Here is a 144,179-nt window from a genome sequence, read left to right as displayed (position 1 = left end):
CCCTTGATTTAGCATGCACTAAATAAAATGTTCTTATTTTATTAATTTATCTAAATATTATAAAAAAGAAGTCCATAATATTACTTATAGACAAATATACGACTGATTGAAGTGAGTGGTTTTTCTTTATTTATTATAGCAAACCTTATTTCAGCTTATTTATTTACAGTTTTCATATTAATTACAACTTTTTTAAATATGCATTCTTTCTATTCATTGAAAATACAACAAACATCTATTTGTGAAGCACTTAAATATGAATATACTCCAATTTCTTTGGTTCATGAATTAGATATAATACACAACTCAGCTTCAATATCTTATAAAACTTGTAATTTTCTTCCATTTATTTCAACTATTTTTTTGACATTTACACAAGGTTCTACTTTACTTTCATTTATTTGTAACTTAATAAATGATTCAATTTTTCTCATTTCTTCAATATCTTCTTTCTACTCTATTGTTTTATATAATTCTTAATTTTTACATAAGTTATTAATTCTATTTATTTTTATTATAAGTTCTTCATCTCTTTCTTTTGGTTTATTATCGTAATATTTTCTTTAACTCTTTCTGTTTTTCAATTCATTCTTGTTGTCTATCAAAATTTTTTTTCGTAAATTCAATAATTTTCAAAACAATTTTATTTTCAATTAAATCTAATATCGTATCTTTTATCCATTATTATACCTCTAATTTCATTTTCTTTATCTCTGTTAATTTTTACACATTCATTCTAAGTGATATATCATATTATAATTATTACATTTTTTCTGGCAATATATACATTCCTTTTTAAGATGATCTTTTTCTCCACAATAGTAACATTTGGTAATATTATTTTGAAATTTGTAGAGTTAGTTTCTTCCTTAAATTAATCAGCAGTATATATACATGCATCTGATTTTTCATATGACCTTTATCCATTTTTTCCAAAATTAATAACGACAGAATAACGTTTCTTAAATTTTTGTTCTCTGGAACCTTTACAATTTTTTATATAAATATCAATCAGGGATTTATCTTCTAAATCATCTCCAAAAATTTTAGTCTACTAATATTTTTTGTTTCATTAAAACTTTAAAAACTAAAATAATATGTAGTACATTCTTCTATAAATAATTTTGTAGCTTCTTGCACACTTGATTTTCTTTCAGTAGCATATAATTTCATCATTTGAGCGAATTTCTCATTTGTATCTTCAAAGACTAATTTAGATAACTAAATTTTCAAGTATAATATTTTAATTATTTTATCATTTCCTATTAAATTATATGTCTCCTGTACATGGATCTTTAATACGAAAAATTCCAGTATCATATACGCTTGGTTTATTAGCTGGGTGTTCGGTGACTTTGCTAGAGTACTGAACAAACAAATTAATATATATTATGTAGAGTTGACAATATGGTTTTAATATATTTGTATATATTTTTAAATGTTTTGAACGAGTTATTCTTAATTATGTGATCTACTTCGTTCAGCATTCTTTGATTTCAATAGGCATTTATTTACTTTAATAAAAATCCTTATTTTTATTAAAAATTTAAATCCTTATTGAATATTGACTATTAATTAAATGTAAATTACTTATTTCTTTGTTATGAGTTATGTTCAGCAATTTAAATATATTGCTGTTGAATTAACAAACATAAACAATTAGTAAAAATGCAAATAAATTATATGAATATTAATTACGTGAAAATTTTATTGTTATATGTATAAAATTTTCTCTCACAAATTAAAAATATAAATATAATGCAAATTAAACTCTTTTATGAAAACATTATTATCTTTTTAAGATCTCATTTTTATTGGTGCTAAATCTTACTCTCAATTTTAATTTTACCAATTTTTTTTTTTCTCTCCCTCTAATTAAATCATTTAAAAAAAATAAATACATTTTTTTTTTAAGTATCTCCATATTTCAAAAGAAAAATATCTCAAAAAAAAAAATTCCAATAATTTTTTTTTTTTTTTTTTTTTTTTTTCGTTAGCACAACCAACTACGTATTCTTCATATAGCTAGTCCTCTTTATTATCAAAAAGGTTAATGAAGCCTTTTATTAACCAACGCTCTAGTTTAGTTAGCTTTAACATTTTTTCCTTATTCTCAAGTACCATAAACCATTTAAAATATTCTTTTAAAAATTTTTCATTAAATTTCAGAAGCTCTTCTTGTATTTTAACTTTGATTGTTTCATTATCATTTCTAATTTTAAATTTATATCATTGATTAAAATCTATTATCTCATTTAGTACATTTAATCCAAGGATTGATAACTCTTTTTCTATTGCTGACTACTAGTCTAATATGATTTTCTCTTTCTTCAGTTTTGATAATCATGCAGATATCAACAAATGATTCATTAGTAACTTGTTAAATAACTTTGCTAGTATCTAACAAACACATTAATAAAGAACATATAAACTCTAATTTTAATTTAATTAAAACTTTAATTTAAAAACTTTATTTTTATTAAAATCAAATAGTATTTATTAGTTAATTTTTTTTTAAGTTAATTTATACAACACCCCAAAATATAATTTCTTTAGTATTACATTTTAACTTAAAAAAAAATATGTATAAAATTTTAATTTTTTAGAGTACATATTTTTTGGATAACTATTTTAATATATATATTAATTACGACACATTGCCTTCTCAATTCAGCATGCATAATATAAAATATTTTTATTCTATTTATTCATCTAAATATTATATAAAAAATGTTTGTAATATTATCTATAGGCCAATGGCTAACTATTTATTTTCCATACAGCTCTACTTTTTATTTTCAAAAAGGTTATTAATACCTTTTATTAACCAATGCTTTAGTAATATCGTTGAATACGCAATTAATAAAGAATATATATTTAATTTATAAATAGAAACAAAAAAAATTAATCAAATTAAATTTTTTTTTATATAGCATTTGTATAATTAATTGTGTATTTTCTATAAAGTTATTAACTTTTAATCTCAAAAAGATTAATGCATTTCACTAATCAATATACTAGTAACTTTTCATTAGATAAAATTAGTAGATGTTATTCTACATACTCTTTATTAATATTATTATTCAGTAGATTGCAAAAATATTTAAGTAATTAATAAATTAATGTTTAAAAAAAAATATAAAAAAATCATAGATTTGCTTTCATTTTTTTTATCAATATATAAATAACTTTAATTAAAAAGGTGTTATTGTTTCTTATATTTTTCTTGTAAAAAAAGATAGAAAAAAATTCACATAATACAACATTAAATAAGAGAACAGATAATTATTTTAGTAGCACTTTTTTAAATATGTAATATATTAATAAATAATCTTCATTTTTATTCATCTTATTTAATATCAGTAAATATATTTTTTTAATTGTTAAGATATTATTTTATTACTTATCTTTTCAATAGCTTATATAATATCAAAAATTAAGTTAAAGCACGTAGATTAACCCCTATTAATTTTTTTTATTGAAAAACTAATTATTACAGATAGTAAACAATCTTTATTCATTTAAGTTATATAATATTAAATAAATAATTTATTTATCATGGATTTTTCTATTATTTGAATAAAATATTTTTTCTTAATATACTATTAATTTGTAACGAACTAATCAATCCATTTGAATTATATTTATACAGTTTAATAAAAAATTATCAATTATTTTTATCAAAATAATCTTATAAAAAATTCTACTTTACTAACAAATATGTATCATAAAATAATATTTTATTTGCCTAAATAAAATTATATTTTTAATGTGAGAATTCTTAGTGTATGTATTTTTTTTATTATATGAATTATAGTGCAAATTTTTTCTTAAATACTTTAAATGTTCATTTAAAATTTTTATCTATATTATATTTTTCTATATTGATACTCAAAAAAGTTGATAATATCCTTTTAATCATGTAAATATCATATTAATATGCATGATAAACATCATTGTGTGTATAAGAATATTACTGTAAATTTTCCTCTAAAAACCTAAGAAAATTTCTTATTGATTATATATTAAATAAAATTTTAAAAATTTCTATATTAATCATAAATAAAGGATAATGAAGTAATATTTTTGAGAATAAATTTAATGTAAAAAAAATATCAAGTCATCTATATAAAATATTGAAGTTTAAATATCTAAGATAAATCTCAAATATTTTAAAAAATCATTAATAAAAAAAAATTCCATTTATATAAACGAAAACTTTTTTTTAAAAAATTAAGTTGAAAGAATTTTTAAGTAAAGGAAGGAATATATATTGTGAATCCGAAGCAAAAAATAGTAATTTATTGTACATTTATCTCAAAAAAAAAAATATATTTTACAAAAAAAATTAAATAAAAAAATGAAAAAATGAAATCTTAGATCAAAGATAAGGTAAATATGTTAAAATGGAAATACATATATATAAAAAAACTATGAAAGAAGAGTTACAAGAAAGAGGAAATATAACAGTGGTTAAGAGAATTATAAAAAATAATTTAGTGGACTATCTAAATGATAAAAGTACTTATTGTCTGCAATGATAAACTTAAATCTAACTTTCTTACAATTTTTTAAAATTTAGTATAAAATGCTATTTATTATATAAAATTCACATGAATTTAGATAAAAAAATATGACGTAAAAATATCTATATATTTAATTTTTTTAATATACCTTTCCTATAAAATTTTTTTTTTTTTCTAATATAAAACAGAATATCTCTAAATAGCAATTTATTTATAAAATAATGTTTTATATGTAAGTTTTTTTTCTTCATATTGTTTTACTAGTTATATTCTAACTTTTTTTTTGTGTTTTTCATTCTATTCATTTTTATGATAAAATATTGTTACTAGTTTAATATGAATTCTTCTTTATTAACAAAAAGTTCATATTAAATGAAAAATACTAAATTTATGAATTTAAATAAAAATATTTATATTTAGTGTATTAATCTACATAAAATAATTTTCAGATGGATTTCCTTTTATTATAATTATTCACCCAATTCGTTTAAAAAAAGTTATAATTTTCTTTAAATTATGAAAAATATGAGAATAAAAATAATGAAATTTTTATGATTTATAATATAGAAATAATTAAAATCCTAATTATATGTAATTTTTCTGGAGAAAAAATTATATATATATAATAACAATGATGATACTACTTATAAGTTATAGAAAAACATCAATAGTAATGTATATTATCAAATTCAATATCTTAAAATTGGGGATTATTTTATTTTAAAAAATATGACTAAATAATGATAGATTGTTAAATTTTGATAATATTATGAAATTAAATTATAACTGTAAGCAATACAATTCTTTCATATAATTGAACACATATAAATACCATACAATGATATCAATAAAAGAATCCATAAAGATAACATATTATTCCTTTATGTAGTATTTATATTAGACTAATAGAAGGCAATATAAAAAAAAACATTATACTAGAATATTTTTTTATCAGCATATTATTAAAATGTCTTTATGTTAGCAAAAACAAAAGATAAAATTAACTTTTTCCAAGATAAATATATGCTAATGTTTTTTGTGACCTTAAAATATCAAATTAAAATTAAATTTTTTAACATAAAATGAGCATTTTAGGTGAAATTATCAAAATATTTAAATTAAATTTAAATATACATTGTATAATAAATAATTTCATATAGAAAATAAACAAAATATACTATTATGAAGTATTAAAATAACTCTTTAATGCAAATTTTACTCTCGTACGACATATATTAAAAATGATATAAAATGGCTTCTTAACTAAATGTAAATTGAAATATAAATTTAATAAATAAAAAGCTAATGATGATACATCCAATAAATAAGAATGGAAATTATTAGATAAATTTCACTTTTGCGAAGCGTGAAAAAAAAATTCATTGAGATAACACTATTCTCGATTAATAAATGTAGGTAATTCTTAGCTATATATTTTTTATTTAATCTAGATTTTTTTCATATGCATATACACCTATATATTTCATATAATTCTATCTTTTTTACCACTTTGTTTATTTTTTCTAATTGTGTTTTATTTTATTATTTATCGATAATTTTTTCTTACTTGTCCTTCGTTTTATTTTGCTCTTTCTTCTTGGTTCTCTTGTTTTGTCTTAGTTACTTCACTATTTTAAGTTTGATCCCTTTTTTCTTCATTATCTTTTTTATTATCATTTGCACAATTCTTATTCTATATTAAAAATGAACAATTATATATATTTTAATATGAACTTTAATAAATATGTTACAATCTATGTAAATAAAAAAAAAAGAAGAATATATATGTATGATAATGTTTAAATTTTATTTTACTTCCGTCCTTCTAGGTAGGAAAAAATATAACAACATATATATTATAATTAAAAGAAGAAAAGGAATATAATTTCCTATATTATATTGATATGGATACGTTAATGCTCTATGAGATAAAGGATTATCTGGTTCATGAATTATAAGATTAAACAAATATTCCAAAACTGAATAGCAATTGGAATACGTACCACAACTTAAATCCATCTCATTATCAGGATCCATATTCAGACTCTATGATTTTAAAACAAAAAAAAATATATTTTTACTAAAAAATTATTTCTTTATTTTTTTTGTCAAACTAACAAATAATTTTAAAAAGATAATACTAAAACATTTAATTTTAACTAATTTTTCATAATATTCGTAATGAAATATCAAAGTTAATAATTTTAAGTTTAAATATAAGAGTTTCAATATTATAATTTAAAAAAAAAATTAAGATAAATAATTAATGACTGTATGAATAACTTTTATATAATACTTTTTTTCTCTTTTTAATAAATGTTAATATTTTATTTTTTAACTATTAATATAATATAAAATATTTTTTTTTTATTAATTTATTATTATTTTATATTTAAATTATTTTAACTTTTCAGTATAATAATATATAGTAAGAAAATTTTGAATCACTTCATTTTAATTAATACATATATTTTTCACTTATTTTTTTTTATTATCAAAAAAAAAAAAAAAAAATAAAATAAAAAATACATCTAATATAAAAAAATAAAGAATAATATATTAATAAAATTACAAGAAAAAAAAAAAAAAAAAGAAATGGAGGTACTTTAAAAAGATATATATATCAAAAAAGTAATATAGTTAAAGCAAATTTTTTTTTTTGTTTTTAAAAGAGTGAATAGTGATTACTTTTTTTTTTTATTGTTACATGCATTTAAGCAATTAATAAAAATAAATTTCTTAAATAAATGAAAAATTTCCGGAACATTTAATAAAAATTGCTAAAATAGTTTTTTTCTATAAATGGAATATATTTAATTTTAAATATATTATTTTCAATTAATTTAATATAATATATATTTATGAAAAATATTTGGATGTAGCATATTATAAAAAAAAGAATAAGAGAATGAATGAATCAATCGATAATATAATATTTATTATAAAATATTTTGTTTAAAATTTTATAGTAAAAGTACTTTTTATTTATAGGTTTTTTGTTATTATTAAGAATTTGTACAACTAAATTGTTCAATTATACTTCACCTAAATATATTTATATATTATCTGTAAATTTTATCCATATATTTTTAATAATATGTAGAGTAAAAACATTAATTATGCAGTTGAAGTACAGGGAAAATGTGTACACTTAAGTTTATACTAAAATAAAAAAAAAAATTTACAAAATATATATACTCTAAAAAAAAAAATACTTCCTCTAAGACTGAGTATATTATAAAACAAAAATAACTTTTATGATAATGATTTTTTCTCTTTTTTTTTTTTTTTAAAAAAAAAAATAACATAAAAAAAAAAAAAAATTTGTTTCTTTTTTTATGGGAAAGATAATATGTATTATTTTTTTAATTTATAAATTATTAAAAATGTAATTCTAGATATAATGCTAATAGAGTATTATGTAACTTAACTGAAATATTAACTAATATAATTGCTATTAAATATTAACGAATATGTATAATTTGTTTAATATTTTATTTTAATTAAAACAAAATAAGTAGAATTTTTCTCAATATGCTCTTTACTTTGTTCTATATTAATAAAATCAAGGAACGATTAATTAATAAATAGTTTGGAGGCACCTGCAGGATTCAAATATCCGAGAAAAAGCCTACATTGGATTATTACTCCAATCAAAATAAAGGTAAGGTTGGAAGACTTGGAGTAAACTTCTTGATGAGATACACAGTTTAAACATTTTTTCTATATTTGAAGAAAATAAATGCAAATATTTTACTAAAGTAAAAATACTAGAAGATTACCATAATTCAATTAAAGATAAGTAAAAGGTTGATTAGCGTCATTTGTGAACTTTGAAAGTTGAGTAAAATTGCTAAGATTATCTAAAAAGAAGACTAGTATGATAATGGAATATATAATGGCAAGAAATCATTCATAGTATATAGTCTATTTATCTTTGAATATAAGAGTAACGAATATTATAAAGTCACAGATTGAATTAGCTACATTATTATTTGCTAGTAATAATGACAAGTTCATATAACTACGTAAAATATATAACAAAGAAAGAGAAACAAATGTTTTAAAGCCATAAATAAGCTTATCATAAATTATAAGGTATATGCTCTTAGTTTGTATTTTAATGAATGAAATAGCATATTTTGAAGTAAGCTTTGAAAACGCTTTTTAAGGAAGATTCTGAGTAAATATTAAAGGAAAATAAACCAAAATATAACGAAAACTGAAAATTTTAGAACTATGACTCAGGTATTAGAATATGACAGTGAAGATTGGAAAGTTAATGTATTAAAAAAAGATAACATAAAATTAATAGAAAATAAAAGTGAAAAAAATCAGATAGTAAATTTAATTAGAGTAGCCAGTTAATATTACTGTTATGGATAGTAAGGTCATATTGAAAAAAAGTGTGTATATCTCAGGAAGATTTGTGATAATTGCAATATAATAGATTATTTAGCATGAGTATGTATAAGTACTTAAATATAAAGAAGATGGAATTAGAGGCATAATAACATATAAGAGGTATTATATTAGTTTTAAGTTGATTAAAAACGAAACTTATTTTAAAAAGGTAGAACTAATGCAGAATTACTAGGACAAACAACAAGGGCATGTTAAGAAACAGAAAGAAAAAATGAAAGAAAAATATCATAATTATATATCAAAAGGGAGAAATGAAGAATTTGTAAGAAAAAGAAATAAAGTTAAGATTGTATATAAAGATAAAGAATTATATAAAAAAACAAAAGAGAAAGATATTGAAGAAATAAGAAGAATTGAATAATCTCTATTAAAAAATTACAAAGAGATAAAAGTAATAAAGGATTTTATATAAAATCCAAACAAATAGTTAAAATTAATGGAAAGAAAGCACATGTTTTGTTAGATACCATAGCTGAATTATATACTACATCTAATTCACTAGGCAAAGAAATTTCAGTAAATCAAGATTTAAGTGTTTCACCAATAAAAATTTGCGAAATATTCAATGGAAAGAAATTGCACATATCTAAAGAAGTTGTAGTTATCATAAAATATACAAATAAACATCCTAAAACAATATTTGCTATAGTAAATATAGAAAAATATCCAACTATAATAAGTGACATAATAATGAATCAATTCAGATATTCCGTCGTAAAGATTTATGACAATTATATATACGTAATAGAAATCAAAAAGAATAAAAAAAAGAGTCTATACAATACCAATTAAGCAACACTACAAAATTTTATTGATAAAACAAATTTATAGTCTCAAGAAGATAATAATAAATTGAGAAAGATAATGTAGTATATTCCATTACCTTGGAAAAACAAAATGGAAATAATATCAGGTAAATATAAAATTTATATTGAAGTTAAAGTAAAACCGAGGGAATATAACCTCAAGCCTTTGAGTAAAGATGTATTAAATGAAGTTCATGAGAAAATTAATGAAATGTTATAGATGAATGTTATATGTATGTTTTATAATGTGAATTAAACCTCATTTATGGAACTAATTCGTAAAAAAGATGTCAGATGGAGAACTATTATATGTTATTGATATTTAAATAAATATATATTAGATAAGTCATATGTTTTACTTCTTATAAAACATGTGTTCCATACATTTTATGCTACTAAATAATATTCAAAAATAAACCGTAAAAATGGATTTTGGAATACAGTATTATATGAAAATAGTAAACTGTTGGTTAATAAAAGGCTTCATTAACCTTTTTGGAAAATAAAAGGACTAGTTAAATGAAATATACGAAGTTGGTCATGCATACACACACAAAAATAAAAAAAATTGATGATTTTTTCTTATTTGTATTTTTTAAAAAGAAAGTACAAAGACTGTCAGGAAAAAATTATTTGATAAAAAAATGTAAAAATAGTCAGGAAAAAAATTGATTAAAAAAAAAATCAATTTTTTAAAATATAAAAAAAAAATAAAAAAAAAAAAAAAGAAGAAAAAGATTTTTTTTTTTTTTTTGTTGAAGTAAGGAATTAAATGAAATATTTTTTTTTATGATGAATTTTGTGAAAGAAAATTTTATACAGATAACAATAAAATTTTTATGTAATTAATATTTAGATAATTTATTTTATTTTTGTTAATAATTATTTATGTTTGTTAATTCAACAGCAATATAAAATAATTGCTGAATATAACTCATAATAAATAAACTAGTAATTATAATTAATTAATAATTAATGTTAAATAAGTATTTAAATTTTTAATAAAAATAAGGATTTTTATTAAAGTAAATAAATGCCTATTGAAATAAAAGAATGCTGAACGAAGTAGATTATAATTAAAGATCACTCGTTCAAAGCAAATAAAAATATACATAAATATACAAAAATCGTAGAGGCATCTCTACATGCTCTTTATTAATTGGTTTATTCAGTACTAAAGTCCCCGAACACCCAGTTAATAAATCAATTGGTGACAACGGCAGGAAACTCGAAAGCAGCACAAACAAAACACATATTCTGTTAGCACGTAAAGATGGAAGAAGAGATAAAAAGACTTGGATTAGAGATATTTGAAGATATAGTAAAATTTGAGGAAACATATACATTCCACATAAAGGAGAGACGAGAAGACGCTAAAGTAACGATGCCATATAAATTACCAGAGTTGGATGAAACGTCTATAGAAGATTACTTCCAGTGGTTCCGAATTTTTGAAAGTAAAGTAAGGTTGCATAGGTTAACTAAGATAGAAACATGTATGGTACTAGAGTCATTATTTTCACTAGATAGTTCAATGAAAATAACTCAGTTATTGGGAGATGATAGTATAAAAAACATGTTACAACTAAAGATTAGATTAGCCAAACAGCTGTTTAATAACAAATATGAGAGGATTGAGCAAATAAAAAAATTATGGGACGCTAAACGGGAGTTAAGTATAAAAGACGCTATGAGTTCGTTCATCATGGATTGCACGATATATGCTAATAGTTGTTTAACTTTTGAAGAAGCTAATTGTATTCACTTGAATGATTTATGGATATGTTTTTTATTACGCATACCAGAAAAACATATGAAGAGAGTTGATTATGAAAGACCAAAGAATATGACATTTATACAGGCTATGTTTTCTTTATTGAGATTTGAAAATGGCAACTTAATAAAGAAAGCTCCACAACTAATTCAAGTAGGTGAGGCAGATTATGAAAAAAATAATAGGATAAGAGAAATGAAAGACGGAACATTTATTAAATGTTACTGTTGTGGCAAAAAAGGCCATCTTAAAAAGGATTGTATACATAAAAAAAAAAGATGTAGTAATTGTAATATCATAGGACATTTAGCATCTGTATGCAAGAATAAAGTGATTAGAGATAAAGAAGATGAAATTAAAGGTATAATAACAGATAAAAGATATGATCTAAATTTTAAAATGATCAAAAATGAAACTAATCCACGGAAAATCCGACAAATGCGAAAATACCTTGATAAACAATTGGAACATCTGGAAAAACAAAAAGAAAAAGCAAAAGAAAGGTATAAAGAAAATAAACCTAAAGAAGGTGATGAAGAGAAGGATAGAAAGAGGAATAGAATTAATAAGGTATTTGAGGGGAAAGAAATGGATATTAACAGGGAATCCGATGAAGATGTAACAGAATCAGCAAAAGTTTGATTAGTTGTTAATAGGACTATCGAAATGGATGGAGAACAAAAACGATGTAGGAATGGCGAACAAATAGTAGAAATTAATGGACTTAACGTTAATGTACTACTAGATACGGGAGCAGATATATGTACTACATCAACGATTTCAGCTAAAGAACTAGGTATAGAACCAGATATCTCACTACAACCAATAAGAGTTGTTGGAATAGATAATGGAATTATGTCAATGAAATCTAAAAAGGTGAAAATATTTATGAAATTTACCAATGTAAAGGTATTAACCAGATTTGCAATAATAAAATCAAATATACCCACAATATTAATTAGTGGTGCAGTGATGGACGTATTAGGATATTCCATTACACCAAGAAAAGGTCAACATATGCATATCATGGAAGTAAAACCCGAAATAAGGGAGGATAAATTAGAGAATTCGAATAAAGAAATTATTCAGAATTTTATTGAAGGATCTGACATAAAAGATCAGGAAAATAAAGAAGAGTTGGAAAAAGTATTAAGAAATAATACAAAACTCTGGGAAAATAAAATCATGGAACCCAACTAAAAATACAAAGTTTCTATTCAGGTTCAAGGGAAGCCCCGGCGTTATAATCCTAGACCATTGAGTGAGGAAATGTTATCAGAATTACATCGAAAAATAGATTAAATGATAAAGTTAAAAGTAATAAGTAAGGTCATTAATGCGGAATGGACCTAACCAATAGTAATGGTTAAGAAGAAAACAGGCCAATGGAGAGTCACGTTAGACTATATGTATTTAAATAAATTTATAGTAGATGATTTATATGTCATTCCACATATGAAGCACATATTTCAAACGTTTCATGGAGCAAAATGGTTTTCGAAAGTAGATCTCATAAATGGATTTTGGAATATCTCATTGGATGAAAGTAGCAAACCATATATTGGATTTATAGTTCCGAAGAGAGGAACATTTGTGTTTAATGTATTGCCATTTGGACTAAAAACGAGTCCCACGCAATTTCAAAGAATAATGGAAGATATTTTTATGGAATTAATTCAAGAGAATTATGAAGTTGTGTACATTGATGATATCTTCATTCTTACAAAAACATTATTTGAACACTTAGAAGTATTAAAAAGAGTATTTGAATAACTCTGTAATAATAATTTAGGAATGAGCAACCTAAATCTAAAAAGCAATTAAGATCATTCTTAGGAGCTGCTAATTATTATAGGAATTATATTAAGAACTTTTCAGAATGGACTTCTAAACTAGTTCCATTGATAACTAAGAAGCAGAAATTTGAATGGAAAGAAGAACATTCAAAGGCTTTTGAACAAATCAAGAATAAAATGACAGAAATAACTTATGTATCATTTCCAGAATTAGGAGAATCCTACACTATTTATGCTGACCTATCAGATTATGCGATAGGAGCTGTATTGACTCAAATTGATAAGGATACAGGTTAAACTAAATATATTCATTATACATCGAAGAAATTAAATGAAGTAAAACAAAGATGGAGTACGGTTGAGAAAGAATTATTTTCTATAGTAGTAGCATGTGAAACATTCGATTATTATATTAAAGGATATAAAACTTTAATTAAAACAGATTGTAAAGGTATTATTGGAATGAATTCAATTAATAGTGGAAAACTGTATCGATGGAAGTTAAGACTATCAGAATTCAACTTAGAATTTGAACACATTGAAGGAGTTCAAAATAGTTTAGCGGATTGGATCACTAGGTCAATAGAAGATGACACAAATCTTCCTAATTACATGACATAATGTTGTAGTAAACCTCAAGGAGTATATGAAGATTCATATGTGATACCTTCTTGCGAGGAAATAGCAAATGAAGCTAGAAAAGATAAAGGTAGTATACCGAGAGAAGTAGTATGGAAGGATGATTTCCCAGTTCACTATAGAACAGGAAGATTATATATATCAGAAAAATATAGAAATCATTTAATGTATTGGTTTCATAGTAGTAAATTCGCAGGACATTGTGGAGTAAATAAAACACTAAAGAAAATACAAAAACATTTTTGGTGGCCCAATATTAGTAATTATATTGAAGAATACGTTACAAATTGTTTACTCTGTCAAGTAATGCGTAATCGGAAATCTAAATCTAATAATAAGCAAGTTTTTATCAAAAACGAATGTATTTGATATGGTTTCATTAGATATTATAGGTCCTGAAACATGGAAAGGTACAGAATACTTTATACAAGTAGCAATAGTTCATCATTCACGTTTTATGGTGACGAACATAACTAATAAAACACCTAATGCTATGGATGCAATTAACGTTATAAAGAAAACATGGATACCCATATTTGGATGTCCTGCAAGCATCTTAACAGATCGCGGTTCAATTTATACTAGTTTAGAATTTCTTGACTATGTTACAAAAGAAATAAAGGTTAAATTATATCATACTAGTGCATATTATCCACAAGGAAACGGTATAAATGAAAACTCTCATAAAAGCTTAGATTATATCATGAAGACTTTATATGAAGAAAAAGATGTACCTTTTGAAGAAATAGTACAAAATGCAACACTAATATATAATAATACACCTCATGGAGTTCTAAGAGAAACACCTTATTTTGCTATGTTTGGAATAGATTGTATCTGTCCAGGATTTGCAGAATTATTACCGAAAACAACTTCTGAAATGAGAATTATATACTTAAACGACCGATGGAAAAACATACATGAAGATGTTAATGAAATCAAAAGAAAACCTATAATTGAGAATAAAAATATTAAGGTTGGAGATATTATCTCATACGAATTATCGGAATACGAAAGGAAGCAAATGAATCATTATAGTGGAAATATACAATATAAACCGTATTGGTCATTTCCGCATAGAATAACTAAAGCTGAAAACGGAATTTTGAAAGCATTACCTATATATTATAGAGGTAAAGAAGTACAAATACCAATATCAAAAATAAAATTGTTGAGTAACAAAACAAGGGAGATACGTAAATAGCAATTACAGAATTTGACACAAGTTAGGAATAAAAATAAACGGAAATTAAATCTGACGAATGATTTAAAGTCTCAGGGTTATCTAGATATTCATAAACGGAATAGTATCATAGGGACGACATCAACGATAATCAGGACAAACAAATTGAAAAAGGAATATAAAAGGGACTTGATGTAATAAAACAATACAAAAATAACAAACTTAAGTAATAACCACTACTTTCCTTTGGTGGTGGAGTATGGTTAATAAAAGGCTTCATTAACCTTTTTGGAAAATAAAAGGACTAGTTAAATGAAATATACGAAGTTGGTCATGCATACACACACAAAAATAAAAAAAATTGATGATTTTTTTTTATTTGTATTTTTTAAAAAGAAAGTACAAAGACTGTCAGGAAAAAATTATTTGATAAAAAAATGTAAAAATAGTCAGGAAAAAAATTGATTAAAAAAAAAATCAATTTTTTAAAATATAAAAAAAAAATAAAAAAAAAAAAAAGAAGAAAAAATTTTTTTTTTTTTTTTTGTTGAAGTAAGGAATTAAATGAAATATTTTTTTTTATGATGAATTTTGTAAAAGAAAAATTTATACAGATAACAATAAAATTTTCAAGTAATTAATATTTAGATAATTTATTTTGTTTTTGTTAATAATTATTTATGTTTGTTAATTCAACAGCAATATAAAATAATTGCTGAATATAACTCATAATAAATAATCTAGTAATTATAATTAATTAATGTTAAATAAGTATATAAATTTTTAATAAAAATAAGGATTTTTATTAAAGTAAATAAATGCCTATTGAAATAAAAGAATGCTGAACGAAGTAGATTATAATTAAAGATCACTCGTTCAAAGCAAATAAAAATATACATAAATATACAAAAATCGTAGAGGCATCTCTACATGCTCTTTATTTATTGGTTTGTTCAATACTATAGTAAAGTCGCCGAACACCCAGTTAATAAATCAACTGTATATCGGATTCATAGTTCCTAAGAGTGGAATATTTGTATTCAATTTATTACCATTTTGATTAAAAATTAGTCCTGTGCAGTTTAAAAAAATAATTGAAAATATTTTTATTGACTTAATTCAAGAAAATTATGTAATTATATATAATAATTTCATCCATATTTTAACAAAAATTATATCTAAACATCTTAAAGTGTTAAGAAAAGAATGTAAATTACATATTGGCGATAATTTAAGACTAAATGTGGATAATTGTGAATTCTTTAAGGCATTCATATATTAATTGCCTATTCATTAATTTTTTTAGAGCATTGAACAAAAAGATTAAAAAAGAGTATGTAGAGTAACCTCTACGAATTAAGTGAATTTAAATTTGTTATTTATACTATAAAACAGTGAACTGTATATGGTCTCCTTCATTGAGCACTTATTTACTTTAATAAAAAACCCCATTTTTGTTAGAAATTAAAATCTCTTTCCTTATTGATTTTTAATTGTATTTTACTTACCATATTATGAATAATGCTTAGCAACTCAAATCAGTTTCCTTCAAGTTAACAATCATATATAACTAATAGAATACAAATTAAATTATATAAATGCTACAATAACGATATTTTTGTTATTTATAAAATCAAATTTTCTTTTAAAATATGAATAAAAATTATTTTTCAGGATTCACTCTTATTTTTTTTTTTAATTAGAATTTGCATGACTACGTATTCTCAATACAACATTTAGTTCTTTATTCTCAAAAGGGCTAATAATTCTTTAATTAACTATACACCACTCTGGGAGGTGTAATGAAAATTACTTAAAATTTCTTCTCTTTAGATTGCTTTATCATGTTAAGTCTTTTTTAAACTTCTTCAATTTTCATATTCTTCTCATGACTAATTTCATAAGGTATTTCCATCTTCCTTTTGTAAATATGGGCACAGTCCTTATGTTTTAATTCATGTGTAGAATTCAGTTTTCTTTTATTCTTGTTAATAATTTGTATTAGATTTTTCACTTGCATTTCATATATATTATTAGTCTTATTGATTAATAGTTTGATTTTTGTTAATGGAATTTATAATTATTTTCTTCGATAATATATAGTTATTTCTTTTAGAACTTCATTTTCAATTTTGCTTACTCTATGGTAATGAATAATATAGTTAATATTATTTATTTTAACTGTGATGCCTCGTAAAATTTTTTTCGTATTTCATAGTTTACAAGGAATATCTTCAACATAAATATTTTATTTTCATTTATGGATTTCTTTATAATTTTATTAAAATATTTATATGAATTATTTCATCCATCTCTTAAATGATTCTTATTTCAGAAGTCGTTTGTGGTATATATATGAAAAGTCTTGATATATAAAATTCATTCCAAAATAGCAAAATGCGATATCTTTCTTATAGCATTATGCGGTGCATTATTGTATATTAATCATATAATGCAGGTTATTTCTTAAAAAGGTGGTTAATAAAAGGAATTATCAACTTTTTTGAGTATATAAATGTTAATATCTATATGGAAAATAAATAGGTATATAATTTGTTAATTTCCTGTTAAATCACTTTTCTAGAGTATTGAACATAAGGATTAACAACGAGCATGTAGAGTTCCCTCTACCAATTAAATGAATTTAAATTTGTTTTTAATACTATAAACCATTGAAATGTATATGGTTTCCTTCATTGAGCATTTATTGATTTTAAGAGGCATTTAATTATTTTAATAAAAATCCCTATTTTTATTAAAAATTTAAACCTTTATTTATTATTGTTTTAAATTACGTGTATTTTATCTATAATGTTATGAATAACGTTTAGCAATTCAAATTCATTTCTCTCAAATTAATAAACATAAATAATTAAAAAAATAAATTATATAAATAATATAAACACTAAAATTTTATTATATAAATTTAAACAAAATATACTTCAAGAAGCTTCGTAACAACAATTATTTCTTCTATATTTGTATAATAAAAAGTATTATTAGACTTTTTGAGAATAAAAAATAGTTTCTGTATGGAAAATAAATAGTTATGCAAGCGATAGTAAAAAAAAAAAAAAATTAATTATTAATTTTTTTTTATTTTCTTTTTGGTAAATTTAAAATACATAAAAAAATATATTTTTATTTTTAAAAATGATTTAATGAATTAAAAATTGAAAAGAAGAGTTGTTAACTAACAAGTTTCTTGAAGTATACTATGTTTTAAATTTATGTAAGAAAATTTTATAACAATGATAATAAAAATTTCGTGTTAGTAATATTGCGTAGTATATTTTGTATTCTGTTACTTATTTATATTTGTTATTTTTGGAAAAATGGATTTGAATTCTTAAACATTACACTTAACAATATAAATAAAATATATATAGTTAATATCGATAATCAATGATGTTTCAAATTTTTATTAAAAATTTAGTACTTTTATTAAAATAAATAATTTCCTCTTAAATACAATAAATGTAAATTTAGGAAGACTAAAAATATAAAGCACTTTACGGGTTTATAACATAAAAGCATAACATAAATTCATAAAATTAGTAGAGAAAATTATATCTTCTCTTTATTAATATGTTTGTTCAATACTCTATCAAAGTTATTGAATAAGAAATAAATAAAATAATATTTCAACTGAAAAATTAATCATTTCAAAAAAGAAGTAAATATATATTTTTTTTTGTATTTAAAAATTAGAAAAAGAATATAAAGTAATTAACAATTATTTTTTAATTTTTTTTTTTGCACATAGAATTTGCATGTATAACTATATATTTTCCATACAACTATTATTGTTCATTTTCAAAAAGGTTAATAATGCATTTTATTAACCAACATGCAATTGTTAAGTAAAAAAAAAAGAAAAAAATACGTTAATGTTTTTTTTATTTTTGTAATTTTAATAATCAAAAAAATAAATTTTTACTTTTTTTAAAAGGAATTTAGTGGTCTAAAAATAGATGAAAAAGTTATTGACTAAAAAAGCTTATTGTAGTGCACATTTATTTAAATTTTAATAAGAAAATTTTATATTAAAAATAATATAATTTTTGTGTTTTGCAGTACTTGCGTGATTTAATTTGAATTTTATCAATTATTTATGCTAGTTAATTTGAGAGCAATAAATTTGAATTGTTAAATATAAATCATAATATAAGTAAAATAAATGTAATTAATTTTTATTAATTTCCTATTCATTACTTTGCTAGAGTATTGAAAAAAAGGGTTTACAACGAGCAGGTAGAGTTTCTTCTACCATTTAAATGAATTTAAATTTTTTTTAATTCTATAAACCATTGAAATGTATATGGTCTCCTTTATTGAGCATTTATTGTTTTTAAGAGTCCTTTAATTATTTTAAAGAAAATCCCTAATTTTTAATAAAAATTTAAATCTTTATTAATTACAGTTTTAAATCACATATATATTACTTATAATATTATGATTAATTTTTAACAATTCAAATTCACTTCTCGCGAATTAGCAAATATAAATAACAAAACACAAAATAAGTAATACAATACTACAAACGCGAAAATTTTATTATTGTTAATATAAATTTTTCTCTTAAAAGTCCAAAGATAAAAATTTTCCACGAAAAAACTTTATATCAAGTTTTCTTCTATTTTTAATAACTTGAATATTTTTTTCACACTATTCAATTCTTCTTTTTTCATTTATTTACTACTTTCATGTCTATTTATATTCCTTACAGCTATTAATTTTTTTCTCAGAAAGGTTAATAATTCTTTTTATTAACAAATTTTTAAATCTAATAATTCTCAATAAAGACTTTTCTTTTTTCCTTTTTGTGTCTTTTTTTTGTTTTTTTTTTTTTTTGATGACTTTTTTATGTTTTTGTTTTATATTTATGTAATAATTATACATACTAACAGCTNAAAAAAATTAATTATTAATTTTTTTTTATTTTCTTTTTGGTAAATTTAAAATACATAAAAAAATATATTTTTATTTTTAAAAATGATTTAATGAATTAAAAATTGAAAAGAAGAGTTGTTAACTAACAAGTTTCTTGAAGTATACTATGTTTTAAATTTATGTAAGAAAATTTTATAACAATGATAATAAAAATTTCGTGTTAGTAATATTGCGTAGTATATTTTGTATTCTGTTACTTATTTATATTTGTTATTTTTGGAAAAATGGATTTGAATTCTTAAACATTACACTTAACAATATAAATAAAATATATATAGTTAATATCGATAATCAATGATGTTTCAAATTTTTATTAAAAATTTAGTACTTTTATTAAAATAAATAATTTCCTCTTAAATACAATAAATGTAAATTTAGGAAGACTAAAAATATAAAGCACTTTACGGGTTTATAACATAAAAGCATAACATAAATTCATAAAATTAGTAGAGAAAATTATATCTTCTCTTTATTAATATGTTTGTTCAATACTCTATCAAAGTTATTGAATAAGAAATAAATAAAATAATATTTCAACTGAAAAATTAATCATTTCAAAAAAGAAGTAAATATATATTTTTTTTTGTATTTAAAAATTAGAAAAAGAATATAAAGTAATTAACAATTATTTTTTAATTTTTTTTTTTGCACATAGAATTTGCATGTATAACTATATATTTTCCATACAACTATTATTGTTCATTTTCAAAAAGGTTAATAATGCATTTTATTAACCAACATGCAATTGTTAAGTAAAAAAAAAAGAAAAAAATACGTTAATGTTTTTTTTATTTTTGTAATTTTAATAATCAAAAAAATAAATTTTTACTTTTTTTAAAAGGAATTTAGTGGTCTAAAAATAGATGAAAAAGTTATTGACTAAAAAAGCTTATTGTAGTGCACATTTATTTAAATTTTAATAAGAAAATTTTATATTAAAAATAATATAATTTTTGTGTTTTGCAGTACTTGCGTGATTTAATTTGAATTTTATCAATTATTTATGCTAGTTAATTTGAGAGCAATAAATTTGAATTGTTAAATATAAATCATAATATAAGTAAAATAAATGTAATTAATTTTTATTAATTTCCTATTCATTACTTTGCTAGAGTATTGAAAAAAAGGGTTTACAACGAGCAGGTAGAGTTTCTTCTACCATTTAAATGAATTTAAATTTTTTTTAATTCTATAAACCATTGAAATGTATATGGTCTCCTTTATTGAGCATTTATTGTTTTTAAGAGTCCTTTAATTATTTTAAAGAAAATCCCTAATTTTTAATAAAAATTTAAATCTTTATTAATTACAGTTTTAAATCACATATATATTACTTATAATATTATGATTAATTTTTAACAATTCAAATTCACTTCTCGCGAATTAGCAAATATAAATAACAAAACACAAAATAAGTAATACAATACTACAAACGCGAAAATTTTATTATTGTTAATATAAATTTTTCTCTTAAAAGTCCAAAGATAAAAATTTTCCACGAAAAAACTTTATATCAAGTTTTCTTCTATTTTTAATAACTTGAATATTTTTTTCACACTATTCAATTCTTCTTTTTTCATTTATTTACTACTTTCATGTCTATTTATATTCCTTACAGCTATTAATTTTTTTCTCAGAAAGGTTAATAATTCTTTTTATTAACAAATTTTTAAATCTAATAATTCTCAATAAAGACTTTTCTTTTTTCCTTTTTGTGTCTTTTTTTTGTCATCTAGGTAAGTTGGTAATAATTGTGCATCCAACTTTTTTTCTTCTATTTTATCCTGTACGTTTTCTACCTGATTTATTTATTTTATATAATTTACATTTTTAATTTATTAAATTATCATTCAACTAATTTGCTAGAGTAATGAAATACATATTATTAAAGTGGTTAATAAGAGGTTTCATTAACCATTTTGGCTATAAAAAGGACTAGTTATGTGGAGAATACGTAGTTGTTTGTGCTAACTAAAAAAAAAAAAAAAAAAAAATTATTGGAATTTTTTTTTTGAGAAATGTTTCTTTTGAAAAAGATAAAGATAAAAAAATAAAATAAAAAAAAAAAAGATTTAATTTTTTTTTTTTTGAAGGAGAGAGATTTTTTTTACGAAAGATAATAATATGTTTATAAAAGAGTTTAATTTGCATAATATTTATATTTTGAATTTATAACAGGAAATTTTATACATATGACAATAAAATTTCCACGTAATTAATATTCATATAATTTATTTGCACTTTTACTAATTGTTTATGTTTGTTAATTCAACAGCAATATGTTTAAATTGCTGAACGTAACTCATAACAAAGAAATAATTAATTTACATTTAATTAATAGTCAATATTCAATAAGGATTTAAATTTTTAATAAAAATAGGGATTTTTATTAAAGTAATTAAATGCCTATTGAAAGTAAAGAATGCTGAACGAAGTAGAGCACATAATTAAGAATTATTCGTTCAAAGCATATATAATATATATAAATACAACAAAATCGTAGACACACCTCTACATGCTCTTTATTAATTGGTTTGTTCAGTTCTCTAGTAAAGTCACCGAACACCCAGTTAATAAATCATAGAGAGAATATGGAGTTTTCTCTAGTAATTAAATGGATTTTAAATCTAATTTTAATGATATAAACAAATAAACTGCAATAATGCGGTTCATTGTGAATTTACTTTAATAAAAATTATGCATTTTAATTAAAAACATATATTCTCATTAATTATTAATTTTTAAGTACAAAATATTTATTGCTTTTTATAAATAATATACAGTAACATAAGTTCACTGCTTTTAAAAATAATAAAAATACTTAAATAATAAAAAAAAATTTAATTATATTAATATCACTTAACTAAAATTTTATTCTTAAAAATTAAAAAATATTCTCATGTAATTTTTTCTTTCTAAAAAATTTTTCTCTTTTAATTTTTTTTTTTTTTTAAAAAATAAAATATTTCTCTATAAAAATAATTTAGACAAAATATTAATTTTTCTTTTATTTAACTAGATCTTGTGCATGAATCATCCTATATTCTCTGTTGAACCATTAATATTTATTCTACTGAAGGTTAACAAACCAATTAATAAGCAATTTCCAAATTTTTAATTTCTTACTTTTTTATTTTATTGTTTTCCATTTCTTACTTACATTCGAATAAAAATTCCTTAAATTGTAATTCAAGTTCTTTCATAACCCTATCAATTATTTTGTTTTTTTCTTCATCTGGAATATCACGTCGACGAGACATTAAATGTAGATCATTAACTTTCGTAGTTGAAATTTTATGCCATTCAATATTCCATTTTCGGTTTTTCGAATTAGGGCTCATTCCACTAGTTTCTTTATCAAATCGCTTCCACAATTGTGGAATAATGATCTTATACCAAAAATTGTACGGATCCCTGTATTTAACCGGATTTTCCCATATGTTTTTTTCATTATCTAATGGACACTCTTCTAGACATCCTTTATCGTTTGTTTGCTTATTACCTACTATGTCTCCCTCTGTTAATACTCTTTCATATTTTAACTCATTTTTTGTTTCCAATATATTTTTACCAGTCAAAGTTATATAAGAATAACACTATGGATTAAATAAAAATTTTTTAAAAGAATATTTCTTTTGTTAGAATAGTAAATCAAATTGAATGTCAAGAATAATTAGAAATAAAATATATCTATATGTATATTTTTTGTAAAAATTTTAACTTACGTTATAAAAACACTGATACATCCAAATTAAAAGAAGGAATGTAGTAATTTTTAAATATAAAGTTAACGATTTCATATTAATATATTTATAAAATAATACTGAAGTGAAAGTTGTTAATTCAAGTGTAAAATTGTTTCAATTTTCAATAATACTAAATTATGGATTTGTAATATTAACTTAGATATTATTATAACTTATATTAATTTCTTAAATTTTTAAAATAGAAAATTATTTTCATATATGAAATGTAATTTTTAATTTTGTATTATTACACATGATGTAATGGTTACTTTAGATAGGAATAATAATCTTAATTCATTAAAAAATAAGATAAGAATGTTAATTTACAAATAAATGAAAAATATAATAAATCGGATAAATTTATTTTAAAAATATGTAATTAAAATTTTACTTATTTCTAAATTATGTAAGAAAATTAAATATTTTTAATTTAATGCACATAAAAATTATAAATGATATATATTTAATGTTAAAGAATTTTTTTAATTTTTTATTTCTAAATTACCGATCTTTTTGAATTATATCGAACTTTAAATTATTTTATATACGGTACATTATGATTTATAAATATAAATCTTCGTATTTTATAGAGATATATTTCCATAAAAAAAAAAAAAAAAAACTCTATAAATTAAAAATTTTTACACGCATGTATTTTTCATGCAGTATACTACATTTGTCACAATTTTTCACTTAATATAAAACTAATTTTTGTTTTTGTATATTTTTCTTTTAAATATAACTTTTTTGATTTTTCTAATAAATTTTTTTTTATCTTAATTCTTTTTTTTTTATTTTTATTATTGATAAATGTTTACACAATATATGCATATATTTATTTTTTGTTATAACTATTTTTTAAAAAAAATTACTTTTTAAAATATTTTAAAAAAATGAAAAAAATTTATTAAGTACTTAAATTCAAAAGAAAGAGTGAAAATAGGTATTTACATTAAAGAAATTATAATAACAAATCTTATAAAAAGAACATTTAAAGTGAAATAAATTAATTACAATTTAAAAAAAGAAAAAAAAAAAAATACTATTTTTTTAATCATATATTTACAGTAAAAAATATTTTTTAAAATAAGTTTTATTTTTTGATAAATTTACATAATTTTTTCTAAAAATACATTTTTATAAATTTAATTTTTTACGAGTAATACTTATCAGTTTCAATTATAATATAAAGTTTTTTACTGAATATAAAAATATATCTTTAGTTATATATAATAGATTTTTTCTTATAAAATTCAAAAGAATGTATTTTTATTGTTACATAAAAAATATCAATAAATAAAGATAAAATATAGTTATAAAATAGCTTTTTGTATATATATTATTATAATCTTCTAATTAAATATAAAAAAAATTATTTTTTTTTTGCCTTTATAAATTTATTTGATAATTTTGATTGTTATTACGATGTGTTTATTTTCCTTTTTATTTTTAGTTTTATATATTCAGAGCATGAATTTTTATTTTTCATTTTACTTACCAAAAAATTTGTGTAACTCATTTATATATTATAAATAAATTCAACAATAGACCCTTCCTAATATAACGTTTTTCTTAAAAGGTTAAATTTTATAAGACATCTTTGTAAATATTAATGGAGAATTTTATTAAGAATTTTTATTTTTTAAATTTTATTTGTTACAATCTTTGACATGTTATTAATAAAAAGTGGTGTATATAAATACTGTCATTTTTAATATTTTAATACTAAATTTTCTCTAAGAAATAATCATAAATTTAATAAAAGTATATTTTTTATGATTTATATTTTTTTAATATTATATGTAGAAGTTGTTGTTACTAGTAAAAATATGTAAAATATAAAAGTGTCTTACATTTAACATAGTGATTTATTAACTGGGTGTTCGGTGAGTTTCTTATAGTACTGAATAAACCAATTAATAAAGAGCATGTAGAGGTGTCTCTACGATTTTGTTGTATTTATATGTACTTTTAATATTCTTTGAACGAGTAACTCTTAACTATATGTTCTACTTCGTTCAACATTCTTTACGTTAATAGGCATTTATTTACTTTAATAAAAATCCCTATTTTTATTAAAAAGTTAAATCCTTATTTAATATTGACTATTATTTAAATGTAAATTATTTATTTCTTTGTTATGAGTTATGTTCAGCAATTTAAATATATTGCTGTTGAATTAACAAACATAAACAATTAGTAAAAGTGCAAATAAATTATATCAATATTAATTACGTGAAAATTTTATTGTCATATTTATAAAATTTTCTTTCATAAATTAAAAATGTAAATATTATGCAAATTAAACTCTTTACAAAAACATTATTATCTTTCGTAAAAAAAATCTCTCTCCTTCAAAAAAAAAAAAATTAAATCTTTTTTTTTTTTATTTTATTTTTTTATCTTTATCTTTTTCAAAAGAAACATTTCTCAAAAAAAAAATTCCAATAATTTTTTTTTTTTTTTTTTTTTTATTTAGCACAACTAACTACGTATTCTCCACATAGCTAGTCCTTTTATAGCCAAAAAGATTAATGAAGCCTTTTATTAACCACACAGATTTTACATGCTATTAAAATAATTTGAATAGTGTGTGTATTGCAGATATAGAAATTAAATTATCCAAATAATAGTTCATGAAGTATTAAAATTATTATAATTATTATAAATAGGATAATATTCATAAGGAAAAGAAATTCTTTATAACTCTGATTTATTAATAGTTGTTAAATTACTTTTCTCGTGTCAAACAAATAAATTAATAAGGAAAATGTAGTTTAAACTCTAATTAATTTTAATATAAAATTTTTATTTATATTAATAAACATTACACATGACTTATTAGTTAATTTTTTTTTTAATACAAGCAACACTCTAAAATGTAATTTCCTTAATATTACATTTCAGCTTAAAATAAAAGTATATATTTTATTGTAATCTGCACATTATCCTCTAAAAAAAAAAAGGAAAAACTAATTTTTTTTTTAATATTACATTTTTTTTTAGTAATAAATAAAATATAATTATAATATATATTTTTTTTCAATTGTAAATATCCACAAAAAATATATTTTTATTTATTTTTTCTTAAGTGCGCTCACTTTATGTGCAAGTATGTATATACATATATTTTTTGTTTAGGTAATTTTTGAATAACTATTTTGGAGCAAGCATTTATGATAGCAAATTGTCCTTGTGAATTAGCATGCACAAAATAAAATGTTTTTATTCTATTTATTCGTCTAAATATTATACAAAAAAGGTCAATATATTAACCGATATGAACAATATAGGTAAAATTAAATATGTTCACTATACGTCAAGAATACTTAGTGACATTCACCGGAAATAGAATAAAATATAAAAAAAATTATATTCAATAGTTACAACTTGTGAAACATATGATTATTATATTAAAGGATCTATGGTATTGATTTATTAACTGGGTGTTCGGTGACTTCGCTAGAGTATTGATTCATTAACTGGATGTTCGTGACTTTGCTAGAGTACTGAACAAACAAATTAATAAAGAGCATGTAGAGGTGCCTCTACGATTTTTGTATATTTATATGTATTTTTATATGCTTTGAACGAATAATTCTTAATTATGTGTTCTACTTCGTTCAGCATTCTTTAATTTCAATAGGCATTTATTTACTTTAATAAAAATCCATATTTTTATTAAAAATTTAAATCCATATTTAATATTATTTTTTATTTAATTGTAAATTATTTATTTCTTTGTTATGAGTTATGTTCATAAATTTAAATATATTGCTGTTGAATTAACAAAAATAAACAATTAGTAAAAGTTCAAATTAATTATATGAATATTAATTACGTGAAAATTTTATTGTCATATGTATAAAATTTTCTCTAACAAATTAAAAATATAAATATTATGGAAATTAAACTCTTTTATGAAAATATTATTATCTTTTTAAGATCTTATTTTTATTGGTGCTAAATCTTACTTTCGATTTTAATTTTACCAATTTTTCTTCTCTCTCTCTAATTAAATAATTTTAAAAAATAAATATATTATTTTACGTATCTCCATTTATTTAAAAAAGAAAAAATATCAAAAAAAATTCAATAATTTTTTTTTTTTTTTTTTTTCGGCGTGTGCACAACCAACTACGTATTCTTCATAATGCTAGTCTGTTTTATTACTAAAAAGGTTAATGAGGCCTTTTATTAACCAGTAATGGACGAATTAGGATGTGCCATCAGAAAAAAAAGGATAAATATATATATATCATGGAAGTTAAACCCGAAGTAAAGGAGGATGAATTAGAGAATTCGAATATAGAAATTATTCAGAATTTTATTAAAGTATATAACTTAAATGATCAAGAAAAAAAGAAGAGTTGGATAAGGTATTAAGAAATAATCCAAGACTCTGGAAAAATAAAATCATAGAAGCTAACAACATATACCAAGTTTCTATTTAGGTACAAGGTAAACCTCGGCGTTATAACCCTAGACCATTGCTTTATTTATTGGGTGTTCTGTGACTTTACTATAATACTGAACAAACCAATTAATAAAGAGCATGTAGAGGTGTCACTACGATTTTGTTGTATTTATATGTATTTTAATATGCTTTGTACGAGTACATCTTAACTATGTGCTCTACTTCGTTCAACATTCTTTACTTTCAATAGGCATTTATTTACTTTAATAAAAATCCTTATTTTTATTAAAAATTTAAATCCTTATTGAATATCGACTAATAATTAAATGTATATTACTTGTTTATTTGTTAAGAGTTACATTCATCAGTTAATGTATATTGCTATTGAATTAACAAACATAGACAATTATTGACAATACAAAAAAATATATAAATATTAATTACATGAAAATTTTATTGTTACTGGTATAAAATTTTATCTTACAAAATTCATTCAAATCATATTTCATTCCAAAAAAACAAAATCTTCTTTTTTTTTTTTTATTTTTTTTTAATTTATTGGTAACAAATCTTTTTCCAATTGATTTATTTTTTTTAAAAAAAAATTACATACAAAAAAAATTGATCATTTTTTTTTTTTTTTTTTTGTGTACATGAACAACTTCGTATTCTTCATTTAACTAGTCCTTTTATTTTCCAAAAAGGTTATTGAAGCCTTTTATTAACCACCTCTACATTTACTAACTGATTTATTTACTTTCCATAATTTACATTTTTAATTTATTAAATTATCCTTCAATGAATTTTCTATAGTAATGAAAAACAATTTATTAAAGAGAATATGGAGTTTTCTCTAATAATGAAATGGATTTTAAATCTAATTTTAATGATATAAACAAATAAACCGCATTAATGCGGTACATTGTGGATTTAGTTTGATAAAAATTATGTATTTTTAATAAAACATATATTCTAATTAATAATTAATTTTTATGTACAAAATATTTATTGTTTTTTATAAGTAATTTTCAGTAATTTAAGTTCACTGCTTTTAAAAATAATAAAAATACTTAAATAATAAAAAAAAATTTTAATTATATTAATATCACTTAACGAAAATTTTATTCTTAAAAATTAAAAAATATTCTCATGAAATTTTTTCTTTCTAAAAAATTTTTGTCTATTAATTTTTTTTTTTTTTAAAAAATAAAATATATTTCTATAAAAAAAATTTTAACAAAATATTAATTTTTCCTTTTCTTAACTAGATCTTGTGCATGACCCCTCCTATATTCTCTGTTAAACCATTATATTCTATTCTCCTTAAGAATATCAAAACAATAATCAATTTCGAAATTTTTTTTTTATAATTTTTTATTTCATTTGTTCCCTTCTCTTTCGTAGATTCGGATTCTTTTTTATTGTCTCTCATCTCTTTCGTAGATTCGGATTCTGTTCTATTTTCTCTCATCTCTTTTTTAGATTCAGATTCTGTTTTACTGTCTATCAACTCTTTCATAGATTCGGATTCTGTTTTATTATCTATTGTCTCTTTCATAGATTCGGATTCTGTTTTATTATCTATTGTCTCTTTCATAGATTCGGATTCTGTTTTATTATCTATTGTCTCTTTCATAGATTCGGATTCTGTTTTATTATCTATTGTCTCTTTCATAGATTCGGATTCTGTTTTATTATCTATTGTCTCTTTCATAGATTCGGATTCTGTTTTATTATCTATTGTCTCTTTCATAGATTCGGATTCTGTTTTATTATCTATTGTCTCTTTCATAGATTCGGATTCTGTTTTATTATCTATTGTCTCTTTCATAGATTCGGATTCTGTTTTATTGTCTATCATCTCTTTCTTAGATTCGGATTCTATTTTATTATCTATTGTCTCTTTCATAGATTCGGATTCTGTTTTATTATCTATTGTCTCTTTCATAGATTCGGATTCTGTTTTATTATCTATTGTCTCTTTCATAGATTCGGATTCTGTTTTATTATCTATTGTCTCTTTCATAGATTCGGATTCTGTTTTATTGTCTATCATCTCTTTCTTAGATTCGGATTCTGTTTTATTGTCTCTCATCTCTTTCTTACATTCATCTAAAAATGTCCAAAATTCCATGTCGAGTTCATCCTTAACATTACGAATTAATTTTTTTTTTTCTTCTTCTGATATATCACTTCTATAAAATATTGAAGATAGTTCATTAACCTTGTTAGCTGAAATTTTATTCCATTCATTATTCCATTTTTGGTCTCTCCATTCAGGGTCCATTTCACTTGTTTTTTTATTAAATATTTTCCTGAATAACGGATTAGTTTTTCTCTTCCATCGATCGCACGGATTCTCGTTTTGAACCGGATTTTCCCAATTGTTTTTTTCATTATCTAATGGACACTCTTCTAGACATCCTTTATCGTTTGTTTGCTTATTACCTACTATGTCTCCCTCTGTTAATACTCTTTCATATTTTAACTTATTTTTTGTTTGCAATATATTTTTATCAATCAAAGATTTATAGGAATCACACTATGGATTAAATAAAAATTTTTTAAAAGAATGTTTCTTTTATTAGAATAGTAAATCAAATGGAATGTCAAGAATATTTAGAAATAAAATATATCTATATGTATATTTTTTGTAAAAATTTTAACTTACGTTATAAAAACATTGATACATCCAAATTAAAAGAAGGAATGCAGTAATTTTTAAATATAAAGTTAACGTTATCATATTAATATATTTATAGAATAATATTGAAGGTGTAGTCGTTAATTCAGGTGTAAAATTGTTTCAATTTTGAATAATACTAAATTATGGATTTGTAACATTAATTTTGATGTTATTATAACTTATATTAATTTCTTAAATTTTTAAAATAGAGAATTATTTTCATATATGAATTGTAATTTCTAATTTTTTATTATTATATAAGATATTATGTTTACTTTAGGTAGGAATAATATTCTTAATACTTTAAAAAATAAAATAAAAATGTTAATTTACAAATAAATAAAAAATATAATAAATCGGATAAAGTTATTTTAAAAATATTTTATTAATATTTTATTTATCTTTAAATTATGTAAAAAAATTAAATATTTTTAATTTAATGCACATAAAATTTAAAAATGATATATATTTAATGTTAAAGGATTTTTTTATTTTTTTTTTTCTAAACTACCAATCTCTGTTAATTATGTCGAACTTTAAATTATTTTATACACAGTATATTATGATTTATATATATGAATCTTTGTACATTATAGAGATATATCTAACACAAAAAAAGAAAAAAAAACTCTATAAATTAAAAATTTTAAACGCATGTATTTTTCATGCAGTATACTACATTTGTCACAATTTTTCACTTAATATAAAACTAATTTTTGTTTGTGTATATTTTTCTTTTATATATAACTTTTTTGATTTTTCTAATATACTCTATTTTATCTTAATTCTTTTTTTTTATTTTTATTATTGATAAATATTTATACAATATATGTATATATTTATTTTTTGTTATAACTATTTTTTAAAAAAAATTACTTTTTCAACTATTTGAAAAAAAATATAAAAATTTTATTAAGTACTTAAATTCAAAAGAAAAAGTGAAAATAGTTATTTACTTTAAAGGAATTATAATAACAAATCTTATAAAAAGCACATTTTGAAGTCACATAAATTAATCACAATTTAAAAAAAAAAAAATGCTATTTTTTTAATCACATATTTAATGTAAAAAATATTTTTTAAAGAAAGTTTTATTTTTTGACAAATTTACCTTACACAAAAAATACATTTTTTTAAATTTACTTTTTTTCTAGTAACATTTATAAGTTTCAAAATTAATATTAATGTTATTTACTGAATATAAAAATATATCTTTAGTTAAATATTATAGGTTTTTTCTTATAAAATTCAAAAGAATGCATTTTTATTGTGATATAAAAAATATCATTAAATAAAGATTAAACAGAATTATAAAATAACGTTTTGCATATATATTATTATTATCTTCTAATTAAATATAAAAGAAAATTATTTATTTATTTTTTTTTTTTTTTGCCTTTATATATTTATTTGATAAGCCTTGATTATAATTACGATGTGTTTGTTTTCTTTTTTATTTTTAGTTTTATATATTTATAGCACAATTTTTTATTTTTCATTTTACTTATCGAAAATCTAGGTAACTGATTTATATAGTATAAATGAATTCAACAATTTTTCCTTCCTAATATAACTTTTTTCTTAATACGTTAAATTTTATAATACATATTTGTAAATATTAATGGAGAATTTTAATAAGAATTTTTGTTTTTCAAATTTAATTTGTTAGAATCTTTCACGTATTATTAATAAAAAGTGCTGTGTATAAATACTATCATTTTTAATATTTTAACACTAATTTTTCTCTTAAAAATAAACATAAATTTAATAAAAGTACATTTTGTATGATTTATAATTTTTTAATATTATATGTAGAAGTTCTTCTTACTGGTAGAAATATATAAAATATAAAATTGTCTTATATTTAAAACAGATATTACATAATATTAAAATAACTTGAATAGTTTGTGTATTGGAGATATAGAAAAATAAATTACCAATTAACAGTTCATGAAGTATTAAAATTATTATAATTATTATAAATAATATAATATTCCTAAGGAAAAGAAATTATTTATAGCTCTGATTTATTAATGGCTGTTCAATTACTATTCTAGTGTTAAACAAATAAATTAATAAGGAAAACGTAGTGTAAACTCTACTTAATTTTAATATAAAATTTTTATTTTTATTTTTATTAATAAACATTAAATATGACTTATTAGTCAATTATTTTTTTTTTAGTATAAGCTACACTCAAAAATGTAATTACCTTAAAATTACATTTTAGCTTAAAATAAAAATATACATTCTATAGTAGTCTGAACATTATCCTCCTAAAAAAAAAAAAAGAAAAACTAATTTTTTTTTTTTTTGTAATAAAAAGAATATAATCATAATATATATTTTTTTTAATTGTAAATAACCGCACAAAAAAAATATTATTATTTATTTATTTTTCTCAAGTGCGCTCACTTTAAGTGCAAGTATGTATATACATATATTTTTTGTTTACGTACTTTTTGAATAACTATTTTGGAGGAAACATTTATAATAGCAAATTGTCCTTGCGAATTAGCATGCACAAAATAAAGTGTTTTTATTCTATTTGTTCGTCTAAATATTATACAAAAAAGTTCAATTGTATTGTTTATTTTTTTTATTAACTGGTGGTTCGGTGACTTTGCTAGAGTACTGATTAATAAAAGGCTTCGTTAACCTTTTTAGTAATAAAAAGGACTACCTATATGTAGAATACGTAGTTGGTTGTGCATACGCGAAAAAAAAAATTGATGATCAATTTTTCATTGTTTGTACTTTTTTTATTTTTAAAAAAAAAGTACAAAGACCGTCAGCAAAAAAAAAAATATATAAAAAAAAAAAGAAAAAAGAATTTTCTTTTTAGAGAATGAAATATATTTTGTGATGAATTTTGCAAAAGAAAATTTTATACATATAACAATAAAATTTTCATATAATAAATATTTATATAATTTTCTTTGTATTGTCAAGAAATGTCTATGTTTGTTAATTTAAGAGCAATATATATTAACTGCTTAATGAAACTCATAACAATGAAACAAGTAATTTACAATTAATAATCAGTGTTAAATAAGGATTTAAATTTTTAATAAAAATAAGGCTTTTTATTGAACTAAATAAATACCTATTGAAATTAAAGAATGCTGAATGAAGTTGATTATTATAATTAAGAATCACTCGTTCAAAGCATTTAAAAATATATATAAATACATAAAAACCATAGAGGAAACTCGACATGCTCTTTATTAATTTGTTTGTTCAGTACTCTAGCAGAGTTACCGAACACCCAGTTAATAAAACAATATTCTAGCAAAGTTATTGAATAATAAATAAATAAATTAATATTTCAACTGAAAAACTAGTCCTTTCAAAAAAAAAGTAAATATATTTTTTTTTTTATATTTAAATATTAGAAAAAGAAAACAAAGTAATTAACAATTATTTTTTTATTTTTTTTTATTTTACATCTAGAATTTGCATGTATAAATATATATTTTCCATACAACTATTATCGTTTATTTTAAAAAGGTTAATAATACATTTTATTAACCAACATGCAATTGTTAAGTAAAAAAGAAAGAAAAAAATTAGTTAATGATTTTTTATTTTTGTAATTTAAATACACAAAAAAATGAATTTTTATTTTTTTTAATAGGAATTTAGTGGTCGAAAAATAGATGAAAAAGTTATTGACTAAAAAAGCTTATTGTAGTGTACTTTTATTTAAATTTGAATAAGAGAATTTTATATTAACTATAATAAAATCTTTGTGTTTTGTAGTACTCATGTAATTTAATTTGAATTTCATCAATTATTTATGCTAGTTAATTTGGGAGCAATAAATTTGAATTGTTAAATATAAATCATAATATAAATAAAATAAATGTAATTAATGGTTTATTAATTTCCTATTCATTACATTGCTGAAGTATTGAAAAGAAGAATTAACAACGAGTAGGTAGTGTTTCTCCTACCATTTAAATGAATTTAAATTTGTTTTTAATGCTACAAACCATTGAAATTCATATGGTCTCCTTCATTGAGCATTTATTGTTTTTAAGAGGCATTTAATTATTTTAATAAAATTCCATAATTTTTATTAAAAATTTAAATCTTTATTAATTATAGTTTTAAATCACATATATTTTACTTGTAATGTTATGATTAATGTTTAACAATTCAAATTCACTTCTAGCGAATTATCAAATATAAATAACAAAACACAAAATAAGTTATACAATACTACAAACACGAAAATTTTATTATTGTTAATATAAAATTTTCTCTTTAAAATTAAAAGATAAAAATTTGCGACGAAAAAAAATTTTATCAATTTTTCTTCTATTTTTAAATAACTTGAATATTTTTTTCACACTATTCATTTCTATTTTCTTTCATTTATCTAGTAATTTCATGTCTATTTATTTTCCATACAGATATTAATTTATTTCTCAAGAAGGCTAATAATTCCTTTTATTAACAAATCTTTAACTCTAATAATTCTCAATAAAGACTTTTTTTTTCTTTTTTGTGTCCTTTTTTTTGTCATGTAGATAAGCTCGTAATAATTTTGCGTCCAACTTTTTTTCTTCTATTTTATCGTCTACATTTACTATCTGATTTATTTACTTTTCATAAATTACATTTTTAATTTATTAAATTATCATTCAACGAATTTGCTAGAGTAATGAAAAACAAATTATTAAAGAAAATATGGAGTTTTCTCTAGCAATTAATTGGATTTTAAATATAATTTTAATGTTACAAACAAGTTAACTGCAATAATGTGGTTCATTGTGAATTTACTTTGATAAAAATTATGTATTTTTATTAAAAACATATATTCTCATTAATTATTAATTTTTAAGTACAAAATATTTATTGCTTTTTATAAGTAATTTTCAATAATTTAAGTTCACTGCTTTTGAAAATAATAAAAATACATAAAAATAAAAAAAAAAATTTAATTATATTAATAACACTTAACGAAAATTTTATTCTTAAAAATTAAAAAATATTCACATGAAACATTTTCTTTCTAAAAAATTTTTCTCATTTAATTTTTTTTTTATAAAAAATAAAATATATCTCTATAAAAAAAATTTAGATAAAATATTAACTTTTCTTTTTTTTAAGTAAATCTTGTGCATTAATAATCCTATATTCTCTGTTAAATCATTATTTTTTATCATCGTAAATTTTATCAAACTTATGAAAAATTAAATGTTTCATTAAATCAAATTTCATATTTTTTTTTTTTTTTTTTCTCTGCTCTTTCTTAGATTCTGATTCTGCTTTATTTTCTGTCATCTCTTTCTTAGATTCGGATTCTGTTTTATTGCCTCTCAGCTCTTTATTAGAATCGAATTCTGTTTTATTGTCTTTCATTTTTTTATTAGATTCGCATAAACGTTCATCCAATTTAAAGTCATGTTGGTTCTTAGCACTATCAGTTATTTTGCTTTTTTCTTCATCTGGAATATCAGGTCCATGAGAGATAAAATGTAGGTCACTAACTTGGTTAGCTGAAATTTTATTACATTCAATATTCAATTTCTGGTCTCTCAATTTAGGGTTCATTTCTTTTGCTTTTCTATCAAAACTCTCCGACAATGATGGAGTATTGGCTCCATGGCATGGATCGTACGGATTCTTGTATTGAATCGGATTTTTACATTTGTTTTTTTCATTATCTAATGGACGTTCTTTTAGGCACCCTTCAGCGTTAGTTTGCTTTTTTTCTTCTGTGTTACCCTCTGTTAATACTCTTTCATATTTTAACTCATTTTTTGTTTGCAATATATTTTCATCAATCCATGTTCTATAAGAATAACACTATGGATTAAATAAAAATTTTTTAAAAGAATATTTTAACTCATTTTTTATTTGCAATATATTTTTATCAATCAATGTTTTATAGGAATAACACTATGGATTAAATAAAAATTTTTTAAAAGAATGTTTCTTTTGTTAGAATAGTAAATCAAATGAAATGTTAAAAATAATTAGAAATAAAATATATCTATATGTATATTTTTTGTAAAAATTTTAACTTACGTTATAAAAACATTGATACATCCAAATTAAAAGAATGAATGTAGTAATTTTTAAATATGAAGTTAACGTTTTCATATTAATATATTTATAGAATAATATTGAAGTGGAAGTTGTTAATTCAGGTGTAAAACTGTTTCAATTTTCAATAAAACTAAAATATGGATTTGTAATATTAATTTAGATATTATTATAACTTGTGTTAATTTCTTAAATTTTTAAAATAGAAAATTATTTTCATATATGAATTGTAATTTATAATTTTTTATTATTACTTATGATATTATGGTTACTTTAGATAGAAATAATATTCTTAATTCTTTAAAAAATAAAATAAGAATGTTAATTTACAAATAAATAAAAAATATAATAAATCAGATGAAGTTATTTTAAAAATATTTTATTAAAATTTTATTTATCTTTAAATTATGTAAAAAAATGAATATTTTTAATTTAATGCACATAAAAATTATAAATGAATACATTTAATGTTAAAGGATTTTTTTAATTTTTTTTTTCTAAATTACTAATCTCTGTGAATTATATCGAAATTTAAATTATTTTATATAAGGTATATTATGATTTATAAATATAAATCTTGGTATATTATAGATATATATCTCCATCAAAAAAAGAAAAAAAAACTCTATAAATTAAAAATTTTTGTACGCATGTATCTTTCATACAGTATACTACATTTGTGACAATTTTTCACTTAATATAAAATTAATTTTTCTTTGTGTATATTTTTCTTTTAAATATAACTTTTTTGATTTTTCTTATATACTTTTTTTATCTTAATTCTTTTTTTTTTAATTTTATTATTGATAAATATTTATACAATATATGTATATACTTAATTTTTTGTTATAACTATTTTTTAAAAAAAATTACTTTTTCAATTATTTGAAAAAAAATAAAAAAAATTTATTAAGTACTTAAATTCAAAAGAAAAAGTGAAGATAGGTATTTATTTTTAAGAAATTATAATAACAAATCTTATAAAGAGCACATTTAAAAGTCAAATAAATTAATTAGAATTTGAAAAAAAAAATAAAAATACTATTTTTTTAATCACATATTTAAAATAAAAAATATTTTTTAAAAAAAGTTTTTTGACAAATTTAATTTATTCTATAAATATATTTTTGTAAATTTACTTTTTTACGAGTAATACTTATCAGTTTGAAATTTAATATAAATGTTATTTTCTGAATATAAAAATATATCTTTACTTAAATATAATAGATTTTTTCTTATAATATTCAAATGAATGCATTTTTATCGTGATATAAAAAATATCAATAAATAAAGATAAAACAGAATTATAGAATATCTTTTTATATATATATTATTATAATTTTCTATTTAGATATAAAAAAAAATTATTTTATTTTCTTTTTTATTTTTAGTTTTATATATATATAGCACAATTTTTTATTTTTCATTTTACTTAAGAAATTTAGGTAAATCATTTATATAGTACAAATGAATTCAACAATTGTCCCTTTCTAGTATAACTTTTTTCTTAAAAGTTTAAATTTTATAAGACATCTTTGTAATCATTAATGAAGAATTTTAATAAGAATTATTATTTTTTAAATTTAATTTGTTAGAATCTTTGACGTATTATTAGTAAAAAGTGGTGTGCATAAATACTATTATTTTTAATATTTTAACACTAATTTTTCTCTAAGAAATAATCATAAATTTAATAAAAGTGCATTTTTTATGATTTATATTTTTTTAATGTTATATATAGAAGTTATTACAAGTAAAAATATGTAAAATATAAAAGTGTCTTACATTTAACATAGATATTATGATATTAAAATAATTTGAATAGTGTGTGTGTTACAGATATAGAAACATAAATTATCCAAATGATAGTTCATGGAGTATTAAAATGATTATAATTTTTATAAATAAGATAATGTTCGTAAGGAAAAGAAATTTATTATAGCTCTGATTTATTAATGGCTTTTAAATTTCTTTTGTCGTGTCAAAGAAATAAATTAATAAGGAAAATGTAGTGCAAACTCTACTCAATTTTAATATAAATTTTTTATTTTTATTAATAAACATTAAATATGACTTATTAGTTGAATATTTTTTTTTTTAATATAAGCAACACTCCAAAATGTAATTTCCTTAATATTACGTATTAGCTTAAAATAAAAATATACATTCTATAGTAGTCTGAACATTATCTTTCAAAAAAAAAAAAAAAAAAAACTAATTTTTTTTCTTAAGATTACATTTTTTTTTTTATAATAGAAAAAATATCATCATAATATATATTTTTTTTTAATTGTAAATATCCACACAAAAAAATATTATTATTTATTTATTTTTTTTTAAGTGCACTCACATTAAGTGCAAGTAAATATATACATATATTTTTTGCTTACATACCTTTTGAATATCTATTTTAGAGAAGACATTTATGATAGCAGATTGTCCTTGCGAATTAGCATGCACAAAATAAAATGTTTTTATTCTATTTATTTGTGTAAATATTATACAAAGAAGGTCAATAGTATTGTTTATGGAGCTATGTATAACTGGTTAATAAAAGGCTTCATTAACCTTTTTAGTTATAAAAAGGATTATCTCTGTGAAGAATACGTAGTTGGTTTTGCTAACTAAAAGAAAAAAAGATATTTATTTTTTTTTTAAATGATATATTCAGAGAGGAAAAGAGAAAATTGGTAAAATAAAAATCGAGAGTATGAATTAGTACCAATAAAAATGAGATTTTAAAAAGATAATAATGTTTTCATAAAAGAGCTTAATTTACATAATATTTATATTTTGAATTTGTGAGAGAAAATTTTATACATATGACAATAAAATATTTGCGTAATTAATTTTCGCATAATTTATTTGAATTTTTACTAATTGTTTATGTTGGTTAATTCAACAGCAATATATTTAAATTTCTGAACATAACACATGAAAAAGAAATAAGTAATTCACATTTAATTAATAGTCGATATTCAATAAGGATTTAAATATTTAATAAAAATAGGGATTTTTATTAAAGTAAATAAATGCCTATGGAAATTAAAGAATGCTGAACGAAGTAGAGATCATAATTAAGGATCACTCGTTCAAAGCATTTAAAAATATATATAAATACAATAAAACCGTAGAGGTAACTCTACATGTTCGTTATTAATGTGTTTGTTAAGTATTCTAGTAAAGACACCGAACACCAAGTTAATAAAACAGTACTCTAGCAAAGTCAACAAACACCCAGTTAATAAATCAAGCACTCACATAACTAAGTATTTTCCGTATAAATATTTATTTTTATCCTCAACAAGGTTAATAAATTCTTTTATTAACAGAATATCTAATAAATCGTGTACTTTTCTTCAATTTATTTTAATTATTTGCTTGGAATTTACACAGCCCTGTATCATTTTCATTGTTTTGTAACTTATTAACAGTTGATTCACCTTTTCTAATTTTATAAATATTTTACTCTTGCTTTATTGTTTCGTATAATTCTTCATTTTTACCTATACTGTTAATTCTGTTTCTTTTTCTTACAAGTTCTTCATTTTTTTTTTTTCTAGACAATTTATTTACTTTAGTAAAAATCACTATATTTTTATTAAAAACATAAATGTTCATTAATTATTAGTTTTTAAGTACAAAAAATTTAATTACTATTTCTGACTATTAGTGTTTAAAAAATCAAGTCAATTCTTTAAAATAATAAAAATACATATTTAAATTATTACTGGAAAAAATGAGATTTTTATTTCAAAAATAGAACATTTAATTTTATTAAAATATTAAAAAAAAATTTTGAGAATTTTTTCTATAAAATTTACACCTACTCAAATTCAAAAAAATGATTAAATATTTATGTTAAGAAAAAAATATATATAAAAAACATCAACTATTTTTTATTTTTCACTTATGTTTTTTAATTAGCTTCTGCGTATGTATAAATGTATATTTTCCACATTGAAATTTTATCAGCAAAAAAGTTAATAAGTCCTTTTATTAACCACATATATATTATCTATTGCTATAAATGTTATTTTTACACTAGTATGATTATTTCATATACATTATTATAATAAAAATGAAATATATATTATTTATTTTTATAGAAATAACTATGATAATACGTGCATATAAATGATTATTTATGTATTTTTTAACCTTTGTGAATTGGTATATAATTGACTGCATTATCTAACTATTAATTTATTAATGTTAGAATTACCGAACAATAGTTATAAATAATTTTTTTTACTTTATGAACATTAACTTACTTTTAATAATTACAATAATTTTTACATTTAATGGACTGTTATTTGGATAATTTTCATTTTTAAATATACAATACATATATTATTTAAAAGATTTTAATACAATGAAGCAATATGTATAAATGTAAGATAATATTATATTTCACATATTGTTAGTTGAAAAAACTGCATTTATGTATTATATTAAAAAAATATAAATCATAAAAACTTACTTTTATTAAAAATACGACTATTTTTTAATGTAAAATATGTGTTAAAAAATTAAAAAGGTAGTATTTATGCATATACTTTTTTATTTATGTTATATCAAAGATTCATACAAATTAAATTAAAAAAATAAAAATTCTTAATAAAATTCTTTATCAATGCTTACAAAAATGTCTTATAGCATTTAGATATTTTAGAAGAAAGTGAAATTTGAAAGGGACAATTGCTGAACTTTTTTTTATTATATAAATTATTTGTTAATTGTTCATTCAGTGATCATGCTAATATGAAAAAAATAAATTAATAAAAAGCATGTAGAAAAAGCTCTATTCATTTAATCATTATCAGTTTATTCACTTTCATTATTTATATAAAATATTAAATGCATGAATTAATTAGTAATGTTGTTAGTTTACTCTATATCTCATGCATATCACATTTGATATTACATTCTTAATTTTTTATAAAAAAATAATATAATAAAATATATAAATATTTTTTTTAATAAATTATTCCTTTTTAGAGAAAGTATTTTTTTTTAGATGCATTTACTTTTAGAGCAATTGTTTTTATTAAACATATTTACTTTTAGTGATAGTATTTTTTTTTTAAGATACATACTTTCTTTACGCTTTCATGTAAGCATATTCTCCTTGAAAAATGACATATACAATTAAAAATGTTTTTTCTATATTTAACTAAATATTATTTATAATAGGTCGATAATATTATTTATAGTCCAATAATTGAGTTACTTAGATTTTTTGAGAAAGATAAGGAAAAATAAAAGAATAGCAATAAAAATGTTTACAACTAAAATAAAACAAAATAAAAAATAAAATAATACATTCTCATAAAAATTATAAGTAATCGATTATGTATAAAAAGGCAAAAAAAAAAAAAGAACATAACTTTTTTTTTTACATTTAATTAGAAAGTAATGATAATGCACATGCAAAAGGACATGTTATAATTCTGTTTTATATTTATTTATTGATACATTTCTAATCATAATGAAAATATATATCCTTGTATTTTCTAGGAAAAAATTCATTATATTTAATTAAAGATATATTTTTTTAGTTAATATTATAATTAACATTTTTATTAAATTTAATGTTTGTACTTATCATTATTAGTTACAAAAAAAAAAAAAAATTTATAAAAATATATTTATACAATATGTTTCATATAAAAAAGAATTTTATTCACAGTTTTTAGAATAATTAAGAAAGTAAATTTTCCAAAAAATAAATAAACCTTTTTTTTGAAACATGCTGTTTACTATATACATATGATTAAATAAATAGTTTTTTTTTTTTTTTTTTAAATTGTAATTAATTTATAGTGCTTTTTTATATGATATATTATTATAATTTCTTCAAAATAGATATGTGTTCACTTTTTCTTTTGAATTTGTGCATTTCATAATTTTTTTTTATTTTGTAAGAAGTAATTGAAAAAGGAAATTTTTTCAAAAAATAATTACGTATACATATATTATATAATTATGTGTTTATAACAAAAATAAAAAGAAAACATAAAGATAAAAAAAATATAATAGAAAAATCAAAATAGTTACATTTAAAGCAAAAACATGCACAATTAAAAATTAGTTTCATATATAATTAAAAATAACTACAAATATAGTATACAGTATGAAAAATACATGCATAGAAAAACTTTTAATTTATAGTGTTTTTTTTTTTCTTTTTTTATTTAATAGAGATATAATATCTCTAATATATCTAAAATTATATCTATAAATAACAAATACCATATATAAAATAATTTAAAGTTTAACCTGATTCACAGAAAAAAAACTAATAGTTAAACAAAAAAAAAAAAAATAAAAAAAAATTCAATGACATTAAATATATAACATTTATAGTTTTAATTTATTTCAAATTAACATTATATAGTTTTTTTATCTACCTTAAGGATGAATATAATTTTAATGAAATATTTTTAAAATAACTTTACATCTTTAAAATTTTTTTTCTTTAACTTATATACCTTATTATTTATTTTATTTTTTGAAAAATTAATAGTATTATTCTTACATAAAGTAAATGTAATATTATGTATAATTATGAAAAATTAAGAATTTCATTTCATATAAAAAAATAAATTTTTACCTTAAAAACTTAAAAAATTTACAAAAGTCATAATAATACTTAAAGCAATATTACATATCTCTAACTTATCATTAGTAAAGATAGAAGCAATTTTGTAACTGGATTAATATCTCTAACATTAATATTAAACTATAATAGTATTAAAATGAAAACCTTTACTTTATGTTTAAAAATTTTTACATTTCTTCTTTTAATTTGGATATTCCCTTTTTTTTACAAGGTAAGATAAAATTTATATAAAAAAAACACATATAAATATATTTTATTTCTAATCATTTTAAAAATTTTACTTAATTTATTACTATAACAATTGAAAAAAAATTAAAAAAAATTTTTTTTTAATCCCATAGTATGATTCCAGTAAGTCTTTGATTAATAAAGTTACATTAGAAACAAAAATTGGGGTAAAACACGAAAGAACGTTAGCAGAGGTTGAAATATCAGAAAAAAAATCATCTTATATTAAAAAACGTGTAAAACATCATCCATCTGATGAAAAGGAGATTAGACGTGAATATTTGGTTTATTTAATGGACATATATATTACATATTATAGTGCTAATATTATAACAAACATTGTAGAAGTTTTACTTAAAGAAGAAAATGAAATGATATATAAATATAGAGATAAAATATTGAATGCTTATCGAAATAATATTTCAACAGAAATGCAAATACCGCATCTATCACTGACTCATTAGTATCGTATTACAAATTGAAAAAGAAAAAAATTAATTGATTGAATTTCGAAAAATCTTCATTTGTATTATGAAAAATTTTCATGTCAATATAAAGAACAAGAAAAAATAAAATGAAAACAAGAAATAAAAAATTAAAAACTAGAAAAATGGATAAAAAAAAACTTTGTTAACCTTTATTAAATTAACAATTAATATATGAAAAGAAAATACTTAATAAGTCATGCACAAGTGCTAGTTAAAAAAAATCAATATTTTGCTTTACATTTTTTTATAAAATTATATTTTATTTTCTTTAAAGAAAAAAAATAAAATTATTAAAAGAGAAGAAATTTTTAGGAAGAAATATTTTTATGAGAATATTTTACATTTTTCAGAGTAAAATTTTCGCTGTTAATGATAATAATATAATTTAAATTTTTTTTGCTCATTTTAAGAAAAATGAACTTGAATATATGAAAATTATTAATTAAAAGTTATAAATGAATATTTTGTACTTAAAAATTAATTTTTAATGAAAATTTCTGTTATTAATAAAAACGTAAGATTTTTATTAAAGTAAATAAATTCTCAATAAGCTACATAATTTACATTTTACAGGTTTGTAGTATCGAAATTATATTTAAATTCATTAAATTAATAGAGAATGTTCGGCATTTTTTTTATTAATTTTTCTATTTATTACTTGATATATTAATTACTCGTTCAATGACGTTAGTAATATTAAAAAAACAAAATAATAAATAACACATAGAGAAAATTTTACTCATTTTCTTTTTTATTAATAAAACTATAATAAAAATTATTCACTTTCAATAAATAATATAAAATGATAATTCAGTTATTTAAGTATTATTGTTATTAATTTACACAATATGCCATGCATATCATGTTTTTACATTGTATTTTTAATCTTCCAAAATAATATATTCTAGATCATCTCCATTAAAAAAAAAAAAAAATTTTTTTTTGTGTAATAAATTATTTTTAAAAAAAAATAATAAAAAAAAAATTATTGTGAAAAGAAAATAAATTATTTTTTTTTTCCATGTTAGTGTTACAACAAAAAAAAAAATAATAAAATAAATCTATATTTTTTTTTCTTATATTTACTTTTAGAGAGAGTAATTTTTTAAGTGTATGCATTTATGTGTTCACCTTTTCGCAGCATACTAGCATGCTGATTTATTAACTGGGTGTTTAGTGACTTTTCCAGAGTACTAAAAAAACAAATTAATAAAGAGCATGCAGAGTTGTCTCTACGATTTTGACATATTTATATATATTTTTAAATACTTTGAACGAGTGATCCTTAAATATTTGATCTACCTCGTTCAGTGTTCTTTATTTTCAATAGCCATTTATTTACTTCAATAAAAATCTTTTTTTTTATTAATAATTTATATCCTTATTGAATATTATTATTGATTAAATGTATATAAATTATTTCTTTGTTATTATTTATGTCCAACAATTTAAATATATTGCTGTGAATTAACAAAGCATAAACAATTAGTAAAAATACAAAATTAATTATATGAATATTATTTACATGAAAATTTTCAATTTCTATGTATAAAATTTTCTCTTACAAAAAAAATTAATATCAAAAAACTATTAAAAAAATTATAAAATAATATATTTAAGTAAATATCTTTTTTGTTTTTAATATCTCATTCTTATTGGTAACAAATCTTTTTTTAATTGTTTTTTTAAACCATTTTTTTCTGGACATTCTTTTTTTTTAAGAAAAAAAAATATATATTTTTTTTTTTTATGTCCTCTTATTAATAAAAATAAAAACAAAAAAAAATTGATAATTTTTATTTTCTTTTTTTTTTTATTTGCGTATGAATAGCCAACTACGTATTATTCCTATAACTAGTCCTTTTTATTTCCAAAAATGTTAATAAAGACTTTTATTAACCAATACCTTATTACCTATTTATTATCTAAATAATTAAAAATTCTATAATGTGTATGCATTTATCTTTTTGCTTGTATCTCAAAAGAATCTTATCCATTTAGAAAATAAATTGGATTTTATTTTTTCATGTAGGAAGATTATCTAATTATGAGTTTTATGAAATAGTACATAGGACAGGTTAACAATGTCTTGCATAATACTTCTTAACATTTTATTAGGATTTTCTTTTATTAATTCGCTATTTATGTAATAATGTTAATTAAACTATCAAATTAATTAAGTTTCACAAAGTTCGTTATTATATTTTTGGTTCACTGTTTTCTATAGATTATAAATTATTTATATATAATTATGTTAAGTAACGTAAAATGAACAATTTATTTCATATAAAATTTAAATTCCTTAAATATTCGTTAATAAAAAACTTTATTAACCTTTATGTTAAAAAAAAGAACTAGTTATATGAAGAATACGTAGCTGTTCACGAACACGAAAAAAAAAAAAAAAAAAAAAAGATTTTTTTTTGGGGAGTGAGAGGAATTAAATGAAATATTTTTATGATGAATTCTATAAAAGAAAATTTTATACATACAACAATAAATTTTTCACATAATTAAAATTTATATAATTAATGTGTATTGTCACTAATTGTTTATGTTTATTAATTTAACAGCAATAAATATTAATTGCTGAACATAACTCATAATAAAGAAACAATTAATATTTATTAAATTTATGATCAATATTCAATAAGGATTTAAATTTTTAATAAAAATAAGGATTTTTACTAAAATAAATAAATGCTATTGAAATAAAAGAATGCTGAACGAAGTAGATTATAATTAAAGATCACTCGTTCAAAGCAAATAAAAATATATATAAAAACATCAAAACCGTAGAGTCAACTCTACATGCTCTTTATTAATTTGTTTGTTCAGTACTCTATCAAAGTAACGAACCCCCAGTTAATAAAACAATAATACATTTTATTGACCAACATGAAATTGCTAAGTAAAAAAAAAAAAGAAAAAAATTAGTTAATGGTTTTTTTTATTTTTGTAAATTAAATACATAAAGAAATAAATTTTTTCTTTTTTTAAAAGGAATTTAGTTGTCGAAAAATAGGAGAAAAAGTTATTGAATAACAAAGCTTATTGTGGTGTATTTTTATTTAAAATTACATAAGAAAATTTTATATTAACTATAATATAATTTTTGTGTATTGTAGTACTTACGTAATATAATTTGAATTTTATCAATTATTTATGCTAGTTAATTTGGGAGCAATAAATTTGAATTGTTAAATATAAATCATAATATAAGTAAAATAAATGTAATTAATGGTTTATTAATTTCCTATTCATTACTTTGCTAGAGTATTGAAAAAAAGGATTAACAACAAGCATGTAGAGTTTCTTCTACGATTCAAATGATTTTAAATATGTTTTTAATACTATAAACCATTGAAATGTATATGGTATCCTTCATTGAGCATTTATTGTTTTTAAGAGGCATTTAATTATTTTAATAAAAATCCCCATTTTTTATTAAAAATTTAAATCTTTATTAATTATGGTTTTAAATCACATATATTTTACTTATAATGTTATAATTAATGTTTAACAATTCAAATTCACTTCTGGCGAATTAACATATATAAATAACAAAACATAAAATAAGTTATACAATAATACAAACACGAAAATTTTTTATTGTTAATATAAAATTTTCTCTTTAAAATACAAAGATAAAAATTTTCCACAAAAAAACTTCTTATTAAGTTTTCTTCTATTTTTTAATAACTTGAATATTTTTTTCACATTATTCAATTCATTTTTTCTTCATTTATCTAGTACTTTCATGTCTATTTATTTGCCTACAGCTATTAATTGTTTTCTCAAAAAAGCTAAAAATTCCTTTTATTAACAAATCTTTAACTCTAATAATTCTCAATAAAGACTTTTTTTTTTTTTCCTTTTTGTGTCCTTTTTTTGTCATATAGATAAGCTGGTAATAATTCTGCATCCAACTTTTTTTCTTCTATTTTATCCTGTACATTTACTATCTGATTTATTTATTTCCATAAATTACATTTTTAATTTATTAAATTATCATTGAGTGAATTTGCTGGAGTAATGAAAAACAAATTATTAAAGAGAATATGGAGTTTTCTCAAGTAATTAAATGGATTTTAAATCTAATATCAATGATATAAAAAAATAAACTACAATAATGAGGTTCATTGTGAATTTACTTTGATAAAAATATGTATTTTTATTAAAAACATATATTCTCATTAATTATTAATTTTTAAGTACAAAATAATTATTGCCTTTTATGAGTAATTTTCAGTAATTTAAGTTCACTGCTTTTAAAAATAATAAAAATACATAAATAAAAAAAAAAAATTTTAATTATATTAATATCACATAACGAAAATTTTATTCTTAAAAATTAAAAAATATTCTTATAAAATTTTTTCTTTCTAAAAAATTTTTCTCTTTTAATTTTTTTTTTTTTTAAAAATTAAAATATATTTCTATAGAAAAAATTTAAACAAAATATTAATTTTTCCTTTTTTTATCTAGATCTTGTGCATGACTAATCCTATATTCTCTGCTAAATCATTAATTTTTATTCTCGTCAGGATTATAAAAAGAATTAATAAACAATTTCCAAATTTTTAAATTATTATTTTTTTTTTTAATTTTTTCCCTGCTCTTTCTTAAATTCGGATTATGTTATATTCTCTCTCATAACTTTATTAGATTCGGATTCTGTTTTATTGTCTGTCATCTCTTTCTTAAATTCGGATTATGTTTTATTGTCTGTCATCTCTTTCTTAGATTCGGATTCTGTTATATTGTCTGTCATCTCTTTCTTAGATTCGGATTCTGTTTTATTGATTGTCATCTCTTCCTTACATTCCCATAAAAATTTATCAAATTCTGAGTCAAATTCAATCATAAAACTATCAATTTTTTCGTTTTTTTGTTCATCTGGAATATCATGTCGACAAAATATTGAATATAGTTCATTAAATTTCTTATTTGAAATTATCTGAAATTCAACATTCCATTTTTTTACTTTCCATTTAGGGTCCATTCCACTTGTCCCATTTTTAAATCGATCCCAATATTTTGGAACCTTGAACTTAAGCCAATAATTGTACGGATTCTTGTAAAGATCCGGAAACGAACTTTCCTTTTTTTCATTATCTAAAGGACATTCTTTTAGACATTCCTCAGCGTTAGTTTGCTTTTTTTCTTCAGTGTTACCCTCTGTTAATATTCTTTCATATTTTAACTCATTTTTTGTTTGCAATATATTTTTATCAATCAATATTTTATGGGAATGACACTATGGATTAAATAAAAATTTTTTAAAAGAATGTTTCTTTTGTTAGTATAGAAAATCAAATGAAATGTTAAAAATAATTAGAAATAAAATTAATCTATATGTATATTTTTTGTAAAAATTTTAACTTACGTTATAAAAACATTGATACATCCAAATTAAAAGAAGGAATGTAGTAATTTTTAAATATGAAGTTAACGTTTTCATATTAATATATTTATAGAATAATATTGAAGTGGAAGTTGTTAATTCAGGTGTAAAATTGTTTCAATTTTCAATAATAGTAAAATATGGATTTGTAATATTAATTTATATATTATTATAACTTGTATAAATTTCCTAAATTTTTAAAATAGAAAATTATTTTCATATGAGAAATGTAATTTCTAATTTTTTATTATTATACATGATATTATAGTTGCTTTAGATAGGAATAATATTCTTAATTCTTTTAAAAATAAAATAAGAATGTTAATTAACAAATAATTAAAAAATATAATAAATAGGATTAAGTTATTTTAAAAATATTTTATTAAAATTTTATTGATCTTTAAATTATGTAAAAAAATTAAATATTTTCAATTTAATTCACATAAAAATTATAAATGATATACATTTAATGTTAAAGGATTTTTTTAATTTTTTTTCTAAATTACTAATCTCTGTGAATTATGTCGAACTTTAAATTATTTTATATAAGGTATATTATGATTTATAAATATAAATCTTCGTATATTATAGAGATATATCTCTATCAAAAAAAGAAAAAAAAACTCTATAAATTAAAAATTTTTATGCGCATGTATCTTTCATACAGTATACTACATTTGTGACAATTTTTCACTTAATATAAAACTAATTTATCTTTGTGTATATTTTTCTTTTAAATATAACTTTTTTAATTTTTCTTATATACTTTTTTTTATTTTAATTCTTTTTTTTTTAATTTTATTATTGATAAATGTTTATACAATATATGCATATATTTATTTTTTGTTATAACTATTTTTTAAAAAAAATTACTTTTTCAACTATTTGAAAAAAAATAAAAAAAATTTATTAAGTATTTAAATTCAAAAGAAAAAGTGAAGAAAGGCATTTATATAAATGAAATTATATTAACAAATCATGCAAAAAGCATATTTAAAAGTCATATAAATTAATCACAATTTAAAAAAAAAAAAAAATACTATTTTATTAATCACATATTTAAAGTAAAAAATATTTTTTAAAAAAAGTTTTTTGACAAATTTACTTTATTCTAAAAATATATTTCTGTAAATTTACTTTTTTACTAGTAATACTTATTAGTTTCAATTTTAATATAAATATTATTTATAGAATATAAAAATATATCTTTAGTTAAATATAATAGATTTTTTCTTATAAAATTCAAAAGAAAGTATTTTTATCATGTGATTTATTAACTGGGTGTTCGGGGACTTTACTATAGTACTGAACAAACCAATTAATAATGAGCATGTAGAGATGCCTCTACGATTTTTGTATATTTATGTATATTTTTATTTGCTTTGAACGAGTGATCTTTAATTATAATCTACTTCGTTCAGCATTCTTTTATTTCAAAAGGCATTTATTTATTTTAATAAATAAATCCTTATTTTTATTAAAAATTTAAATACTTATTTAACATTAATTATTAATTAATTATAATTACTAGTTTATTTATTATGAGTTATATTCAGTAATCATTTTATATTGCTGTTGAATTAACAAACACAAATACTTATTAAAAATGAAAATAAATTATATGAATATTAATTACGTGAAAATTTTATCTTCATATGTAAAATTTTCTCTCATATATTCAAAATATAAATATTATGCAAATTAAACACTTTACAAAAACATTATTATTTTTTTTTGTAAAAAAAAATCACTCTCTATCTAAAAAGAAAAAAAATTTTAAATCTTTTTATTTTTTTTTTTTATTTTTATCTTTCTTTTTCGAAAGGAACATTTCTCAAAAAAAAATTCCAATAATTTTTTTTTTTTTTTTTTTTTAGTTAGCACAACTATGTATTCTCCACATAGATAGTCCTTTTATAGCCAAAAATGTTAATGAAGCCTTTTATTAACCATCATGATATAAAAAATATCAATAAATAAAGATTAAATAGAATTATAAAATAACTTTTTGTATATATATTATTATAATCTTCTAATTAAATATAAAAAAAATAAATTTTTTTTTTTTTTTTTACATTTACATATTTATTTGATAAGTGTTGATTATTATTACGATGTGTTTATTTTCTTTTTTATTTTTCGTTATATATATTTATAGCACAATTTTTTATTTTTCATTTTACTTACGAAATTTAGGTAAATCATTTATATAGTATAAATGAATTCATCAATTGTCCCATTTTAATATAACTTTTTTCTTAAAAGTTTAAATTTTATGAGACATCTTTGTTAATATTAATGTAGAATTTTAATAAGAATTATTACTTTTTTAATTTAATTTGTTAGAACCTTTGACGTATTATTAATAAAAAGTGGTGTGCATAGATACTATTATTTTTAATATTTTAACACTAATTTTTCTCTAAGAAATAAACATAAATATAATAAAACTGCATTTTTTATGATTTATATTTTTTTAATATTATATGTAGAAGTTGTTATTACAAGTAAAAATATTTAAAATATAAAAGTGTCTTACATTTAACATAGATATTAAAATAATTTGAATAGATTGTGTATTGCAGATATAGAAACATGAATTATCCAAATGATAGTTCATGAAGTATTAAAATGATTATAATAATTATAAATAAGATAATATTCCTAAGGAAAAGAAATTATTTATAGCTCTGATTTATTAATGGCTGTTAAATTACTTTTCTCATGTCAAAAATATAAATTAATATGGAAAATGTTGTGTAAACACTACTTAATTTTAATATAATTTTTTTTTTTTATTAATAAACATTAAATATAACTTATTAGTTAATTATTTTTTTTTTAATATAAGCAACACTCCAAAATGTAATTTCCATAATATTACATTTTAGCTTAAAATAAAAATATACATTCTATAGTAGTCTGCACATTATCCTTCAAAAAAAATAAATAAAAAAAAAAAAAAAAAAAAAAAAAAGAATTTTTTTTTTTGGAGGAAAGGAAATGAAATATTTTTGTGATGAATTTTGTAAAAGAAAATTTTATACATATAACAATAAAATTTTCATGTAATTAATATTTATATGATTTTTTGTATTTGTCAATAATTGTTTATGTTTGTTAATTCGACAGCAATATATATTAATTGCTGAATGTAACTCATAATAAATAAACTGGTAATTTACAATTAATTAATAATTAATATTCAATAAGGATTTTTATTAAAGTAAATAAATGCCTATTAAAATAAAAGAATGCTGAACGAAGTAGAGCACATAGTTAAGAGTTACTCGTTCAATGTATATAAAAAAATATATAAATATACCAAAATCGTAAAGGAAACTCTACATGCTCTTTATTAATTGGTTTGTTCACTACTATAGTAAAGTCCCCGAACATCCAGTTAATAAATCACCATTTAAAAAAAATATATTAATAAATCATTTTTGTAGGTAACAATATATTTTTATTGTGAAACACATCTTGGTTTTAGCGTGTAATTTAACTCAAATTAATTAGTTTAAAAAATAATTAAATTGAATTTAAAAGTTTTAAAATAAAAAAAAAAAATAAAATGATTTTCTATTTATTTTGGTTATTAAATTCTTATATGTATATGTTTTAAAATATAGTAAACAATTTTGATTTAAACTTTGTTTAAAATGAATAAACACTTGTACTTAGATGCATATCTATTTAAAACACAAATAATAAGAAAAACTATACATTTTGATTATTAATTTATCAGTTCAATACTCTTATGAAGCTATTGAATGGGTAATTAATAAAACAGTTATATGTGAAATAAATTTTTAAAATAAATAAATATATTAAAAATCAAGTTATTATTTGTCTTTTAAAATAAAATGAATAGAAATTTAATAATAAAAAAACAAAAATCTTATTTCATTGTTTTAACTTAAATTTTAATTATTAATTGTTTCGATAATTAGTTCTATTAAAGCAATTTATTTACCATATATAAATATTTTATGGAAATAATAGAAAAAAAACATATTTTTTTTAAATTAAAATTAAATAAAATATAATTAAAAAAATCAATTGATAAAAAAAACATAAAAATTCTTTTTTTATTTAGGTAATATTTTATACGAAGATTATTCATGTTTTCTGTATAACGAAATATTATCTTATAAAATATTTATAATATCTTTTATAACGTAAGCATATAATCTAATTATTATACCAAATTTTTGTACATCAGAATAATAAGGAATACGTGAAATATAAAAATAAAATTTTCCTTATATCTTATATATGTAATTTAACCTAATGACTGTTTGATCCTTAATTTATTAATTCGATTTTCAATGACTTTGTATTTTATTAACTGGGTGTTCGGTGACTTTATTTGAGTACTAAACAAACAAATTAATAAAGAGCATGTAGAGTTTCCTCTAAGGTTTTGATGTATTAATTATATACATTTAATGTTAAAGGACTTTTTTTATTTTTTTTTTCTAAACTACCAATCTCTGTGAATTATGTCGAACTTTAAATTGTTTTATATACGGTATATTATGATATATAAGTATAAATCTTACTATATTATAGAGATATATATCCATCAAAAAAAGAAAAAAAAAATCTATAAATTAAAAATTTTTATACGCATGTATTTTTCATGCAGTATACTACATTTGCCACAATTTTTCACTTAATATAAAACTAATTTTTGTTTGTGTATATTTTTCTTTTAAATATAAATTTTTTATTTTTCTAATATACTTTTTTTTATTTTAATTATTTTTTTTTATTTTTATTATTGATAAATGTTTATACAGTATATGTATATATTTATTTTTTGTTATAACTATTTTTTAAAAAAAATTACTTTTTCAACCATTTGAAAAAAAATAAAAAAAATTTATTAAGTAATTAAATTCAAAAGAAAATGTGAAGATAGGTATTTATTTTTAAGAAATTATAATAACAAATCATGTAAAAAGCATGTTTAAAAGTCAAATAAATTAATCACAATTAAAAAAAAAAAAAAATACTATTTTTTTAATCACATATTTAAAGTAAAAAATATTTTTTAAAAAAAGTTTTATTTTTTTGGCAAATTTACTTTATTCTAAAAATATATTTTTGTAAATTTACTTTTTTACGAGTAATACTTATCAGTTTCAAATTTAATATAAATGTTATTTACTAAATATAAAAATATATCTTTAGTTAAATATAATAGATTTTTTCTTATAATGTTCAAAAGAATGCATTTTTATCGTGATATATAAAATATCAATAAATAAAGATAAAATAGAATTATAAAATAACTTTGTGCATATTTATTGTTATCTTCTAATTAAATATAAAAAAAAATTATTTTATTTTTTTTTTTTTGCTTTTATATATTTATTTGATACATGTGGTTTATTATTACGATTATTTTCTTTTTTATTTTAGGTTTTATATATTTATAGCACAATTTATTATTTTTCATTTTACTTACCAAAAAATTTAGGTAACTCATTTATATAGTATATATGAATTCAGCAATTGTCTCTTCCTAATATAACTTTTTTCTTAAAAGGTTAAATTTTATAAGACATCTTTGTAAATATTATTGGAGAATTTTAATAAGAATATTTATTTTTTAAATTTAATTTGTTAAAAACTTTGACGTATTATTAATAAAAAGTGGTGTATATAAATACTATCATTTTTAGTATTTTAACACTAATTTTTCTCTAAAAAATAATCATAAATTTAATAAAAGTGCTTTTTTTATGATTTATATTTTTTTATTATTATATGTAGTAGTTGTTCTTACAAGTAAAAATATGTAAAATATAAAAGTGCTTACATTTAACACAGATATTAAGTGATATTAAAATAATTTGAATACTTTGTGTACTGGAGATATAGAAACATAAATTATCCAAATAACACTTCATGAAGTATTAAAACTATTATAATTATTATAAGTTGGATAATATTCCTAAGGATAGGAAATTATTAATAACTCTTATTTATTAATAGTTGATAAATTACTTTTCTCGTGTCAAACAGATAAATTAATAAGGAAAATTTATTGTAAACTCTACTTAATTTTAATATAAAATTTTTATTTTTATTAATAAACATTAAATGTCACTTATTAATTATTTTTTTTTTAATAAAAGCAACTCTCTAAAATGTAATTTTCTTAATATTATATTTCAGCTTAAAATAAAAATATACATTCTATAGTAGTCTGCACATTATCCTCCTAAAAAAAAAAAAAAAAGAAAAAAAAACTAATTTTTTTTTTGTAATAAAAAAAATATCATCATAATATATATTTTTTTTAATTGTAAATACCTACACAAAAAAAATATTATTATATATTTATTTCTTTTTATGTGTATTCACTTTAAGTGCAAGTATGTATATATATATATTTTTTGTTTACATGCTTTTTGAATAACTATTTTAGAGAAGACATTTATGATATTGGATTGTCCTTGCGAATTAGCATGCACAAAATAAAATGTTTTTATTCTATTTATTCTTCTAAAATTATACATAAAAGGTCAATAGTATTGTTTATAGAGTGATTTATAAACTGGGTGTTCGGGGACTTAACTATAGTACTGAACAAACCAATTAATAAAGAGCATGTAGAGGTGTCTCTACGATTTTGTTGTACTTATATATATATTTTTATATGCTTTGAACGAGTAACTCTTAACTATGTGCTCTACTTCGTTCAGCATTCTTTTATTTCAATAGGCATTTATTTACTTTAATAAAAATCCTTATTTTTATTAAAAATTTAAATCGTTATTGTATAGGGATTATTATTTAATTGTAAATTATTTATTTCTTTGTTATGAGTTATGTTTAGCAATTTAAATATATTGATATTGAATTCACAAACATAAACATTTAGTGAAAATACAAGTTAATTATATGAATATTAATTACATGAAAATTTTATTATTACATTTGTAATATTTTCTCTTAGAGAATTCAAATCATACTTTGTTCCCAAAAAAAAAAAAATCTTTTTTTTTTTTTTTTTGTGTGTGCATGACCAGCTACGTGTTATTCATATAACTAGTCCTTTTATTTTCCAAAAAGGTTAATAAAGCCTTTTATTAACCAGTACTCTAGCAAAATCATCTAACACGCAGTTAATCAATCATATATTCAGAACAAATGGAGATTTGGGGAGCACTAAAGTAAACATACTAAATGGATTATCGAAATTGAGAGAGGCTTAGTTTGAAAAGTACTCTAAATGGTTTGACGAGCTCGAAAATAGAGTTAAAATGAGAGAATTAACCGAATTTGGCACATGCATGATAGTGGAATCTTTATTACCGCATCTTATTAAGGATGGATAACAGAATTGTACTTCGATGAAGAAATGACTGTAATGCTACAGCTAAAGACAAAATTCTTGAAGAAGATATTTAAAAATTGTGATGAGCGTATTAAACATATGAGGAAACTATTATTAGTAGATAGGTGGTTAATATAAGGCTTTTTTAACCTTTTTGGAAAATAAAAGGATTAGTTAAATGAAGAATATGAAGTTGGTCATGCACATACAAAAAAAAAAATATTGATGATTTTTTTTTGTTTGTACTTTTTTTAAAAAAAAAGTACAAAAAATGTCAGGAAAAAAATGTGATAAAAAAAAAAATGCAAAGACCATCAAAAAAAAAAAATTGACTAAAAAAAAATTTTATTGGAAAAAGATTAGTATAAAAAATAAATAAAAAAAAAATTTTTTTTTTAGGAAATGAAATAGTTTTTTGTGATGAATTTTATAAAAGAAAATTTTATACAAAATAACAATAAAATTAGCACGTAATTAGTATTTATATAATTATTTGTATTTGTCAATAATTGTTTATGTCTATTAATTCAACAGCAATATATATTAATTGCTGAATGTAACTCATAACTAATAAACTAGTAATTTACAATTAACTAATAATAAACATTCAATAAGGATTTAAATTTTTAATATAAATATGGATTTTTATTAAAGTAAATAAATGTCTATTGAAATTAAAGAATGCTAAACGACGTAGAGCATACGATTAAGAATTACTCATTCAAAGCATTTTAAAATATATATAAATACATCAAAAATCGTAGAGGCAACTCTACATACTCTTTACTAATTTGTTTGTTTAGTACATTAGCAAAGTCACCGAACATCCAGTTAATAAATCAGTACTCTAATGAAGTCACCAAAACCCAGTTAATAAAATAATTAGCGACAACGGCAGGAATATCGAAACCAGCACAAACAGAACCCACATTGGATTAGCAGGTTTCTAATAATGGATAAAGAAATAGATAATTTAGGATTAGATGTGTTCAAAAGTATAATACCCATTAATATGTCTTATATATTCAGAACAAATGGAAATTTGGAGCGCACTAAAGTAAAGATACCAAAAGGACTATCAAAATCGGAAGAGGCTTCGTTTGAAAAATACTCTAAGTGGTTTGACGAGCTTGAAAACGGAGTTAAAATGATAAAATTAACCAAAATTGACACATGCATGATAATGCAATCTTTATTACCAGCATCTTATTCAGGATGGATAACAAAATTCTATTGCGATGAGGAAATAACGGAAATGTCATAGTTAAAGATAAAATTCTAGAAGAATATATTTAAAAATGGTGATGAGCGCATCAAACATATGAGAAAACCATTATTTGTATATTGGAGAAACAGTGTACTGGAAGCTATGAATTCATTCATTGAAGACACTAAAGAATATGTGGATGGTTGTTTATGTTTCGATGAACCAAACGGATATAATATTGACGATTTACAGAGATTTTTTAGATTACTAATTTCATTTAATTATTCAGTAAAAGCACCTATTAAATTATCTAAGAATAAAGCATTTATGGATGTAATATCAACAATGTTAGCATTAGAAGACATGTGCAAAGAAGAAAATAATCATAATAACTTGGATGTAAGGACAGTAAATAGATATAAGAATGGATATTCAGAAAAGAAGGAAAGAACATTTAATAAATGTTACTTTTGCGGAGAAAAAGGTCATCTTAAAAAGTATTGCATACATAGAAAAAAAAGATGTAGTAATTGTAATATGATAGGACATTTGGCATTAGAATGTAGAAATAAAGTGATACGAGATAAAGAAAATGAAATCAAAGGTATAATAACAGATAAAAGATATAATTTAAATTTTAAAATGATCAAAAATGAAACTAATCCACAAAAAATCCGTCAAATGCAAAGATACCTTAATAAACAATTGGAACACCTGGAAAGACAAAAAGAAAAGGAAAAAGAAAGGTATAAAGTGAATAAACCTAAAGAAAGTGACGAAGAGAAGGATAGAAAGAGGAACATAATAAATAAAGTGTTTAAGGAGAAAGAAATTGACATCGAAAAGAAATCCGATGAAGGTGTAACAGACTCAGTAGAAAGCGGATCATCTGTTAATAGGACTACAGAAATTGGAAGTTAAAAAGGACCATTTGCGAATGCGGAACAAACCGTAGAAATTAACGGACATAACGTCAATGTTCTACTAGATATAGGAGCAGATTTATGTACTATATCAACGGTTTCAGCTAAAGAACTAGGTATAGAACCAGATATCTCACTACAACCAATAAGAGTTGTTGGAATAGATAATGGAATTATGGTAATGAAATCTAAAAAGGTGAAAATATTTATGAAATCTACCAATATGAAGGTATTAACCATATTTGCAATAATAAAAACAAATAAACTCCTGATATTACTTAGCGGTATAGTAATGGACGAATTAGGTTATTCCATCACAAAAAGAAATAACCAACATATGTATATCATGGAGGTTAAACCTGAAGTTAAAGAAGATAGATTGGAGAATTCGAATAAAGAAATTATTCAGAATTTTGTTGAAGGATCTGACTTAAAAGATCAGAAAAATAAAGAAGAATTGGAAAAAGTATTAAGAAATAATACAAGACTCTGGGGAAATAAAATCATGGAACCCAACAACAAATACAAAGTTTCTATTCAGATACAAGGGAAATCTCGGCGTTATAACCCTAGACCATTGAGTGAAGAAATGTTATCAGAATTACATCGAAAAATAGATGAAATGATAAAATTAAAAGTAATAAGTAATGTCATTCATGTAGATTGGACCTCACCAATAGTAATGGTTCGGAAGGAAACAGGTCAATGGAGAGTCACGTTAGACTATCGGTATTTAAATAAATTTATATTGGATGATTTATATGTCATCCCACATATGAAAAACACATTTCATACGTTTCATGGAACAAAATGGTTTTCGAAGATAGACTTTAAAAATGGATTTTGGAATATCGCATTGTAGGAATGTAGTAAACCATATACTGGATTTATAGTTCCTAAGAGAGGAACATTTGTATTTAACGTATTGCTATTTGGACTAAAAATAAGTCCTACACAATTTCAAAGAATAATAGAAGATATTTTTATACAATTAATTCAAGAGAATTATGTAGTTGTGTACATTGATGACATCATCATTCTTACAAAAACACTATTTGAACACATAGAAGTATTAAAACGAGTATTTGAATTACTTTGTAATAATAATTTAGGAATAAATACAGAAAAGTGTGAACTTTTTAAAACATCTATAACTTATCTTGGGAAAGAGATAGATCGAAATGGTATAAGACCTTCATTAGATAAGATGAAAACAATTATTGAACAGAACGACCTAAGTCTAAAAAGCAATTAAGATAATTCTTAGGATCTGCTAATTATTACAGGAATTATATTAAGATCTTTTAAGATTGGACTTCTAAACTTGTTCCATTGTTAACTAAGAAACAGAAATTTGAATGGAAAGAAAAGCATTCAAAGGATTTGAAGCATATCAAGAATAAAATGACGGAAATTACTTATCTTTCATTTCCAAAATTAGGAAAACCCTATACTATTTATACTAACGCATCAGATTATTCTATAGGAGCTGTATTGACTCAAATTGATAAAGTGATTTATTAATTGGATGTTCGATGAATTTGCTAGATTACTGAACAAACAAATTAATAAAGAGCATGTAGAGTTGCCTCTACGATTTTGATGTATTTATATATACTTTTATATGCTTTGAACTGGCGATTCTTAATTATGTAATCTACTTCATTCAGCATTTTTTAATTTGAAGAAGCATTTATTTACATTAATAAAAATCCTTATTTTTATTAAAAATTTAAATCCTCAATGAACATTAATTATTAATTAAATGTAATTTATTTATTTCTCTGTTATGAGTTATGTTCAGCAATTTAAATATATTGCTGTTGAATTATCAAACATAAATAATTAGTAAAAATGCAAATAAATTATATGAATATTAATTACGTGAAAATTTTATAGTCATATGTATAAAATGTTCTCTCATAAATTAAAAAATATAAATATTAAGCAAATTAAACTCTTTTATGTAAACATTATTATCTGTTTAAGATCTCATTTTATTGATACTAAATCTTACTCTCGATTTTTATTTAACCAATCTTTTTTCTCCCCAATTAAATCATATAAAAAAAATAAATATATTTTCTTTTTTACGTATCTCCATTTATTAAAAGAAAAAAGATCAAAAAAAATTCAATTTTTTTTTTTTTTTTTTTTTCAGGATGTGCACAACTAACTACATATTCTTCATATAGCTAGTTCTTTTTATTACCAAAAAGGTTAATGAAACCTTTTATTAACCATGGAGCCACAGGAGAAACACCCTATTTTTCTATGTTTGGAATAGATTGTATCTGTCCAGGATTTGCAAAATATGACAGGAAACAACTTCTGAAATAAGGATTATATACTTAAACGATCGATGGAAAAGCATACATGAAAATGTTAATGAAATCAAAAGAAAACCTATAATTGAGAATAAAAATATTAAGGTTTAAGATATTATCTCATACGAATTATCCGAATACGAAAGGAATCAAATGAAATACTATATTGGAAATATACGATAAAAACCATATTTATCATTTCCACATAGAGTAACTAAAATTGAAAGCGGAATTCTGAAAGCATTATCTATATACTATAGAGGTAAAGTACAAATTCCAATGTCAAAAATAAAATTGTTGATTAACAAAACCAGGGAAATATATGAAAGGCAAATGCACAATTTAATACAAGTTACAAATAAGAATAAAAGGAAATTAAATCTGACGCATGATTTAAAGTCTAAGGATTATCTAGAGATTCATAAACGGAGTAGTATCATAACGGTGATATCAACGATAATCAGGACAATCAAATTGAAAAAGGAGTACAAAAAGGAGTTGATGTAATAAAACAATACAAAAATAACAAACTTTAAGTAATAACCATTACTTTCCCATGGTGGTGGAGTATGGTTAATAAAAGGCTTTATTAACCTTTTTGGAAAATAAAGGATTAGTTAAATGCAGAACAAGAAGTTGGTCAAGAACACACACAAAAAAAAAAATTGATGATTTTTTTTTGTTTGTATTTTCTTTTAAAAAAGAAAGTACAAAGACTGTCAGGAAAAAAATTTGATAAAAAAAATGCAAAGATCGTTAGGAAAAAATTGATTAAAAAATCTATTAGAGAAATATTTGTTAAAAATAAATAAAATAAAAATAAAAAAAAAAGAGAATTTTTTTTTGTGGGAAGGAAATGAAATATTTCTTTGTGATGAATTTTGTAAAAGAATATTTTATACAAAATAACAATAAAATTTTCATGTAAATATTTATATAATTTTTGATATTTACAAATAATTGTTCATGTTTGTTAATTCAACAGCAATATATATTAATTGCTGAATGTAAATCATAATAAATAAACTAGTAATTTACAATTAATTAATAATTAATGTTCAATAAGGATTTAAATTTTTAATAAAAATAAAGATTTTTATTAAAGTAAATAAATGCCTATTGAAATTAAAGAAGGCTGAACGAAGTAGATTATGTAATTAAGGATCACTCATTCAAAGCATTTATAAATATATATAAATACATCAAAACCGTAGCGGCAGCTCTACATGTTCTTTACTAATTTGTTCGCTCATTACTCTAATAAAGTCACCGAATACCCAACTAATAAATCATAAATACAAAATATTTATTGCTTTTTATAAGTAATTTTCAGTAATTTAAGATCACTGCTTTTAAAAATAATAAAAATACTTAAATATTAAAAAAAAAATTAAATTATATTAATATCACTTAACGAAAATTTTATTCTTAAAAATTAAAAAATATTCTTATGAAATTTTTTCTTTCGAAAAAATTTTTCTCTTTTAATTTTTTTTTTTTTAAAAAATAAAATATATTTCTATAAAAAAAATTTAGACAAAATATTAATTTTTCTTTTTTTTAACTAGATATTATGAAAAACAAATCCTATATTCTCTGTTAAACCATTAATTTTTATTCTTGTAAAGGTTATCAAACCTATTAATAAGCAATTTTCAAATTTTTAATTTATTTTTTTTTATTTCATTTATTCCCAGCTCTTTCTTAGATTCGAATCCTGTTTTATTTTCTTTCATCACTTCCGTAGATTAGGATTCTGTTTTATTGTCTTTCATCTCTTTCTTACATTCGTATAAAAATTTCTCAAATTCTAAGAGAAGTTCTTCCATAACACTATCAATTAATTTTTCTTTTTCTTCATCTGGAATATCTCTTCGACGAAATATTAAAGATAGATCATTAACTTTTTTAGCTGAAATTTTATTCCATATAATATTCCATTTTTTTTCTTTCAATTTAGGGTCCATTCCACTTGTTTCTTCATTAAATCGCTCCCACAAATTTGGAGTAATGACTTTATGCCATTGATCGCACGGATTCTCGTATTTAACTGGATTTTCCCATTTTTTTTCTTTATTATCTAATGAACATTCTTCTAGACATTCTTCAGAGTAAGTTTCCTTTTTTAGTGGTATGTTATCCTCAGATAATACTCTTTCATATTTTAACTTATTTTTTGTTTGAAATATATTTTTATCAATCAAAGTTTTATATGAATCACACTATGGATTAAATAAAAATTTTTAAAGAGAATGTTTCTTATGTTAGAATAGTAAATCAAATGAAATGTTAAAAATAATTAGAAATAAAATATATCTATATGTATATTTTTTGTAAAAATTTTAACTTACGTTATAAAAACATTGATACATCCAAATTAAAAGAAGGAATGTAGTAATTTTTAAATATAAAGTTAACGTTTTCATATTAATATATTTATAGAATAATATTGAAATGGAAGTTGTTAAGTCAGGTGTAAAATTGTTTCAATTTTTAATAACACTAAATTATGGATTTGTAGTATTAATTTAGATATTAATATAACTTATATTATTTTCTTATATTTTTAAAGTAGAAAATTATTTTCATATATAAAATGTAATTTCTAATTTTTTATTATTACACATGATATTATGGTTACTTTAGATAGGAATAATATTTTTAAATCTTTAAAAAATAAAATAAGAATGTTAATTTACAAATAAATAAAAAAAATAATAAATAGGATAAAGTTATTTTAAAAATATTTTATTAAAATTTTATTTATCTTTAAATTATGTAAAAAAATTAAATATATTTAATTTAATGCACATAAAAATTATAAATGATATACATTTAATATTAAAGGATTTTTTTAATTTTTTTTTTCTAAATTACCAATTTTTGTGAATTATCTCGAATTTTAAATTATTTTATATACGGTATATTATGATTTATAAATATAAATCTTCGTATTTTATAGAGATATATTTCCATCAAAAAAAGAAAAAAAAACTCTATAAATTAAAAATTTTTACACGCATGTATTTTTCATGCAGTATACTACATTTGTCACAATTTTTCACTTAATAAAAACTAATTTTTGTTTGTGTATATTTTTTTTTTAAATATAACTTTTTTTTTTTTTCTAATATACTTTTTTTTATCTTAATTTTTTTTTTTTTATTTTTATTGTTCATAAATGTTTACACAATATATGCATATATTTATTTTTTGTTATAACTATTTTTTAAAAAAAATTACTTTTTAAAATATTTCAAAAAAAATAAAAAATTTATGAAGTAATTAAATTCAAAGAAAAAAGTGAAGATAGGTATTTACTTTAAAGAAATTATAATAAGAAATTTTATAAAAAGCACATTTAAAAGTCAAATAAATTAATTACAATTTAAAAAAAAAAAAAAAAAAAAAAAATACTATTTTTTTAATCATATATTTACAGTAAAAAATATTTTTTAAAAAAAGTTATTTTTTTTGACAAATTTACTTAATTTATTCAAAAAATACATTTTTATAAATTTACTCTTTTACGAATAATACTTATCAGTTTCAAATTTAATATATATGTTATTTACTGAATATAAAAATATATCTTTACTTAAATATAATAGATTTTTTCATATAAAATTCAAAAGATTGCATTTTTATTGTGATATAAAAAATATCAATAAATAAAGTTAAAACAGAATTATAAAATAACTTTTTGCATATATATTATTATAATCTCCTAATTAAATATAAGGAGAAATTATTTTACTTTTTTTTTTTTTTGCTTTTATATATTTACTTGATATGTTTTGATTATTATTACGATGTATTTATTTCGTTTTTATTTTTAGTTTTATATATTTATAGCACAATTTTTTATTTTTCATTTTACTTACGAAATTTAGGTAACTCATTTATATAGTATAATAAATTCAACAATTGTCCCTTTCTAATATAAATGTTTTCTTGAAAGGTTAAATTTTATAAGACATCTTTGTAAATATTATTGGAAAATTTTAATAAGAATATTTAATTTTTAAATTTAATTTGTTAGAATCTTTGACATATTGTTAATGAAAAGTGGTGTGTATAAATGCTATGATTTTTAATATTTTAACACTAATTTTTCTCTAAAAAATAATCATAAATTTAATAAAAGTGTATTTGTTATGATTTATATTTTTTTAATGTTATATGTAGAAGTTGTTCTTACTAGTAAAAATATGTAAAATATTAAAGTGTCTTACATTTAACATAGATATTACATGATATTAAAATAATTTGAATAGTGTATGTATTGGAGATATAGAAACATAAATTATCAAAATGACAGTTCGTGAAGTATTAAAATGATTATAATTATTATAAATAAGATAATATTCCAAAGGAAAAGAAATTATTTATAGGTCCGATTTATTAATGGCTTTTAATTTACTTTTCTCATGTAAAACAAATAAATTAATAAGGAAAATGTAATGTAAACTCTACTTAATTTTAATATAATTTTTTTTTTTTTTTTTATTAATAATCATTAAATATAACTTATTAGTTAATTATTTTTTTTTTAATATAAGGAACACTCTAAAATGTAATTTCCTTAATATTGCATTTTAGATTAAAATAAAAATATACATTCTATAGTAGTCTGCACAATATCCTCCAAAAAAAAAAAAGAAAAACTAATTTTTTTTTTTTTGTAATAAAAAGAATATAATCATAATATATACTTTTTTTTAATTGTAAATACTCACACAAAAAAAATATCATTATTTATTTATTTTTTTTAAGTGCACTCACTTTAAGCGCATGTATATATATACATATATTTTTTGTTTACATACTTTTTGAATAACTATTTTAGGCAAACATTTGTGATGGCTAATTTTCCTTGAGAATTAACGTTCACAATATAAAATGTTTTTATTCTATTTGTTCGTCTAAATATTATACAAAAAAGGTCAATATTATTTATTATAGAGCAATGTATTAACCAATATAAACAATATAGGTAAAGCTAAATATGTTCACTATACGCCAAGAAAACTTAGTGACATTCAGCGGAAATAGAGTACAATATAAAAAAAATTATTTTCAATAGTTACAACTTGTGAAACATTTAATTATTAAATTAAAGAATCTATGGTATTGATTTATTAATCGGATGTTCGGTGACTTTGCTAGAGTACTGAACGAACAAATTAATAAAGAGCATGTATAGTTGCCTCTACGGTTTTGATGTATTTATATATATTTTTATAGGCTTTGAACGGCTGATTCTTAATTATGTGATATACTTCGTTTAGCATTCTTTAATTTCAACAGGCCTTTATTTACTTTAATAAAAATCCTTATTTTTATTAAAAATATATATTCTTATTGAATATTCATTATTTATTAAATGTATATTACTTGTTTCTTTGTTATGAGTTATGTTCAGCAATTTAAATATATTGTTGTTTAATTAACAAACATAAACAATTAGTGAAAATACAAATTAATTATATGAATATTAATTGCATGAAAATTTTATTATTACATGTATAAAATTTTCTCTTGCAAATTAAAAATATAAATACTATGTAAATTTAATTCTTTTGTATATAAATATCTATTGTATGTTTAATATCTCATTCTTATTGGTAACAAATCTTTTTCCATTTGATTTTTTTAACCAATACTTCTAGACGTTTTTTTCTTAAAAAAAAAAAAATTATATTTTTTTTTACTTCTTTTAATTTATCAAAAGAGAAGCAAAAAAAATTGATCACATTTTTTTTTTATTTTTTTTTATTTTTGTGTGCATGATCAACTACGTATTCTTCATATAGCTAGTTCTTTTTATTTAAAAAAAGGTTAATAAAGCCTTTTATTAAACAGGTATTAAACAAAAGGATTAACAACGAGCATGTAGAATTTCCTTTACCAATTAAATGAATTTAAATTAGTTTTTAATACAATAAACCGAAAGGTATATGCTCTCCTTCATTGAACATTTATTGTTTTTAAGAGTCATTTAATTATTTTAATAAAAATTCCTATTTTTATTAAAAATTTATATCATTATTTTAGTTTTAATTTACGTGTATTTTATCTAAAATGTTATAATTAACGTTTAGCAATTCAAATTCATTTCTCTCAAATTAATAAACATAAATAATTAAAAAAATAAATTATACGAATAATACAAAACACTAAAATTTTATTATATAAATTTAAACAAAATATACTTCAAGAAGCTTTGTGATAACAATTCTTTTTTCTATATTTGGATAATAAAACGTATTATTGAACTTTTTGAGAATAAAAAATAGTTTCTGTATGGAAAATAAATAGACATGCAAGCGATAGATAAAAAAAAAAAATTATTAATTTTTTTTTATTTTCTTTTTGGTAAATTTAAAATACATAAAAAAATATATTTTTTTTTTTTTCAAATGATTTAATTATTGAAAAATTGAAAAGAAGAGTTGTTGACTAAAAAATTTCTTTAATTATACTATGTTTTAAATTCATGTAAGAAAATTTTATAACAATGATAATAAAATTTTCGTGTTAGCAATATTGCGTAGTTTATTTTGTATTCTATTACTTATTTATATTTGTTAATTTCGGAAAAATGCATGTGAATTGTTAAACATTACACATAACCTTATAAATAAAATATATATTATTAATATCGATAGTCAATGAGGTTTCAAATTTTTATTAAAAATTTAGTATTTTTATTAAAGTAAATAATTTCCTCTTAAAAACAATAAATGTTCATTTAGGAAAACTATATATATAAAGCAGTTTACTGGTTTATAACATAAAAACTTAAAATAAGTTCATTAAATTAGTAGAGAAAATTATATCTTCTCTTTATTAATATGTTTGTTCAATAGACTATCAAAGTTATTGAATAAGAAATAAATAAAATAATATTTCAACTGAAAAATTAATCATTTCAAAAAAGAAGTAAATATATATTTATTTTTGTATTTAAAAATTAGAAAAAGAATATAAAGTAATTAACAATTATTTTTTAATTTTTTTTTTTGCACCTAGAATTTGCATGTAAAACTATATATTTTCCATACAACTATTATTGTTTATTTTCAAAAAAGTAAATAATACATTTTATTAACGAACATGCAATAGTTAAGTAAAAAAAAAAGAAAAAAATTAGTTAATGTTTTTTTTATTTTTGTAATTTAGATACACAAAAAAATGAATTTTTACTTTTTTTAAAAGGAACTTAGTAGTCGAAAAATAAAAGAAAATGTTAATGACTAAAAATGCTTATTGTGGTGTATTTTTATTTAAATTTATGTAAGAAAATTTCATATTAACTATAATAAAATTTTTGTGTTTTGTAGTACTTACGTAATTTAATTTGAATTTTATCAATTATTTATGCTAGTTAATTTGAGAGTAATAAATTTGAATTGCTAAATATAAATCATAATATAAGTAAAATAAATGTAATTAATTTTTATTAATTTCCTGTTCATTACTTTGCTAGAGTATTGAAAAAAAGGGTTTACAACGAGCATATAGAGTTTCTCCTACCATTTAAATGAATTTAAATTTGTTTTTAATACATAAACCATTGAAATGTATATGGTCTCCTTTATTGAGCATTCATTGTTTTTAAGAGTCCTTTAATTATTTTAAAGAAAATCCCTAATTTTTAATAAAAATTTAAATCTTTATTAATTATTGATTTAAATCACATATATGTTACTTATAATATTATGATTAATTTTTAACAATTCAAATTCACTTCTCGCGAATTAGCAAATATAAATAACAAAACACAAAATAAGTAATACAATACTACAAACGCGAAAATTTTATTATTGTTAATATAAATTTTTCTCTTAAAAGTCCAAAGATAAAAATTTGCCACGAAAAAACTTTTCATCAATTTTTCTTCTATTTTTAAAAAACTTGAATATTTTTTTCACACTATTCAATTCTATTTTTTTTCTTTTATCTAGTACTTTTATGTCTATTTACTTTCCATACAGATATTAATTTATTTCTCAAAAAGGCTAATAATTCCTTATATTAACAAATTATAACTCTAATAAATCTTAATAAAGACTTTTTTTTTCCTTTTTGTGTCCTTTTTTTGTCATGTAGTTAAGCTCGTAATAATTTTGCATCCAATTTTTTTTCTTCTACTTTATCCTCTATATTTATTACCTGATTTATTTACTTTCCATAATTTACATTTTTAATTTATTAAATTATCATTCAATGAATTTTCTAGAGTAATGAAAAACAAATTATTAAAGGGAATATGGAGATTTCTTTAGTAATTAAATGGATTTTAAATATAATTTTAATTATATAAACAAGTAAACTGCAATAATGCGGTTCATTGTGAATTTACTTTGCTAAAAATTATGCATTTTAATTAAAAACATATATTCTCATTAATTATTAATTTTTAAGTATAAAAAAAATATTTATTGCTTTTTATAAGTAATTTTCACTAATTTAAGTTCATTACTTTTAAAAATAATAAAAATACTTAAATAATAAGAAAAAAATTTTAATTATATTAATAACACTTAACGAAAATTTTATTCATAAATATTAAAAAATATTCGAATGAAATTTTTTCTTTCTAAAAAATTTTTCTCTTTTAATTTTTTTTTTGTTTTAAAAGTAAAATATATCTATATAAAATAAATTTAGACAAAAAATTAATTTTTCTTTTATTTAACTAGATCTTGTGCACGAATAATTCTATATTCTCTGTTAAACCATTAATTTATATTCTCTTAATGGTTATCAAACATATTAATAAGAAATTTCCAAATATTTAATTTCTTATTTTTTATTTTATTTTCTCCCTGCTCATTCTTAGATTCGGATTCTGTTTTATTGTCTTTCATCTGTTTCTTAAATTCGCATTCTGTTTTATTGTCTTTCATCTCTTTCTTAAATTCGGATTCTGTTTTATTGTCTTTCATCTCTTTCTTAAATTCGCATTCTGTTTTATTGTCTTTCATCTCTTTCTTAAATTCGGATTCCGTATTATTGTCTCTTATCTCTTTCTTAGATTCGGATTTTGTTTTATTGTCTCTCATCTCATTCTTACATTTGGATTCGATTTTATTGTCTCTCATCTCTTTCTTACATACGGATCCTGTTTTATTGTCTATTATCTCTTTTTCACATTCGTCTAAAAATTTTACAAATTCTGAGAAAAGTTCTTCCATAACACTATCAATTAATTTTTTTTTTTCTTCTTCTGAAATATCATGTCGATGAGATATTGAAGATAGATCATTAACTTTTTTAGATGAAATGTTATTCCATTCATTTTTCCATTTTTGGTCTCTCCATTTAGGGTCCATTCCACTTGTTTCTTTATTAAATAGCTCCAACATTCGTGGAGCAATGACGTTATTCCAATGATCGCACGGATTCTCATATTGAAACGGATCTTCACATTTGTTTTTTTTATTATCTAACGGACATTCTTCTGTGTATACTTCAGCGTAAGCTTGATTTTTTGCTGTTATGTCACCCTCTGTTAATATCCTTTCATATTTTAACTTATTTTCTTTTTGCAATATATTTTCACCAATCAATGTTTTATAGGAATCACACTATGGATTAAATAAAAATTTTTTAAAAGAATATTTCTTTTGTTATAATAGTAAATCAAATGGAATTTTAAAAATAATTAGAAATAAAATATATCTATATGTATATTATTTAAAAATTTTAACTTACGTTATAAAAACATTGATACATCCAAATTAAAAGAAGAAATGTAGTACTTTTTAAATATAAAATTAACGTTTTCATATTAATATATTTATAGAATAATATTAAAGTTGACGTTGTTAATTCAGCTGTAAAATTGTTTCAATTTTCAATAATACTAAATTATGGATTTGTAATATTAATATAGATATTATTATAAGTTATATTAATTTCCTAAATTATTAAAATAGAAAATAATTTTCATATATGATATATAATTTTTGTAATTTTTTATTATTACATATGATATTATGGTTACTTTAGATAGGAATAATATTCTTAATTCATTAAAAAATAAAATAAGAATGTTAATTAACAAATAAATAAAAAATATAACAAATCCGATAATGTTATTTTAAAAATATTTTATTAAAATTTTATTTATATTTAAATTATTTAAAAAGATAAAATATTTTTAATTAATGCACATAAAAATTATAAATGATATACATTTAATGTTAAAGTATTTTTTCTATTTTTTTTTTTTCAAAATTACCAATCTCTGTGAATTATGACGAACTTTAAATTATTTTATATAGGGTATATTATGATTTATAAGTATAAATCATCATATATTATAGAGATATATCTCCATCAAAAAATAAAAAAAAAACCCTATAAATTAAAAATTTTTGTACGCATGTATTTTTCATGCAGTATACTACATTTGTCACAATTTTTCACTCAATATAAAACTAATTTTTGTTTGTGTATATTTTTCTTTTAAATAAAACCTTTTTGATTTTTCTTATATACTTTTTTTTACCTTAATTCTTTTTTTTTATTATTATTATTGATAAATGTTTATATAATATATGTATATATTTATTTTTTGTTATAACTATTTTTTAAAAAAAATTACTTTTTAAAATATTTGAAAAAAAATAAAAAATTTATGAAGTACTTAAATTTAAAAAAAAAAGTGAAGATAGATATTTACTTTAAAGCAATTATAATAATAAATCTTATGAAAAGCACATTTAAAAGTCAAATAAATTAATTACAATTTAAGAAAGAAAAAAAAATACTATATTTTTAATTACATTTTTACAGTAAAAAATATTTTTTAAAAAAAGTTTATTTTTTGACAAATTTACTTTTTTACGAGTAATTCGTATCAGTTCAAATTTAATGTTAATGTTATTTACTGAATATAAAAATATATCTTTAGTTAAATATATTAGATTTTTTCTTGTAAAATTCAGAAGAATGCATTTTTATTGTGATATAAAAAATATCAATAAATAAAGATAAAACAGAATTATAAAAAAACTTTTTGCATATATATTATTTTATCTTCTAATTAAATATAAAAAAAAATTATTTTTTATTTTTTTTTTTTTTTTTGCATTTATATATTTATTTGATAAGTGTTGATAATTATTACGATGTGCTTATTTTCTCTTTTATTTATAGTTTTATATATTTATAGGACAATTTTTTATTTTTCGTTTTACTTACGAAATTTAGGTAACTCATTTGTATAATATTGATTTATTAACTTGTTGTTCGGTGACTTTGCTAGAGTACTGTACAAACAAATTAATAATGAGCATGTAGAGTTATCTCTACGATTTTGATGTATTTATATATATTTTTAAATGGTTTGAACAAGTGATCCTTAATTATGTAATATACTTCGTTCTGCATTCTTTGATTTCAATAGATATTTATTTACTAAAAAAAATTCTTATTTTTATTAAAAATTTAAATCCTTATTGAACATTGACTATTATTTAAATGTAAATTACTTGTTTCTTTGTTATGAGTTATGTTCAGCAATTTAAATATATTGCTGTTGAATTAACAAACATAAACAATTAGTAAAAAGCAAATTAATTATATGAATATTAATTACGTGAAAATTTTATAGTCATATGTATAAAATTTTTTCTCACAAATTAAAAAATATAAATATTAAGCAAATTAAACTCTTTTATATAAACATTATTATCTGTTTAAGATCTCATTTTTATTGGTACTAAATCTTACTCTCTATTTATATTTTACCAATTTTATTCTGCGTCATTTCAATCATTTAAAAAAAATAAATATATTATTTTTTTTTTTAAGTATCTCCTTTTTTTTTTAAGAAAAATATAAAAAATAACTCAATAATATTTTTTTTTTTTTTGCGTGTGCGCAACCAACTACGTATTCTTCATATAGCTAGTCCTTTTTATTACCAAAAAGGATAATGAAGTCTTTTATTAAACATGTATACTATGTTTTAAATACATGTAAGAAAATTTTATAACAATGATAATAAAATTTTCGTGTTAGTAACATTGTGTAGTTTATTTTGTATTCTGTTACTTATTTATATTTGTTAATTTCGGAAAAATGGATTTGAATTCTTAAACATTACACTTAACAATATAAATAAAATATATATAGTTAATATCGATAATCAATGAGGTTTCTAATTTTTATTAAAAATTTAGTACTTATATTAAAATAAATAATTGCCACTAGAAAACAAAAAATGTTAATTCAGGAAGACTATATATATAAAGCAGTTTACTGGTTTATTAAATAAAAATCTAACATAAATTCATTAAATTAGTAGAGAAAATTCTATCTTCTCTTTACTAATATGTTTCCTCAATACTCTAGAAATGTTATTGAATAAGAAATAAACAAAATAAATATTTAAACTGAAAAATTAATCAATTCAAAAAAAAAGTAAATATATTTTTTTTTTTGTATTTAAAAATTAGAAAAAGAAAACAAAGTAATTAACAATTATTTTTTTATTATTTATTATTTTTTTTTTAGCATCTAGAATTTGCATGAATAACTATATATTTTCCATACAACTATTATCGTTTATTAAAAAAAAGTTCAATAATACATTTTATTAAACAACATACAATTGTTAATTTAAAAAAAAAGAAAAAAATTAGTTAATGTGTTTTCTATTTTTGTAATTTAAATACACAAAAAAATAAATTTTTACTTTCTTTTAAAGGAATTTAGTGGTGAAAAAAATGAAGAAAATGTTAAAGACTAATAAAGCTTATTGTGGTGTATTTTGTTTAAATTTATATAAGAAAATTTTATATTAACTATAATAAAATTTTTGTGTTTTGTAGTACTCACGTAATTTAATTTTTATATTATGAATTATTTATGCTAGTTAATTTGAGATCAATAAATTTGAATTGTTAAATATAAATCATAATATAAGTAAGATAAATGTAATTAATGGTTTATTAATTTCCTATTCATTACTTTGCTGGAGTATGAAAAAAAGGATTAACAACGAGCAGGTAGAATTTCTTGTACCATTTAAATGAATTTAAATTTGTTTTTAATACATAAACCATTGAAATGTATATGGTCTCCTTTATTGAGCATTTATTGTTTTTAAGAGGCCTTTAATTATTTTAAAGAAAATCCCTAATTTTTAATAAAAATTTAAATCTTTATTAATTATTGATTTAAATCACATATATTTTACTTATAGCGTTATGATTAATGTTTAACAATTCAAATTCACTTATCGCGAAATAGCATATATAAATAACAAAACACAAAATAAGTAATACAATACTACAAACACGAAAATTTTATTATTGTTAATATAAAATTTTCTCCTTAAAATTCAAAGATAAAAATTTTCCACGAAAAAAAATTTTATCAATTTTTCTTCTATTTTTTAATAACTTGAATATTTTTTTCACACTATTCAATACTTTTTTTCTTCATTTATCTAGTACTTTCATGTCTGTTTATTTTCCATACATCTATAAATTTTTATCTAAAAAAGACTAATAATTCCTTTTATTAACAAACCTTTAACTCTAATAATTCTCAATAAAGACTTTTCTTTTTTCCTTTTTGTGTCTTTTTTTTGTCATATAGGTAAGTTGTTAATAATTGTGCATCCAACCTTTTTTCTTCTATTTTATCCTGTATGTTTTCTTCCAGATTTATTTATTTTCCTTAATTTACATTTTTAATTTATTACATTATCATTCAATGAATTTGCTATAGTAATTAAAAACGTATTATTAAAGAGAATATAGAGTTTTCTCTAGTAATTAAATGGATTTTAAATATAATTGTAATGATATAAACAAATAAACTGCAATAATGCGGTTCATTGTAAATTTACATTCATAAAAATTATGTATTTTTATTAAAGACATATATTCTCATTAATTATTAATTTTTAAGTACAAAATATTTATTGCTTTTTATAAGTAATTTTCAGTAATTTAGGTTCATTGCTTTTCAAAATAATAAAAATACTTAAATAATAAAAAAAAGTTTTAATTATATTAATATAACTTAACAAAAATTTTATTCTTAAAAATTAAAAAATATTCTCATGAAATTTTTTCTTTCTAAAAAATTTTTCTCTTTTAATTTTTTTTTTTTCAAAAAAATAAAATATATCTCTGTAAAAAAAATTTAGACAAAATATTAATTTTTCTATTATTTAACTAGATGTTGTACATGACCCCTTCTATATTCTCTGTTAAACCATTAATTTTTATCCTCTTAATGGTTATCAAACCTCTTAAAAAGAAATTTCAAAATATTTGCTTTCTTATTTTTCATTTTATTTTTTCCCTGCTCATTCTTAGATTCGGATTCTGTTTCATTGTCTCTCATCTCTTTCTTAAAATCGAATTCTGTTTTATTGTCTTTTATCTCTTTCATAAATTCGGATTCTATTTTATTGTCTCTAATCTCTTTCTTAGATTCGCATTCTGTATTATTTTCTCTCATCTCTTTCATACATTCGGATTCTGTTCTGTTGTTTCTCATCTTATTCTTACATTCCGATTCGGTTTTATTGTCTCTCATCTCTTTCTTGCATTCATCTAAAAATTTCATAAATTCTAAGATAAGTTCTCTCTTAACACTGTCAATTTTTTTTTTTTTTTCTTCTTCTGAAATATCTTGTTGATCATATATTGAAGGTAGATCATTAACTTTCTTAGCGGAAATTTTATTCCATTCATTATTCCATTTTTGGTCTCTCCATTTAGGGTCCATTCCACTTGTTTCTTTATCAAATAGCTCCCACAATTGTGGAGCAATGCCTTTATGCCAATGATCGCACGGATTCTCATATGGAAACGGATCTTCACATTTGTTTTTTTTATTATCTAATGAACATTCTTTTGGGCATCCTTCAGCGTAAGCTTGCCTTTTTGCTTCTATGTCACCCTCTGTTAATACTCTTTCATATTTTAACTCATTTTTTGTTTGCAATATATTTTTATCAATCAATGTTTTATAGGAATCACACTGTGGATTAAATAAAAATTTTTTAAAGGAATGTTTCTTTTGTTAGAATAGTAAATCAAATGGAATGTTAAAAATTATTAGAAATAAAATATATCTATATGTATATTTTTAGTAAAAATTTTAACTTACGTTATAAAAACATTGATATATCCAAATTAAAAGAAGGAATGTAGTAATTTTTAAATATAAAATTAACGTTTTCATATTAATATATTCATAGAATAATACTGAAATGGAAGTTGTTAATTAAGATGTAAAACTGTTTCAATTTTCAATAATACTAAATTATGGATTCATAATATTAATTTAGATATTATTATAACTTATATTAATTACTTAAATTTTTAAAATACAAAATAATTTTCATATATGAAATGTAATTTGTAATTTTTTATTATTACATATGATACTATGATTACCTTAGATAGTAATAATATTCTTAAATCCTTAAAAAATAAGATAAGAATGTTAATTTACAAATAAATGAAAAATATAATAAATCGGATAAATTTATTTTAAAAATATGTAATTAAAATTTTACTTATTTCTAAATTATGTAAGAAAATTAAATATTTTTAATTTAATGCACATAAAAATTATAAATGATATATATTTAATGTTAAAGAATTTTTTTAATTTTTTATTTCTAAATTACCGATCTTTTTGAATTATAACGAACTTTAAATTATTTTATATACGGTACATTATGATTTATAAATATAAATCTTCGTATTTTATAGAGATATATCTCCATAAAAAAAAAAAAACTCTATAAATTAAAAATTTTTATACGCATGTATTTTTCATGCAGTATACTACATTTGTCACAATTTTTCACTTATTATAAAACTAATTTTGTTTGTGTATATTTTTCTTTTAAATATAACTTTTTTGATTTTTCTAATATACTTTTTTTTATCTAAATTCTTTTTATTTAATTTTTGTTTCTGACAAATATTTATACAATATATGTTTGTATTTATTTTTTTTTATAACTAATTTTTAAAAAAATTTACTTTTTCAACTATTTGAAAAAAAATAAAAAAAATTTATTAAGTACTTAAATTCAAAAGAAAAAGTGAAAATAGGTATTTACTTTAAAGAAATTATTATAACAAATCTTATAAAAAGCACATTAAAAAGTAAAATAAATTAATTACAATTTAAAAAAAAAAAAAAAAAATACTATTTTTTTAATGACATATTTACAGTAAAAAATATTTTTTAAAAAAAGTTTTTTGACAAATTTACTTTATTCTAAAAATATATTTTTATGAATTTACTTTTATACGAGTAATATATATCAGTTTCAATTTTAATATAAATATTATTTACTGAATATAAAAATGTAACTTTAGTTAAATTTAATAGATTTTTTCTTATAAAATTCAAAAGAAAGTATTTTCATCGTGATATAAAAAATATCAATAAATAAAGATATAAGAGAATTATAAAATAACTTTTTGCATATATATTATTATAATCTTCTAATTAAATATAAAAAAAATATATTTTTCTTTTTTTTTTTTTTGCTTTTATATATTTATTTGATAAGTGTTGATTATTATTACAATGTGTTTATTTTCTTTTTTATTTTCAGTTATATTTATTTATAGCACAATCTTTTATTCTTCTTTTTACTTACCAAAAAATTTAGGTAACTCATTTATATAGTATTGATTTATTAACTGGATGTTCGGTGACTTTGATAGAGTACTGAACAAACAAATTAATAAAGAGCATGTAAAGTTACCTCTACGATTTTGATGTATTTATATATATTTTTAACTCTTTGAACGAGTGATCCTTAATTATGCGATCTATTTCATTCAGCATTCTTTAATTTCAATAGGCATATATTTACTTTAATATCAATCTTTATTTTTATTAAAAATTTATATACTTATTGAATATGGATTATTAATTATATGTAAATTACTTGTTTATTTGTTGTGAGTTACATACATCAATTAATATATATTGCTGTTGAATTAACAAACAAACAATTATTAACAATACAAAAAATTATGTAAATATTAATTACATGAAAATTTATTGATATATGTATAAAATTTTCTTTCACAAATTAAAAATATAAATATTATGAAAATAAAACTCTTTTATATTTAAATATCTTTTATCTGCTTAAGATCTCATTTTTATTGTTACTAAATCTTACTCCCGATTTTTATTTTACCAATTTTCTCTCTTTTATTAAATTTTTTAAAAAAAATAAATATATTTTTTTTTTGTGTGCATGACCAATTACGTATTCTTCGTATTGCATGTCCTATTTATTACCAAAAAAAAATTAATGAAACCTTTTATTAAAAAGCATAAATGAATTCAACAATCGTCCCTTCCTAATATAACTTTTTTCTTAAAAGGATAAATATTATAAGACATCTTTGTAAATATTATAGGAGAATTTTAATAAGAATTTTTATTTTTTAAATTTTATTTGTTACAATCTTTGACATGTTATTAATAAAAAGTGGTGTATATAAATACTATCATTTTTAATATTTTAATACTAATTTTTCTCTAATGAATAATCATAAATTTAATAAAAGTATGTTTTTTATGATTTATATTTTTTTAATATAATATGTAGATGTTGTTCTTACAAGTAAAAATATGAAAGTGTCTTACATTTAACATAGTGTTTTATTAACTGGGTATTCGGGGACTTTACTATAGTACTGAACAAACAAATTAATAATGATCATGTAGAGATGCCTCTACGATTTTGTTGTGTTTACATATATTTTTAAATGCTTCAAAGGAGTAACTCTTAACTATGTGCTCTACTTCGTTCTGCATTCTTTTATTTCAATAGGCATTTATTTACATTTATAAAAATCCTTATTTTTATTAAAAAATTAAATCCTTATTGAACATTAATTATTAATTATTAATCAATTGTAAATTACTAGTTTATTTGTGATGAGTTACATTCAGCAATTAATGTATATTGGCGTTGAATTAACAAAAATAAACAATTATTGACAAATACAAAAAATTATATAAATATTAATTAAATGAAAATTTTATTGTTATATATATAAAATTTTCTTTTACAAAACTCATCACCAAAAAGAAAAATTTCCTTTCCTCCAAAAAAAAAAAATACATCTTTTTTTTTTTTTTTTTTTTTTATTTATTTATTAGTAACAAATATTTTAAAAATTCGATTTTTTTAATCAAAATTTTTTCCTGACTATCTTTAAATTTTTTTTTCCTTACAGTCTTTGTACTTTTTTAAAAAAAAAGTACAAATAAAAAAAATTATGAATTTTTTTTTTTGTTTGTGTGCATAACCAACTTAGTATACTTCTGTTAGCTAGTCCTTTTATTTTCCAAAAAGGTTAATGAAGCCTTTTATTAACTACATAGATATTACATGATATTAAATAATTTGAATAGTGTGTGTATTGGAGATATAGAAACTTGAATTATCAAAATAACAGTTCATGAAGTATTAATATTATTATAATTTTTATAAATAAGATAATATTCCTAAGGAAAAGAAATTATTTATAGCTCTGATTTATTAATAGTTAATAAATTACTTTTCTCGTATCAAACAAATAAATTAATAAAGAATATATAGTGTAAACTCTTCTTAATTTTAATATAAAATTTTTATTTCTATTAATAAATATTAAATACAACTTATTAGTTAATTTTTTTTTTTTTAATATAAGCAACACTCCAAAATGTAATTTCCTTAATATTACATTTTATCTTAAAATAAAAATATACATTCTATAGTAGTCTGCACATTATCCTCCAAAAAAAAAAAAAAAAAAGTAATTTTTTGTTTTACGATTACATTTTTTTTTTGTAATAAAAAAAATATCATCATAATATATATTTTTTTTTAATTGTAAATACTCACAAAAAAAAAATATTATTATTTATTTATTTCTTTTTAAGTGAACTCACTTGAAGTACATGTATGTATATACATATATTTTTTGTTTACATGCTTTTTGAATAATTATTTTAGAGAGGACATTTATGATAGCAGATTGTCCTTGCGAATTATAATGCACAAAATAAAATATTTTTATTTTATTTATTCGTCTAAAATTATACAAAAAAGGTCAATAGTATTGTTTATGGAGCAATGTGTTAACCAATTGATTTATTAACTGGGTGTTCGGTGAGTTTGCCAGAGCACCGATTAATAAAAGGCTTCGTTAACCTTTTTAGTAATAAAAAGGACTACCCATATGAAGAATACGCAGTTGGTTTTGCACACTCGATAAAAAAAATTATTGAATTTTTTTTTATATTTTTTTTTGCTGAAAAAAAAAAAAGAGAGATACGTAAAAAAAAAAATATATTCATTTTTTTTGAATGATTTAAATGAGAAGAATAAGATTAGTAAAATAAAAATTGAGAGTAAGATTTAGTAACCATAAAAATGAGATCTTAAACAGATAAAAAAATATTTACATAAAAGAGTTTAATTTGCATAATATTTATATTTTTAATTTGTAAGAGAAAATTTTATACATATGACAATAAAATCTTCATGTAATTAATATTCATATAATTAATTTGAATTTTTACTAATTGTTTATGTTTGTTAATTCAACAGAAATAAGGTTAAAATGCTGAACATAACTCATAACAATGAAATAATTAATAGTCAATATTCAATAAGGATTTAAATTTTTAATAAAAATAAGGATTTTTATTAAAGTAAATAAATGCCTATTGAAACCAAAGAATGCTGAACGAAGTAGATCATATAATTAAGAATCACTCGTTCAAAGTATATAAAAATATATATAAATACAACAAAATCGTAGAGACACATCTGCATGCTCTTTATTAATTGGTTTGTTCAGAACTCTAGTGAAGTCACCGAACACCCAGTTAATAAATCACATGTCTATTATTTTCAATATAGCTATTAATTTTTTTCTAAAAAAGGCTAATAATTCCTTTTATTATCAAATCTTTAACTCTAATAATTCTCAATAAAGACTTTTTTTTTCTTTTTTGTGTCCTTTTTTTGTCATGTAGGTAAGCTGGTAATAATTTTGCATCCAACTTTTTTTCTTCTATTTTATCCTCTACATTTACTACCTGATTTATTTATTTTCCTTAATTTACATTTTTAATTTATTAATTTATCATTCAATGAATTTGCTATAGTAATTAAAAACATATTATTAAAGAGAATATAGAGTGTTCTCTAGTAATTAAATGAATTTCAAATCTAATTTTAATGATATAAACAAATAAACCGCAATATTGAGGTTCATTGTGGATTTAGTTTAATAAAAATTATGTATTTTTAATAAAACATATATTCTAATTAATAATTAATTTTTATGTACAAAATATTTATTGTTCTTTATAAGTAATTTTCAGTAATTTAAGTTCACTGCTTTTAAAAATAAAAAAATACTTAAATAATAAAAAAAAATTTTAATTACATTATTATCACTTAACGAAAATTTTATTCTTAAAAATTAAAAAATATTCTCATGAAATTTTTTTTTTCTAAAAAATTTTTGTTTATTAATTTTTTTTGTTTTTAAAAAATAAAATATATTTCTATAAAAAAAATTTAAACAAAATATTAATTTTTCCTTTTCTTAACTAGATCTTGTGCATGACCCCTCCTATATTCTCTGTTAAACCATTATATTCTATTCTCCTTAAGAATATCAAAACAATAATCAATTTCGAAATTTTTTTTTTATAATTTTTTATTTCATTTGTTCCCTTCTCTTTCGTAGATTCGGATTCTTTTTTATTGTCTCTCATCTCTTTCTCAGATTCAGATTCAGATTCTGTTTTATTGTCTCTCATCTCTTTCTCAGATTCGGATTTTGTATTATTGTCTGTAATCTCTTTCTCATATTCAGATTCTGTTTTATTGTTTATCGTCTCTTTCTCAGATTCAGATTTTGCTTTATTATCTATCATCTCTTTCATAGATTCGGATTCTGTTTTATTGTCTCTCATCTTTTTCATAGATTCGGATTCTGATTTATGGTCTCTTATCTTTTTATTAGATTCGAATTCTGTTTTATTTTCTCTCATCTCTTTATTAGATTCGGATTCTGTTTTATTGTCTCTTATCTCTTTCTTAGATTCGGATTCTTTTTTATAGACTCTCATCTCTTTCTTAAATTCGTATAAAAATTTCACATATTCTGAGATAAGTTCATTCATAACACTATAAATTTTTTTTTTTTTTTCTTCTTCTGAAATATCTTGTCGATGATATATTGAAGACAGATCATTAACTTTGTTAGCTGAAATTTGATTCCATTCAACATTCCATTTTTTTTCTTTCAATTTAGGGTCCATTTCACTTGTTTCTTTATTAAAGTCCTCCCACAATGATGGAATAATGACATTATGCCATTGATCGCACGGATTCTCGCATTGAACCGGATTTTCCCATTTATTTTTTTCATTATCTAATGGACATTCTCCTATGCATTCTTCACCGTAAGTTTGCTTTTCTCCTGCTATGTCACCCTCTGTTAATACTCTTTCATATATTATCTTATTTTTTGTTTGCAATATATTTTTATCAATCAATGTTTTATAGGAATCACACTGTGGATTAAATAAAAATTTTTTAAAGGAATGTTTCTTTTGTTAGAATAGTAAATCAAATGGAATGTTAAAAATAATTAGAAATAAAATATATCTATATGTATATTTTTTGTAAAAATTTTAACTTACGTTATAAAAACATTGATACATCCAAATTAAAAGAAGGAATGTAGTAATTTTTAAATATAAAATTAACGTTTTCATATTAATATATTCATAGAATAATACTGAAATGGAAGTTGTTAATTAAGATGTAAAACTGTTTCAATTTTCAATAATACTAAATTATGGATTTGTAATATTAATTTAGATATTATTGTGACTTATATTAATTTCTTAAATTTTTAAAATAGAAAATTTTTTTGATACATGAAATGTAATTTCTAATTTTTTATTATTACACATGATATTATGGTTACTTTAGATAGGAATAATATTCTTAATTTTTTAAACAACAAAATAAGAATGTTAATTTACAAATAAGTAAAAAATATAATAAATCGGATAAAGTTATTTTAAAAATATTTCTTAAAATTTTATTTATCTTTATATTATGTAAAAAAATTAAACATTTTTAATTTAATGCATATAAAAATTATAAATGATATACATTTAATGTTAAAGAATTTTTTTTATTATTTTTTTCTAAACTACCAATCTCTGTGAATTATGTCGAACTTTAAATTATTTTATGTACGGTTTATTATGATATATAAATATAAATCTTCGTATTTTATAGAGATATATCTCCATTAATAGAAGAAAAAAAAAAATCTATAAATTAAAAATTATTATACGCATTTATTTTTCATGCAGTATGTTACATTTATCATAATTTTTAACTTTATATAAAACTAATTTTTTTTTATTTATATTTTTCTTTTATATATAACTTTTTTTTTTATAATATACTTTTTTTTATCTAAATTCTTTTTTTCTTATTTTTATTATTGATAAATGTTTATACAATATATGTATATATTTATGTTCTGCTATAACTATTTTTTAAAAAAAAATTACTTTTTCAACTATTGAAAAAAAATAAAAAAAATTTATTATGTACTTAATTTCAGAAGAATAAGTTAAAATAGGTATATACGTTAAAGAAATTCTTATAACAAATCTTATAAAAAGCACATTTAAAAGTCAAATAAATTAATTACAATTTAAAAAAAAAAAAAAAAATACTATTTTTTTAATCATATATTTACAGTAAAAGATATTTATTAAAAAAAGTTTTATTTTTTGACAAATTTACTTAATTCATTCTAAAAATACATATTTATATATTTACTTTTTTACGAGTAATACTTATATGTTTCAAATTTAATATGAATGTTATTTACTGAATATAACAATATATCTCTATTTAAATATAATAGATTTTTTCTTATAAAATTCAAATTAATGCATATTTATTTTGATATAAAAAATATCAATAAATAAAGATAAAACATAATTATAAAATAACATTTTGCATATATATTATTATAATCTTCTAATTAAATATAAAAAAAAATTATTTTTTTTTTTTTTTTTTTTTTTTTTGCCTTTATATAATTATTTGATAACTCTGATTGCTATTACGATGTGTTTATTTTCTTTTTTATTTTCGGTTTTATACAATTATAGCACAATTTTTTATTTTTCATTTTGCTTACCAAAAAATTTAGGTAACTCATTTATATAGTATAAATAAATTCAAGAATTGTTCCTTTCTAATATAACTTTATTCTGAAAAGGTTAAATTTTAAGAAATCTTTGTAAATATTAATAGAGAATTTTAATAAAAATTTTTATTTTTTAAATTTAATTTGTTAGATTCTTTGACGTATTATTAATAAAAAGTGGTGTGTATAAATACTATCATTTTTAATATTTTAACATTAATTTTTCTCTAAAGAATAATCATAAATTCAATAAAAGTATGTTTTTTATGATTTATATTTTTTTAATATTATATCTAGATGTTGTTCTTACTAATAGAAATATGTAAAATATAAAAGTACCTTACATTTAACATAGATATTACATGATATTAAAATAATTTGAATAGTGTGAGTATTGGAGATATAGAAACATAAATTATACAAATTACAGTTCATGATGTATTAGAATGATTATATTTATTATAAATAGGATAATATTTCTAAGGAAAAGAAATTATTTATAGCTCTGATTTATTAATAGTTAATAAATTACTTTTCTCGTGTCAAACAAATAAATCAATAAGAAAAATGTAGTGTAAATTCTACTTAATTTTAATATAAAATTTTATTTTTATTAATAAATATTAAATATGACTTATTAGTTAATTATTTTTTTTTTAATATAAGTAACACTCTAAAATGTAATTACCTTAAAATTACATTTTAGCTTAAAATAAAAATATACATTCTATAGTAGTCTGAACATTATCCTCCTAAAAAAAAAAAAAGAAAAAAAAACTATTTTTTTTTTGTAATAAAAAATATATTATCATAATATATATTATTTTTTAATTGTAAATACTCACACAAAAAAAATATTATTATTTATTTATTTTTTTTTAAGTTCGCTCATTTTAAATGAAAGTATTTATATACATATATTTTTTGTTTACATACTTTTTGAATAACTATTTTAGAAAAGACATTTATGATAGCAGATTGTCCTTGCAAATTAGCATGCACAAAATAAAATTGTTTCATTCTATTTGTTCGTCTGAATATTTTACTAAAAAGGTCAATAGTATTGTGTATAGAGCAATGTATTAACCTATATAAACAATATAGGTAAAGCTAAATATGTACACTATAAGTCAAGAAAACACAGTGACATTCAGCGAAAATAGAGTACAATATAAAAATAATGATTTTTAATAGTTATAACTTGTGAAACATTTTATTATTATATTAATGTATCTATGTTATGCATTTATTAACTGGGCATTCGGTGACTTTACTAGAGTACTGTTTTATTAAATGGGTGTTCGGTGACTTTGCTAGGGTAATGGTTAATAAAAGGCTTCATTAACCTTTTTGGTTATAAAAAGAACTAGCTATGTGAAGAATACGTAGTTGGTTGTGCTATCTAAAAAAAAAGAAAAAAAAAAAAAAAAAAGAAAAATTTATTGGAATTTTTTTTTTGAGAGGAATGATTTATTGAAAGAGGGATTTTTTTTTTAACAAAAGATAAAAATGTTTTCATAAAAGAGTTTAATTTTCATAATGTGTATATTTTTCATTTGTGAGAGAAAATTTTATACATATGACAATAAAATTTTCGCGTAATTAATATTAACATAGTTTATTTGCATTTTTACTAATTGTTTATGTTTGTTAATTCAACAGCAATATATGTAAATTGCTGAATATAACTCATAACAAAGAAATAAGTTATTCACATTTAATTAATAGTCGATATTCAATAGGTATTTAAATATTTAATAAAAATAAAGATTGTTATTAAAGTAAATAAATACCTATTGAAATTAAAGTATGCTGAACGAAGTAGAGCACATAATTAAGAATTACTCGTTGAAAGCATTTAAAAATATATATAAATACAACAAAATCGTAGAGGCATCTCTACATGCTCAATATTAATTTATTTGTTCAGTACTCTAGTAAAGTCACCAAACACCCAGTTAATATATCACAAACATAAACAATTAGTAAAAATGCAAATTAATTATATGAATATTAATTACGTGAAAATTTTATTGTCATATGTATAAAATTTTCTCTCACAAATTGAAAATATAAATATTATGCAAATTAAACTCTTTTATGTGTAAATGTTTTTATCGATTTATGATTTCATTTTTATTTGTACTAAATCTTACTCCCGATTTTTATTTTACCAATTTTCTCTCACCTTTATTAAATCTTTTAAAAAAAATAAATACATTTTTTTTTTACCTATCTCCATTTATTAAAAGTATAATATAAAAAAAAATTCAATAATTTTTTTTTTTTTTTTTCCGTGTGTACATAACCAACTGCGTATTCTTCATATAGCTAGTCCTTTTTATTACCAAAAAGGTTAATAAAGCCTTTTATTTGATTAAGTAGTATCATGTGAAACATTTGATTATTATATTAAAGGATCTAAGACATTAATTAAAACAGAATGTTAAGGTATTATTGGAATGGATTCAATTAATACTGGAAAATTATATAGATGAAAGTTAAGACTATCTGAATTTAACTTAAAATTTGAACATATTGAAAGAGTTCAAAATAGTTTAGCTGATTGGATCACTATATCAATAGAAGATGAAACAGATCATCCTAATTATATGACAATATATTGTAGTAAACCTCAAGGGGTATATGATGATTTATACGTTATAACATCTTGCGAGGAAATAGAAAATGCAGCAAGAAAAGATAAAGATAACATACGAAGAGAAGTAATATGGAAGGATGATTTCCCATTTCACTAAAGAACAGGAAGATTATATATGTCAGAAAAATATAGAAATCATTTAATGTATTGATTTCATAATAGTAAATTCTCAGGATGTGGAGTAAATAAAACACTAAAGAAAATACAAAAACATTTTTGGTGGCAAATATTAATAAAGATATTGAAGAATATACTACAAATTGCTTAATTTGTCAAGTAATGCTTAATAGGAAATTTAAACCCAACAATGATCAAGCTTTATCAAAGCCGAATGTATTTGATATGGTTTCATTAGATATTATAGGACCTAAAACATGGAAAGGCACATAATACCACGTACAAGCAGCAGTAGATCATCATTCACGTTTTATGGTAACTAATATAACTAATAAAATATTTAATGATATGGACGCAAGTAACATTATAAAGAAAACATGGATACCTATATTTGAATGTCTGGTTGGTTAATAAAAAGCTTCATTAACCTTTTTGGCTATAAAAGGACTAGCTATGTGGAGAATACATAGTTAGTTGTGCTAACTAAAAAAAAAAAATAAAAAAAAGATTTAATTTTTTTTTTAAAGAGAAGAAAAATCAGAGAGAGAGATATTTTTTTTACAAGAAGATAATGATATTTTTGTAAAGCGTTTAATTTGCATAACATTTATATTTTGAATTTGTGAGAGAAAATTTTATACATATGAAGATAAAATTTTCATGTAATTAATATGCATATAATTTATTTGCATTTTTAATAAGTATTTGTGTTTTGTTAATTCGATAGCAATATAAAATGATTGCTGAATATAACTCATAATGAATAAACTAATAATTATAATCAATTAATAGTTAATGTTAAATAAGTGTTTAAATTTTTAATAAAATAAGGATTTATTTATTAAAGTAAATAAATACTTATCGAAGCAAAAGAATGCTGAACGAAGTAGTTTATGATTAAAGATCATTCGTTCAAAGCATATAAAAATATACATAAGTATAAGAAAATCGTAGAGTCATCTCTACATGCTCTTTATTAATTGGTTTGTTCAGTATTCTAGCAAAGTCTCCGAACACCCAGTTAATAAATCACTGGTTAATAAAAGTCTTTATTAACCTTTTTGGAAAATAAAAGGATTAGTTAAATGAAGAATACGAAGTTGGTCATGCACATACACACAAAAAAAAAATTGATGATTTTTTTTTTGCTTTTACTGTCTTTTTAAAAAAAAGGTACAAAGACTGTCAGGAAAAATTTTGATAAACAAAAAATTCAAAGATCATTAGGAAAAAAATTGATTAAAAAATCAATTATAAAAAAAAAGTTACTAATAAATAAAAATAAAAAAAAAAAAAAAAAAAAAGAAATTTTTTTTTTTTGGAAGGGAGGAATTAAATGAAATATATTTTTTGTGATGAATTTTGTAAAGAAAATTTTATACATATAACAATAAAATTTTCATGTAATTAATATTTATATAATTTTTGATTTTTTGTCAGTAATTGTTTATGTTTGTTAATTCAATAGTAATATATATTAATTGCTGAATGTAACTCATAACAAATAAACTAGTAATTTACAATTAATTAATAATTAATGTTCAATAAGGATTTAAATTTTTAATAAAAATAAAAATTGTTATTAAAGTAAATAAATGCCTATTGAAATTAAAGAATGATGAATGAAGTAGATTACGTAACTAAGGATCACTCATTCAAAACATTTAAAAATATATATAAATACATCAAAACCGTATAGGCACCTCTACATTCTCCTTATTAATTTGTTTGTTCATTACTCTAATAAAGTCACCGAACACCCAGTTAATAAAACAATTCCATAGAAGCATTTTAACATATCACGGTTCAATTTATACTAGTCAAGAATTTAATGACTATATTACAAAAGAATTACAGATTAAATTATATCATACCAGCGCATATTATATGCAAGGAAACTGTTTAAATGAAAGTTCTCATAAAAGCTTAGATTATATCATTAAGACTTTATATGAAGAAAAAGAACTACCTTTTGAAAAAATAGTACAATATGCACTACTAATATATAATAATACACCTCATGGAGCGATAGGAGAAACACCCTATTTTGCTATGTTTGGAATAGATTGTATCTATCCGTGGTTTGCAAAATTATTACCAGAAACAACTTCTGAAATGATGATCATATACTTAAAGGATCAATGGAAAAACATACATGAAGATGTTAAATCAAAAGAAAACCTATAATTGAGAATAAAAATATTAAGGTCGGAGATATTATCTCATACGAATAAACGGAATACGAGAGGAAACAAATGAAACACTATAGTGGGAATGTACCATATGAACCTTATTGGTCATTTCCTCACAGAGTAACTATAATTGAAAGCGGAATTTTAAAAACATTACCCATATACTATGGAGGTAAAGAAGTACAAATTCTAATGTCAAAAATAAAATTGTTAAGTAACAAAACCAGGGAGATATATAAAAACCAAGTGGAGAATTTAATAGAAGCTACGAATAAAAATAAAAGGAAACTAAATCTGACGAATAATTTAAAGTCTAAAGATTACCTAGATACTCATAAACAGAATAGCATTATAACATATTACATTAACGATAATCAGGACAAGCAAATTGAAAAAAGAGTACAAATAGGCCTTGATGTAATAAAATAAGCCAAAAATAACAAACATTAAGTAATAACCATTACTTTCCCATGGTGGTAGAGTATGGTTAATAAAAGGCATCATTAACCATTTTGGTAATAAAAACAACTAGCTATATGAAAAATACGTAGTTGGTCAGGCACACACAAAAAAAAAGAAAAAATAATAATGAATTTTTTTTTATTTTTCTTTAAAAAAAAAAGAGAGATACATAAAAAAAAAAATATATTTATTTTCTTTAAATGATTTAAATGAGAAGAAAAAGATTGGTAAAATAAAAATTAAGAGTAAGATTTAGTACCAATAAAAATGAGATCATAAACAGATAAAAAAATATTTACATAAAAGAGTTTAATTTGCATAATATTTATATTTTTAATTTGTAAGAGAATATTTTATACGTATGACAATAAAATTTTCCGTAATTAATATTCATATAATTAATTTGCATTATTACTAATTGTTTGTGTTTGTTAATTCAACAGCAATAAATTTAAATTGCTGAACATAACTCATGACAAAGAAATAAATAATTTACATTTAATTAATAATAAATGTTCAATGAGGATTTAAATTTTTAATAAAAATAAGGATTTTTATTAATGTAAATAAATGCTTCTTCAAATTAAAGAATGCTGAATGAAGTAGATTATATAATTAAAAATCGCTCGTTCAAAGCATATAAAAATATATATAAATACATCAAAATCGTAGAAGCAACTCTACATGCTCTTTATTAATTTGTTTGTTCAGTACTCTAGCAAAGTAACCTAACATCCAGTTAATAAACCAGAATATAACTTTTTTCTTCTATTTTATCCTCTACATTTACTACCTGATTTATTTACTTTCCATAATTTACATTTTTAATTTATTAAATTATCATTCAATGAATTTGCTAGAGTAATGAAAAACAAATTATTAAAGAGAATATAGAGTTTTCTCTAGTAATTAAATGGATTTTAAATCTAATTTTAATGATATAAACAAGTAAACTGCAATAATGCAGTTCATTGTGAATTTAATTTGATAAAAATTATGCATATTTATTAAAAAAATATATCCTCATTAATTATTAATTTTTAAATAGAAAATATTTATTGCTTTTTATAAGTAATTTTCAGTAATTTAATTTCACTGCTTTGAAAAATAATAAAAATACTTAATAAAAAAAAAAAATTTAATTATATTAATATCATTAATGAAAGTTTTATTCTTAAAAATTAAAAAATATTCTCATGAAATTTTTTCTTTCTAAAAAATTTTTCTCATTTAATTTTTTTTTTTTTTTAAAAACTAAAATATATCTCTATTAAAAAATATAGACTAAATATTAATTTTTCTTTATTTAAACTAAATCTTGCGTATGAATAATCCTATATTCTCTGTTAAAACATTAATTTTTATTTTCTTAATGGTTATCAAACCTCTTAAAAAGAAATTCAAAAATTTTTGATTTATTATTTTTCATTTTTTTTTTTCCCTGCACATTCTTAGATTCGGATTCTGTTTTGTTTTCTCTTATCTCCTTCTTAGATTCGGATCCTGTTTTATTGTCTCTCATCTCTTTCTTACATTCGTATAAAAATTTCACAAATTCTGAGCTGAGTTCATTCATAACACTAAAAATTAAGTTTTTTTTTTCTTCTTTCGAAATATCAGTTCGATTAAATATTGAAGATAGATCATTAACTTTCTTAGCTGAAATTTTATTCCATTCAATATTCCATTTATCTTCTTTCAATTTAGGGTCCATTCCACTTGTTTCCTGATTAAATTGCTCCCACAATTGTGGAGTAATGACTTTATTCCAATAATCGCGCGGATTTTCGCATAGATCTGGAACATTACATTTGTTTTTTTTACTATCTAATGCACATTCCTCTAGGCTTCCTTCAGCGTAATTTTGCTTCTCATCTGCTATGTCACCCTCTGTTAATACTCTTTCATATTTTAACTCATTTTTTGTTTGAGATATATTTTTATCAATCAAAGTTTTATAAGAATAACACTATGGATTAAATAAAAATTTTTTAAAAGAATGTTTCTTTAGTTAGAATAGAAAATAAAATGAAATCTTAATAATAATTAGAAATAAATATATATCTATATGTATATTTTTTGTAAAAATTTTAGCTTACGTTATAAAAACATTGAAACATCCAAATTAAAAGAAGGAATGTAGTAATTTTTAAATATAAAGTTAATATTTTCATATTAAAATATTTATAGAATAATATTGAAGTGGATGTTGTTAATTCAGGTATAAAATTGTTTCAATTTTCAATAATACCAAATTAGGAATTTGTAATATTAATTTAGATATTATTATAACTTATATTAATTTCTTAAATTTTTAAAATATAAAATTATTTTCATATATGAAATGTAAATTCTAATTTTTTATTATTACATATGATATTATGGTTACTTTACATAGGAATAATATTCTTAATTCCTTAAAAAATAAGATAAGAATGTTAATTTACAAATAAATGAAAAATATAATATATAGGATAAATTTATTTTAACAATATTTAATTAAAATATTACTTATCTCTAAATTATGTAAAAAAATTAAATATTTTTAATTTAATGCGCATAAAAATTATAAATGATATACATTTAATGTTAAAGGATTTTTTTTAATTTTTTTTTTTAAATTGCCAATCTTTTTGAATTATCTCGAACTTTAAATTATTTTATATACGGTATATTTTGATTTATAAATATAAATCTTCGTATATTATAGAGATATATCTCCATCAAAAAAAGAAAAAAAAACTCTATAAATTAAAAATTATTATACGCATGTATTTTTCATGCAGTATACTGCATTTGTCAAAATTTTTCACTTAATATAAAATTAATTTTTGTTTGTGTATATTTTTCTTTTAAATATAACAATTTTGATTTTTCTAATATACTTTTTTTTCTCGTAATTCTTCTTTTTATTATTTTTATTATTTATAAATGATTATACAATATATGTTTGTATTTATTTTTTTTAATAACCAATTTTTGAAAAAAATTACTTTTTCAATTATTTGGAAAAAGAATTAAGAAAATTTATTATGTACCTAAACTCAAAAGAAAAAGTGAAAATATGTATTTACTTTAAAGAAATTATAATAACAAATCTTATAAAAAGCACATTTAAAAGTCAAATAAGTTAATTACAATTTAAAAAAAAAAAAAAAAAAAAATACTATTTTTTTAATCATATATTTATAGTAAAAAATTTTTTTATGAAAAGTTTTATTTTTTCACAAATTTACTTAATTCATTCTAATAATACATTTTTATAAATTTGCTTTTTTACGAGTAATTCTTATCAGTTTCAAATTTAATATAAATGTTATTTACTGAATATAAAAATATATCTTTAGTTAAACATAATAGATTTTTTCTTATAAAATTAAAAAGAATGAATTTTTATTGTGATATAAAAAATATTAATAAATAAAGATGAAACAGTATTATAAAATAACCTTTTGCATATATATTATTATAATCATCTAATTAAATATAAAAAAAAATTATTTTTTTTTTTTTTTTTTTTTTTTTGCGTTTATATAATTAATTGATAACTTTGATTGTTATTACGATGTGTTTATTTTCTTTTTTATTTTTGGTTTTATACAATTATAGCACAATTTTTTATTTTTCATTTTGCTTACCAAAAAATTTAGGTAACTCATTTATATAGTATAAATAAATTCAACAATTGTTCCTTTCTAATATAACTTTTTTCTTAAAGGGTTAAATTTTTTTATGAAATCTTTGTAAATATTAATGGAGAATTTTAATATAAATTTTTATTTTTTAAATTTAATTTGTTAGATTCTTTGACGTATTATTAATAAAAAATGGTGTGTATAAATACTATCATTTTTAATATTTTAACACTAATTTTTCTCTAAAGAACAATCATAAATTCAATAAAAGTATATTTTTCTGATTTATATTTTTTTAATATTTTATGTAGAAGTTGTTCTTACTAGTAAAAATATTTAAAATATATAAGTGTCTTACATTTAACATAGATATTACATGATTTTAAAATAATTTGAATAGTGTGTGTATTAGAGATATAAAAACTTAAATTATCCAAATAACAGTTCATGAAGTATTAAAATTATTATAATTATTATAAATAAGATAATATTCCTAAGGAAAAGGAATTATTTATAGCTCTGATTTATTAATGGCTGTTAAAATATTTTTCTCGTGTTAAACAAATAAATTAATAAGGAAAATGTAGTGTAAACTCTACTTAATTTTAATATAAATTTTTTATTTTTATTAATAAACATTAAATATGACTTATTAGTTAATTATTTTTTTTTTAACATAAGCAACACTCTAAAATGTAATTGCCTTAATTTTACACTTTACCTTAAATAAAAATATACATTCTATAGTAGTCTGCACATTATCCTTCAAAATAAAAAAAGAAAAAAAAACTATTTTTTTTTTGTAATAAAAAATATATTATCATAATATATATTATTTTTTAATTGTAAATACTCACACAAAAAAAATATTATTATTTATTTATTTTTTTTTAAGTGCACTCACTTTAAGTGCAAGTATGTATATACATATTTTTTTTGTTTATATGCTTTTTGAATAATTATTTTAGAGAAGATATTTATGATATCATGTTGTCCTTGCGAATTAGCATGAAAAAAATAAAATGTTTTTATTCTATTTGTTCGTCTAAATATTATGCAATAAAGGTCAATATTATTTATTATAGAGCAATGTATTAACTAATATAAACAATATAGGTAAAGCTAAATATGTTCACTATACGCCAAGAAAACTTAGTGACATTCAGCGGAAATAGAGTACAATATAAAAAAAATTATTTTCAATAGTTACTACTTGTGAAACATTTGCTTATTAAATTAAAGGATCTATGGTATTGATTTATTAACTGGGTATTCGGTGACTTTGCTAGAGTACTGAACAAACAAATTAATAAAGAGCATGTAGAGTTTCCTTTACCAATTGAATGAATTTAAATTTGTTTTTAATACAATAAACCGAAATGTATATGGTCTCCCTCATTGAGCATTTATTGTTTTTAAGAGTTATTTAATTATTTTAATAAAAATCCATGTTTTTATAAAAAATTAAAATCATTGTTTTAGTTTTAAATTGCGTGTATTTTATCTAAAATGTTATAATTAACATTTAGCAATTCAAATTCATTTCTCTCGAATTAATAAACATAAATAATTAAAAAAATAAATTATACAAATAATACAAAACACTAAAATTTTATTATATATATTTAAACCAAATATACTTCAAGAATCTTCGTGACAACAATTATTTCTTCTATATTTGGATAATAAAACGTATTATAAGACTTTTTGAGAATAAGAAATAGTTTCTGTATGGAAAATAAATAGTTATGTAAGCGATAGTAAAAAAAAAAAAAAATTAATTATTAATTTTTTTTTTTTTTCTTTATGGTAAATTTAAAATACATAAAAAAATATATTTTTATTTTTTCAAATGATTTAATGAATTAAAAATTGAAAAGAAGAGTTGTTAACTAAAAAGTTTCTTGAAGTATACTATGTTTTAAATTTATGTAAGAAAATTTTATAACAATGATAATAAAAATTTCGTGTTAGTAATATTTCGTATTTTATTTCGTATTCTACTACTTAGTTATATTTGTTATTTTTGGAAAAATGGATTTTAACTGTTAAACCTTACTCATAACATTATAAATAAAATATATATAATTAATATCTATAATCAATAAGGTTTTAAATTTTTAATAAAAATTTAGTATTTTTATTAATGTAAATAATTGCCTCTTAAAAACAATAAATGTTCATTTAAAAAGACTATATATATAAAGCAGTTTACTGGTTTATAAGATAAAAACATAACATAAATTCATTAAATTAGTAGAGAAAATTCTATCTTCTCTTTATTAATATGATTTCTCAATACTCTAGCAATGTTATTTAATAAGAAATAAATAAATATTTCAACTTAAAAATTAATCATTTCAAAAAAGAAGTAAATGTATTTTTTTTTTTGTATTTAAAAATTTGAAAAAGAATATAACGTAATTAACAATTATTTTTTAATTTTCTTTTTTGCATTTAGAATTTGCATGTGTAACAATATATTTCAAGACAACTATTATCGTTTATTTTCAAAAAAGTAAATAATACATTTTATTAACGAACATGCAATAGTTAAGTAAAAAAAAAAGAAAAAAATTAGTTAATGTTTTTTTTATTTTTGTAATTTAAATACACAAAAAAATAAATTTTTACTTTTTTTAAAAGGAATTTAGTGGTCTAAAAATAGATGAAAAAGTTATTGACTAAAAAAGCTTATTGTAGTGTACATTTATTTAAATTTTAATAAGAAAATTTTATATTAAAAATAATATAATTTTTGTGTTTTGAAGTACTGACGTAATTTAATTTGAATTTTATCAATTATTTATGCTAGTTAATTTGAGAGTAATAAATTTGAATTGTTAAATATAAATCATAATATAAGTAAAATAAATGTAATTAATGATTTATTAATTTCCTATTCATTATATTGCTAGAGTATTGAAAAAAAGGATTAACAGCGAGTAAGTAGAGTTTCTTCTACAATTTAAATGAATTTAAATTTGTTTTTAATTCTATAAACCATTGAAATGTATATGGTATCCTTTATTAAGCATTTATTGTTTTTAAGAGGCATTTAATTATTTTAATAAAAATCCCTATTTTTATTAAAAATTCAAATCTTTATTAATTATAGTTTTAAATTACATATATTTTAATTATAATGATATGATTAATGTTTAACAATTTAAATTCACATCTCGCGAATTAGCATATATAAATAACAAAACCCGAAATAAGTTATACAATACTACAAACACGAAAATTTCATTATAGTTAATATAAAATTTTCTCTTTAAAATTCAATGATAAAAATTTGCCACGAAAAAACTTCTTATCATGTATTCTTCTATTTTTTAATAACTTGAATAGTTTTTTCACGCTATTCGATTCTTTTATTTTTCATTTATCTAGTACTTTCTTGTATATTTATTTTCCTTACAGCTATTAATTTTTTTCTCAAAAAGGTTAATAATTCTTTTTATTAACAAATTTTTAACTCTAATAATTCTCAATAAAGACTTTTTTTTTTTTTCCTTTTTGTTTCTTTTTTTTGTCATGTAGGTAAGCTGGTAATAATTTTGCATCCAACTTTTTTTCTTCTATTTTATCCTCTACATTTTCTACCTGATTTACTTATTATCTATAATTTATATTTTTAATTTATTAAATTATCATTCAATGAATTTTCTAGAGTAATGAAAAACAAATTATTAAAAAGAATATGGAGATTTCTCTAGTAATTAAATGGATTTTAAATATAATTTTAATGATATAACATGTAAACTTCAATAATGCGTTTCATTGTGAATTTACTTGGACAAAAATTACGTATTTTTATTAAAAACATATATTCTCATTAATTGTTAATTTTTAAGTACAAAATATTTATTGCTTTTTAAAGTAATTTTCACTAATTTAAGTTCACTTGTTTTAAAAATAATAAAAATACTTAAATAATAAAAAAAAAATTTTAAATATATTAATATCACTTAACAAAAATTTTATTCTTAAAAATTAAAAAATATTCTCATGAAATTTTTTCTTTCTAAAAAATTTTTCTCTTTTATTTTTTTTTTTTTTAAAAAATAAAATATATCTTTATAACAAAAATTTAGATAAAATATTAATTTTTCTTTATTTTAACTAGATCTTGCGTACGAATAATCCTATATTCCCTGTTAAAACATTAATTTTAATTCTCTTAATGCTTATCAAATTTACTAAAAGGAAATTTCAAAATATTTTATTTCTTATTTTTTATTTTATTTATTCCCTGCTCATTCTTAGATTCGGTTTCTGTTTTATTGCCTATCATCTCTTTTTTAGTTTCGAATTCTGTTATATTGTCTCTCATATCATTCTTAGATTCGGATTCTGTTTTATTTTCTTTCATCTCTTTCATAGATTCCAATTCTGTTTTATTTTCTTCGATTTCTTTCTTACATTCTGATTCTGCTTTATTGTCTCTCATCTCTTTCTTAGATTCCGATTCTGTTCTATTGCTTCTCATCTCTTTCTTACATTCGTATAAAAATTTCACAAATTCTGAGATAAGTTCTTTCATAACACTATAAATTTTTTTTTTTTTTTCTTCTTCTGAAATATCTTGTCGATTATATATTGAAGACAGATCATTAACTTTTTTAGCTGAAATTTGATTCCATTCAACATTCCATTTTTTTTCTTTTAATTTAGGGTCCATTTCACTTGTTTCTTTATCAAAGTCCTCCCACAATGATGGAATAATGACATTATGCCATTGATCGCACGGATTCTCGCATTGAACTGGATTTTTACATTTGTTTTTTTCATTATCTAATGGATATTCTTCTTGGCATCCTTCAGCGTAGGTTTGCTTTTTTCCTTCTATGTCACCCTCTGTTAATACTCTTTCATGTTTTAACTCATTTTTTGTTTGCAATATATTTTTGTCAATCAATGTTCTATAGGAATCACACTATGGATTAAATAAAAATTTATTGAAAGAATGATTCTTGTGTTAGAATAGTAAATCAAATGGAATGTTTAAAATAATTAGAAATAAAATATATCTATATGTATATTTTTTGTAAAAATTTTCACTTACGTTATAAAAACATAGATATATCCAAATTAAAAGAAGGAATGTAGTAATTTTTAAATATAAAGTTAACGTTTTCATATTAATATATTTATATAATAATACTGAAATGGAAGTTGTTAATTCAGATGTAAAACTGTTTCAGTTTTCAGTAATACTAAATTATGGATTTGCAAATATTAATTTAGATATTATTATAACTTATATTAATTTTTAAATTTTTAAAATAGAAAATTTTTTTCATATATGAAATGTAATTTCTAATTTTTTATTATTACATATGATATTATGGTTACTTTAGATAGGAATAATATTCTTAATTCCTTAAAAAATAAGATAAGAATGTTAATTTACAAATAAATGAAAAATATAATAAATCGGATAAATTTATTTTAAAAATATTTAATTAAAATATTACTTATATCTAAATTATGTAAAAAAATTAAATATTTTTTATTTAATGCACATAAAAATTATAAATGATATATATTTAATGTTAAATGATTTTTTTAATTTTTTTTTTCTAAATTACCAATCTTTTTGAATTATCTCGAACTTTAAATTATTTTAAATACGGTATATTATGATTTATAAATATAAATGTTCGTATATTATAGAGATATATCTCCATTAAATAAAGAGAAAAAACTCCATAAATTAAAAATTTTTATAAGCATGTATTTTTCATGCAGTATGCTACATTTATCACAATTTTTCACTTAATATAAAACTAATTTTTGTTTATGTATATTTTTCTTTTATATATAACTTTTTTATTTTTATAATATACTTTTTTTCATCTAAATTCTTTTTATTTAATTTTTGTTATTGATGAATATTTATACAATATATATATACATATTTATTCTCTTTTATAACTATTTCTTAAAAATTAATTACTTTTTCAACTATTTGAAAAAAAATAAAAAAAACTTATTAAGTACTTAAATTCAAAAGAAAAAGTGAAAATAGGTATTTACTTTAAAGAAAGTATAATAACAAATCTTATAAAAAGCACATTTAAAGTCAAATAAATTAATGACAATTTAAAAAAAAAAAAAAAAAATACTATTTTTTTAATCATATATTTACAGTAAAAAATATTTTTTTAAAAAAGTTGTTTTTTTTGACTAATTTACTTTTTTACGAGTAATACTTATCAGTTTCAAATTTAATATAAATGTTATTCACTGAATATAAAAGTATACCTTTAGTTAAATATAATAGATTTTTTCTTATAAAATTCAAAAGAAAGAATTTTTATTGTGATATAAAAACTATCAATAAAAAATGATATAACAGAATTATAACATAACTTTTTGAATATATATTATTATAATGTTCTAATTAAATATAAGAAAAATTTTTTTTTTTTTTTTTTTTTTTTTGACTTTATATATTTATTAGATAAGTGTTTATAATTATTACGATGTGTTTATTTTCTTTTTTATTTTTGGTTTTATACATTTATAGTGCAATTTTTTATTTTTCATTTTACTTACCAAAGAATTTAGGTAACTTATTTATATAGTATTGATTTATTAACTGGATATTCGGTGACTTTGATAGAGTACTGAACAAACAAATTAAGATGAAGCATGTAGAGTTTCCTCTACGATTTTGATATATTTGTATATATTTTTATATGCTTTGAGCGAGTTATTCTTAATTATTTGCTCTACTATGTTCAGCATTCTTTGATTTCAATAGGCATTTATTTACTTTAATAAAAATCCTTATTTTTATTAAAATTTTAAATCCATATTGAATGTTGATTATTAATTAAATGTAAATTATTCATTTCCTTGTTATGAGTTATGTTCAACAATTTAACTATATTGCTGTTGAATTAACAAACATTAGCAATTGGTAAAAATGCAAATTAATTATATGAATATTAATTACGTGAAAATTTTATTATTATAAGTATAAAATATTTTCTCAAAAATTAAAAAATATAAATATTATGCAAATTAAACTCTTTTATATTTAAATATCTTTTATAGGTTTAAGATCTCATTTTTATTATTACTAAATCTTACTCCCGATTTTTATTTTACCAATTTTCTCTCTTTCATTAAATCCTTTTAAAAAAAATTAAATATATTTTCTTTTTTGTGTGCGTGACCAATTACGTATTCTTCATATAGCTATCCTTTTTATTACCAAAAAGGTTAATGAAGCCTTTTATTAAAAAGCATAAATGAATTAAACCATTGTCCCTTCCTAATATAACTTTTTTCTTAAATGTTTAAATTTTATAAGATATCTTTGTAAATATTAATGCAGATTTTTAATATGAATTTTTGTTTTTTAAATTTAATTTGTTAGAATCTTTGACTTATTATTATTAAAAAGTGGTTCGTATAAGTACTATCATTTTTAATATTTTAATACTAATTTTTCTCTAAAAAATAATCATAAATTTAATAAAAGTATGTTTTTTATGATTTATATTTTTTTAATATTATATGTAGAAGTTGTTCTTACTAGTAAAAATATGTAAAATATAAAAGTGTCTTACATTTAACATAGATATTACATGATATTTAAATAATTTGAATAGTTTGTGTATTTGAGATATAGAAACATTAATTATACAAATGACAATTCATGATGTATTAGAATGATTATATTTATTATAAATAGGATAATATTTCTAAGGAAAAGAAATTATTTATAGCTCTGATATATTAATGGCTTTTTAATTACTATTCTAGTGTCAAACAAATAAATTAATAATGAATATATAGTGTAAACTCTACTTAATTTTAATATAAAATTTTTATTTTTATTATTAAACATTAAATATAACTTATTAGTTAATTATTTTTTTTTTAAATATAAGCAACACTACTAAATGTAATTTCCTTAATATTATCTTTTAGCTTAAATTAAAAATATACATTCTATAGTAGTCTGCACATTATCCTTCAAAAAAAAAAAAAAAAACTAATTTTTTTTTGTAATAAAAAAAAATGTCATCATAATATATATTTTTTTTTAATTATAAATACTCACACAAAAAAAATATTATTATTTATTTATTTCTTTTTAAGTGCACTCACTTGAAGTACATGTATGTATATACATATGTTTTTTGTTTACATGCTTTTTGAATAACAATTTTAGAGAAGACATTTATGATATCAGGTTGTCCTTGCGAATTAGCATGCACAAACTAAAATGATTTTATTCTATTTATTCGTCTATAATTATACAAAAGGATCAATAGTATTGTTTATAGAGCATTGTATTAACCAAATGATTTATTAACTGGGTGTTCGGTGACTTTGTGGTTAATAAAAGGCTTTATTAATCTTTTTGGAAAATAAAAGGACTAATTAAATAATGAATATGAAGTTGGTCATACGCATATGCAGAAAAAATATTGATGATCAATTTTTTTTTGTTTGTACCTTTTTTTTTTTTTAAAAAAAAAGTACAAAGACGGTCAGAAAAAATTTGATAAAAAAAAAAAATGCAAAGACCGTTAAGTGGTTAATAAAAGGCTTCATTAACCTTTTTGGAAAATAAAAGGACTAATTAAATGAAGTATACGAAGTTGGTCATGCACACACACACAAAAATAAAAAAAAATTGATGATTTTTTTTTTTTGTTTGTACTTTTTAAAAAGAAAGTACAAAGATTGTCAGGAAAAAAATATTTGATAAGAAAAAATGTAAAAATAGTTAGGAAAAAAATTGATTAAAAAAAAATCTATTTTTCAAAATAAAAAAAAAAATAAGATAAAAAAAAAAAAGATTTTTTTTTTTTTGGGGGAATGGAGGAATTAAATGAAATATTTTGATGATGAATTTTGTAAAAGAAAATATTATACATATAACAATAAAATTTTCATGTAATTAATATTTATATAATTTTTTTTGTTTTTTTTAATAATTGTTTATGTTTGTTAATTCAACAGCAATATAAAATAATTGCTGAATATAACTCATAACAAATAAACTAGTTATTATAATTAATTAATAATTAATGTTAAATAAGTATTTAAATTTTTAATAAAAATAAGGATTTTTATTAAAGTAAATAAATGCCTATTGAAATAAAAGAATGCTGAACGAAGTAGATTATAATTAAAGTTCACTCGTTCAAAGCAAATAAAAATATATATAAAAATACAAAAATCGTAGAGGCAACTTTACAAGCTCTTTATTAATTTGTTTGTTCAATACTCTAGCAAAGTGATCGAACACCCAATTAATAAATCAACAGGAAATTAATAAGTCAATTATTGAAATACTATGAATAATGTAGAATCATATTAAATATTAATTGAAAGGAAGTTGTATTAATAGATGTTCTTATAAAAGTTCATATTACATGACTAAATCTCCATTTGAGGAAATGGTTTAACCTCTAAAAGAATAATACAAAACACAAAAATGATTTATTATAGAACATAACATGATGATATATAAAAAAAATTATGTTTTTCTATGTTAAGAATTAGTAGTATATAATCATTTTTTTTAAATTTTTATATCGAACTAAAATGTATGTGAGAATAATTTATATAAGATAAAAAAGGGAAATTGGAATTTAAATATAATTAAGCAAAAATCAGTGGTTAAAAATAAAAATATTACATTGATATTATTTCATGTGAATTACCATAATATATAAAAAATCAGACAATACATTCTTGAGAAAATACAAAATTGTCAATAAATCTAATGAAATTTTAAACTTTAAGATGATATATATTACCTTTTGGGATGTAAATGTACATATAATGTATTTAAGAAAGTATGTACATTAAAGTGCGCATAATGAAACACATATAAAGGCAAATACTAAAAAGAAAATTAATAGCATGTATAAAAAAAAAAAATAAAATAATTACATATATATATTTTTTTTTTTTTGGGCGTATGATTATTACATGACACATGGTCATAAGTAATATTAAATTTTAAGTAAATAATAAATTGATAAAGAATATATAAATACAATAGTATGTTTTTAATATAATGAAATTTTTTAATATTTATTTATGATAACGATAATTACAAGATTTTAAATATGAAATAAATAAATTATTTATTTTATATTATATAGCATAAAATATATGAAGTATATAATTACCTATAAGTGATATTATAATAAATAAAATATATAAAAATTTCATCACATACCCTCTACAGGTTTGACTACTTAAATAATATAAACGTATTTGGATAGCTAATTAATAAATAAATTATATAAATTATATACATCTTTTATTCAATAATTCATCAATTTTTCTTTTCGACACTTTTGTAAGAATTTTGATAAAATAATTTGATAAACGTTATACAAAGTAATATTTACTAATTTTGTCATAGTACATAATAATTTTATAAAAAATAAAAAATATAAATATTTGAATGTTTAATTATCTTAATGCACATAAGATTTAACATGTGATGCTTACATAATAGACAACAAATATTTTATGTAAAATAAGAGGAATAACGTTATTAAAAACATTGTCTTTGGCATTTCAATTATCTCAAGTAGTATTTATGTAATAATTTATTTGCATTTTTATTTCAGGATATATTTTTTTTCTTTAAAGAAAATTATTTCTTTTTGTGAGATATAAATGAGTGTAGATATAAAAAAATGTGGATACTAACTTTATAAACTCGAAAAACTAGAATGTTTCAGTTTGCATGTGTTCTGATCTAAAATATGTATAACTTCATTTTGTATGTTTTTTATCTTTGCAAATAAAAAGTATTTAACATTTTAAAGTGGATCAACATGTAAAATGCTTAGAACACATATTTATTAACCAATTACATAGTCTTCTTAAGAAAAAAAAAAAAATATATATATATTTTATTATTATTATTAGTGAACAAAAATATTACTGAATAATAACTTTTAGATAAAGGTAATTTTTTAACTCTTAAAAATAAAATTATTAAATAGTATATCTGAAAGATTTTATATCTTTTTTTTTAAAGTTAAAATATTTTTTGCTTATACTAAAATTCTCATCATATACAGATATATGATTGAATTAAAGAAAAATTTAATTTTTTTTTAAATATAAATTCATTATTAAACTTACTAATAAATAATTTTATAATACATGTCGATATAAATATGTTCATATAAATGTCATACATAATATATTTTTGTCTTTTATTATACTTCTTAAGAATGTATTAAAAGCATAAAAACTAACAATCAGTTTATTAAAGAGTGGACATAAAAATGAATGTAAATTTTTTAAAAAAATATGACTCCAATCCTAACTATACAATATTAATTTAAATCTATTTATAAGAAAAAACACACATATATACAAAAAGAATAATGTATTTCAATGAAGATATAAAATAATAGAGAATATTTTCCATATTTTATAAAAAAAAGAGGGTATAATTTTTTTTACATTTGAATAAAATAATCTTAGGTATCTTCTTGCAAAAAAAAAATTACATAAGAAGTTTTTTAAATATTATTTTTAAATCTACTGTAGAATTTAAGATTTCATCAATGTTTAAAATTCATTTATTATTTTTTTTTTTTTTTTTTCCCCTTGTTTTTATCAAATGTGTAATCATTAAAAGTGTTATAGATATTATACTACCCTACGCAAGTGTAAACATAAAATACATGAAATTATTAGAATACAATGACTCATTAGAAAATGATATATTTCACTATGATCTTTAGAATTAAAAAAGTATTCCATATGACTTAAATAAACCAAATAGAGTGGTAAGGACAAGAAAACAAGAGAAAAAAAGAAAGTACTAATGAATTTATCTTTACATTTTGTTACTTTTTGTTTATTAACATTATTTTCGTTTGATATCTCTACTTTAGTTTCTGAAGGTTTTCGTATAATATGTGAATGAAAATTTGATTTCTGTGCCTTTGATTTTATAAGATCTTTCTCCATTTCATCTTGTTTATTATTTATTTCTTCTTTTTCGTATGCATCTAATAGATTTTCTGTGGATTCACTTTTTGACTTTTTAAGTATATTTTCTGATAGTGTTCTTTTAGTCTTTAAACGAAAAGCTCCTTCTGAGTTATTTCTAATGTTCCAAGATTCGAAAAAACTCTAAGAATGAAATAAATATTTAACATATATAAAAATTTTTTTTTTATATCAATAAAAATTTATTAAAAAGAAAATTATATAAAATAATAAAAAGATATAATTTAAGAATTTTATTATTATCTTACATTGTTAGAATATTGCAATATCAAAATTAAAAATGCAAACATTAAATATTTTATAAAAAAAAATAATGAATTCATTTTTTTCTCTTTTTATATAATTTGAAAGTAAGTGTATATTAAGTATTTATAAATTTTTTGATTGATAATATTTTAAGGATATTCTATGATATTGTAGATAATATTATTTCTTTTGTTCATTTTTTGTTTTTTCCTACTTAAAAAAATTTTTTTTAATAAAAATTAATTTTTATTTGTTACTTTTTTTTATTATATTTCTCTTATATAGTTTCATATACTTTTTATTATAACTAATATTAGTTTTTCAAAAAATAAAATTAAGTAATCAAAATTTTAAATGATTAAGAAGAAATAGTAAGTATTAAACGTGAAAACATATTTTAGATATGCTATAAAAAATTTAATTTTCAAATTTTATGAAATTTTTTTGTATTGACATAAATGAAATATAATTCATAAAATAATGTAAATGAACATTATATATTTAATATCATTAATTAAAAATTTTCTTTAACAATTTCTTTTAAGTGAAAAGAATATATTTTTGAAAAATCTTCATTCTTCTTTAAGAGAAAAAGGATATAATTAAAAAAATATTAAGAAAAATTTCATGACACTACAAATGTTAGTGGTTATAAATTACAATGAGAAACATAAAGCTGCAGTTATTTAACATTAATATAATAACTAAAAAAGAAAAAAACAAAGCAAAATAAAATAAAATAAAATACAGAATAATCAAATAATCATAAATTATAATTGTTGCAATAACATCAATTGATTTTCAATCGTAGTTATGAATAAATTTTGGATACAAAAAAATGGAGTTTTTTTTTTTATTCTTTATATTATTAATTAAAATATTATTTTTGATCATAATTATATAACAATACAAAATACGATGCCTAAAGAGCATATAAGAAAATTGAAATTAATTTTTACATGCATAAATTCTTTTTATAAATAGGTAATTATTTTATAATAAAGTGAGTACAAAAATTAAATAAAAGAGTAAAAATGATATAAATATAAGCATAAGAACAACATATTTTTTTATGATTAATTTATTACATAATACATAAATACTTAATAAAAAAAAAGAACAGAAATTCAAAATGTAAATAAAAATGAATGTAATTACAATACATGCTTTTATAATAACTTTAAAAAAAAGAAGATTCTAATTTTAAAAAAAAATTTATAAATCATATATTTTATAGTACATTTATTGATAAAAGCGTAATAGCAATTTTAATTTCAAATTAGAGATAATATGAAATTACAAGGTATTACATATATTTAATTATGATTAAAAATTTTATTTTATTTCAAAATTGAAAAATTTTCTATATTAGTATATAGAAAAAGTGATAATGCTCCAATAAATGAATGAAAATATTTATAGTTATTATATGTTAAATCTTAATGATTGCAATACGAATAATAAATATAAAAAAAAAATAAATAATTAATATGAGCAATTTAAAAAAAAAATATAATAGTAATAAAAGTATAATATATACATATATATATATAATGACATATAATTAATAGTAAATCTAATTAAAAATATATTGTTTCTAATAATCTATTCGTATAATTATAATAAAAAAAAAGAAAGAAGTTAATAAAAAAAAAATTATAGTATTCTTGTTATATTTATTATAAAAGAATAAATAAAAAATAATATTTTCTTCTATTAGAAAAGGAAAAATATATATACGAGAAATGATCATACATAATAAATACTTTTTAGTAACATGAAAATTTTTATTCAATTATACGTATGAAAATACTATGAATATTTATTATCACTCCTTGAACATATAACAGTAATATATAACAGCGTTATAACATCGATGTTATTTTAATATTAATAATTATTATAATTTTCTTTTTTTTTTTTACTCTCTCAATATAAATAAAAAATGAAAAAAAATAAATTGAATTATTATTTAAAAATATTTTTTCTTATCTTAGATATAACGTTAATTTCTTTTGTAATCTTCTAGTTACCTATATTAATTAATTAAAATGATATATAATTTATTAAAACAAATATTTTTTTAAAAAAATTCAGAAATGAAAATATTTAATCGCAAAAAGTTTATATGTATATAAATTTTACTTAATGTAAATAGATAATTATATATAATTTTTTAAATGAATGTATACGAAGTATTTTTTTGCATGTTGTATAACAGATTAACAATTTGTGTATAATTATATAAGTAATTAATTAAAAGAATATATCTTTTCAATGGGCTTTTGATTTTCATCATTTTTAATTAATAAAAAATACAAATATTTCCATGAAAAGATTAAAGTCAAACTTAAAATTTAGAACATAAATTATAAATAACATTTTATTACAAATATAAATTTGAATTTTGTTATTTTCTTTTTTTACTCCATTTTATCATAAAATATATATTAACTCATTAAAATGACAAATCAACATTTATATAGTAAATTCAGAGATTAAGTTTAATTTTTTAATTATCACAATTATACATACTTGAATATATAATATTAAAGGGATATAAAATGAACATTTAACACAACATAAAAAAAATAACTTTAGTAAAATATTACAGTATTTTTTTTCTTTTAAATATACCAATATAATTAACAATTCACTTTAAGTTATGAAAAAAAAAATGCAACTAAAGAAAAAAATTCATCATATAAAATAAACTTGAATAAATATACTAAAAAAATATAGGTAAAATTCTTGGGTACTTAAGTTTAAATACAATACAACGCTTTTAGTAATTTTTTAATTTACCCTTATTATAATTTATAATATAATGAGATTTTCATTTTTTTTTTTTTTTTTATAGTAACTATATACAAATAAAAAGTTTAATAAAAAATTTTGCTAAACATAAATATTTATTTTTATAATTTTTCACTAATATATATATATATATATATATGCATCAATAATTAAGGATTACTAACATTTTAAAGGATCTTAAGAATATTAATGTAAAAATAAGATATATTTGCACATATATTGCATATTAATGAATTAAGCCATAAAATATCTAAAAAGGATTCAATGGTTAATTTGCTAATTGTTTATTTAAAGAACTTTATAAAATTTTTTGTAGAAAAATGAATGGCATAAAATGATTTAAAGTAATTTTGCTTATTATAAATATATTTTTGTTATAAATAAACTTATAATTGATTTACATAACATGCAACAAATAGTTTTATTTCATATAATATTTATAATTATTTAAATAAAAATATGTTAATATTTTAACTATATATAACATATACTTACTTTATAAGACTCATTTATCCAATTTAACCAAATACTTTATTTTTATTAAAACTTATATTCATGTTATAAAATCCTTTAATAACACATAAAATATTTTTTTTGTCTATTAATTTATATTGCCACATAAAAAAAATAAATTCTCATAAAAATAATAATAATTGAAATTCATTTAAAAATAAAAAGAAAATTTATATTTTTATTTAACATGAATCACTCTTAACAAAAAATAAAAAATTAAAATTAAAATATAAATATAAACGAATGTATAGCATCAATGAAAAAAAAAAATTAAGCCTTTATTTTAATTTTTATAAATACTCTACAATAATTTTGACTAGTTAATATATTTGCTTATATATTTTAAATGAATAGGTTATTTATTATGTTACGTGACATATCTAATTTTGATTCTTAAAAAGATTAATAAAATTTTATTGACTATTGATATAAAAATATAATTTTCTTTTTAAATTATTTTTTTTAGGAATAAAGAAAAAAAAAAATTTTCTGTTTTCTTTAATATTTAATTAACGAATTTAGTAACGATTTACATTTATAGAAAATTGATTATAAATTTGTTACAGTTTAGTTATTTGTTTAAAAAAGATCTAAAGGGTTGGAGGTTAAAAATTAAAATTTTTTTTTCTTTCCTAATTTATTACTACTTCTAATCTATAGCCTTTTTTTCATAATTAATATATTTTCCTCCATTTTTTATTTTTTAAATTATACATACTAATCTTTAGAGGAACGAACTAAAACTCTTTAAATTATTCTTTATAATAAAAATAAGTTATTTTGCCTTGTAAAAATACAGTAATTATAAATGGAACCTGAAAAAAATCATAATCCATTTTCCACTTTAGGTGACGAACATAACAAAAATTCTTATGTTACAATACATTTAAATGATCAAGATAATTGTGCAGTTAATTTTACTAATTTGTGTACTCCAAATAATAATGAAATACCTATACAACAAAATGTTATTAGTAACAATTCACCAGAAAAAGGAGTATACATTCGAAATAACGGGGCAAGGGATTATATAGAATCTTTTTCATGCGGTATTGCTTTCTGTTCTGCTTTACTTTTCTTCGCCATAAGGGTAAGTTGAAATTTATTTATTTAAAATGTGAGTAACTTTTTTATTTAGATTTTTTATTTTTACTTAAATTAAATTTCTCTATATATTAGGGAAAATGTCTTTTTAAATAACTGTTATTTTATATTGCAGCATCTTTTTCTAGGTTGCTATCGTGGTTTGAGGAGATTAAAAAGAGAAAGATTCGATAACAACAATGGTAATTCAGAACAAAAGAGTCTTACATCAAACGTAAATAATGAGCAAGAACAATGAAAAAAGTAAAAGAAAAAAAAAATTTCAAAGGAGATAAATTAGAATATATAAGATTTAATAAATTCATATGGAAAAATGTATCTCTTATGTAGGAAAAATGAAAACATAAATATATGAAAAATATTAATGAGAAAATCACAGAGATATAAAAATTTTGTGGAAATTTAAATGAAATATTTGCTATTTTCATTAATATGTATGTAGTATTAGCACATATATTTTGTTTATTATTTCTTACAATGTAATGTACAGTTTCGGTCCCAGTATGATTTGTCCAAGAATTTTATGAAGAATTTTTTTTTTTTAATTTAATTTGTATGAATCTTTGATATAACATAAATAAAAAAGTATATGCATAAATACTACCTTTTTAANTATATATACATAAATATTTTTTAAAAAAATTTCCTTTTTCAATTACTTCTCACAAAAAAAAAAAAAATTATAAAATGCACAAAAAACTCAAAAAATTCTAGAATATTATCTTTAGATATTTAATAAAGACATAAACAACAAACGGCTATAATAATAAATTTATTAAACTGGAATTTTTATATTTTTATTGGGAATTCATTAATTTAAAATAAATTTATACTTATTATAATCTTAGACGATATAATATTGTGAGTAAAAATAATAAACATAAATATTTCATATCATTTGGAAGAATAACATTTCTCATATAATATCATGTTCCAATATTTATGCTATTGGACTATAAATAATATTATCGATACATTCTTAATTATATTTATTTAAATAAAATGAATAAAAATATTTTTATATGTATATATGAAAAAAGAAAATGGATACACAAAATATGTACTAAAATAAAAATACTTTTAGGATAATTACAGTAAAAAAAAAAAAATGTAGATATATTTTATTTTACTTCATTATATTTTTTTGATATTAATTTTTTTTTTTTTTTTCAAAAGGAATATGATAATATAAAGTATTTTTTTTATGAAATATTAAAAATTTAATGTTAAATATGATAGACCTAAAGAATTTCGTAAATTAACTAAAATAGTAACTATTGTAATTAATATTTAATATTAAATGACAAATTCATGTAATTTACTTAACATTCTATTTTAAATAAAACAAAACAAATAGAGTTTTCTCTACATGCTCTTTATTAATTTGTTCGTTAAATACCAGAAAAGAAAATTAATAAATCAATTCTTCATTATATTTAAACATAATTTGCCAATAAATAAATAATTAATTTATTAGACAAATAACAATTAAAAAAAATTAAAATATATAAATGAAAAGCAATATTATACAAAAAAAATATGTGTTTTCATAAATACTTTTATCTCGATAAATATAATTTTAGATAAATATTTAATTCATATTTTTGAATGCATTATATGTATTGTATTATTACTTTATTTTAATTAATACAAGAAATTTGTGCATTAAAATAAGGTAACAACTAATTTTATCAATAACTAATAAAAAGAAAATAGAAAAAAAATTTATAGTCCTTTGTATTCTAGTTTTATATAATTTATTCAAAAAAAAGAATTTTAACCTTTTTTAATATGTAATTTATTGTTTTCCTTTTCAATAGCTTTGCTGTAGTATTATTCAGAAAACAAATAAAGAAAGTATAGAATAGTCTCCATTGATTTTAATAAATGTAAAAAAAATTTATTTGTGCTTTAAGTGAGTATACTTTATATACTATGTTTACATAACTAGGCATTTATTTTATTATAGGTATTTATTTACTTTAATGAAAATTTATCTTTATTAAAAATTTAAATCACAATTTAAACTAATGATTAAATATAAAATACCTTAAAGTAAAATAGTAAATTCAATTTATAGTCATTAAAAGTCTTTTCAAAATGCATAAAAATTAAATATTAATATAAAATATATTCTTTTTTTTTCTTTTAAATTTTAAATGTAATTTTTAATAGTTTTAAAAATTAATTCTATTGACAAAATTTAACTAATCTCAAAAAAAAGTATTTCATTAACCAAAAAGAAATCCTTTCTTTTTTTTTTAAATTAAAATATTATGTAATTAACAAAAAAAATTTATAACAAAAAAAGAGCTTTTTTTTATCAGATATCTTTTTACTCAAGAAGTATGGATAGCTAACTTGTTATTATCTACATAATATATTATTATTTTATAAATAAATAACATCAATATATTTTATTAATCCATACCTAAGAAAATAGATAAAAGTATTGTGAATTAAAATTAAAAATAATATTTGAAAAATTATATTTATTAAAATTTTTATGTTTACATTTGTATAAAATGTTTATAATATGCTTTGTATACTCTATTTTTAAAAGCATAGATATTTTAAAATTAATTTTAAATACTTACCTTTAGACATTGCTTCTTAGGATAATAATTATATTCGTTATGAGTAATAAGTAATTCTCCACTTATTTTAAATAAATATTTTTGTACAGTATTTTATTAAAATAATTGAATTAGTTGTAGGTCTATTGACTGTACATTAAAATCCTTATATAGTATTTCAAAATAATCAAATTAATAAATAGAAGGTAGATATATATTTTTCCGGGTACATTTATTATAATATAACTTACTGTAAATAATTATACACTTGATTTATTAATTGACAATTCAAATACTCTTAGTATATTAAACAGTTCATTTAACAAGCATCATATAGATAAATTTATATATGTTTTCTTACTATAAAATCATTCATTATAGATAATATATATTTTTTATACAAATACTCTTTAGAGTAAAAATTAAAGAATTTATTTTCTATATAAATAAAATCCTAGAATAAATGTTAAAATTAGAATTTAACTAAGTTCAATATATTAAACGTTTATAATCATAAATATATATATATATATATTTTATAAAAACTATTATACGTTCTTAGAAACTTAAAAACGATATTTTTTCTAAAATTATAAGTAAAAGACACATACTAATTTTTATTCATTCATTTATGTATGTATATAAACACAATAAAATTTACATCTAAAAAATAAAATATTATTTTAATTTTTTTTTTATATGAATTTTTTATGCATATCTTAGTATATATTTATTTTTATGTATTTCTTTTCTCACTCATTTTTTTAAATGTAATATATGCATTAGAAAATGGTAATAAATCGACCATTACTATCACGTGAAAATTCAAAAAGTCAATAATGTTCTTTATAACTAGTTATAAGTCTATTACTGTTCTATTTATTGTGAATTAAAATTTTTTGCTAGATTAATAAAGAACGTGTGAGTGATTTATATTAATTTTAATTATTGTGGAAATATATATCTGCTATAAGTAAACTTTATACATATAATTTACACATGTCCTATAAATGATATTTGAATAAAAAAAGAATATATATTTTTATGTGTACGTGCTAAATATGAAAGAAATATATGCATATTTAAATCTATATGCTAAAAGTACAGGAAAAAAAAAAATATAATTATTTTTTTTATTTTTTTTGGATAATGCATTGTTTATTACCTATTTAACGATTTTACTAATATTTAACAAACAAATCAGTAGACAGAATCCAGAGAAAGCTTCACTTATTTTATTTTTATTAAATTAAAATATAAATCAAATTATTCACTTTTATTAATTAATATCAAATGTTAATTGCATTAGTTATTTATTATTGTTGTTAACCTAAACAATATTATATTTTGATATATTAGTTGTCTCTTCAATGACTTTGTTAGAGTATTGTTTTATTAAGTGGGTGTTCGGTGACTTTGCTAGAGTATTGAACAAACAATTATTAAAGAGCATGAAGAGTTACCTTTACGATTTTCGTGTATTTATATATACTTTTATATTCTCTGAACGAGCGATTCTTAATTATATGCTCTACTTAGTTCAGCTTTCTTTGATTTCAATAGGCATTTATTTACTTTAATAAAAATCCTTATTTTTATTAAAAATTTAAATCCTTATTGAACATTAATTATTAATTAATTGTAAATTACTAGTTTATTTGTTATGAGTGACAATCAGCAATTAATATGTATTGCCGTTGAATTAACAAACATAAACAATTATTGACAAATACAAAAAATTATATAAATATTAATTACATGAAAATTTTATTGTTATATGTATAAAATTTTCTTTTACAAAATTCATCACAAAAACATATTTCCTTCCCTCAAAAAAAATTTTTTTTTTTTTTTTTTTCGTTTATTTATTGATAACAAATCTTTTTCCAATTAATTTTTTTTTTTTTTTTTTATCAAATTTTTTCTGACCGTTTTGTACTTTTCTTTTAAAAAAAAAAAAGGTAAAAAACAAAAAAAAATTGATAATGAATATTTTTTCTGCATGTGTGCATGACCAACTTCATATTCATTATTTAACTAGTCCTATTATTTTCCAAAAAGATTAATAAAGCCTTTTATTAACCACAAAGTCACCGAACATCCAGTTAATAAATAATTGGTTAATACAATTCTGTATAAACAATACTATTCATCTTTTTGTATAATTTTAGACGAATAAATAGAATAAAAACATTTTAGTTTGTGCATGCTAATTCGCAAGGACAACCTGATATCATAAATGTCTTCTCTAAAATAGTTATTCAAAAAGCATGTAAACAAAAAACATATGTATATACATACTTGCACTTAAAGTGAGTGCACTTAAGAAAAAATAAATAAATAATAATTTTTTTTTTGTGTGGGTATTTACAATTAAAAAATAATATATATTATGATAATATTTTTTTTTATTACAAAAAAAAATTAGTTTTTTTTTTTTTTTTTTTTTTTGAAGGATAATGTGCAGACTACTATAGAATGTATATTTTTATTTTAAGCTAAAAGGTAATATTAAGGAAATTACATTTAGGAGTGTTGCTTATATTTAAAAAAAAAATAATTAACTAATAAGTTATATTTAATGTTTATTAATAAAAATAAAAATTTTATATTAAAATTAAGTAGAGTTTACACTACATTTTCCTTATTAATTTATTTTTTTGACACGAGATAAGCAATTTAACAGCCATTAATAAAGCAGAGCTATAAATAATTTCTTTTCCTTAGGAATATTATCTTATTTATAATAATTATAATCATTCTAATACTTCATGAATTGTTATTTGGATAATTTATGGTTCTATATCTCCAATATTCACACTATTCAAATTATTATAATATTATGTAATATCTATGTTAAATGTAAGATACTTTTATATTTTAAATATATTTACTTGTAATAACAATTTCTACATATAATATTAAAAAAATATAAATCATAAAAAACATACTTTTATTAAATTTATGATTATTTTTTAGAGAAAAATTAGTATTAAAATATTAAAAATGATAGTACTTATACACACTACTTTTTATTAATAACACGCCAAAGATTGTAACAAATAAAATTTAAAAAATAAAAATTCTTATTAAAATTCTCCTATAATATTTGCAAAGATGTCTTATAAAATTTAACCTTTTAAGAAAAAAGTTATATTAAGAAGGGACAACTGTTGAATTCATTTATGCTTTCTAATAATAGGTTTCATTAACCTTTTTGGTAATAAAAAGGACTAGGTATATGAAGAATATGTAATTGATCACGCACAAAAAAAAGAAAATATATATTTATTTTTTTTAAAAAGATTTAATGAAAGAGAGAAAATTGGTAAAATAAAAATCGGGAGTAAGATTTAGTAACAATAAAAATGAGATTTTAAACAGGTAAAAGATATTTACATATAAAAGAGTTCAATTTGCATAATATTTATATTTTTAATTTGTGAGAGAAAATTTTATGCATATTACCATAAAATATTCACGTAATTAATATTCATATAATTAAATTGCATTTATACTAATTGTTAATGTTTGTTAATTCAACAGCAATATGGTTAAATTGCTGAACATAACTCATAATGAAGACATAAATAATTTACATTTAATTAATAATCAGCATTCAATAAAGATTTAAAATTTTAATAAAAATAAAGATATTTATTAAAGTAAATAAATGCCTATTGGAATCAAAGAATGCTGAAAGAAGTAGATAATATAAATAGGGATCACTTGTTCAAAGCATATAAAAATATATATAAATACATCAAAATCGTAGAGAAAACTCTACATGCTCACTATTAATTTGTTTGTACAATTCTCTAGCTAAGTCACCGAACACCCAGTTAATAAATCAATACTACATAAATGAGTTACCTAAACTTCATAAGTAAAATGAAAAAAAAAAAATTATGCTATATATATATAAAACCAAAAATAAAAAAGAAAATAAGCACATCGTAATAACAATCAAATTATCAAATAATTATATAAAGGCGAAAAAAAAAAAAAAAAAAAAAAATAATTTTTTTTTATATTTATTTAGAGGATTATAATAATATATATGCAAAAAGTTATTTTTTAATTGTTTTATCTTTATTTATTGATATTTTATTTATCAAAATAAAAATGCATTCTCTTGAATTTTATAAGAAAAAATCTATTATATTTAACTAAACATATATTTTTATACTCAGTAAATAAAATTTATATTAAATTTGAATAGGATAAGTATTACTCGTAAAAAAGTAAATTCTTAGAAATGTATTTTTAGAATAAATTAAGTAAATTTGTCAAAAAATAAAACTTTTCTTAAAAAATATCTTTTACTGTAAATATATGATTAAAAAAATAGTATTTTTTTTTTTTTTCTTAAATTGTAATTAATTTATTTGACTTTTAAATGTGATTTTTATAAGATTTATTATTATAATTTATTCAATGTAAATACCTATTTTCAATTTTTCTTTTGAGTTTAAGTATTTTATAAATTTTTTTTATTTTTTTTCAAAAGTTGAAAAAGTAATTTTTTTTAAAATATAGTTATAACAAAAAATAAATATATACATACATTGTATAAATATTTTTCAATAACAAAAATAAAAAAAAAAATTAAGTTATAAAAAAGTATATTAGAAAAATCAAAAAAGTTATATATAAGAGAAAAATATACACAAACAAAAATTAGTTTTATATTAAGTGAAAAATTGTAACAAATCTAGTATACTGCATGAAAAATACATGCGTATAATAATTTTTAATTTATATAGTTTTTTTTTTTTTGTATCATAGAGATATATCTTTATAATATACGAAGATTTATATTTATAAATCTTAATATACCGTATATAAAATAATTTAAAGTTTCACATAATTTACAAAGATTGGTAATTTAGAAAAAAAAAATTAAAAAAATCCTTTAACATTAAATGTATATCATTTATAATTTTTATGTGCTTTAAAATAAAAATATTTAATTTTTTCTCATAATTTAAAGATAAATTAAATCTAAATAAAATATTTTTAAAATAACCTTATCCGATTTATTATATTATTTATTTATTTGTAAATTAAAATTCTTATTTTATTTTTTAAAGATTTAAAAATATTATTCCTATCTAAAGTAACCATAATATCATGTGTAATAATAAAAAATTAGAAATTACATTTCATATATGAAAATAATTTTCTACTTTAAAAATATAAGAAAATAATATAAGTTATATTAATATCTAAATAAATATTACAAATCCATAATTTAGTGTTATTGAAAATTGAAACAATTTTACACTTGAATTAACAACTTCCACTTCAATATTATTCTATAAATATATTAATATGAAAACGTTAACTTTATATTTAAAAATTACTATATTCCTTCTTTTAATTTGGATGTTTCAATGTTTTTATAACGTAAGCTAAAATTTTTACAAAAAATATACATATAGATATATTTTATTTCTAATTATTTTTAACATTTCATTTGATTTACTATTCTAACATAAGAAACATTCTCTTTAAAAATTTTTATTTAATCCATAGTATGATTCTTATAAAACATTGATTGATAAAAATATATTTCAAACAAAAAATGAGTTAAAATATGAAAGAGCATTAGCAGAGGGTGACATAGCAGGTAAAGAGCAAACTAACGCTGCAGGATGTCTAGAAGAATGTTCATTAGATAATAAAAAAAACGAATGTAAAAGTCCGGTTCAATACGAGAATCCTTGCGATGAATGGCATAATGTCATTAGTCCATTTTTACGGAAGCAATTTGATGAAGAAGCAAGAGAAATGGACCCTAAATGGAGAGACCAAAAATGGAATAATGAATGGAATGAAATTTCAGCTAACAAAGTTAGTGATCTATCTTCAATATATCATCAACAAGATATTTCAGAAGAAGAAAAAAAAAAAAAAATTGATAGTGTTAAGAAAGATCTCTACAAACTATTTATAAATTTTTTAGACAAATTTAAGAAAGAGATGATAGACAATAAAACAGAATCCGAATATATGAAGGAGACGATAGACAATAAAAAAGAATCCGAATCTATGAAAGAGATGATAGAGAATAAAAACGAATCCGAATCTAATGAGGAGACGATAGACAATAAAACAGAATCCGAATCTATGAAGGAGACGATAGACAATAAAACAGAATCCGAATCTAAGAATGAAAACGGAAAAAATAAAATAAAAAATAAGAAATCAAATATTTTGAAATTTCTTTTTAAGATGTTTGATAACCATTAAGAAAATAAAAAGTAATGTTTTAGCAGAGAATATAGGATTATTCATGCGCAAGATCTAGTTAAAATAAAGGAAAATTAATATTTTGTCTAAATTTTTTTTTATAGAGATATATTTTATTTATTAAAAAAAAAAAAAAATTAAAAGAGAAAAATTTTTTAGAAATAAAAAATTTCATGAGAATATTTTTAATTTTTAAGAATAAAATTTTTGTTAAGTGATATTAATATAATTAAAATATTTTTTTATTATTTATGTATTTTTATTATTTTTAAAAGCAGTGAACTTAAATTAGTGATAATTACTTATGAAAAATAATATATATTTTGTACTTAAATATTAATAATTAATGAGAATATATGTTTTTAATAAAAATACATAATTTTTATCAAAGCAAATTCACAATGAACCGCATTATTGCAGTTTATATCTTTATATCATTAAAATTATATTTAAAATCCATTTAATTACTATAGAAAACTCCATATTCTCCTTATAAATTTGTTTTTCATTATTCTAGCAAATTCATTGAATGATAATTTAATAAATTAAAAATGTAAATTATAGAAAATAAATAAATCAGGTAGAAAACGTAGAGGATAAAATAGAAGAAAAAAAGCTGGATTCAGAATTATTACGAGCTTACCTAGATGACAAAAAAAAGACACAAAAAAGAAAAAAAAAAAGTTTTTATTGAGATTTATTAGAGTTAAGGATTTGATAATAAAAGGAATTGTTAACCTCTTTGAGAAAAAAATTAATAGCTGTATGGAAAATAAATAGACATGTGATTTATTAACTGGGTGTTCGGTGACTTTGCTAGAGTACTGAACAAACAAATTAATAAAGAGCATGTATAGTTTCCTCTACGGTTTTGATGCATTCATATATATTATTATATGCTTTGAACGAGTGATCCTTATTTATGTTATCTACTCAATTCAGCATTCTTTGATTTTAATAGGCATTTATTTATTTTAATAAATATCTTTATTATTATTAAAAATTTAAATCTTTATTGAATATTGATTATTATTTAATTGTAATTTATTTATTTCTTTGTTATTAATTATGTTAAGCAACTTAAATATATTGCTGTTGAATTAGCAAACCTAAGCAATTAGTAAAGATGCAAATTAATTACATGAATATTAATTACGTGAAAATTTTATTGTCATATGTATAAAATTTTCTCTCACAAATTATAAATATAAATATTATGCAAATTAAACTATTTTATGTAAATATTTTTATCTGTTAAAGATCTCATTTTTATTTGTAATAAATCTTACTCTCGATTTTTATTTTACCAACATTCTCTCCTCAATTCAATCATTTAAAAAAAAAAAAATATATTTTATTTTTTTACGTAACTCTATTTATCAAAAGGAAAAATATCTAAAAAAATTCAATAATTTTTTTTTTTTTTTCGCGTGCGCACAACCAACTACGTATTGTTCATATAGATAGTTCTTTTTATTTCCAAAAAGGTTAATAAATCCTTTTATTAACAATATAGCTAGTCTTTTTTATTAAAAAAAAGATAAATAAAGCCTTTTATTAACAATATAGATAGTCCTTTTTATTACCTAGAAGGTTAATGAAGCCTTTTATTAACCAGGTATTGAACAAAGGGATTAACAACGAGAATGCAGAGTTTATTCTACCTATTAAATGAATTTAAATTTGTTTTTAATACTATAAACCATTGAAATGTATATGCTCTCCTTCATTGAGCATTTATTATTTTTAAGAGGCATTTAATTGTTTTAATAAAAATCACTATCTTTATTAAAAATTTAAATCTTTATTTATTATAGTTTTAAATTACCCTTATTTTATCTAAAATGTTATAATTAATGTTTAGCAATTCAATTTCATTTCTCTCAAATTAATAAACATAAATAATTAAAAAAAAAAAAAAAAATATAAATGATACAAAACACTAAAATTTTGTTATATAAATTTAAACAAAATATACCTCAAGAAGCTCGGTGACAACAATTCATTCTTCTATATTTGGATAATAAAACATATTATTGAACTTTTTGAGAATAAAAAACAGTTTATATATGGAAAATAAATAGACATGCAAGCGATAGATAAAAAAAAAAAAAATTAATTATTAATGTTTTTTTATTTTCTTTTTGGTAAATTTTAAATACATAAAAAAATATATTTTGATTTTATCAAATGATTTAATGACTGAAAAATTGAATAGAAGAGTTGTTAAATAAAAAGTTTAATTGAAGTATACTATAATTTAAGTTCATGTAAGAAAATTTTATAACAATTATAATAAAATTTTCGTGTTAGTAATATTGCGTAGTATATTTTGTATTCTGTTACTTATTTATTTTTTTTAATTTTGGAAAAATGGATTTGAACTGTTAAACCTTACTCATAACATTATAAATAAAATATATATAATTAATATCTATAATCAATAAGGTTTTAAATTTTTAATAAAAATTTAGTATTTTTATTAAAATAAATAATTGCCTCTTAAATAAAATAAATATATATTTAGGAAGATTATATATATAAAGCAGTTTACTGGTTTATAGCATTAAAACGTAACATAAATTCATTAAATTAGCAGAGAAAATTCTATCTTCTCTTTATTAATATGTTTGTTCAATACTCTAGCAAAGTTATTGAATAAGAAATAAATAAAATAATATTTCAACTGAAAAATTAATCATTTCAAAAAAGAAGTAAATATATATTTTTTTTGTATTTAAAAATTAGAAAAATAATATAAAGTAATTAACAATTATTTTTTAATTTTTTTTTTTGCACCTAGAATTTGCATGTATAACTATATATTTTCCATACAACTATTATTGTTCATTTTCAAAAAGGTTAATAATGCAGTTTATTAACGAACATGCAATAGTTAAGTAAAAAAAAAAGAAAAAAATTAGTTAATGTTTTTTTTATTTTTGTAATTTAAATACACAAAAAAATAAATTTTTACTTTTTTTAAAAGGAATTTAGTGGTCTAAAAATAGATGAAAAAGTTATTGACTAAAAAAGCTTATTGTGGAGTATTTTTGTATAAATTTTAATAAGAAAATTTTATATTAAAAATAATATAATTTTTGTGTTTTGTAGTACTTACGTAATTTAATTTGAATTTTATCAATTATTTATGCTAGTTAATTTAAGATCAATAAATTTGAATTGTTAAATATAAATCATAACATAAGTATAATAAATGTAATTAATGTTTTATTAATTTCCTATTCATAATATTGCTAGAGTATTGAAAAAAAGGATTTACAACGAGCATGTAGAGTTTCTTTTACCATTTAAATGAATTTAAATATGTTTTTAATACTATAAACCATTGAAATGTATATGCTCTCCTTCATTGAGCTTTTATTGTTTTTAAAAGGCATTTAATTATTTTAATGAAAATCCCTATTTTTATTACAAATTTAAATTTTTATTAATTATAGTTTTAAATTACATATATTTTACATATAAGGTTATGATTAATGTTTAACAATTTATATTCACTTCTCGCGAATTAGCATATATAAATAACAAAACACAAAACAAGTAATACAATACTACAAACACGAAAATCTTATTATTGTTAATATAAAATTTTCTCCTTAAAATTCAAAGATAAAAATTTGTCACGAAAAAACTTTTTATCAATTTTTCTTCTATTTTTTAATAACTTGAATATTTTTTTCACATTATTCAATTCTTTTTTTCATGTCTATTTATTTTCCATACAGCTATTAATTTTTTTCTCAAAAAGGCTAACAATTCCTTTTATTATCAAATATTTAACTCTAATTATTCTCAATAAAGACTTTTTTTTTATCCTTTTTGTGTCTTTTTTTTATCATCTAGGTAAGCTGGTAATAATTCTGCATCCACCTTTTTTTTTTCTATTTTATCCTCTACGTTTTCTACATGATTTATTTATTTTCTATAATTTACATTTTTAATTTATTAAATTATCATTCAATGAATTTGCTAGAGTAATGAAAAACAAATTATTAAAGAGAATATGGAGTTTTCTCTAGTAATTAAATGGATTTTAAATCTAAGTTTAATGATATAAACATATGAACTGCAATAATGCGATTCATTGTGAATTTACTTTGATAAAATTATGTATTTTTATTAAAAACATATATACTCATTAATTATTAATTTTTAAGTACAAAATATTTATGGCTTCTTACAAGTAATTTTAAGTAATTTAAGTTTACTACTTTTAAAAATAATAAAAATACTTAAAAAATAAAAGAAAATTTTAATTATATTAATATCACTTAACGAAAATTTTATTCATAAAAATTAAAAAATATTCTCATGAAATTTTTTCTTTCTAAAAAATTTTTCTCATTTAATTTTTTTTTTTTTAAAAAATAAAATATATCTCTATACAAAAAATTTAAACAAAATATTAATTTTTCTTTTTTTTAACTAGATCTTGCGAAGGAATAATCCTATATTCTCTGTTAAAACATTAATTTTTATTTTCTTAATGGTTATCAAACCTCTTAAAAAGAAATTTCAAAATATTTGATTTATTCTTTTTTATTTTATTTTTTCCCTTCTCATTCTTAGATTCGGATTCTGTTTTATTGTCTATCATCTCTTTCTTAGATTTGGATTCTGTTATATTATCTCTCATCTCTTTATTAGATTCTGATTCTGTTTTATTGTCTCTCATATCTTTCTTAGATTCGGATTCTGTTTTATTATCTGTCAATTCTTTCTTAGATTCGGATTCTGTTTTATTGTCCTTTATATCTTTCTTAGATTCGGATTCCGTTTCATTGTCTCTCACCTCTTTCTTAGATTCGGAGTCTGTTTCATTGTCTATCATCTCTTTTTTAGATTCGGATTCTGTTTTATTGTCCTCTATATCTTTCATAGGTTCGGATTCTGTTTTATTGTCTCTCATCTCTTTCATACATTTGTCTAAAAAATTCATAAATAGTTTGTAGAGTTCTATCTTAACATTATCAATTAATTTTTTTTTTTCTTCTTCTGAAATATCTTGTCGATGATATATTGAAGACAGATCATTAGCTTTGTCAGCGGAAATATTATTCCATTCATTATTCCATTTTTGGTCTCTCCAATTAGGGTCCATTTCACTTGTTCTTTTATTAAATTGCTCCCACAATTTTGGAGTAATGACTTTATGCCATTGATCGTACGGATTCTCGCATTTAGCTGAATTTTCCCATTTGTTTTTTTTATTATCTAATGGATATTCTCCTATGCAATCTTCACCGTAAGTTTGCTTTTTTCCTGCTATGTCACCCTCTGATAACACTCTTTCATATTTTAACTTATTTTTTGTTTGCATTATATTCTTATCAATCAAAGTTTTATAGGAATCACACTGTGGATTAAATAAAAATTTTTTAAAGGAATGTTTCTTTTGTTTGAATAGTAAATCAAATGGAATGTTAAAAATAATTAGAAATAAAATATATCTATATGTATATATTTTGTAAAAATTATAACTTACGTTAAAAAAACATTGATACATCCAAATTAAAAGAAGGAATGTAGTAATTTTTAAATATAAAGTTAATGTTTTCATATTAAAATATTTATAGAATAATATTGAAGTGGAAGTTGTTAATTCAAGTGTAAAATTGTTTCAATTTTCAATAACACTAAATTATGGATTTGTAATATTAATTTAGACATTATTAAAACTTGTATTAATATCTTAAATTCTCAAAATAGAAAATTATTTTCATATATGATATGTAATTTCTAATTTTTTATTATTACATATGATATTATGGTTACTTTAGATGGAAATAATATTCTTAATTCCTTAAAAAAATACAATAAGAATGTTAATTTACAAATAAATAAAAAATATAATAAATCGGATAAAGTTATTTTAAAAATATTTTATTAAAATTATATTTATCTTTATATTATGTAAAAAAATTAAATATTTTTAATTTAATGAACATAAAAATTATAAATGATATACGTTTAATGTTAAAGGATTTTTTTAATTTTTTTTTTCTAAATTATTAATCTCTGTGAATTATGTCGAACTTAATATTATTTTAAATACGGTATATTATGATTTATAAATATAAATCTTAATATATTATAGAGATATATCTCCATCAAAAAAAGAAAAAAAAACTCTATAAATTAAAAATTTTTATACGCATGTATTTTTCATGCAGTATACTACATTTGTCACAATTTTTCAGTTAATATAAAACTAGTTTTTGTTTGTGTATATTTTTCTTTTAAATGTAGCTTTATTGATTTTTCTAATATACTCTTTTTTATTTTAATTCTTTTTTTTTTTATTTTTATTATTGATAAATGTTTATACAATATATGTATAAATTTTTTTTAATTATAACTATTTTTTAAAAAAATTACTTTTTCAACTATTTCAAAAAAAATAAAAAAAATTTATGAAGTACTTAAACTCAAAAGAAAAACTGAAAATAGGTATTTATTTTAAAGAAATTATAATAATGAATCTTATAAAAAGCACATTTAAAAGTCAATGAAATTAATTACAATTTAAAAAAAAAAAAAAAAAATACTATTTTTTTAATTATATATTTACAGTAAAATATATTTTTTAAAAAAAGTTTTATTTTTTGACCAATTTACTTAATTTATTCTAAAAATACATTTTTATGAATTTACTTTTTTACGAGTAATGCTTATCAGTTTCAAATTTAATATAAATGTTATTTACTGAATATAAAAATATATCTTTAGTTAAATTTAATAGATTTTTTCTCGTAAAATTCAAAAGAATGCATTTTCTTTTTGATAAATAAAATATAAATAAATAATGATAAAGCAGAATTATAAAATAACTTTCTGCATATGTATTATTATAATGTTATAATTATATATATAAAAAAATTGTTTTTTTTTTCTTTTTTTTTTTTTTTTGCCTTTATATATTTATTTGATAAGTGTTGTCGATTATTACGATGTACTTATTTTCTTTTTTATTTTTAGTTTTATATATATATAGCACAATTTTTTATTTTTCATTTACGTTGAAATTTAGGTATGTCATTTATGTAGTATTGATTTATTAACTGGGTGTTCGGTGACTTTGCTAGAGTACTGTACAAACAAATTAATAAAGAGCATGTAATGTTGCCTCTGCGATTTTAATGTATTTTTATATATATTTTTATATGCTTTGAACGAATGATCCTTATTTATATTATCTACTTCATTCAGCATTCTTTGATTCAAATAGGCATTCATTTACTTTAATAAAAACCCTATTTTTTAATAAAAATTTAAATCAATATTGAATATTGATTATTATATAATTGTAATTTATTTATTTCTTTGTTATGAGTTATATTCATTAATTTAAATATATTGCTTTTGAATTATATAACCGAAACAATTAGTAAAAATACAAATTAATTATATTAATATTAATTACGTGAAAATTTTATTGTCATATGTATAAAATTTTCTCTCACAAATTAAAAATATAAATATTATGCAAATTAAACTCTTTTATATGTAAATGTCTTTTATCTGTTTAAGATCTCATTTTTATTGGTACTAAATCTTACTCCCGATTTTTATTTTACCAATTTTCTCTCTTTCATTAAATCTTTTTAAAAAAAATAAATATATTTTCTTTTTTGTGTGCGTGACCAATTACGTATTCTTCATATAGCTATCCTTTTTATTACCAAAAAGGTTAATGAAGCCTTTTATTAACCATAAAGAGAAAATATAATTTACTCTACTAATTTAATGAATTTATGTTAAGTTTTAATATTATTAACCAATATACTGTTCTATATACAAAGTTTTCCTAAATGAAAATTTATTGTTTTTAAGAGGCAATTATTTACTTTAATAAAAATACTAAATTTTTAATAAAAATTTGAAACCTCATTGATTATTGATATTAACTATATGTATTTTATTTATAAGGTTATAAGTTATATTTAACAATTCAAATGCATTTTTCCGAAATTAGCAAATATAATTAAGTAGTAGAATACGAAATAAAATACGCAATAGTACTAACACGAAATTTTTATTATCATTGTTATAAAATTTTCTTACATAAATTTAAAACATAGTATACTTCAAGAAACTTGTTAGTTAACAACTCTTCTTTTCAATTTTTAATTCATTAAATCATTTTTAAAAATAAAAATATATTTTTTTATGTATTTTAAATTTACCAAAAAGAAAATAAAAAAAAATTAATAATTAATTTTTTTTTTTTTTTACTATCGCTTGCATAACTATTTATTTTCCATACAGAAACTATTTTTTATTCTCAAAAAGTCTAATAATACTTTTTATTATACAAATATAGAAGAAATAATTGTTGTCACGAAGATTCTTGAAATATATTTTGTTTAAATATATATAATAAAATTTTAGTTTTTTGTATTATTTGTATAATTTATTTTTTTAATTATTTATGTTTATTAATTTGAGAGAAATGAATTTGAATTGCTAAAAGTTAATTATAGCATTAATGGTCAATAAAAGGCTTCATTAACCTTTTTGGTAATAAAAAGGACTAGCTATATGAAGAATACGTAGTTGGTTGTGCACACGCAAAAAAAAAGAAAAAAATTATTGAATTTTTTTTCATATTTTTCTTTTAATAAATGAAGATACGTAAAAAAAAAATATACTTATTATTTTTTTAAATGATTTAAATGGTGAGAGAAAATTGTTAAAATAAAAATAGAGAGTAACATTTAGTACCAATAAAAATGAGATCTTAAATAGATAATGTTTACATAAAAGAGTTTCATTTTCATAATATTTATATTTTTAATTTGTGAGAGAAAAATTTATACATATGACAATAAAATTTTCACGTAATTAATATTCATATAATTAATTTCCATTTTTACTAATTGTTTATGTTTGTTAATTCAACAGCAATATGTATTAATTGCTGAATGTAACTCATAACAAAGAAATAAATAAATAACAATTAAATCATAATCAATATTTAATAAGGATTTAAATTTTTATTAAAAATAAGGATTTTTATTAAACTAAATAAATGCCTAATGAAATAAAAGAATTCTGAACTATGTAGAGGACGTAATTAAGAATCATTCGTTCAAAGCATATAAAAGTATATATAAATACATCAAAATCGTATAGGCAGCTATACATGTTCTTTATTAATTTGTTCGTTCAGTATTCTAATAAAGTTACCGAACACCCAGTTAATAAAAAAACTTTACATGCTCTTTATTAATTTGTTTGTTAAGTACTCTAGCAAAGTCATCGAACACCCAATTAATAAATCATAACTACAAAATATTTATTGCTTTTTATAAGTAATTTTCAGTTATTTAAGTTCACTGGTTTTAAAAATAATAAAAATACTTAAATAACAAAAAAAATTTTAATTATATTAATATCACTAAACGAAAATTTTATTCTTAAAAATTAAAAAGTATTCTCATGAAATTCTTTTTTTTCTGAAAAATTTTTCTCTTTTAATTTTTTTTTTTTTTGTAAAAAATAAAATATATTTCTATAAAAAAAATTTAGAAAAAATATTAATTTTTCTTTTTTATAACTAGATCTTTTGCATGAATAATACTATATTCTCTGTTAAACCATTAATTTTTATTCTCGTAAAAGTTATCAAACCTATAAGTAATTTTCAAATTTTTAATTTATTTTTTTTATTTCATTTATTCCCTGCTCTTTCTTAGTTTCGGATTCTGTTTTATTTTCTCTTATCACTTCCGTAGATTCGGATTCTTTTTTATTGTCTCTCATCTCTTTCTTAGGTTCGCACTCTGTTTTATTCTTTAGCACCTCTTTCTTACATTCGAATAAAAATTTCACGTATTCTATGTAAAGTTCTTTCTTAACACTATCAATTTTTTTTTCTTTATCTTCTTCTGAAATATCTTGACGATCATATATTAAAGAAAGCTCATTAAGTTTGTAAGCTGAAATGTCATTCCATTCAACATTCCATTTTTGGTCTATCCATTTAGGGTCCATATTACTTGTTTCTCCATAAAATCGCTCCCACAATAATGGAGTATTAACTCTCTGCCATCGATCGCATGGATTCTCGTATTTATCCGGATTTTTACATTTTTTTTTTTTATTATTTAATGGACATTCTTCCAGACATCCTTTAGCGCTAGTTTGTTTTTTTCCTTCTATGTCACCCTCTGTTAATACTCTTTCATGTTTTAACTCATTTTTTGTTTGCAATATATTTTTGTCAATCAATGTTCTATAGGAATCACACTATGGATTAAATAAAAATTTATTGAAAGAATGTTTCTTGTGTTAGAATAGTAAATCAAATGGAATGTCAAGAATAATTAGAAATAAAATATATCTATATGTATATTTTTTGTAAAAATTTTAACTTACGTTATAAAAACATTGATACATCCATATTAAAAGAAGGAATGTAGTAATTTTTAAATATAAAGTTAACGTTTTCATATTAATATATTTATATAATAATATTGAAATGGACGTTGTTAATTCAGGTGTAAAATTGTTTCAATTTTCAATAACACTAAATGATGGATTTGTAATATTAATTTAAATATTATTATAACTTATATTAATTTCTTAAATTTTTAAAATAGAAAATTTTTTTGCATATATGAAATGTAAATTCTAATTTCTTATTATTACATATGATATTATGGTAACTTTAAGTAGAAATAATATTCTTAATTCATTAAAAAATAAAATAAGAATGTTAATTAACAAATAAATGAAAAATATAATAAATCGGATAAAGTAACTTTAAAAATATTTTATTAAAATATTATTTATCTTTAAATTATATAAAAAAATAAAATATTTATAAATTAACTCACATAAAAATTATAAATGATATACATTTGATGTTAAAGGATTTTTTTAATTTTTTTTTTCTAAATTATTAATCTCTGTGAATTATGTCGAACTTTAAATTATTTAATATACGGTATATTATGATTTATAAATATAAATCTTAATATATTATAGAGATATATCTCCATCAAAAAAAAAAAAAAAAACTCTATAAATTAAAAATTTTTATACGCATGTATCTTCCAAGCAGTATACTACATTTGTCACAATTTTTCAGTTAATATAAAACTAGTTTTTGTTTGTGTATATTTTTCTTTTAAATGTAGCTTTTTTGATTTTTCTAATATACTCTTTTTTATTTTAATTCTTTTTTTTTTTATTTTTATTATTGATAAATGTTTATACAATATATGTATATATTTATTTTTTGTTATAACTATTTTTTAAAAAAATTACTTTTTCGACTATTTCAAAAAAAATAAAAAAAATTTGTTAAGTACTTAAACTCAAAAGAAAAACTGAAAATAGGTATTTATTTTAAAGAAATTATAAAAATGAATCTTATAAAAAGCACATTTAAAAGTAAAATAAATTAATTACAATTTAAAAAAAAAAAATAAATACTATTTTTTTAATCACATATTTAAAGTAAATTTTTTTCAAAAAAAGTTTTTTGACAAACTTACTTTATTCTAAAAATATAATTTTATAAATTTACCTTTTTACAAGTAATACTTATCAGTTTCAAATTTAATATAAATGTTATATACTGAATATAAAAATATCTCTTTAGTTAAATATAATAGATTTTTTCTTATAAAATTCAAAAGAATGCATTTTTATAGTGATATAAAAAATATCAATAAATAAAGATAAAACAGAATTATAAAATAACTTTTTGTATATATATTATTATAATCTTCTAATAAAATATAAAAAAAAATTATTTCTTTTTTTTTTTTCCTTATATATTTATTTGATAAGTGTTGATTATTATTGAATTTTGTTTATTTTCTTTTTTATTTTTAGTTTTATATATTTATAGCACAATTTATTATTTTTCATTTTACTTGCGAAATTTAGGTAACTCATTTATATAGTATAAATGAATTCAACAACCTTCCCTTCATAATATAACTTTTTTCTTAAAAGGTTAAATTATATAAGACATCTTTGTAAATATTAATGGAGAATTTTAATAAGAAATTTTATTTTTTAAATTTAATTTGTTAGAATCATTGACGTATTATTAATAAAAAGTGGTGTTTATAAATACTATAATTTTTAATATTTTAACACTAATTTTTCTCTAAAAAATAATCATAAATTTAATAAAAATGCATTTTTTATGATTTATATTTTTTTAATATTATATATGTAGAAGTATTTCTTACAAGTAATAATATGTAAAATATAAAAGTGTCTTACATTTAACATAGATATTACATGATTTTAAAATAATTTGAATAGTGTATGTATTGGAGATATAGAAACATAAATTATCCAAGTAAAAGTTCCTGAAGTATTAAAATGATTATAATTATTATAAATAAGTTAATATTCTTAAGGAAAAGAAATTATTTATAGCTTTGATTTATTAATGGCTGTTAAATTACTTATCTCGTGTCAAAAAAATAAATTAATAAGGAAAATGTAGTGTAAACTCTACTTAAATTTAATATAAAATTTATATTTTTATTAATAAACATTAAATTTAACTTATTAGTTAATTATTTTTTTTTTAATATAAGTAACACTCTAAAATGTAATTACCTTAAAATTACATTTTAGCTTAAAATAAAAATATACATTCTATAGTAGTCTGCACATTATCCTCCAAATAAAAAAAAAAAAATTAATTTTTTTTTTGTAATAAAAAAAATATCATCATAATATATATTTTTTTTTAATTGTAAATACCCACACAAAAAAATATTATTATTTATTTATTTTTTTTTAAGTGCGCTCACATTAAGTGCAAGTATGTATGTACTTTTTTTTTTTGTTTACATACTTTTTGAATAACTATTTTAGAGCAAACATTATGATAGAAGATTGTCCTTGCGAATTAGCATGCGCAGAATAAAATGTTTTTGTTCTATTTATTCGTGCAAATATTATACAAAAAAGGTCAATTGTATTGTTTATAGAGCAATGTATTAACCAATATAAACAATATATGTAAAGCTAAATATGTTCACTATACGTCAAGAAAACATATTGACATTTAGCGGAAATAGAGTACAATGTAAAAAAAATTATTTTCAATAGTTATAACTTGTTAAATATTTGATTATTATACTAAAGGATCTATGGTATTGATTAAAACGTATTGCAAAGGCCATATAGGAATAGATTTTATTAACACTAGAAAATTATATGGATGGAAATTAAAATTTTTAGAATTTAATTTAGAATTTGAACGGATTCAAATAATTCAAAAAGGTTTGTATTATTGGATAATGAAATCAATAAATAATTACTCTAATCTTAACTACATAATTTTATTTTGCATTAAGTCATTGGAAGATTATGAAAGTTTTTGTGTTATTTCATCTTATCAAGATATAATTGATATTGTAAGAGATAAATAGTATTCCAATAGATGTAGTATGAATAAATAACTTATCTACTCACTATAAATTAGAATAATTATTTATATGAGGATGATATAAAATTTATTTTATGTATTTCCTTCATAGTAAATTTACTGGATGTTGTAGAGTCAATAAAACTTTAAAGAAAATTCTACAAAACCTTTGATAAATAATTATTATTCGATATATTGAGGAATGTGTCACGAATTTTTTAGTTTATAAGGTAATGCATAATAGACTGTTTAAGCCCAATAACCAGTAATTATTAAAATCTAATATATTTTATATGGTCTCATTAGATATCATTGGATTCAAAAAGTGGAATGAAGAAAACTACTATATTCAGATGGCTATAAATCACTATTCACTGTTTATGTTAAATATTGTCATTAGAAAGTAATGCACTACTAGTGATACAACTTCTATGACTACAAACATCTAAATTCCTATATTTGAATTTCCCAGTAGTATTATTATAGATCGTGGTTCTATTTAAATGAGTTAAGAACTTCATAAATAGGTTACAGGATAATTACAAATAAAATTGTACCATGAAAATACTCATTATTCTCAAAGGAATGGTAATAATGAAAGATTTCGTAATAGTCCTAATTATATACTTAATATCATATATGTAGAAAATGATATACCTGTTGGTGAAATGATAAAAAAAGAATTATTGATATTTATTAATAGACCTCACGGATTTATAGGTTAATAAAAGGCTTTATTAGCCTTTTTAGAAAATAAAAGGACTAGTTAAATGAAGAATATGAAGTTGGTCATGCACACTAAAAAAAAAAAAAAAATATGATCAATTTTTTTTGTTTGTATTTTTTTTATAAAAATAAGACCGTCAGGAAAAAAAAAATTTATCAAAAAAAATCAATTGGAAAAAGATTTTTTACGAATAAATAAAAAATAAAAAAAAAAAAAAAAAAAAGAAAGATTTTTTTTTGGGTGGAATGAAATATGATTTTAATGAATTTTGTAAGATAAAATTTTATATATACAACAATAAAATTTTCACGTAATTAATATTAATATAATTAATTTGTATTTTTACTAATTGTTTATGTTTGTTAATTCAACAGCAATATATTTAAATTGCTGAATATAACTCATAACAAAGAAATAAATAATTTACAATTAATTAATAATCAATATTCAATACGGATTTAAATTTTTAATAAAAATAAAGATTTTTATTAGAGAAAATAAATTCCTATTGAAATTAAAGAATGCTGAATGAAGTAGATAGCATAATTAAGTATCACTCGTTCAAAGCATATAAAAATATATATAAATACATAAAAATCGTAGAGGCAACTTCATATGCTCTTTATTAATTTTTTGGTTTAGTACTTTAGCAAAGTCACCGAATACCCAGTTAATAAATCAGCTGGTAATAATTCTGCATCCAACTTTTTTCTTCTATTTTATCCTCTAAATTTACTACCTGATTTATTTACATTCCATAATTTACATTTTTAATTTATTAAATTATCATTCAATGAAATTGCTAGAGTAATGAAAAAGAAATTATTAAAGAGAATATGGAGTTTTCTATAACAATTAAATGGATTTTAAACCTAATTTTAATGATATAAACAAATAAACCGCAATAATGCGGTTCATTGTGGATATACTTTGATAAATATTATGTATTTTTATTATAAACATATATTCTCATTAATTATTAATTTTTAAGTACAAAATATTTATTGCTATTTTTAAGTAATTTTCAGTAACATATGATCACTGCTTTTAATAATAATAAAAATAGTTAAATAATAAAAAAAAATTTTTAATTATTTTAATATCACATAACGAAAATTTTATTCAAAAAAATTAAAAAATATTCTCATGAAATTTTTTTTTTCTAAAAAATTTTTCTCTTTTAATTTTTTTTTTTTAAAAAATAGAATATATTTCTATAAAAAAAAATTTAGATAAGGTATTAATCTTTCTTTTTTTTAACTAGATCTTGTGCATGACTAATCCTATATTCTCTGTTAAACCATTAATATTTATTCTTCTTAAGATTATCAAAATAATAAGCAATTTCCAAATTTTTAATTTATAATTTTTTATTTCATTTGATCCCTGCTCTTTCCTAGATTCGGATTCTGTTTTATTTTCTCTCATCTCTTTCTTAGATTCTGATTCTGTTTTATTGTCTTTCTTCTCTTTATCAGATTCTGATTCTGTTTTATTGTCTTTCATCTCTTTATCAGATTCTGATTCTGTTTTATTGTCTTTCATCACTTTATCAGATTCTGATTCTGTTTTATTGTCTTTCATCTCTTTCTTAGATTCGGATTCTGTTTTATAGTCTCTCATCTCTTTATCAGATTCTGATTCTGTTTTATTATCTCTCATCTCTTTCTTAGATTCAGATTCTGCTTTATTGTCTCTCATCTTTTTCTTAGATTCGGATTCTGTTTTATTTTCTCTCATCTCTTTCTTAGATTTGGATTCTGTTTTATTGTCTCTCATCTCTTTATTGCATTCACATAAAAATATCTCAAATTTAGAGTCAAGTTCTTTCAAAACATTATCAGTTCTTCTTTTTTTTTCTTCATATGTAATATCACGTCTACGAGACATTAAATGTAGATCTTTAACTTTCGAAGTTGAAATTTTATGCCATTCTACATTCCATTTCTTTTTTTTCAATTTAGGGTCCATTTCACTTGTTTCTTGATTAAAACGATCCCACATTTTTGGAATAACGACCATATACCAATAATCGGACGGATCCTTGTATTTATCCGGATCTTTACATTTGTTTTTCTTATTATATAATGGACATTTTTCTATACATTCCTTAACGTAAGTTCGCTTTATTCCTGATATGTCACCCTCTGTTAACACTCTTTCATTTTTTAACTCATTTTTTGCTTGCGGTATATTTTTATCAATCAAAGTTTTATAGGAATCACACTATGGATTAAATAAAAATTTTATAAGAGAATGTTTCTTTTGTTAGAATAGTAAATCAAATGGAATATTTAAAATAATTAGAAATAAAATATATCTATATGTATATATTTTGTAAAAATTTTAACTTACGTTAAAAAAACATTGATACATCCAAATTAAAAGAAAGAATGTAGTAATTTTTAAATATAAAGTTATTGATTTCATATTAACATATTTATAGAATAATATTGAAGTGAAGGTTGCTAAGTCAGGTATAAAATTGTTTCTAATTTTAATAATACTAAATTATGGATTTGTAATATTAATTTAGATATTATTATAACTTATATTAATTTCATAAATTTTTCAAATAGAAAATTCTTAATATATGAAATGTAATTTCTAATTTTATATTATTACACATGATATTATGGTAACTTTAAGTAGAAATAATATTCTTAATTCATTAAAAAATAAAATAAGAATGTTAATTAACAAATAAATGAAAAATATAATAAATCGGATAAAGTAACTTTAAAAATATTTTATTAAAATATTATTTATCTTTAAATTATGTAAAAAAATTAAATATTTTTAATTTAATGCACATAAAAATTATAAATGATATACATTTAATGTTAAAGGATTTTTTTAATTTTTTTTTTCTAAATTATTAATCTCTGTGAATTATGTCGAACTTTAAATTATTTAATATACGGTATATTATGATTTATAAATATAAATCTTCGTATATTATAGAAATATATCTCTATCAAAAAAAGAAAAAAAAACTCTATAAATTAAAAATTTTTATGCGCATGTATCTTTCATACAGTATACTACATTTTGTGACAAATATTCACTTAATATAAAACTAATTTTTTTTTGTGTATATTTTCCTTTTAGATATAACTTATTTGATTTTTCTAATATACTTTTTTTTAACTTAATTCTTTTTTTTTAATTTTATTATTGATAAATGTTTATACAATATATGTATATATTTATTTTTTGTTATAATTATTTTTTAAAAAAAATTACTTTTTCAATTATTTGAAAAAAAATAGAAAAAATTTATTAAGTACTTAAATTTAAAAGAAAAAGTGAAGGTAGGTACTTACATTAAAGAAATTATAATAACAAATCTTATAAAAAGCAAATTTAAAAGTCAAATAAATTAATTACAATTTAAAAAAAAAAAAAAAAATACTATTTTTTTTATCACATATTTAAAGTAAATTTTTTTCAAAAAATGTTTTTTGACAAATTTACTTTATTCTAAAAATATAATTTTATAAATTTACATTTTTACAAGTAATACTTATCAGTTTCAAATTTAATATAAGTTTTATATACTGAATATGAAATTATATCTTCAGTTAAATATAATAGATTTCTTCTTATAAAATTCAAAGGATTGCATTTTATTGTGATATAAAAAATATCAATAAATAAAGATAAAACAGAATTATAAAATAACTTTTTGCTTATATATTATTATAATCTTCTAATTAAACATAAAAAAAAATTATTTTTTTCTTTTTTTTTGCCTTCATATATATATTTGATAAGTGTTAATTATTATTACGATGTGTTTATTTTCTTTTTTATTTTTAGTTTTATATATTTATAGAACAATTTTTTATTTTTCATTTTACCTACGAAATTTAGGTAACTCATTTATATAGTATAAATGAATTCAACAGTTGTCCCTCACTAATATAACTTTTTTCATAAAGGGATAAATTTTATAAGACATAATGGTAAATATTAATGGAGAATTTTAATAAGAATTTTTATTTTTTAAATTTAATTTGTATGAATCTTTGATATATTATTAATAATAAGTGGTGTGTATAAATGCTATGATTTTTAATATTTTAACACTAATTTTTCTCTAAAAAATAATCATAAATTTAATAAAAGTGCGTTTTATATGATTTATATATTTTTAATATTATATCTAGAAATTGTTCTTACAAGTAAAAATATTTAAAATATAAAAGTGTCTTACATTTAACATAGATATTACATGATATTAAAATAATTTGAATAGTGTATGTATTGGAGATATGGAAACTTAAATTATCCAAGTAACAGTTCATGAAGTATTAAAATGATTATAATTACTATAAATAAGATAATATTCTTAAGGAAAAGAAATTATTTATAGCTCTGATTATTAATGGATGTTAAATTACTTATCTCGTGTCAAAAAAATAAATTACTAAGGAAAATGTAGTGTAAACTCTACTTAAATTTAATATAAAATTTTTATTTTTATTAATAAACATTAAATTTAACTTATTAGTTAATTATTTTTTTTTTAATATAAGTAACACTCTAAAATGTAATTACCTTAAAATTACATTTTAGCTTATAATAAAAATATACATTCTATAGTAGTCTGCACATTATCCTTCAAAAAAAAAAAAAAAAAAAAAAAAAAACTAATTTATTTTTTGTAATAAAAAAAATATCATCATAATATATATTTTTTTTTAATTGTAAATACCCACACAAAAACAATATTATTATTTATTTATTTTTTTTTAAGTGCACTCACTTTAAGTGCGAGTAAATATATACATATATTTTTGTTTACCTACTTTTTGAATAACTATTTTAGAGCAAACATTTATGATAGAAGATTGTCCTTGCGAATTAGCATGCACATAATAAAATGTTTTTATTCTATTTATTCATGTAAATATTATACAAAAAAGGTCAATTGTATTGTTTATAGAGCAATGTATTAACCAATATAAACAAGATATGTAAAGCTAAATATGTTCACTATACGTCAAGAAAACATATTGACATTTAGCGTAAATAGAGTATAATATAAAAAAAATTATTTTCAATAGTTATAACTTGTTAAATATTTGATTATTATACTAAAGGATCTATGGTATTGATTAAAACGTATTGCAAAGGCCATATAGGAATAGACTTTATTAACACTAGAAAATTATATGGATGAAAATTAATATTTTTAGAGTTTATTTTAGAATTTGAATTGATTCAAATAATTCAAAAAGGTTTGGATTATTGCATAATGAAATCAATAAATAATTACGCTAATCTTAACTACATAAATTTATTTTGCATTAAGTCATTGGAGGATTATGAAAGTTTTTGTGTTATTTCATCTTATCAAGATATAATTGATATTGTAAGAGATAAATAATATTCCAATAGATGTAGTATGAATAAATAACTTATCTACTCACTATAAATTAGAATAATTATTTATATGAGGATGATATAAAATTTATTTTATGTATTTCCTTCATAGTAAATTTACTGGATGTTGTAGAGTCAATAAAACTTTAAAGAAAATTCTACAAAACCTTTGATAAATAATTATTATTCGATATATTGAGGAATGTGTCACGAATTTTTTAGTTTATAAGGTAATGCATAATAGACTGTTTAAGCCCAATAACCAGTAATTATTAAAATCTAATATATTTTATATGGTCTCATTATATATAATTGGATTCAAAACATGGAAAGAAGAAAACTACTATATTCAGATGGATATAAATCACTATTCACTGTTTATGTTAAATAGTGTCATTAGAAAATAATGCACTACTAGTGATACAATTTCTATGATTACAAACATTTAAATTCCTATATTTGAATTTTCCAGTAGTATTATTATAGATCGTGCTTCTATTTAAATGAGTTAATGACTTCAGAAATAGGTTACAGGATAATTACAAATAAAATTGTACCATGAAAATACTCATTATCCTCAAAGAAATGGTATTAATGAAAGATTTCGTAATAGTATTAATTATATACTTAAGACCATATATGTATAAAAAGATACACCTGTTGATGAAATGATAAAAAAATTCATTATTGATATATATCAATACAGCTAACGAAGTTGTAGATGAAACATTATATTTTATTATATTTAGAATGGATTATATATGTTCTAGTTTTTAAATATTATTGTAGGAAAATATTTTAAATATGATAATAATTTATTTAAATAATAGATGGAAACTAATGGATGAAGACTTAAATATATTGAAGAGGAAATCATTGGAACAAGAATAGATATTAATGTTGATAATGTTATTTTATACATTTATAAGATTATTAACGAAATCAGCTGAAATATTATGGTTACAATAACCATTATAAACCTTATTCATATTTATTACATAAAGTAATTAAAACTGAAAATGGAAGATTAATAGCTACACCTATGTGCTATTGGTTAATAAAAGGTTTTAGTAACCAATTTGGTAATAAAAAGGACTAGCTATATGAAGAATACGTAGTTAGCCATGAACAAGCCAGAAAAAAAAAGAAAAAAAAAAACTTATTAATTTTTCTTTTGTTTTCTTTTTATATATTCAAATACGTAAAAAAAAAATATATTCGTTTTTTTTAAGAAGAATTAATGTCGAAAAACTGGTAAAATAAAAATTCGGAAAAATATTTGTTACCAATAAGAATGAGATTTTAAACATACAAAGGATATTTACATACAAAAGAGTTTAATTTACATAGTATTTATATTTTTAATTTGTAAGAGAAAATTATATATATATAACAATAAAATTTTCACATAATTAATATTCATATAATTAATTTGTATTTTTACTAATTGCTTATGTTTGTTAATTAAACAGCAATATATTTAATTTGCTGGACACAAATCCTAACAAAGAAATAAGTAATACACATTTAATTAATAATCAATATTAAATAAGGACATAAATTTTTAATAAAAATAAAGATTTTTATTAAAGTACATAAATGCCTATTAAAATTAAAGAATGATGAACGAAGTAGATCACATAATTGAGAATCACTCGTTCAAAGCATTTAAAAATATATACAAATACATCAAAATCGTAGATGCAACTCTACATGCTATTTATTTATTTGTTTGTTCAGTACTCTAGCAAAATCACCGAACACCCAGTTAACAAATCATTATTTAAATATTAAAGAAAATAAAAATTTTTTCTTCTTTTATTCCTAAAATAAATAATTTAAAAAGAAAATTATATTTTTATATCAATAGTCAATANAAAACTACTATATTCAGATGGATATAAATCACTATTCACTGTTTATGTTAAATAGTGTCATTAGAAAATAATGCACTACTAGTGATACAATTTCTATGATTACAAACATTTAAATTCCTATATTTGAATTTTCCAGTAGTATTATTATAGATCGTGCTTCTATTTAAATGAGTTAATGACTTCAGAAATAGGTTACAGGATAATTACAAATAAAATTGTACCATGAAAATACTCATTATCCTCAAAGAAATGGTATTAATGAAAGATTTCGTAATAGTATTAATTATATACTTAAGACCATATATGTATAAAAAGATACACCTGTTGATGAAATGATAAAAAAATTCATTATTGATATATATCAATACAGCTAACGAAGTTGTAGATGAAACATTATATTTTATTATATTTAGAATGGATTATATATGTTCTAGTTTTTAAATATTATTGTAGGAAAATATTTTAAATATGATAATAATTTATTTAAATAATAGATGGAAACTAATGGATGAAGACTTAAATATATTGAAGAGGAAATCATTGGAACAAGAATAGATATTAATGTTGATAATGTTATTTTATACATTTATAAGATTATTAACGAAATCAGCTGAAATATTATGGTTACAATAACCATTATAAACCTTATTCATATTTATTACATAAAGTAATTAAAACTGAAAATGGAAGATTAATAGCTACACCTATGTGCTATTGGTTAATAAAAGGTTTTAGTAACCAATTTGGTAATAAAAAGGACTAGCTATATGAAGAATACGTAGTTAGCCATGAACAAGCCAGAAAAAAAAAGAAAAAAAAAAACTTATTAATTTTTCTTTTGTTTTCTTTTTATATATTCAAATACGTAAAAAAAAAATATATTCGTTTTTTTTAAGAAGAATTAATGTCGAAAAACTGGTAAAATAAAAATTCGGAAAAATATTTGTTACCAATAAGAATGAGATTTTAAACATACAAAGGATATTTACATACAAAAGAGTTTAATTTACATAGTATTTATATTTTTAATTTGTAAGAGAAAATTATATATATATAACAATAAAATTTTCACATAATTAATATTCATATAATTAATTTGTATTTTTACTAATTGCTTATGTTTGTTAATTAAACAGCAATATATTTAATTTGCTGGACACAAATCCTAACAAAGAAATAAGTAATACACATTTAATTAATAATCAATATTAAATAAGGACATAAATTTTTAATAAAAATAAAGATTTTTATTAAAGTACATAAATGCCTATTAAAATTAAAGAATGATGAACGAAGTAGATCACATAATTGAGAATCACTCGTTCAAAGCATTTAAAAATATATACAAATACATCAAAATCGTAGATGCAACTCTACATGCTATTTATTTATTTGTTTGTTCAGTACTCTAGCAAAATCACCGAACACCCAGTTAACAAATCATTATTTAAATATTAAAGAAAATAAAAATTTTTTCTTCTTTTATTCCTAAAATAAATAATTTAAAAAGAAAATTATATTTTTATATCAATAGTCAATAAAATATTATTAACCTTTTTAAGAACCAAAATTAGATTTATCACGTAATATAATAAATTACCTACTTATTTAGAATATTTAAGCAAATATATTAACTAGTCAAAATTATTGTAGAGTATTTATAAAAAATAAAATAAAGGCTTAATTTTTTTTTTTTTTTTTTGACGCTATACATTCGTTTATATCTATATTTTAATTTTAATTTTTTATTTTTTGTTAAGAGTGATTCATGTTAAATAAAAATATAAATTTTCTTTTTAGTTTTAAATGAATTTCAATTATTATTATTTTTATGAGAATTTATTTTTTTTATGTGGAAATATAAATTCATAGACAATAAAAATATTTTATGTGTTATTATAGGATTTTATAACATGGATATAAGTTTTAATAAAAATGATGTATTTGGTTAAATTGGATAAATGAGTCTTATAAAGTAAGTAATATGTTATAAATAGTTAAAAAAATTAATATATTTTTATTTAAATAATTATAGATATTATATGAAATAAAAATATTTGTTGCATGTTATGTAAATCAATTATGAGTTTATTTATAACAAAAATATATTTATATTAAGCAAAATTAGTTTAAATCATTTTATGCCATTCATTTTTCTACAAAAAATTTCATAAAGTTCTTTAAATAAACAATTAGTAAATTAACCATTGAATCCTTTTTAGATAGTTTATTGCTTAATTCATGAATATGCAATATACGTGCAAATATATCTTATTTTTACATTAATATTCTTAAGATCCTTTAAAATGTTAGTAATCCTTAATTATTGATGCACATATATATATGTTTTAGTGAAAAATTATAAAAATAAATATTTATGTTTAGCAAAATTTTTTATTAAACTTTTTATTTGTATATAGTTACTAAAAAAGAAAAAAATGAAAATCTCATTATATTATAAATTATAATAAGGATAAATTAAAAATTTACTAAAAGCGTTGTATTGTATTTAAATTTAAGTACCCAAGAATTTTACCTATATTTTTTTAGTATATTTATTCATGTTTATTTAATATGATGAATTTTTTTCTTGCATCTTTTTTTTCATAACTTAAAGTGAATTGTTAATTATATTGGTATATTTAAAAGAATAAAAATATTATAATATTATAATATTTTACTAAAGATATTTTTTTATGGTGTGTTAAATGTTCATTTTATATCCCTTTAATGTTATATATTCAAGTGTGTATAATTGTGATAATTAAAAAATTAAGCTTAATCACTGAATTTACTATATAAATGTTGATTTGTCATTTTAATGAGTTAATATATATTTTATGATAAAATTGAGTAAAAAAGGAAAATAACAAAATTCAAATTTATGTTTGTAATAAAATATTATTTATAATTTATGTTCTAAATTTTAAGTTTGACTTTAATCTTTTCATGGAAATATTTGTATTTTTATTAATTCAAAATGATGAAAAACAAAAGCCCATTGAAAAGATATATTCTTTTAATTAACTACTTATATAATTATACATAAATTGTTAATCTGTTATACAACATGTAAAAAAATACTTCGTATACATTCATTTAAAAAATTATATATAATTATCTATTTACATTAAAATTTATATATATATAAACTTTTTTCGATTAAATATTTTCATTTCTGAATCATTTTAAAAAAATATTTAGTTTTAATAAATTACATGTCATTTTAATTAATCAACATACGTAAATAAAAGATTACAAAAGAAATTAACGCTATATCTAAGATAAGAA

The 144,179-nt window shown here is 19.4% G+C and overlaps 17 protein-coding genes across 17 annotated transcripts, besides 49 other annotated features; 3 read left to right on the top strand and 14 right to left on the bottom strand.

Moving 5' to 3' along the window:
- Positions 1 to 1,325: 1,325 nt before the first annotated feature.
- Positions 1,326 to 1,867: a repeat region.
- Positions 1,868 to 8,749: 6,882 nt separating this feature from the next.
- Positions 8,750 to 10,221: a repeat region.
- Positions 10,221 to 15,913: a repeat region.
- An 875-nt stretch (positions 15,914 to 16,788) lies between these two features.
- Positions 16,789 to 17,625: a repeat region.
- A 746-nt stretch (positions 17,626 to 18,371) lies between these two features.
- Positions 18,372 to 18,821: a repeat region.
- A 1,392-nt stretch (positions 18,822 to 20,213) lies between these two features.
- Positions 20,214 to 20,663: a repeat region.
- A 1,330-nt stretch (positions 20,664 to 21,993) lies between these two features.
- Positions 21,994 to 22,683: a repeat region.
- A 571-nt stretch (positions 22,684 to 23,254) lies between these two features.
- PGAL8A_00189400 (fam-g protein) lies at positions 23,255 to 23,902 on the bottom strand (the record flags this gene model as incomplete). Its single annotated transcript, XM_028670578.1, has 2 exons — positions 23,255 to 23,698; positions 23,828 to 23,902. 2 exons carry the CDS (start codon positions 23,900 to 23,902, stop codon positions 23,255 to 23,257), a joined length of 519 nt encoding a protein of 172 aa, XP_028527316.1.
- A 1,810-nt stretch (positions 23,903 to 25,712) lies between these two features.
- Positions 25,713 to 26,405: a repeat region.
- Positions 26,406 to 27,317: 912 nt separating this feature from the next.
- Positions 27,318 to 27,856: a repeat region.
- A 620-nt stretch (positions 27,857 to 28,476) lies between these two features.
- Positions 28,477 to 28,859: a repeat region.
- Positions 28,860 to 29,529: 670 nt separating this feature from the next.
- On the bottom strand, positions 29,530 to 31,011 carry PGAL8A_00189200 (fam-g protein; the record flags this gene model as incomplete). The annotated part of the gene is made up of 2 exons (XM_028670576.1): positions 29,530 to 30,807; positions 30,937 to 31,011. 2 exons carry the CDS (start codon positions 31,009 to 31,011, stop codon positions 29,530 to 29,532), a joined length of 1,353 nt encoding a protein of 450 aa, XP_028527315.1.
- A 2,736-nt stretch (positions 31,012 to 33,747) lies between these two features.
- Positions 33,748 to 34,239: a repeat region.
- A 587-nt stretch (positions 34,240 to 34,826) lies between these two features.
- Positions 34,827 to 35,230: a repeat region.
- Positions 35,231 to 36,111: 881 nt separating this feature from the next.
- On the bottom strand, positions 36,112 to 37,065 carry PGAL8A_00189100 (fam-g protein; the record flags this gene model as incomplete). Its single annotated transcript, XM_028670575.1, has 2 exons — positions 36,112 to 36,768; positions 36,991 to 37,065. 2 exons carry the CDS (start codon positions 37,063 to 37,065, stop codon positions 36,112 to 36,114), a joined length of 732 nt encoding a protein of 243 aa, XP_028527314.1.
- A 2,741-nt stretch (positions 37,066 to 39,806) lies between these two features.
- Positions 39,807 to 40,222: a repeat region.
- A 3,547-nt stretch (positions 40,223 to 43,769) lies between these two features.
- PGAL8A_00189000 (fam-g protein) lies at positions 43,770 to 44,325 on the top strand (the record flags this gene model as incomplete). Its single annotated transcript, XM_028670574.1, has 2 exons — positions 43,770 to 43,844; positions 43,975 to 44,325. The coding sequence occupies 2 exons, from the start codon at positions 43,770 to 43,772 to the stop codon at positions 44,323 to 44,325; spliced, it is 426 nt and encodes a 141-aa protein (XP_028527313.1).
- Positions 44,326 to 45,503: 1,178 nt separating this feature from the next.
- Positions 45,504 to 46,098: a repeat region.
- Positions 46,099 to 46,741: 643 nt separating this feature from the next.
- Positions 46,742 to 47,226: a repeat region.
- Positions 47,227 to 49,063: 1,837 nt separating this feature from the next.
- PGAL8A_00188900 (fam-g protein) lies at positions 49,064 to 49,813 on the bottom strand (the record flags this gene model as incomplete). Its single annotated transcript, XM_028670573.1, has 2 exons — positions 49,064 to 49,609; positions 49,739 to 49,813. The coding sequence occupies 2 exons, from the start codon at positions 49,811 to 49,813 to the stop codon at positions 49,064 to 49,066; spliced, it is 621 nt and encodes a 206-aa protein (XP_028527312.1).
- Positions 49,814 to 51,008: 1,195 nt separating this feature from the next.
- Positions 51,009 to 51,709: a repeat region.
- A 988-nt stretch (positions 51,710 to 52,697) lies between these two features.
- Positions 52,698 to 53,170: a repeat region.
- Positions 53,171 to 56,316: 3,146 nt separating this feature from the next.
- Positions 56,317 to 56,786: a repeat region.
- Positions 56,787 to 57,236: 450 nt separating this feature from the next.
- Positions 57,237 to 60,753: a repeat region.
- Positions 60,750 to 61,171: a repeat region.
- Positions 61,172 to 61,481: 310 nt separating this feature from the next.
- Positions 61,482 to 62,859: a repeat region.
- A 456-nt stretch (positions 62,860 to 63,315) lies between these two features.
- PGAL8A_00188800 (fam-g protein) lies at positions 63,316 to 63,993 on the bottom strand (the record flags this gene model as incomplete). Its single annotated transcript, XM_028670572.1, has 2 exons — positions 63,316 to 63,789; positions 63,919 to 63,993. 2 exons carry the CDS (start codon positions 63,991 to 63,993, stop codon positions 63,316 to 63,318), a joined length of 549 nt encoding a protein of 182 aa, XP_028527311.1.
- Positions 63,994 to 66,699: 2,706 nt separating this feature from the next.
- Positions 66,700 to 67,224: a repeat region.
- Positions 67,225 to 68,058: 834 nt separating this feature from the next.
- Positions 68,059 to 68,508: a repeat region.
- A 1,821-nt stretch (positions 68,509 to 70,329) lies between these two features.
- On the bottom strand, positions 70,330 to 71,365 carry PGAL8A_00188700 (fam-g protein; the record flags this gene model as incomplete). The annotated part of the gene is made up of 2 exons (XM_028670571.1): positions 70,330 to 71,163; positions 71,291 to 71,365. The coding sequence occupies 2 exons, from the start codon at positions 71,363 to 71,365 to the stop codon at positions 70,330 to 70,332; spliced, it is 909 nt and encodes a 302-aa protein (XP_028527310.1).
- Positions 71,366 to 72,811: 1,446 nt separating this feature from the next.
- Positions 72,812 to 73,228: a repeat region.
- A 1,303-nt stretch (positions 73,229 to 74,531) lies between these two features.
- Positions 74,532 to 74,986: a repeat region.
- An 846-nt stretch (positions 74,987 to 75,832) lies between these two features.
- Positions 75,833 to 76,792, bottom strand: PGAL8A_00188600 (fam-g protein; the record flags this gene model as incomplete). Its single annotated transcript, XM_028670570.1, has 2 exons — positions 75,833 to 76,588; positions 76,718 to 76,792. The coding sequence occupies 2 exons, from the start codon at positions 76,790 to 76,792 to the stop codon at positions 75,833 to 75,835; spliced, it is 831 nt and encodes a 276-aa protein (XP_028527309.1).
- Positions 76,793 to 78,263: 1,471 nt separating this feature from the next.
- Positions 78,264 to 78,800: a repeat region.
- A 451-nt stretch (positions 78,801 to 79,251) lies between these two features.
- Positions 79,252 to 79,827: a repeat region.
- A 948-nt stretch (positions 79,828 to 80,775) lies between these two features.
- Positions 80,776 to 81,489: a repeat region.
- Positions 81,490 to 82,210: 721 nt separating this feature from the next.
- Positions 82,211 to 83,386, bottom strand: PGAL8A_00188500 (fam-g protein; the record flags this gene model as incomplete). The annotated part of the gene is made up of 2 exons (XM_028670569.1): positions 82,211 to 83,182; positions 83,312 to 83,386. The coding sequence occupies 2 exons, from the start codon at positions 83,384 to 83,386 to the stop codon at positions 82,211 to 82,213; spliced, it is 1,047 nt and encodes a 348-aa protein (XP_028527308.1).
- A 3,021-nt stretch (positions 83,387 to 86,407) lies between these two features.
- Positions 86,408 to 86,821: a repeat region.
- A 400-nt stretch (positions 86,822 to 87,221) lies between these two features.
- Positions 87,222 to 88,031: a repeat region.
- A 219-nt stretch (positions 88,032 to 88,250) lies between these two features.
- Positions 88,251 to 88,663: a repeat region.
- A 162-nt stretch (positions 88,664 to 88,825) lies between these two features.
- Positions 88,826 to 90,467: a repeat region.
- Positions 90,468 to 90,496: 29 nt separating this feature from the next.
- Positions 90,497 to 91,035: a repeat region.
- Positions 91,036 to 91,654: 619 nt separating this feature from the next.
- PGAL8A_00188400 (fam-g protein) lies at positions 91,655 to 92,459 on the bottom strand (the record flags this gene model as incomplete). Its single annotated transcript, XM_028670568.1, has 2 exons — positions 91,655 to 92,254; positions 92,385 to 92,459. The coding sequence occupies 2 exons, from the start codon at positions 92,457 to 92,459 to the stop codon at positions 91,655 to 91,657; spliced, it is 675 nt and encodes a 224-aa protein (XP_028527307.1).
- A 3,382-nt stretch (positions 92,460 to 95,841) lies between these two features.
- Positions 95,842 to 96,256: a repeat region.
- A 548-nt stretch (positions 96,257 to 96,804) lies between these two features.
- Positions 96,805 to 97,205: a repeat region.
- A 943-nt stretch (positions 97,206 to 98,148) lies between these two features.
- On the bottom strand, positions 98,149 to 99,066 carry PGAL8A_00188300 (fam-g protein; the record flags this gene model as incomplete). The annotated part of the gene is made up of 2 exons (XM_028670567.1): positions 98,149 to 98,862; positions 98,992 to 99,066. 2 exons carry the CDS (start codon positions 99,064 to 99,066, stop codon positions 98,149 to 98,151), a joined length of 789 nt encoding a protein of 262 aa, XP_028527306.1.
- A 1,451-nt stretch (positions 99,067 to 100,517) lies between these two features.
- Positions 100,518 to 101,061: a repeat region.
- A 1,582-nt stretch (positions 101,062 to 102,643) lies between these two features.
- Positions 102,644 to 103,219: a repeat region.
- A 2,365-nt stretch (positions 103,220 to 105,584) lies between these two features.
- Positions 105,585 to 106,273, bottom strand: PGAL8A_00188200 (conserved Plasmodium protein, unknown function; the record flags this gene model as incomplete). Its single annotated transcript, XM_028670565.1, has 2 exons — positions 105,585 to 106,073; positions 106,199 to 106,273. 2 exons carry the CDS (start codon positions 106,271 to 106,273, stop codon positions 105,585 to 105,587), a joined length of 564 nt encoding a protein of 187 aa, XP_028527305.1.
- Positions 106,274 to 110,334: 4,061 nt separating this feature from the next.
- Positions 110,335 to 110,868, top strand: PGAL8A_00188100 (hypothetical protein; the record flags this gene model as incomplete). The annotated part of the gene is made up of 2 exons (XM_028670564.1): positions 110,335 to 110,616; positions 110,746 to 110,868. 2 exons carry the CDS (start codon positions 110,335 to 110,337, stop codon positions 110,866 to 110,868), a joined length of 405 nt encoding a protein of 134 aa, XP_028527304.1.
- Positions 110,869 to 114,593: 3,725 nt separating this feature from the next.
- Positions 114,594 to 115,293: a repeat region.
- Positions 115,294 to 116,641: 1,348 nt separating this feature from the next.
- Positions 116,642 to 117,061: a repeat region.
- Positions 117,062 to 118,540: 1,479 nt separating this feature from the next.
- PGAL8A_00188000 (fam-g protein) lies at positions 118,541 to 119,461 on the top strand (the record flags this gene model as incomplete). The annotated part of the gene is made up of 2 exons (XM_028670563.1): positions 118,541 to 118,615; positions 118,745 to 119,461. The coding sequence occupies 2 exons, from the start codon at positions 118,541 to 118,543 to the stop codon at positions 119,459 to 119,461; spliced, it is 792 nt and encodes a 263-aa protein (XP_028527303.1).
- Positions 119,462 to 120,246: 785 nt separating this feature from the next.
- Positions 120,247 to 120,660: a repeat region.
- A 1,039-nt stretch (positions 120,661 to 121,699) lies between these two features.
- Positions 121,700 to 122,171: a repeat region.
- A 517-nt stretch (positions 122,172 to 122,688) lies between these two features.
- Positions 122,689 to 123,145: a repeat region.
- An 823-nt stretch (positions 123,146 to 123,968) lies between these two features.
- On the bottom strand, positions 123,969 to 125,045 carry PGAL8A_00187900 (fam-g protein; the record flags this gene model as incomplete). Its single annotated transcript, XM_028670562.1, has 2 exons — positions 123,969 to 124,841; positions 124,971 to 125,045. 2 exons carry the CDS (start codon positions 125,043 to 125,045, stop codon positions 123,969 to 123,971), a joined length of 948 nt encoding a protein of 315 aa, XP_028527302.1.
- Positions 125,046 to 126,533: 1,488 nt separating this feature from the next.
- Positions 126,534 to 127,078: a repeat region.
- Positions 127,079 to 128,278: 1,200 nt separating this feature from the next.
- Positions 128,279 to 128,693: a repeat region.
- Positions 128,694 to 129,139: 446 nt separating this feature from the next.
- PGAL8A_00187800 (fam-g protein) lies at positions 129,140 to 129,940 on the bottom strand (the record flags this gene model as incomplete). The annotated part of the gene is made up of 2 exons (XM_028670561.1): positions 129,140 to 129,736; positions 129,866 to 129,940. 2 exons carry the CDS (start codon positions 129,938 to 129,940, stop codon positions 129,140 to 129,142), a joined length of 672 nt encoding a protein of 223 aa, XP_028527301.1.
- A 2,512-nt stretch (positions 129,941 to 132,452) lies between these two features.
- Positions 132,453 to 134,301: a repeat region.
- A 579-nt stretch (positions 134,302 to 134,880) lies between these two features.
- Positions 134,881 to 136,050, bottom strand: PGAL8A_00187700 (fam-g protein; the record flags this gene model as incomplete). Its single annotated transcript, XM_028670560.1, has 2 exons — positions 134,881 to 135,846; positions 135,976 to 136,050. 2 exons carry the CDS (start codon positions 136,048 to 136,050, stop codon positions 134,881 to 134,883), a joined length of 1,041 nt encoding a protein of 346 aa, XP_028527300.1.
- Positions 136,051 to 138,570: 2,520 nt separating this feature from the next.
- Positions 138,571 to 140,062: a repeat region.
- A 195-nt stretch (positions 140,063 to 140,257) lies between these two features.
- Positions 140,258 to 140,790: a repeat region.
- Positions 140,791 to 140,885: 95 nt separating this feature from the next.
- Positions 140,886 to 141,603: a repeat region.
- Positions 141,604 to 141,798: 195 nt separating this feature from the next.
- Positions 141,799 to 142,331: a repeat region.
- The last annotated feature ends 1,848 nt before the right edge of the window (positions 142,332 to 144,179 follow it).

Source organism: Plasmodium gallinaceum, assembly GCF_900005855.1.
Source record: "Plasmodium gallinaceum strain 8A genome assembly, contig: PGAL8A_v1_71, whole genome shotgun sequence".
Classification (NCBI taxonomy): domain Eukaryota; phylum Apicomplexa; class Aconoidasida; order Haemosporida; family Plasmodiidae; genus Plasmodium; species Plasmodium gallinaceum.
This window is presented reverse-complemented; position numbering and strand designations above follow the sequence as displayed.